The sequence below is a fragment of the Styela clava genome, chromosome 3 (assembly GCF_964204865.1).
Source record: "Styela clava chromosome 3, kaStyClav1.hap1.2, whole genome shotgun sequence".
NCBI lineage: Eukaryota > Metazoa > Chordata > Ascidiacea > Stolidobranchia > Styelidae > Styela > Styela clava.
In genome coordinates this window covers 7,632,184-7,759,665 of record NC_135252.1, presented here as the reverse complement: position 1 = coordinate 7,759,665, position 127,482 = coordinate 7,632,184, and the positions used below count along the sequence as shown (strand labels likewise).

At 35.4% G+C, this 127,482-nt stretch overlaps 8 protein-coding genes, 2 non-coding genes and 1 pseudogene across 10 annotated transcripts; 9 read left to right on the top strand and 2 right to left on the bottom strand.

Annotated features, from left to right (window-relative positions):
- Positions 1-7,835: 7,835 nt before the first annotated feature.
- LOC120342935 (uncharacterized) lies at positions 7,836-9,762 on the bottom strand. The gene is made up of 4 exons (XM_039411991.2): positions 9,165-9,762; positions 8,765-8,873; positions 8,316-8,433; positions 7,836-8,038 (listed from the first exon to the last, which is right to left on the bottom strand). Exons 1-4 carry the CDS (start codon positions 9,551-9,553, stop codon positions 7,944-7,946), a joined length of 711 nt encoding a protein of 236 aa, XP_039267925.2. The 5' UTR covers positions 9,554-9,762; the 3' UTR covers positions 7,836-7,943.
- Positions 9,763-39,549: 29,787 nt separating this feature from the next.
- On the top strand, positions 39,550-43,052 carry LOC120342455 (hydroxylysine kinase-like). Its single transcript, XM_039411284.2, has 5 exons — positions 39,550-40,331; positions 40,424-40,534; positions 40,840-40,979; positions 41,280-41,457; positions 41,650-43,052. Exons 1-5 carry the CDS (start codon positions 40,124-40,126, stop codon positions 42,105-42,107), a joined length of 1,095 nt encoding a protein of 364 aa, XP_039267218.2. The 5' UTR covers positions 39,550-40,123; the 3' UTR covers positions 42,108-43,052.
- An 8,425-nt stretch (positions 43,053-51,477) lies between these two features.
- Positions 51,478-57,288, top strand: LOC120342147 (ras-related protein M-Ras-like). Its single transcript, XM_039410846.2, has 6 exons — positions 51,478-51,833; positions 51,976-52,035; positions 52,236-52,329; positions 53,709-53,808; positions 53,959-54,038; positions 54,219-57,288. Exons 1-6 carry the CDS (start codon positions 51,641-51,643, stop codon positions 54,292-54,294), a joined length of 603 nt encoding a protein of 200 aa, XP_039266780.1. The 5' UTR covers positions 51,478-51,640; the 3' UTR covers positions 54,295-57,288.
- Positions 57,289-58,785: 1,497 nt separating this feature from the next.
- On the top strand, positions 58,786-71,024 carry LOC120342610 (myelin expression factor 2-like). Its single transcript, XM_078110504.1, has 13 exons — positions 58,786-59,316; positions 59,540-59,730; positions 60,543-60,601; positions 61,785-61,828; positions 62,872-62,965; positions 63,411-63,683; positions 64,227-64,380; positions 64,513-64,671; positions 65,332-65,412; positions 66,078-66,242; positions 67,262-67,388; positions 67,681-67,865; positions 70,555-71,024. Exons 1-13 carry the CDS (start codon positions 59,303-59,305, stop codon positions 70,731-70,733), a joined length of 1,725 nt encoding a protein of 574 aa, XP_077966630.1. The 5' UTR covers positions 58,786-59,302; the 3' UTR covers positions 70,734-71,024.
- Positions 64,753-64,850, top strand: LOC120343589 (small nucleolar RNA SNORD70). The gene has a single exon (XR_005569650.2). It is a non-coding gene; the product is annotated as a small nucleolar RNA SNORD70 (small nucleolar RNA).
- LOC120343588 (small nucleolar RNA SNORD70) lies at positions 67,457-67,546 on the top strand. The gene has a single exon (XR_005569649.2). It is a non-coding gene; the product is annotated as a small nucleolar RNA SNORD70 (small nucleolar RNA).
- Positions 71,025-79,162: 8,138 nt separating the features above from the next.
- Positions 79,163-82,533, top strand: LOC120342227 (acylamino-acid-releasing enzyme-like). Its single transcript, XM_039410973.2, has one exon. The coding sequence runs from the start codon at positions 79,207-79,209 to the stop codon at positions 81,334-81,336; it is 2,130 nt and encodes a 709-aa protein (XP_039266907.2). The 5' UTR covers positions 79,163-79,206; the 3' UTR covers positions 81,337-82,533.
- A 39-nt stretch (positions 82,534-82,572) lies between these two features.
- Positions 82,573-85,107, top strand: LOC120341819 (acylamino-acid-releasing enzyme pseudogene; annotated as a pseudogene).
- A 136-nt stretch (positions 85,108-85,243) lies between these two features.
- LOC120342226 (acylamino-acid-releasing enzyme-like) lies at positions 85,244-87,982 on the top strand. The gene has a single exon (XM_039410971.2). It carries the CDS (start codon positions 85,350-85,352, stop codon positions 87,510-87,512), a length of 2,163 nt encoding a protein of 720 aa, XP_039266905.2. The 5' UTR covers positions 85,244-85,349; the 3' UTR covers positions 87,513-87,982.
- Positions 87,983-88,025: 43 nt separating this feature from the next.
- On the top strand, positions 88,026-95,307 carry LOC120342229 (ribosome biogenesis protein NOP53-like). Its single transcript, XM_039410975.2, has 7 exons — positions 88,026-88,421; positions 88,842-88,994; positions 89,421-89,516; positions 91,001-91,303; positions 91,541-91,633; positions 91,957-92,090; positions 95,051-95,307. Exons 1-7 carry the CDS (start codon positions 88,026-88,028, stop codon positions 95,145-95,147), a joined length of 1,272 nt encoding a protein of 423 aa, XP_039266909.2. The 3' UTR covers positions 95,148-95,307.
- Positions 95,308-95,969: 662 nt separating this feature from the next.
- On the bottom strand, positions 95,970-108,500 carry LOC120342228 (uncharacterized). Its single transcript, XM_039410974.2, has 9 exons — positions 108,209-108,500; positions 106,986-107,090; positions 103,567-103,683; positions 102,753-102,824; positions 101,244-101,303; positions 99,927-99,970; positions 99,227-99,406; positions 98,563-98,730; positions 95,970-98,143 (listed from the first exon to the last, which is right to left on the bottom strand). The coding sequence occupies exons 1-9, from the start codon at positions 108,369-108,371 to the stop codon at positions 97,385-97,387; spliced, it is 1,668 nt and encodes a 555-aa protein (XP_039266908.2). The 5' UTR covers positions 108,372-108,500; the 3' UTR covers positions 95,970-97,384.
- Positions 108,501-127,482: the final 18,982 nt, after the last annotated feature.

Genomic DNA, 127,482 nt, shown 5'->3' with positions numbered 1-127,482 from the left:
AAAAATGGTTTTATTATAAGCCCTCCCCTAAAATAAGATCTAGTCGATAGTGCGAATTTTTTTTCAAATAAAAACGTGTTATTTATAAGTAAATGAATATCGGTTTTTATATTTTGTATATTTAAAAATCTCATAATTCTCTACTTTGTAATTTTGTTATTGCTAAATGTAAATAAAAGCCATTCCCCCAGAATAGGCCAGCCCTGATGTTATTTTTCGAAAGAAGAGTAAGAAAACTGAAATAAGACTTTCCTCTTATTCTCGGGGAAACAAGGTATGTGTATGATACTCAAATAATTAGCCTTTACACACATATTCATCCAATAACTGTGAATCCTATGAGTAACAATTAATTTGGTGACTTGGATGATCGTATTGGTCGTATCGCTCCCTCCAGTCTTTACCAAAAACAGCGTCTATTCATTTGTATGTATGCCTTCAAACATTTGCTTTGGTTGACGAATCAACAAATCATAAAGAATAAATCCATCTAATTTTGTGGCAATTTTTTCTAGTTCAAAATACTTAAGTTTTTATTTTTCAAAATTAATGGTATCAACGTGCATATAATATTGCTTTTAGATCCCGGAAAACCGAGATTTACGTCAGGCTACCTATTATCAAAATAAAAAATGTTTACATATGGCAATGGTATGTTATTGAAAAATAGAAAGTGTAAATATTTTAAACATGCAAGATCGATTGTTGCTTCAGTGGGCGAAAACATCAAGAAAATAAGATGGCAATAAATGTAAGGTGTCGACGCGAGGGTACGACTTTTCAGATATCTGAAATAGTCGTTAACACCGGAATATAAACAGTAACCTAGTATTGAGACGGATATGTGGTTCGGGACCATTAATGCAATTGCGAGCTCTGGCCACTGGTATCATTATAGATATAGTCGTAAGTTACGCTTAGTAAATAGAAAATGTAGTTATCCAAAAACAAATCCTTCAACTTTTTGTGAACCTCCAGAGCGTGATGACATGGGCTGTTATGAACTTTTCATTGAAATACCATACATGGATTCCCGTAAAACAAGATCATTAATAGTGCTACGACAAATTTTTTCACGATTTCATAAAAGAGTTTTAAAGGGAACTCCACTCTGAGTATTCAAATTTTTGATCGGCTTCCAACCGCATTTTAAAGTCACTACGATTTCTCTATTGTTATTTCAGATTTCTGTGGGCGTTAATTTCGGTCTATAAAATTTTGTTTCCCAAACCAGCAATATGCCAAGTCAGGACAAGAAGAATCATGAAACATAGCTCACTGGCCTGTTATACACAATCCAATAGTGGGTGAATCGGAGACCGGCTCACCGGATCATTTTAGTGTCAGATTATACCAGAAAACATGTATATAACAACATGTAAACACAATTTGACTTTCGCCATGAAATCTATTGGTCCAACGATTTGTTTGTCGCAATACTTGTACACATTCCTTATGCAATAAGTTTTACTTTTCGTTGTATGTATCAGATGGTATTACGCGATAAAAAGTACATATCCGACTTTTTTTCTTCCCGCAAGATGCGAGTAAAGCTGCGGACAAGCAACCAGCTAGTTATATCCAAGGAGCCACTATATTTTGAAATGCCTAATTCCTTGCGGCGTGTTTGGCGATGTTCACATAGAAAATTAGGTTTTATAATAATGTGTAGTGGAAATTTGATCACTACCCGTATGGTAACAATATCGCTTGTACAAATGCAGGCTATATATATATATACAATATATTCATTCATTTAAACATGAATTTATTTGATATGAATTGAAAATTGATGTCAAGCTGATATAAAATATCAATGTTCAAGAAAATGGCTGAAGTGCCAAGTGTCGACTGAAACGTAAAAAAAAATCAGCAAAAATATGAAGGATATTAGCGGCACCAAACAAAAGCATTTTTATTCTGCGCAAAATTGATAGAGGTGCGTATTCCCAAACTGCAATTGTATATAATTGAAAAAATATACTATTTTAAGTGTGGCACCACAAAGGTAACTAATAGTCGCACTGTCTGGTGGAGTAACCATACTTGAATCGGCGGAAGTAATCAGTATTTATTTTATCACCGTGAAAAAAATACACTCAATGCGAACAATAGAAAGAAAGTACAAGAATATGGCATTTCAGAGTGAAAGATGGCACGAGAAACCAAAACTGGTTAACCAGCAGCGACACCCATGATTAAATCTGAAATAGTTAAACATTACATCATGAAAAAAAGTTTACAGTAGAACAGTGAACATAACCGAATACTTACAAAAATATAAAAAAGGACTCCGAGCACCGTCTTTATAGAAACAAGAGAGCCATGCTCAAATATATGGACACGTCGAGTCACATAATTTTGATGACGTCATAGCGGAAAAAAAAGTAATAGCCTTCTGGAGAAAACTTTTATCTTTAACCACTGAAAATTTCAAAGCAATTGGTCCAGTATTCGAAGAGAAAAGCGACTTTTTAAAAACGTGTCAAAGAACAAGAACAACAACATAATATTGAAACGATCGTTATGTCCACTACGTGTCCAACAACATTCCAAAGCCACAGCGACACCCATTCCAGTACCGGTATTAGGCCGCGAGCCGAGGCCATTTATCTCTCAGTTTCGTAGCGCACATAAGGTAACTACCTGAAAATGATTTTAAAATGTTCCTTAGAAATTTAGTAACAAATATTGCCTTGTTCCCACTTCCAAAAGTTGCACGTTTTACAGAAAAGACGCTTTTACTACAATAAATATGTGTTACCATCTGTCCTATTTTCTCTGCTTTTCCGGTATCATGGGCCAATGAACGCAGACTTCTGCATGACGTAACAATCAAATTAGTCAGCTGTAGGTGGATCACCAGTGGTCGGATGAATATCAGATGTACTACTACTGCTCGCTTTTGGGTTGAGTAGCCTTTCCATAGTTTTTTTCAGTTATCATTAGTTCAGTTATTCTAAGGAGGTGTTGAAAAGTATAAGTAAGATATTAAACACTTGTATATCCTTACCATAAATAGCAATTTTAGTTGAGCACTAGCTCATAAGACGTTGTTAAATAGGTACGGAGCGGTAACTCCAAGGAAGGCTAGCCCTAGAATAATATGTCACAAACAACGATATTTTCTGGCTTGCATGAAATGTTTATGATTAATTTAATGACTCTTCTTGACTATTCAGCAGACTTATACTACTATATAGGCCACAGCATATTTTGAAATAGAAATTAATGGCTGTTTCTGTAATGCACGGTTGTGTGAAAGAGAAGAAAATAATCAATTTTACTAATGTCGGTTGGTCTAAATCTAAATTCATAGAGTCGATAAGAACCTGGGAAGCAATGATAAGTTATGCCGGAGTGGAAAGAAAGTAGCATTGGAAACGATTGAGAGGTGAGAAATCAAGTTGTAGACAGACAGTTGATGTTTTAAAATATAGTCTATAGTCCATAATCATACTGTCATAGGGCATTTCAGACTGTGATATATCAAAATTTAGTGTATATATAGTCTAGTAATGGTATGCAAACACTGCTGGACTGTAGTACATGCAATGAGCATATATACGCTCATTGAGTACATCAGATAAAATGCATTATGTATTCAAGTTATTAGTTAGTATTTAGTGGTATTTTTACACTCATCCTGTTCCAAATATGATTTTCTTTCTCATTTTAGATACTGTACTACAAAAGAAAACGGCAATGTTCCACCGATCTGACCTAACGCAGGCTCTAATCCCTGCTGCTATCAGTGCTATAAAATGGATTAAACAAGAAGTCTTGAAGCGTAAAGGTATATGGGAATCATAATAGTTGCAAACAGCTTAGATGGGCTATTCATATTGAAATACTTTAGCACTTTTCTGCAATGGGAACTGCCCATCAAACTCATGTTGGAGACTTCATTGAGGTTTTCAATTGAGTGAGTGAGTCCGATTTGAGTGAGTCCGATTTTGGTCAGGCAAAACATTACAGAAATACATTTGTGTTAGTGTGCTGTAGGGCTCTCGAATTGCATAGTTCTTATGTATGTGTTGTAAACTTATTGAATTTCCGGGAACCTCTTATATTCAATTTCGCATCAGGATTGTGGAACAAGCTGTAATGCGTTCAGTATGTTCATTTTCACACAAAACTGAAGAATTTATTCAGTTACCAGATGTGCGCTACGAAACTCATTTTCTGGGCGTTTCCAAGGCTTCGTCTCACGGCCCATATCCGTGGTAAGGATCTACAAGTGTTTAATAACTTACTTATATATTTTTCAACAACGTCTTAGCATAACTTAACTAATAATAACTAAACAGGGCTATGGAAAGGCTGCCCAACTCAACGCAAGATCGAGCAGTAATAACTAAGATTCATCCGCTCGCTAACAGCTGATTCGATTCAATTGTTATCTCATGCAGAAGTCATTGTTCATTGCCGGAAATGTAGAGAATATAGGACAGATCGTAGCACATATTTCTTGTAGTAAAAGCCTTTTTTTCCGTAAAACGTGCAACTTTTGGAAGTGGGAACAAGGCAATATTTGTTACTAAATTTTAAAGGAACATTTTAAAAATCATTTTCAGGTAGTTACCTGATGTGAGCTACGAATCTCATATTCTAGGCGTTTTTCAGGGCCTCGGCTCGCGGCCTATATCTGTGGCATTGTCTCGTTAGCTTTTATATAGCGAATAAATATAGTATATTGACGGGGTTTCTGGTACAGAAACGAGGATTTTTAGATATCTAGGATTCGTTTGAGAACACGCGCATAGTGCCTATCTAAGTTATCTTATACGCGTGAAGTGCCAGACAGACATTGTGACTAAACTAAGGGATTTTGGCACATATTTTGTTACATCACGAAGGAATAAAGTTTTGGAGCAATAAAGAAAAGCCTTCCGTCTGTTAGTACTGTTTATTTGTTATATTGTTTAAACTTTAAAGCACTGTGGAGATGATTAAGCAAAGAAAAATGCGGTATGGCTCGCACGGAAATGCAATTGAAAATATGTACCTTTTATGACTCTCTTGGCCAAAAAGGTTCCCGACCCCTGCGGTAGGTAGTGGGCTACGGTCTCAGGTACAAAACACTGTTCGCAATATCCGTCGGAACGACAACCAATTTTATGTAAATGTGCATTCAGGGCACAATGACCAGTTTGCAGTCGGAACGAAAGAACTTGATATTTGCTTGATAAAATTTTGTTTTTGAGTCGTGACATCGTGGTGGGATAAAATATTTCATAATGGCTCACTAATTCGCTATTAATATATTCCGTATTCCAATTTTCTCGAGATAATGTATTAAAATAGGATTTTGCTTCTGAGGCAAAAAGTGGAAGTATTGTATCAATGGAAAGTTTGTTGATTGCTCCTTTTGCCAGATTACCCACTATTTTGTTTCCGATAATCCTACGTGAGCTGGCGACCATAGGAATGTAATTTGTATTCCTTGTTTTGTTAACACCGAGTTTATAGTATTTTCGACTAAATATGTACTTAAATGCTGAATAGTTACGAAGCGATGAAAGGACATTGAGACGATCCGTTATTACGCGTTCCGGTCTTCTTGTTGCATTCTATCCGAGATAACTCAGTATTGCGTATAGCTCCGATGTATGTGAGGAGACGAAACGATGTAATTTCATTTTTTACCCTATTTCGCTTGAGGCACATAAAATGCAGCACCATCAGATGGATTTTACGAACGTCTGTGAATACTTGTACATAGTCTTGGTAGTTTTCGTGTACATGGTCAAGAAATGACGATTGAAGTATTGTTGGTGAACATGTTCAATCATAAATCGTTAAAGATGTATCAATTTGCCGTGGCTTCATTATCGAGGGAGGAGTCTCAAAATTGACATCTTTTGCAACAGAGAATTCGTCAAAAAAGCTGTTAGTTGTTTTCATATTAAACGTTGCAAAGAATAGTTTTTCGAGAACATAATCCTCCCTAAGATTGTTTGAATAATTTTGCTGTAATTTCGCTGTCATGACGAATCATTCTGCATTTGTAATGTAGGCATTTTTTATAATGTATATGTATAATAATTATGCAAAGGCATTTCGTTACACTTGGATTGTAGAGCTATAATTGGAGTACTTTTCAATGCATCCAAGCGAATGCGTAAACGTTGCTATTGGATTACCGCCCGTTGCCGCAATATAGAGGGAGATAAAATAAAATGCCTCCATGCCGTATTCAATAACTGGTTTTATTATCGCCCTATATACTGTAAGCAAGGTAATCTTATTCGCACGCCACTTCGTACCAGATAATGCACGTAACAAATTCATTCTTTTACCGCACTTTTCTATGCATTCAATATGTTTTATTTGTGTCAATCGAGAATCAAATATGACTATTTGCATTTATTCTCAATTGTAAAGAAAGATCCTTTTATTTTAAATATTGTTTGACAGTTTTCTTCGTCTTCTGAAAAGAATGGCTTTGGATTTTGTTTTCGTGAGGCGAAACCCCCAATCATTTCACCAGCAATTAGTATTATCTCGCTACCTTGAGGAATTCCGTTATCGATATTGAATATATCGGGCATTGTGTTGCCGATACGGACTTGAAAGGTACGAATGGACGAAGATCGACCACGTATCCCAATATTATACAGTTTGTATAAGAGGCCACAACGCCAGACCATGTCGTAAGCCTTTTCTATGTCTAGAAACATAGCTAGAACAGATCTTTCATTTGCCAAAGCTTTATAGATATCATGTATCCGAAGGATATCATCGGTTGTTGAGCGATGATTTCTAAATCCAGATTGTTTCGTCGTTATCAAACTAAACTTTTCAAAATATCATTTGAGGTGATTTGCAATTAGTAGTTCCATTACCTCACACAAGTCAGACGTCAACGAAATTGGTCTGAATGACGATATAAGATTCTTTGGTTTGTTAGATTTTAATATGGGAACTACGGTGGAGTGGCGCCAATAAGCAGGTAATTGTTCTTCTACCGAAATAAGATTAAAAAGTTGCAAGAGTATTATTTTGCATTTATGGGGCAGGTGTCTGAGTATATAGGATAACATATTTCATTCATCATATCCAGGAGATGCATTCTTTCTCGGTCGCAAAACGTTTTCAATTTCCCATTCCGATTCCGACAGATTAATAATTACCGTATTTCTCGGGTCGGGAAAGTCGCTTTTCTAGACCCAAATTTTCGGCCGGATTTTTTTTTTTTTTTGAAGCGGGGGTCGTCTTATTGGGCGACTTTAATAACTTTCATTTTATTGGTGTCGCCTTATTATGTATTAGGTAATGTTCTTTTATGGTGGACGCAATCGCGAGTTGAACACAATTAGATTAAAATTTCAAGACAGTTTGAATTCCCGTAGTTCTTATGGATCGAATATTACGCATATAAAAAAAACGTCATTATAGGCTATTTTAACCAATGCGCAAAAGGCATTGTCTGGTAATTTGAGATTCCGATGTTGATGCGATTTTACTACCCCGACTTATTGGCATTATAGTCAAAACCCCATTTTTTTCAGGCTTAAAAACGGGCCTCGTCTCATTTGACGGGTAGACTTATTCGCCGGGAAATACGGTAATTGATTTAATTACCACAAGATTTAATTTATAACGTAATCAAAATGCTTGGGAAGTTGCATTTAAATGTTATGTAATTTCATCACTCTTGTTGTGATGATATTGCGTTCTATGTCCAATTTAATGTGTATATGTAATCATGATTTCTGCTATGCTAATTATGCTTAATATAGCCTATGTTCCAAATAACAATTATATATTCAGTTCGTTTCCCGACATTGGATATGCCACTGCTTGCTAATAAATATAAGAATCAATTTTAATATGCTTCTGAATTTATTCAAGACTATAAAACATGGGGCGGAAAATCTTCATCAAAAACAGTGATTCTTTTGTTTCAATACTCGGTCACTTTGTTGATGCATGTGCTGTTAATTTTCGAAAAACATCTCAACGCTATTGTCGACGTCGTGTATTTCATCATTTTCCATTTGATCCAATTCGCTTGACAGATCAAGCAAGTCATCTAAAAGAAGATTATCAATTTTTAAGCAGTTTTGCATGGCAAAATTTTGAGCTGAGGAATGTCCTGCCGCTGCATCGAGATAGGTTTCTGTTCAACCAGTGGGCATAAAAAGCATAAAAAATCCATGCAAATATTATAAAAATACCTCTTATAAATAGCATATAACCTTTAAGAGACCGAAATGTATTTAATATAACGACAAAATGTAAACTGCCAGAGTACAGTTATGACACGCATTAGTTTGAATAATTAACTACATCTTTAAAATAAATCGTACCCATCTCTAGTTCCATGACTGTATCAAATCCATTCATCATTTCGTCGGCTTTCTCTCCATATTCTTCTTGAACGGAATTTTCGATTTCATTCATGATGTCATTGTATGCGTTGAGATCCTATTACAAAAAGATTTCAAGTTTACTTGTTCAAATTACTTGGGGTCAACTAAAAAACAAAAGTTATACGTGTGAATTATACATCAACCTTGTACAAACAAATATGTTGTTGCAGTTGGAGCGATTGTTGCCCCGAAATAGAAAATATTTGTTTTTTAGTTTTTTGTGAAAAAGCAATTTAAGATAAATTGATAATTTTTTAGCTATTGCCGTGGTTTTGTTATCATGTTTGTGTTTTGAAATCTTGAAAAAAATGGCAATTAACTACCAATAAGCAATATTGCCATATATATAATTCTGAAATGTAAAATTATTATCATCATATAGTCACCGTATCACGCAGAGTCTTTAACTGCTCTAGAGGGTTGTCTCCCAATACTGCAAATGTCGACAGCAATTTTTTTACAGTTTTGAAGCAGTCAATCAATTTTTTGATGTCACTGTAAAAATGTATATCAATAAACAGATAAAAAAGCACGCCTGTTTTTTCGTGTTTGAGCAGCAAATATTTTAATTAGAGACTGTTGAAGTAATTCAAAATTGAGAACATTTACATGCATTTATATATGGTTTCTTGTCTAAAAAAACGTTTTAGGCTGCCAATGTTCAAGGTATTTATTTAAATGTTTACTTAATTAAATCCATATGGTCATTTATATCAAAATTTTCACCTCTTAATTATTTTTAAAAATTATCAATCTGTTATACAAGTTTTTGTTATAGAGACAAACCTCCAGTTACTTATAACTTTCTGCCCAAACTTCCAGACTTTCTCTCCAACGACTTTTTTGACAGCTCCTACTGCCTTTTGACCGACTCTATATACGACTCTCTTCACCCTTGTTACCACTCTTCTAACCACACGACCGAAACGATGCCTTCTCCTTCGTCTCCGTCTCCGAGAATTACCCGAATCAATTGCAATGATTGCAATTAGAAGCAGAACAAAAACAAGCTTCATATTCATCGCGCTGTTTATGCAACTTATGTCTGATGCAACTTCGATAATTATTATTTTATTGTTGATGAGTATAATATTATTATGGTGGGGTGAAAAAATAATGTAAGATATGATAGAAATACACAATTTATGAAGGGCTTTGTCGTGTGGAAAGTACATATTTAATATTCAACCATTCAGTATGTACTAACCAATTCATCAGGAGCAGGTGATTGAATCGCAAGGCTGACCAAATATCTACACTCTCATAATACGACCACGCAAGCGCACTAATCAATCGATCAATTATATTGGCCCGACCGTAATAAATTTTTGAGAAAAATATTGTATGACAATGAATATCTGTCATATCAACTCAGGCGCATGATCAGTAGAAAAATGTATTTCGCTATTGTGTGAATCTTACCAAGATTGACAAAGTGTAACCACGGTGTGCATTTTATAGGCGCGCGTTTCCTATTTTGCCGTGACTCAGGATATGTGTCAAAATTCATACGGATATATAACACCTCCGCGACATTGTAAAGGAAATTTACCGAAGGAAACTGTTGCACTGAAAGATTAATTTCGATAGCAGATAATAAGAAGCTTTTCAAAAATATTATTTTTGTGCGCAATAAAATATTTTAAATTGGTCAACAGCAGCTAGAACTATAAGAATACACAAACTACACAACAATAGTGAATAAAACAACCTGTTTAAGTGGTTTAAGATTGTATTTTTCGCTAAAAAGCTATTACTTTTCTTTATTTCAAAAATTTATCTTGGCTCTATGGGATTAGTTTTTGGTGTACGATGACGCCATCAAAATTAAAAATTGGGGATCTAGTGGCGTTTCCGCGTTAGTGGTCGGGCGAAGTCGTGAATGCTGCGGTATTCGTAGTCAATCTACTGTGACAGATGCATAACCGTACTACTTCGTTTTGGCGTTTGTGTTCATATATTTGAGCATCGCTCTCTTGCTTGATCCATTCTCATTCCATATTGTGACCAAAGTTAGGTCTCCCGACATATCGGACGTTCAAGCCTAGCCTAGCATTCTTCAAATGCATATTTGATGTTGACCATGGGGGCAAACTTGATACCTAACTTCAATCGTTAGTAACAAGTAATACCGTGTTACCCCGTAAATAAGACCTAGCCTGAATTTTGAAAATGGTTTTAATATAAGCCCTTCCCTAAAATAAGACCTAGTCAAATAAAAGCGTGTTATTTATAAGTAAATGGATATATATCGGTTTTCATATTTTGTATACTTGAAAATCCTGTAATTCTCTACTTTGTTATTTTGTTCTTGATAAATGAAAATAAAAGACATCCCCCCAAAATAAGCCCTGGTGTTATTTTTCGAATAAAAATTGAATTCTTAGGAAAACACGATATGTGTATGATACTCAAGTAATTCTGTAACTATCTATCTTTGTGTCAATTATTTCTAGTTCGAAATACTTTCAAAATACTTACGTTTTTTAATTTTTTCAGAATTAATGGTATGAACGTTAATATAATATCGTTTTTTAGGTCCTGGAAACCAGAGATTTACCTCAGGCTACCTATTATCAAAATAAAAAAAATGTTTACATATGGCATTGGTATGTTATTTGAAAAATAGAAAGTGTAAATATTTTAAACCAGCAAGATCGATTGTTGCTTCTGTGGGCGAAAACATCAAGAAAATAAGATAAGAAGGCATTCTTATAAATAAGGTGTCGACGCGAGGGCACGACTTTTCAGATATCTGAAATAGTCGTTAACACCGGAATATAAACAGTAACCTGGTATAGAGACGGATATTTGGTTCGGGGTCATTACTGCAATTGAGAGCTCTGGCCACTTGCATTGATACGGATATTGTAGCATACGCTAAGTGGATAGAAAACGTAGTTGGCCAAATAAAATTCTTCAATTTTTTGTGAACCTCCAGAGCGCGATGAAATGGGCTGTTATTATATTCTCATTGAAATACCATACATTATCACAGGGATGGCAAAGATTACTTTATGAATGGGTCCTAATTATATTTTATTGTGGAAAATATATATTATTAAAAAATTTAATTTGCACCAATGAAAAAGTCGCTATTGCACCGCTTCTAGATTCCAATGCTCCTTGTTGGTATTGTGTAGTTTTGAGATTTACACATGCAGCACTGTATCAGGACGGTGGCTATGTTTAGTACCATATTTTATGTGAGTGTAAATTCTGACATAAATTGTGAGTGTTCGCACGTATATATATGAGTTTTAAAGGAAACTACACTTTGGGGTATTAGAATTTTCGATCGACTTTCAATCGCATTAAAGTCATTACAATTTCTCTATTGTTATTCCAGATTTCTGTGGTCGTTGATTTCGGTCTATAAAATTTTGTTTCCTAAATGTTTTCGGAAAAAGAAATACTGCAAAGTGGCATCTAGTTCTTGCCTGACCTGTATAGGCAAGTTAGGACAATAAAAATCATGAAACATAGTTCACGGGCCTGTTATTCACAATCCAAAATCGAGTGAACCAGAGGCCCTCTTGCCGCCTAAATCTGGTAAAAGCATACCGTCAGAATATACTGAAAATTCCAGAACAATTGGTCCAGTAATCGAAGAGAAAAGCAATTTTTTCACAACTATAGGAAGAAGATTAAAGAACAAAAACAACAGTAACATGATAACACAAAAGAGCTATGCTCAAATATATGGACACGTCACAAGGTGTCGCTATTTTTTATTCTGACACATAAAAAACCAATCTCCCGAAGTCCACAGAAATTTTTGAAATAAGTAAAAGTAATAGCCTTCTGGCGAAAAAATCAATCTTGAACCATTGAAAATTTCAAACAATTGGTCCAGTATTCGAAGAGAAAAGCAATTTTATCATGACGAAGGAGAAGAAAAACAATAACAACAACATAATATTGAAACGATTGTTATGTCCATTGACGTGTCCAAAACGATCTATATGCCCAGTCCGTGTTCAATATTGCACAAAAAACATAATTTGTGCAAATTTCTAAATCAATATGAGATTGTTTGTTACTCTTTGAGTTTAATACCTTTATTGAGTCTTTTTGAATACAACTGTCAGATCTTATTTTCTTGTAGTTCAAGAAAACTGTCAAATTTTCAACCAGCGAAAATTAAAATTAACTCAACGAATTTGATTTCATAGAACGGTATTTTATCTACTTGTCCTTGAGTAATCGCATGCTGTTGTCGCGGACCATAGCTTTTGCATTTATATTGTGTGTATATACAGTGGTGGGATTCAGCCGGATTGCACCGGTTCTATAGAACCGTTTCATGGAATTTTATGAGATCAGCGAACCGATTACTGTCAATTGATTTTTGCATCTTATCTGACACACCGATTTTTGAAATCAAGTAACTCATGTGTTTTTGCACGTAACAGTTATACATTGTGTTAATTTTCATAATTGTAGTAATTTTTCTTTTGTGCTAGTTTTGGATTTGATTTACCTACATTCTTCATTGACGGCAATTTCGAAGGTCAGAAAATGGAGCGAATCTCAGCATGGAGGAATTCTGTGCCGGAAACGTCAACTTCTGGAACGGTGGTTAAGCGGACCATGGCTTGTGTCTTCATCTGGAGGGGGTGATGAATGCACGGTATACAGGTATGGACCTTTCCCCGAGCATCGACTTCCTTAAATAGCGCATGATTGCCACCAGGTATATTCATGTCAAAGATAAATAAAGCACAACCGGTGTATAGCAAAACGATATAATTTGCCGACGTTTCGAATTTCCATTCAGAAAAGTGATGCCCTGATGAAGTTTTTCTGAATAGAAATTCGAAACGTCGGCAAATTATATTGTTTTGCTATACACCGGTTGTGCTTTATTTATCTTCGACATCGACTTCCTTGTTTACTTTGTGACATTGGCCAATCAGCAAGATGCAAAAAGTGACGAAACAATGTCCCCTTTTCGCATTCGCTCAGACACTTTTCCCACTCAGACAGATTTTCAAGCGTGGTTGTAAACATTACCTCCTTTTCGCGTTTTTGAACTCTATTCGTTAGTTTTCGGTTGTGTTTCGGGAACTTAAATATAAATCAGATAATTCAAAGATCACTCTGTCTTCCTAGGAGTTTTAATTAAATTGCAGTAATAAAAATTAGTTTAGAAATAGCTGTGATAGACTAGCCTGAAATTCTCTACCGGTACTTTTAAAAAACAAATTGTTGTATGCGATGAATCATAATGATGGTTTGAAACACATACGGTACTCCATTTTACAAGCGCCAACTCGCAAAAGCACTCTTAAAATAGCCCTGAAAATTTTGCAATGGGAAAGTACAGGAAGAATTTTTCAGGGATCAAAGGTCGGGGAAAGGTCCATATTTTCCGAAAATATCATTATATCGAACTGAAAGGTGTGGCAATAACCACTGTGAATCCAGCGGAATTTCAGCGGAAATATATTCTGCAGTTTTTAACCGGTTCCCATGCGGAAAATAATCTCTTATTAAAATTTTTATAAGGGATAAATGGATCCTATTTGAAATAATATGTTCCGAAGGGAACAACTCAGACTAAAATATAAGTTTAAGCACATTTAGCTGGTAGTGGTAATTACAACATACATAACTGTATATCACATAAAACAGAAAAACTAAAACGTATTAGAATATAATTGCAGAATGAAAAAAAACACAAAATAAAAATAGGCTACATTTCATGGGAACACAAAAATATCGGAAAAATTTTTTTTTCAATTTTACATGCAAACTCTAGGGTTCGAGACCAAATGCGAATATGATCCGCAAAGTTCCGACAATTTTTAACAGTAATTTTGAATAGTACCAATAGTGATAAGTATTATATATAAAAGTTGAAGGGAACAAAGCGGGACTTTATGATTATTGGGGCTTCAAATACAGGCCAAAAACAAGATTTTCTGAAATTTTATGCGTACTCGATATATCGAGGCCGAATTCGAATATGTTGCTTTATATGCCGACAACTTTTGACAACGATTTCGATCACATGTATAAGTCAAGTGTCTAACACCAAAGTATGATCAACAGCAGAACAAACTTAACAAAATATGGCCCTTCAAAAATTGACGAAAAACCAAATTTTGCTGTATTTCGTGCGAATTAAATGATTCGATGCCGAATTCGAATATGATCCGCAAAGTGCCGACAACTTTTAACAGTAATTTTGAATAGTACCAATAGTGAAAAGTATTATATATAAAAGTTGAAGGGAACAAAGCGGGACTTTATGATTTATGGGGCTCCAAATACAGGCCAAAAACGAGATTTTCCGAAATTTGATGCGTACTCGATATATCGAGGCCGAATTCGAATATGTTGCTCAATATGCCGACAACTTTTGACAACGATTTCGATCACATGTATAAGTCAAGTGTCTAACACCAAAGTATGATCAACAGCGGATCAAAACTTAACAAAATATGGCCTTTCAAAAATTAACAAAAAATCAGATTTTGCTGTATTTCGTGCGAACTCAATGATTCGATGCCGAATTCGAATATGATCCGCAAAGTGCCGACAACTTTTAAGAGTAATTTTGAATAGGACCAATAGTGAAAAGTATTATATATATAAGTTGAAGGGAACAAAGCGGGACTTTATGATTTATGGGGCTCCAAATACAGGCCAAAAATGAGATTTCCCGAAATTTTATGCGTACTCGATATATCGAGGCCGAATTCGAATATGTTGCTCAATATGCCGACAACTTTTGACAACGATTTCGATCACATGTATAAGTCAAGTGTCTAACACCAGAGTATGATCAACAGCGGAACAAAACTCAACAAAATATGGCCCTTCAAAAATTGACGAAACACCAAATTTTGCTGTATTTCGTGCGAACTCAATGATTCGATGCCGAATTCGAATATGATCCGCAAAGTGCCGACAACTTTTAACAGTAATTTTGAATAGTACCAATAGTGAAAAGTATTATATATAAAAGTTGAAGGGAACAAAGCGGGACTTTATGACTTATGGGGCTCCAAATACGGGCCAAAAACGAGATTTTCCGAAATTTAAGGCGTACTCGATATATCGAGGCCGAATTCGAATATGTTGCTTTATATGCCGACAATTTTTGACAACGATTTCGATCACATGTATAAGTCAAGTGTCTAACACCAAAGTATGATCAACAGCGGAACAAAACTTAACAAAATATGGCCCTTCAAAAATTGACGAAACACCAAATTTTGCTGTATTTCGTGCGAATTCAATGATTCGATGCCGAATTCGAATATGATCCGCAAAGTGCCGACAACTTTTAACAGTAATTTTGAATAGGACCAATAGTGAAAAGTATTATATATAAAAGTTGAAGGGAACAAAGCGGGACTTTATGATTTATGGGGCTCCAAATACAGGCCAAAAACGAGATTTTCCGAAATTTAAGGCGTACTCGATATATCGAGGCCGAATTCGAATATGTTGCTTAATATGCCGACAACTTTTGACAACGATTTCGATCACATGTATAAGTCAAGTGTCTAACACCAAATTATGATCAACAGCGGAACAAAACTTAACAAAATATGACCCTTCAAAAATTGACAAAAAATCAGATTTTGCTGTATTTCGTGCGAACTCAATGATTCGATGCCGAATTCGAAAATGATCCGCAAAGTTCCGACAACTTTTAACAGTAATTTTGAATAGTACCAATAGTGAAAAGTATTATATATAAAAGTTGAAGGGAACAAAGCGGGACTTTATGATTTATGGGGTTTTAAATACAGGCGAAAAACAAGATTTTCTAAAATTTGATGCGTACTCGGTATATCGAGGCCGAATTCGAATATGTTGCTTAATATGCCGACAACTTTTGACAACGATTTCGATCACATGTATAAGTCAAGTGTCTAACACCAAAGTATGATCAACAGCGGAACAAAACTTAACAAAATATGGCCCTTCAAAAATTAACAAAAAGTCAGATTTTGCTGTATTTCGTGCGAACTCAATGATTCGATGCCGAATTCGAATTTGATCCGCAAAGTGCCGACAACTTTTAAGAGTAATTTTGAATAGTACCAATAGTGAAAAGTATTATATATAAAAGTTGAAGGGAACAAAGCGGGACTTTATGATTTATGGGGCTCCAAATACAGGCCAAAAACGAGATTTTCCGAAATTTGAGGCGTACTCGATATATCGAGGCCGAATTCGAATATGTTGCTTTATATGCCGACAATTTTTGACAACGATTTCGATCACATGTATAAGTCAAGTGTCTAACACCAAAGTATGATCAACAGCGGAACAAAACTTAACAAAATATGGCCCTTCAAAAATTGACAAAAACCAAATTTTGCTGTATTTCGTGCGAACTCAATGATTCGATGCCGAATTCGAATTTGATCCGCAAAGTGCCGACAACTTTTAACAGTAATTTTGAATAGTACCAATAGTGAAAAGTATTATATATAAAAGTTGAAGGGAACAAAGCGGGACTTTATGATTTATGGGGCTCCAAATACAGGCCAAAAACGAGATTTTCCGAAATTTAGGGCGTACTCGATATATCGAGGCCGAATTCGAATATGTTGCTTTATATGCCGACAACTTTTGACAACGATTTCGATCACATGTATAAGTCAAGTGTCTAACACCAAAGTATGATCAACAGCGGAACAAAACTTAACAAAATATGGCCCTTCAAAAATTGACAAAAATCAGATTTTGCTGATTTTCGTGCGAACTCAATGATTCGATGCCGAATTCGAATATGATCCGCAAAGTGCCGACAACTTTTAAGAGTAATTTTGAATAGTACCAATAGTGAAAAGTATTATATATAAAAGTTGAAGGGAACAAAGCGGGACTTTATGATTTATGGGGTTTTAAATACAGGCCAAAAACGAGATTTTCCGAAATTTAAGGCGTACTCGATATATCGAGGCCGAATTCGAATATGTTGCTTTATATGCCGACAATTTTTGACAACGATTTCGATCACATGTATAAGTCAAGTGTCTAACACCAAAGTATGATCAACAGCGGAACAAAACTTAACAAAATATGGCCCTTCAAAAATTGACAAAAATCAGATTTTGCTGATTTTCGTGCGAACTCAATGATTCGATGCCGAATTCGAATATGATCCGCAAAGTGCCGACAACTTTTAAGAGTAATTTTGAATAGTACCAATAGTGAAAAGTATTATATATAAAAGTTGAAGGGAACAAAGCGGGACTTTATGATTTATGGGGCTCCAAATACAGGCCAAAAACGAGATTTTCCGAAATTTGAGGCGTACTCGATATATCGAGGCCGAATTCGAATATGTTGCTTTATATGCCGACAATTTTTGACAACGATTTCGATTACATGTATAAGTCAAGTGTCTAACACCAAAGTATGATCAACAGCGGAACAAAACTTAACAAAATATGGCCCTTCAAAAATTGACAAAAACCAAATTTTGCTGTATTTCGTGCGAACTCAATGATTCGATGCCGAATTCGAATTTGATCCGCAAAGTGCCGACAACTTTTAACAGTAATTTTGAATAGTACCAATAGTGAAAAGTATTATATATAAAATTGAAGGGAACAAAGCGGGACTTTATGATTTATGGGGCTCCAAATACAGGCCAAAAACGAGATTTTTCGAATTTTGAGGCGTACTCGATATATCGAGGCCGAATTCGAATATGTTGCTTTATATGCCGACAATTTTTGACAACGATTTCGATCACATGTATAAGTCAAGTGTCTAACACCAAAGTATGATCAACAGCGGAACAAAACTTAACAAAATATGGCCCTTCAAAAATTAACAAAAAGTCAGATTTTGCTGTATTTCGTGCGAACTCAATGATTCGATGCCGAATTCGAATATGATCCGCAAAGTGCCGACAACTTTTAAGAGTAATTTTGAATAGTACCAATAGTGAAAAGTATTATATATAAAAGTTGAAGGGAACAAAGCGGGACTTTATGATTTATGGGGCTCCAAATACAGGCCAAAAACGAGATTTTCCGAAATTTGAGGCGTACTCGATATATCGAGGCCGAATTCGAATATGTTGCTTTATATGCCGACAATTTTTGACAACGATTTCGATCACATGTATAAGTCAAGTGTCTAACACCAAAGTATGATCAACAGCGGTACAAAACTTAACAAAATATGGCCCTTCAAAAATTGACGAAACACCAAATTTTGCTGTATTTCGTGCGAATTCAATGATTCGATGCCGAATTCGAATATGATCCGCAAAGTGCCGACAACTTTTAACAGTAATTTTGAATAGGAACAATAGTGAAAAGTATTATATATAAAAGTTGAAGGGAACAAAGCGGGACTTTATGATTTATGGGGCTCCAAATACAGGCCAAAAACGAGATTTTCCGAAATTTAAGGCGTACTCGATATATCGAGGCCGAATTCGAATATGTTGCTTAATATGCCGACAACTTTTGACAACGATTTCGATCACATGTATAAGTCAAGTGTCTAACACCAAATTATGATCAACAGCGGAACAAAACTTAACAAAATATGACCCTTCAAAAATTGACAAAAAATCAGATTTTGCTGTATTTCGTGCGAACTCAATGATTCGATGCCGAATTCGAATATGATCCGCAAAGTGCCGACAACTTTTAACAGTAATTTTGAATAGTACCAATAGTGAAAAGTATTATATATAAAAGTTGAAGGGAACAAAGCGGGACTTTATGATTTATGGGGTTTTAAATACAGGCGAAAAACAAGATTTTCTAAAATTTGATGCGTACTCGGTATATCGAGGCCGAATTCGAATATGTTGCTTAATATGCCGACAACTTTTGACAACGATTTCGATTACATGTATAAGTCAAGTGTCTAACACCAAAGTATGATCAACAGCGGAACAAAACTTAACAAAATATGGCCCTTCAAAAATTGACGAAAAACCAAATTTTGCTGTATTTCGTGCGAACTCAATGATTCGATGCCGAATTCGAATTTGATCCGCAAAGTGCCGACAACTTTTAAGAGTAATTTTGAATAGTACCAATAGTGAAAAGTATTATATATAAAAGTTGAAGGGAACAAAGCGGGACTTTATGATTTATGGGGCTCCAAATACAGGCCAAAAACGAGATTTTCCGAAATTTGAGGCGTACTCGATATATCGAGGCCGAATTCGAATATGTTGCTTTATATGCCGACAATTTTTGACAACGATTTCGATTACATGTATAAGTCAAGTGTCTAACACCAAAGTATGATCAACAGCGGAACAAAACTTAACAAAATATGGCCCTTCAAAAATTGACGAAAAACCAAATTTTGCTGTATTTCGTGCGAACTCAATGATTCGATGCCGAATTCGAATTTGATCCGCAAAGTGCCGACAACTTTTAACAGTAATTTTGAATAGTACCAATAGTGAAAAGTATTATATATAAAAGTTGAAGGGAACAAAGCGGGACTTTATGATTTATGGGGCTCCAAATACAGGCCAAAAACGAGATTTTCCGAAATTTAGGGCGTACTCGATATATCGAGGCCGAATTCGAATATGTTGCTTTATATGCCGACAACTTTTGACAACGATTTCGATCACATGTATAAGTCAAGTGTCTAACACCAAAGTATGATCAACAGCGGAACAAAACTTAACAAAATATGGCCCTTCAAAAATTGACAAAAATCAGATTTTGCTGATTTTCGTGCGAACTCAATGATTCGATGCCGAATTCGAATATGATCCGCAAAGTGCCGACAACTTTTAAGAGTAATTTTGAATAGTACCAATAGTGAAAAGTAATATATATAAAAGTTGAAGGGAACAAAGCGGGACTTTATGATTTATGGGGTTTTAAATACAGGCCAAAAACGAGATTTTTCGAAATTTAAGGCGTACTCGATATATCGAGGCCGAATTCGAATATGATCCGCAAAGTGCCGACAATTTTTAACAGTAATTTTGAATAGCACCAATAGTGTCAAGTATTATAAATAAAAGTTGAAGGGAACAAAGCGGGACTTTATGATTATTGGGGCTTCAAATAAAGGCCAAAAAGAATATATATACTGTATATGGGTCGCGACCCAAAGCTGGGCTCAACAAATACCTAAAAGTTATTGATATTATTTCCTAGTAAATTTGGTGCTTGCGTAGTTTGTGCACCAAGATTGCGTACAACCTGAACATAGTATTGTAACCGGTTATGGTTCAGGATGTGCGTCATTATGATGCACATGTTTGACGAAAAACACTAATACAAATATCTCAATAAATACCTAAAAGTTATTGATTTTATTTCCTAGTAAATTTGGTGCTTGCGTAGTTTGTGCACCAAGATTGCGCACAACCTGAACATAGTATTGTAACAGGTTATGGTTCAGGTCGTGCGTCATTATGATGCACAGGTTTGACGAAAAACACTAATACAAATATCGAGCCGTAAAAAAATTGCTCAAGGCTGCAAACTCCACACCCATGTATAAATGATGGGCAATAACCCCAAGATGAATAACCACAAATAAAAAAAACTTTATGTCTGAAATCAAACTTGGGGCAAAAAGGTCCCCTTATCTGCCGGAATATAACGGATTCAGCCGTTATTTCAAAATATCAGTCAGCTGTGGGCTCGGTGATGTTCGCCTGGGATCGATTTATAATTGATAATTACACGGAAGCAGAATCTGAATTATTTAAATATGAATGAGTAACTTCTTAGTATATATTTTTTTATATTATATTACTATATTAGGTAGAAAGAAAGAACATTTGTCGTTTTCAAGCGGATTTTAAAAGCATACTATGTTGCTATTTGTTCTGCTAATTCTGTTCCGCATTTGTATTAGAAGGTTCATGACGAGTAAAACAACATAAAAATTCAAAGTCGCTGTATGAATCGAATCATTGAGTTCGCACGAAATACAGCAAAATCTGATTTTTCGTCAATTTTTGAAGGGCCAAATTTTGTTAAGTTATGTTCCGCTGTTGATCATACTTTGGTGTTAGACAATTGACTTGTACATGTGATCGAAATCGTTGTCAAAAGTTGTCGGCAAACAAAGCAACATGTTCGAATTCGGCCTCGATATATCGAGCACGCCTCAAATTTCAGAAAATCTTGTTTTTGGCCTGTATTTGAAGCCCCATAAATCATAAAGACCCGCTTTGTTCCTTTCAATTTTTATATATAATACTTATCACTATTGGTACTATTCAAAATTACTGTTAAAAATTGTCGGAACTTTGCGGATCATATTCGAATTCGGCATCGAATCATTGAGTTCGCACGAAATACAGCAAAATCTGATTTTTCGTCAATTTTTGAAGGGCCATATTTTGTTAATTTATGTTCCGCTGTTGATCATACTTTGGTGTTAGACACTTGACTTGTACATGTGATCGAAATCGTTGTCAAAAGTTGTCGGCATATAAAGCAACATATTCGAATTCGGCCTCGATATACGGAGTACGCATCAAATTTCAGAAAATCTTGTTTTTCGCCTGTATTTGAAACCCCATAAATCATAAAGTCCCGCTTTGTTCCCTTCAACTTTTATATATAGTACTTGTCACTATTGGTACTATTCAAAATTACTGTTAAAAGTTGTCGGCACTTTGCGGAACATATTCGAATTCGGCATCGAATTATTAAGTTCGCACGAAATACAGCAAATTCTGATTTTTTGTCAATTTTTGAAGGTATATATTTTTTTAAGTTTTGTTCCGCTGTTGATCATACTTTGGTGTTAGACACTTGACTTGTACATGTGATCGAAATCGTTGTCAAAAGTTGTCGGCATATAAGGCAACATATTCGAATTCAGCCTCGATATACCGAGTACGCATCAAATTTCAGAAAATCTTGTTTTTCGCCTGTATTTGAAACCCCATAAATCATAAAGTCCCGCTTTGTTCCCTTCAACTTTTATATATAATACTTTTAACTATTGATACTATCCAAAATTACTTTTAAAAGTTGTCGGCACTTTGCGGATCATATTCGAATTCAGCATCGAATTATTAAGTTCGCACGAAATACAGCAAATTCTGATTTTTTGTCAATTTTTGAAAGTATATATTTTTTTAAGTTTTGTTCCGCTGTTGATCATACTTTGGTGTTAGACACTTGACTTGTACATGTAATCGAAATCGTTGTCAAAGGTTGTCGGCATATAAAGCAACATATTCGAATTCAGCCTCGATATATCGAGTACGCATCAAATTTCAGAAAATCTTGTTTTTGGCCTGTATTTGAAGCCCCAATAATCATAAAGTCCCGCTTTGTTCTCTTCAATTTTATATATAATACTTATCACTATTGGTACTTTTTAAAATTACTGTTAAAATATGTCGACACTTTGCGGATCACATTCGAATTCGGCATCGAATCATTGAGTTCGCACGAAATACAGCAAAATCTGATTTTTCGTCAATTTTTGAAGGGCCATATTTTGTTAATTTATGTTCCGCTGTTGATCATACTTTGGTGTTAGACACTTGACTTGTACATGTGATCGGAATCGTTGTCAAAAGTTGTCGGCATATAAAGCAACATATTCGAATTCGGCCTCGATATACGGAGTACGCATCAAATTTCAGAAAATCTTGTTTTTCGCCTGTATTTGAAACCCCATAAATCATAAAGTCCCGCTTTGTTCCCTTCAACTTTTATATATAGTACTTGTCACTATTGGTACTATTCAAAATTACTGTTAAAAGTTGTCGGCACTTTGCGGAACATATTCGAATTCGGCATCGAATTATTAAGTTCGCACGAAATACAGCAAAATCTGATTTTTTGTCAATTTTTGAAGGTATATATTTTTTTAAGTTTTGTTCCGCTGTTGATCATACTTTGGTGTTAGACACTTGACTTGTACATGTGATCGAAATCGTTGTCAAAAGTTGTCGGCATATAAAGCAACATATTCGAATTCAGCCTCGATATACCGAGTACGCATCAAATTTCAGAAAATCTTGTTTTTCGCCTGTATTTGAAACCCCATAAATCATAAAGTCCCGCTTTGTTCCCTTCAACTTTTATATATAATACTTTTCACTATTGATACTATTCAAAATTACTGTTAAAAGTTGTCGGCACCTTGCGGATCATATTCGAATTCGGCATCGAATTATTAAGTTCGCACGAAATACAGCAAATACTGATTTTTTGTCAATTTTTGAAAGTATATATTTTTTTAAGTTTTGTTCCGCTGTTGATTATACTTTGGTGTTAGACACTTGACTTGTACATGTGATCGAAATCGTTGTCAAAAGTTGTCGGCATATAAAGCAACATATTCGAATTCAGCCTCGATATATCGAGTACGCATCAAATTTCAGAAAATCTTGTTTTTGGCCTGTATTTGAAGCCCCAATAATCATAAAGTCCCGCTTTGTTCTCTTCAATTTTATATATAATACTTATCACTATTGGTACTTTTTAAAATTACTGTTAAAATATGTCGGCACTTTGCGGATCATATTCGAATTCGGCATCGAATCATTGAGTTCGCACGAAATACAGCAAAATTTGATTTTTCGTCAATTTTTGAAGGGCCATATTTTGTAAAGTTTTGTTCCGCTGTTGATCATACTTTGGTGTTAGACACTTGACTTGTACACGTGATCGAAATCGTTGTCAAAAGTTGTCGGCATATAAAGCAACATATTCGAATTCGGCCTCGATATACGGAGTACGCATCAAATTTCAGAAAATCTTGTTTTTCGCCTGTATTTGAAACCCCATAAATCATAAAGTCCCGCTTTGTTCCCTTCAATTTTATATATAATACTTATCACTATTGGTACTTTTTAAAATTACTTTTAAAATATGTCGACACTTTGCGGATCATATTCGAATTCGGCATCGAATCATTGAGTTCGCACGAAATACAGCAAAATTTGATTTTTCGTCAATTTTTGAAGGGCCATATTTTGTTAAGTTTTGTTCCGCTGTTGATCATACTTTGGTGTTAGACACTTGACTTATACGTGTGATCGAAATCGTTGTCAAAAGTTGTCGGCATATAAAGCAACATATTCGAATTCGGCCTCGATATATCGAGTACGCATCAAATTTCGGAAAATCTTGTTTTTGGCCTGTATTTGAAACCCCATAAATCATAAAGTCCCGCTTTGTTCCCTTCAACTTTTATATATATTTCTTGTCACTATTGGTACTATTCATGATTACTGTTAAAAATTGTCGGCACTTTGCGGATCATATTCGAATTCGGCATCGAATCATTGAGTTCGCACGAAATACAGCAAAATTTGATTTTTCGTCAATTTTTGAAGGGCCATATTTTGTTAAGTTTTGTTCCGCTGTTGATCATACTTTGGTGTTAGACACTTGACTTATACGTGTGATCGAAATCGTTGTCAAAAGTTGTCGGCATATTAAGCAACATATTCGAATTCGGCCTCGATATACCGAGTACGCATCAAATTTCAGAAAATCTTGTTTTTCGCCTGTATTTGAAACCCCATAAATCATAAAGTCCCGCTTTGTTCCCTTCAACTTTTATATATAATACTTTTCACTATTGATACTATTCAAAATTACTGTTAAAAGTTGTCGGCACCTTGCGGATCATATTCGAATTCGGCATCGAATTATTAAGTTCGCACGAAATACAGCAAATACTGATTTTTTGTCAATTTTTGAAAGTATATATTTTTTTAAGTTTTGTTCCGCTGTTGATTATACTTTGGTGTTAGACACTTGACTTGTACATGTGATCGAAATCGTTGTCAAAAGTTGTCGGCATATAAAGCAACATATTCGAATTCAGCCTCGATATATCGAGTACGCATCAAATTTCAGAAAATCTTGTTTTTGGCCTGTATTTGAAGCCCCAATAATCATAAAGTCCCGCTTTGTTCTCTTCAATTTTATATATAATACTTATCACTATTGGTACTTTTTAAAATTACTGTTAAAATATGTCGGCACTTTGCGGATCATATTCGAATTCGGCATCGAATCATTGAGTTCGCACGAAATACAGCAAAATTTGATTTTTCGTCAATTTTTGAAGGGCCATATTTTGTAAAGTTTTGTTCCGCTGTTGATCATACTTTGGTGTTAGACACTTGACTTATACACGTGATCGAAATCGTTGTCAAAAGTTGTCGGCATATAAAGCAACATATTCGAATTCGGCCTCGATATACGGAGTACGCATCAAATTTCAGAAAATCTTGTTTTTCGCCTGTATTTGAAACCCCATAAATCATAAAGTCCCGCTTTGTTCCCTTCAATTTTATATATAATACTTATCACTATTGGTACTTTTTAAAATTACTTTTAAAATATGTCGACACTTTGCGGATCATATTCGAATTCGGCATCGAATCATTGAGTTCGCACGAAATACAGCAAAATTTGATTTTTCGTCAATTTTTGAAGGGCCATATTTTGTTAAGTTTTGTTCCGCTGTTGATCATACTTTGGTGTTAGACACTTGACTTATACGTGTGATCGAAATCGTTGTCAAAAGTTGTCGGCATATAAAGCAACATATTCGAATTCGGCCTCGATATATCGAGTACGCATCAAATTTCGGAAAATCTTGTTTTTGGCCTGTATTTGAAACCCCATAAATCATAAAGTCCCGCTTTGTTCCCTTCAACTTTTATATATATTTCTTGTCACTATTGGTACTATTCATGATTACTGTTAAAAATTGTCGGCACTTTGCGGATCATATTCGAATTCGGCATCGAATCATTGAGTTCGCACGAAATACAGCAAAATTTGATTTTTCGTCAATTTTTGAAGGGCCATATTTTGTTAAGTTTTGTTCCGCTGTTGATCATACTTTGGTGTTAGACACTTGACTTATACGTGTGATCGAAATCGTTGTCAAAAGTTGTCGGCATATAAAGCAACATATTCGAATTCGACCTCGATATATCGAGTACGCATAAAATTTCAGAAAATCTCGTTTTTGGCCTGTATTTGGAGCCCCATAAATCATAATGTCCCGCTTTGTTCCCTTCAACTTTTATATATAATACTTTTCACTATTGGTACTATTCAAAATTACTGTTAAAAATTGTCGGCACTTTGCGGATCATATTCGAATTCGGCATCGAATCATTGAGTTCGCACGAAATACAGCAAAATCTGATTTTTCGTCAATGTTTGAAGGGCCATATTTTGTTAAGTTTTGTTCCGCTGTTGATCATACTTTGGTGTTAGACACTTGACTTATACATGTGATTGAAATCGTTGTCAAAAGTTGTCGGCATATAAAGCAACATATTCGAATTCGGCCTCGATATATCGAGTACACCTCAAATTTCGGAAAATCTCGTTTTTGGCCTGTATTTGGAGCCCCATAAATCATAAAGTCCCGCTTTGTTCCCTTCAACTTTTATATATAATACTTTGCACTATTGGTACTATTCAAAATTACTGTTAAAAGTTGTCGGCACTTTGCGGATCATATTCGAATTCGGCATCGAATCATTGAGTTCGCACGAAATACAGCAAAATCTGATTTTTCGTCAATGTTTGAAGGGCCATATTTTGTTAAGTTTTGTTCCGCTGTTGATCATACTTTGGTGTTAGACACTTGACTTATACATGTGATTGAAATCGTTGTCAAAAGTTGTCGGCATATAAAGCAACATATTCGAATTCGGCCTCGATATATCGAGTACACCTCAAATTTCGGAAAATCTCGTTTTTGGCCTTTATTTGGAGCCCCATAAATCATAAAGTCCCGCTTTGTTCCCTTCAACTTTTATATATAATACTTTGCACTATTGGTACTATTCAAAATTACTGTTAAAAGTTGTCGGCACTTTGCGGATCATATTCGAATTCGGCATCGAATCATTGAATTCGCACGAAATACAGCAAAATCTGATTTTTGTCAATTTTTGAAGGGCCATATTTTGTTAAGTTTTGCTCCGCTGTTGATCATACTTTGGTGTTAGACACTTGACTTATACATGTGATCGAAATCGTTGTCAAAAGTTGTCGGCATATTAAGCAACATATTCGAATTCGGCCTCGATATATCGAGTACGCCTCAAATTTCGGAAAATCTTGTTTTTGGCCTTTATTTGAAGCCCCACTGATCATAAAGTCCCGCTTTGTTCCATTCAACTTTTATATATAATACTTATCACTATTGGTACTATTCAAAATTACTGTTAAAAATTGTCGGAACTTTGCGGATCATATTCGCATTTGGTCTCGAACCCTAGAGTTTGCATGTAAAATTGAAAAAAATATTTTCCGATATTTTTGTGTTCCCATTAAATGTAGCCTATTTTTATTTTGTATTTTTTTTCATTCTGCTATTATATTCTAATACGTTTTAGTTTTTCTGTTTTATGTGATATACAGTTATGTATGTTGTAGTTACCACTACCAGCTAAATGTGCTTAAACTTTTATTTTAGTCTGAGTTGTTCCCTTCGGAACATATTATTTCAAAGGGATCCATTTATCCCTTATAAAAATTGTAATAAGAGATTATTTTCCGCATGGGAACCGGTTAAAAACTGCAGAATATATTTCCGCTGAAATTCCGCTGGATTCACAGTGGTGTGGCAATACGGGTACGGTACGGTACCTACAGCCACAGGTATTCTACGCGTCAATGAAGTCCGTTCAAAGATGAGATGAAATCTTGTCTCAGCCAAAGTGACTATAGTGTTATAGTCACTGGGTCTCGTGTACTTTTTTACCTGAATAACTTCTAGTGGGCGTGGCGTGACAATTTTTGGATATATGATTCCTGACCCCCACCTGACTTCACAATAACGAAATACAGCTTGCCAAAGTATAGCGACGTTCACCGGTAATGGCGCCTACGAGAATGTCAACAAACTCAATACGTCACACTTTGGTCTCAGCCAGCTTACGATTTCTGGATTTAGTTACCGGGTAAGGTAAACGGTAACGTCAACGTTGTTTTGGGATCAGTAATTTGTTAATAGGATAGGATTTACATATTTATCCCGGGGGAGAGGAAAGCCGATAAGACGGCTTATCCATATGGCGAACCACGGTCTCTCGTCCGGTTACCATTCCAAGTCCAGAAGTCCGGTACCGGTACCGTATGTGATTAGTTACCGTATACGGTACGGTACCGGTATTGTCTGTTTTCGGAAGCATGGACTTGGTGGTGGAGGAAGCCGTTACCGACCAGCGGTTACGTGAACCACCCAACGACGGCGAGGAGTCCAGCAATCCTCTCGCACATAACCATCCTTGCATGGGATTCGAACCTGCGAACCCATGCAGAGTAATTAGAGGTGCGGGGGCGAGCGTATTCCTAACGCTTAGCCCGTTGAGCCACATCGCCGCGCCTTGCTGCATTGACCAATTGTTATTTCAGGTTCACGGGATTGGGTAGCCGCAATCGACCAGAGGGTAGGTATCGTATGCTCGGTGCTCGGAGGGGTCCCGGTACTGCGGTAGGTACTGGCAAAGTCGCAATTAATAATACCGGTAACGGATTATTCATGTTATGATTGTTCTTCTGTTTATATACCTACTTTTGGTTATATTTTAATATATTATCCCATTAGAAAAAAAATAATTCCGATTACAGTACTTGATCGATATGACTGTACTGCAGTACTGTACTGCTGTATGATGCTGTAAAAATATAATAGGATGTCGTATTGTTGTTTGATCAGGCTGCGACTGTCAGAGATTACAGGATTAGAATGCAATGTGCCTTTTTTGACCTAGATACATGAGATATGTTACTTTTCGTTGATAGCTGGATAGTTTCAAAAGTTTGTGCTTCGGCCAGCGTCGAGTACTAGATCGTGCATAATATGTTGGCATGCATATATGGTACGGTACGGCAACTTACATCTGTACATGGAATTTAATTGCATAACAATATCATTCATTTACTAATGAAGATCATTGATTTTTGTCCAGGGTTATATGATAGTTTATTTCACCCAGCAGTTTTCTGTAACATAATAAGCTCTAATGTTAAAAACTTTGTATAGTAATATCAATATCTCACCTGCACCATAAAGACTTCATCTGTTGGACATTAAATTGCATCATGTCAAACGTCGGTTTTGATGGTGGATTTCTGTTTTCGCGAGATGGAATGTTCAAGATATTGCAATTTATTTTATCTCTCCTGATTGTCATCATCGTGGCAGCGACGAATTATGCACAGTATATTAATTTACAAGAACTTCATTTTGTGGTGTCAACTACTGGAATTGCATTACTGTTCCTACTTGCCAGTCTCATCATCTACTTCTTCAAGCTCTACAGTGTTTCCCTTCTAAAGAAATTACCATGGAAGATGGTGGAGATAGTATTCAATATAACCCTTGCTGTTATCTTCTTTATTTCTATGGCAATATCTGCTTCTGCTGCATCTAAGACAGCTACCGCAGATCGAAATTTTCCGAACAGCTATATTGCCTCAGCTATATTATGCACTGTTGTGCTATTGGCATCTGCCATTTATACATTTCTGATAATTCGTAGTGGAGTTGTCAGAAGTCAGGGCACGTCTGCAAGTAGAGCTGCTACTGTTAACACTTGAATATAATATTGGAAAACATATTTTATAATGTTAATTAGTGTTGCTATTTTTCAACATTATCTATCTAGTCATATTTACATCAGGGCTGGGGAGCGGGAGTCAGAGCTTGAAGTCACAGAGCTGTGACATTTTGGTGAAGCTGAGCCAAGCTTACTATAACAGATGGAGTCAGAGCTGCTAGAAACTTTAGTGGCTCCAGCTTCTAACCATCTAATTATTTTTCCACATTTGTAATATGCTATATAAATCATAAAATCTATCATTTTCAGCTCATTAATTTAATTTATAATATTCATTTCAAGTTGGCTTTGTGTACCTGAAACTTTGAAGATAGATTTGACAATTGGGCTGATGTTTCATTGTGTAATACCAATAAACATTAAAGGTATGGACCTGAAATTGCAGCTGGAGCCACAGGTTAAATAAACTCTGGAGCCGGAGCCATTATTATTTCTAACCAGCTCCCCAGCCCTGCTTTACAGATTCAAACTTCTTTATCTATATTGCTAGTAATACTCAAGACTGAAAAAATCAGAATGATGTATAAAATTGAATTAGCCTCGAACCTTATTGGGTTAGGCCTGTATCATAATGCAAATGAAAATACTCTAATAATCATTGCACAATAAAAAATACATTCCACTTTCACCAACTTGAATCTTGTACTCAATAATTGTCTTTTAAAAATTTTAATTCTGCTTAGTTTCGTATCAATGACAGCTTGACAACGAATCTTTCACTAGCAAAACGCATGTGGACGATTGCATTGAATAATGCGACTCATCTGAATTCAAGTTTTCTACCATTTATATTATTTTTTAAAAAATGATACAAATTACATTTTAATAAATATATTGCTACTTGTACTAAATCTTGTTACTAATGTTTTTTCAACTTAATTGCACTCCCAAGTCCCAATATATATTACATATTCCTTTTAATACAAGTTGAAATGACAAACTTTCATATTTTTCCAACTTTTAGCCTAGGTTTCATATAATGGTGTTGAATCTGTATTATATAAGTAGATTTTTATGTTTATAATTGAAATCTGATATTTTTTCTATGTTCCCCCAATAATATTTCGTATATATGAACTAATTGAGGAAAATTTATTGAAGTATAGTTAAATATTAACGATACATAAAAGCTCCCAAAAATCTCCCATATTAAAACTTTTGCTGACTTAAATGTTTCAAAGTTTCATTTTTTTTCTTGCCATCACTCGATCAATATCTGCACATCTAAGTTACTTGACTAAGAACATTGTGTACAATAATCAGCAGGGTTTTTCAGCATAAAAGAGTTTTATGCTAAAGATTGTACTGGCTGTTGTGTTACTTAAACTGGTTTATTGAACATTATTTTAGGTGACTGGATGTGTCTTGCCAATATTCTTCAATTTTCATTATTATTCTAATACTTCTTTCAATCAACCAAAATATTGTTGGGACATATCTTCATGATATAAATTCAATTGATCGTGCCTATTTATATATACAATGTACCCTGCAAGCTAAAAATTTTGTTATATTCAATATGCACAACAGCACAAGCACTGATTTTTTATCACTCATCTTCAAACAGCTACTATAGCATAATAACCTTCCACTGAATATTGCCTATTTTCAATATTATATTGCATGAAACAGTACTTTGATATATGTAGTTACTGCTGTCTAATATTTTTTTTTTATGATACCGTAGCTTTTTGTCATTGATTATGCATGATTTGTAAAGCCTTATTTTTACACATACAAATATACTACGTTACCTTGAAAGATTTGCTAACCTTTTTTCTATAAAATATTATCTTATGAATCATATTTTTAATTGTTGTTCATCGGTATATGATTAATTCCAAGATTTGCAGCATTGTCAGTATAAGAACAGGACCAAAGATGATTGATGCAAAGAAGCTGATGAGTGGATAGGATTTACATATTTATTCCTATAGAGAGGAATGATGATAAGACTGCTAACCATATGGCGAACCACGGCCTCTCTTCCGGTTACCAGGTCGGGTACAGGATTAGTTATTTGTTTTCGGAAGCATGGATTCGATGGTGGGGGAAGCCGTAACCGACCAGCCGTTACGTGAACCACCCTACGGCGGCGAGGAAGGGCTTCGTTATTGTTAAAAACAAATTTATCCAATAGTTGTTACATTTAACTCGCGGGACCCCAATTTGGAGCATTCTTTGTTTTCTCCCAATAATCAATGGGAAACATATGGTATCATATTATTCCCGGACAATAAAGAAATTTGACGTCCATTTGTACATGTGAAACATGGATCCGAGCATAACGATAAAGGAACATGACTATCTTCGGTGCTCGTGCTTTTGTATTCCGGGAGTTTCAATCAGCATGTGTATTCTCCCCAGACGGTTCGCTGCGTCAGCGAACGGTACCGCCCAGGCAATTACCAGACCTTTGATTTAAGCCGGACTCCGACCACCCATTACACTTGCCAGAGAAAATATATCTCATTCCCCGGCCACTGGGCAGGAGATCGGCTGCGTTTTGTTGTGTCCTCTGTCTTTGCTGTGTCATGTGTTCAATTTGTGAAGTTGCCGCGCAATAAACAACCTATCCGGAATCCGTGAGTCTTCTGACTTGTTAATAATAAACACAGTAACAAAATCTTAAACTGTGACAATACTTGATAATGTTATTAATTACCTAACAAGTTGCAAAAATAGAAGTGGGTATTACCAACGACTAACATACACGTTGTCAGTAATAAAACCCAGATCCGGAAATTTACTCAAATATTTGTAAGTGTCATTGGCATTGAAAAGCTATTTCAAAGCCATATCCGCCGAAATAACGTTGAATGTTATTTCATTCACATCCTTGTGATACATTAACCACAAGTATTGAATACTAGGAAAGTTTATTTAGAAATCTCGAATACACTATTTAAATTAATTCTCGTACTTGGTGTTGTTCTCGGAGCTAGATGTCATAAAGAAGACATATATATTCGACAATTATCTAGGCCCACATTGGTAATTAGTTAGGCAATCACTGATGTTATTGATCACCTAACCCCCATGATGTGATAGCAGGGCCGGATTTGCCAATAGACAAGGTGAGTGGAGGCCTGGGGGTCTCCACACAGTGGCGTAACAACGCAATGTGGCGCACCTGGATCTTTGCCCAAATGCCGCCCCCTCAACACCGTCGTAAAAGCTGATTAAATTCCACACAACAGAAGAATTAAAGCAGTGAATAGTAAATTTTATCGAAAGTTCCAAATTCAATGTCTAGTTTTCGTTGAAGCAAATTCAGAAATTATATCGTCGACTAAATCACTTTCAATGGGCAGTATTGCTGGCACAGGCAGCCTGCTTTCTCCCATAGTCGATCTCAAGTAAAACTTTATCAACTTCGGTTTGGACTTCGTTATTCGCAGCTTGTGAAAGAAACAGCAACAGTGAGGTAAAGCTTGAGACTCATGAATAAATAAGGTGTTGATTCACATTAACGATGTTTGCAAACCACTGCATTACGTAGCTGTAGCGTCATTTTTAAATGTAAAATCACTTGATTGTACTAGTGCAGTGGTTCTCATCCGGTGGCTCCCTACAGCGGCCACGAAGCAGTTCGAGGGGAGGCCACGACACAAGACTAATAATTTATTATATAGCGACTTCGTTTGCATACTTTCCACGGCAGTTTTATTACCTGGATAGGATTATTTGCAATCACAGGGTCAGGGTGTATTCACTTTCTTGTGCGTGAATTGTTTGATCATAATGGAATTTGAAACTACCAATGAAAATAGTTCGCCGGTAGACCGTATGGTCTAAACCAGGGGTTCTCAAACTTTTGATGTTGCGGAGCCCTTGAAAAGGTTGACCATTATTCACGGAGCCCCAAAATAAATGTTAAAATTGTTACTTTCCAATTAATATTCCTGAGTAAGTTAAAAGTACTTTACTTAATTTGAATGCAACACCTTTTTAATAGGGTTAATACAAGTCATAAATGAATCTAAATTTCAAAGATAAATTATATATACTAAAGCTATAAATTTGACACTTGACAAACATATTAATAAATTAGGGGTCGAATCTTTCCCTTTCGACATTTTTGGAAGACTTAAAAGGCGCTAAAAACGCGCGCGATTGCATTTTGTTACAATCGCCGATTGTTTTCGTCAGTATGGCGTGTTTTAAACCTTAAACATCTTTACGCCGATGTTTATTCTTCCTAAATCAAAAATTTCCATTGACATATACGTGTATTGTTCCACAATGACAACGATAATTGCTTTTTTGTTCTCGTGGGGAATTATGAGTTCAATGTAAAAAAACATGTTATCATATTATAGTCATCGGCGACGAAATACTAAAAATAATAATTAATAAAGAGGTAAATCCGCAACTCGAATTTCTTGATTGGAAAGCGGCATTCTAAAATATTAAAACTGAAACTTAAATGGGAGATAACACTATAAGTGTTGTTTCAGCAGACTTTTATAGACATTGTGAATCACAAAATTTAGTTTTATGTTTACTTTGGTTATTCATCATAGTAACTGCGAAATCGAAACACAGTCAATTGTGCATGCGTTGTACCTTTTAGCCGCATGCAATAAAATAAATTACAATCGTTCATATTTTGCCCAGACCTTGGGTATTTTATGTTATTGGACACGTTTAGTGGCCATAACGATCGTTTCAATATTATGTTGTTGTTGTTCTTTGACACGTTTTTAAAAAATCGCTTTTCTCTTCGAATACTGGACCAATTGCTTTGAAATTTTCAGTGGTTAAAGATTAATTTCTTCGCTAGAAGGCTATTACTTTTATTTATTTCAAAACTTTGCGTGAATTCTATGAAATTTGATATTTCGTCTAAAATTTTGCTGTATTATTTTTTATCCATGGGAACACGGATTTTAGTCAGTGTCATGACTGGCTGTACGTTTTGATTCGGCAAAATTCTTGCTACTGGAAATTCAGAACTTTTTTGAGGGTACCGGTAGCGTCAAAGGTACCGGTAAAGACTGATTCGCTCTGGTCTAACGTGTCCATATATTTGTGCGTAGCTCTCTTGTTTTAGAATAGTATTCTTTCATTTTAGTAATCCTAATAGTAATCTCGAATCAAACGTGAGTGACGATGAGCACAATTAGAATTATTACGACAAGACACTTTAAATGCAATTTAAATGAAGACTGTTGCGTAGAAATTTCCAATTCCAATTTTGAACCCCTCCCTCTTAAGAATCCTGGCTGTGCTCCTACTTATAAATAATGTCATTTTTTAATTCCGCCTTTTTGCCATATTTCGAGGCTATATTGTTGTCCAATTTTATCAAAGCTGTTATTGCTTCTTTGAACAGTTACAAAATTAGCCAAGTCAGTATTTTGAAAAGTAACCGAATAGCTCGCGGAGCCCCTGGGTTTTTCTCGCGGAGCCCTGGGGCTCCGTACGGAGCACTTTGAGAACCTATGGTCTAACCTACAGAATGGCAGTTCCACTCGACTGCGAGATAGCCTTTGCTAGCGTATTATAGACGCAATTACGAAAATTGATCTATAGTACCGTTTTGGATGAACACATGAATAGCTGCGTTCCTGGGCCTTCAAGCACAGAAAGATGTACTAGCAACAACAACAACAGTTACGTTGACTTTACCAAAGTAAATTGAGATGTCAGAGAATTTGATTAATGCTGGCATTGCTCGTATGTAATGAGCAATAAATCATTACGTCCATCTGAACTCCAAAATACCGCGACAAAAATCACCCCCAGTGAAAGACGTTGGCATTGGTTTCTTTGCTGCCAAGCGAATTAGATTTGACAGAATCCTACATTGACTAAGTTCGGGTTTCTGTCAGAGCAAAAGCCAATTTTTCTTACCACAAAAACAAAATTTATAAACCGTCCTGATGTTGACTAGCTATGAAAAAGACTGCGCCTAATACGATAAACCTCGTCAGACAGTCCTAAGCGCAAGATTCCCTTTGATTGTATACTGGAGAGCGTTTACTTTCTTGTCTGTGGTTTGCTTTTGCATTCCATAATAGGTCGTAAACACATAATACAATCCAACACGTTTCGTTTTTTGGAATGGCGAACACGGAGACCGCGAGTGCAAATAGGCGCTGGAAGGGGCCACGAGCCATAAAACACCAGGTTCAGACGTATATCTTGTGTAATTTTTTGGATTCATTGGTAAATTAGGTCGTTCAATGTGACTGCCTTGGTTCATTTAAAACGGTTTTCCGCTCCGTTTAAAACGTTTTGTCACATTTTGCCGCCTTCCAGCAACGTGCCGCCCCTGTATTTATCCACAAGATCCAATGGGTAGTTACGTCACTGTGACTCCACATTCAATTTCAAACTATTACTCATTTATAAAAAAATTTATGTTTCTGTAAGTAATGATTCCTTTTCCAGTATTTACCGTTTAAAAGATTCAAAAAATGAATACGGTCGATTAAAATGAATATGCCTTAAAACAGAACCCATGGAACAGTTTTAAACTAATCATGCCGATATTTTATGAAAAAATAAAATAAAGATATGTCGCTGTACTACTTTAACTAAGCAATGCCGAATCTAAGAATCTTTACATTTTTGCTATTTCGAATGTTTTTACCGTGGGCCTCTTTTATTTCAAAAATGGAAAGATGATTTCATTTAACAATTTTTTTTTACAGTGTCAAAAAGCAAAAGTGGAAAACAATAAGCCTCGTGTCAAAATTGAATTTTACCGGAATCTCATCAAATTTCTTGAGCTATTTTTAACCAAAACATCAATTTTTAGTTCTAGTTCGGTTGTGGCAGCATCAGGCAGGCCAGATTGATTTACCCAACGGGCCGGATTTGACCCGCGGGCCCTAGTTTGCTCATGTCAGGTCTAGACTCTAGATTTAAAATAGTGTAGTTGAGTTGGCAGTTTTAAGGTATTTCTGTTTTTTTTTTCTTATCTACTAACAGGTACTACGGTACTAATGGCGAAAATTGAGTCATCCAGCCCAGATATACTTTTGCACGTTTTGATGCGTTTCTCGCGGGAATTCAAGCCTGTCACACTATACTAATCAGTAGAGTGATGGAGCATTGTGGATACGCGGTGAACTTTTATTCCGTCACGTTTGGTCGATGATTTATGATCCCTCACTGATACCGATGTCCATATACAGGGTCTCCCAAAATAAATGAAACCTACAAAATTGCTTATCGAATTAATGGGTTTCATTTATTTCGGGGCACCATTTGATAATTGCTCCCATGTTGTACTTATGATGATTCAATCAGGGCGAGTTAAAAAAAATAGAATATAAACGAATACCTCAAGTTCAGGGTTTCCCAAACTTTCTGTTCACATGTACATTTTGGACAATTTATAGATCGCTCTTGTACCACCAAAGTTTTCACCTATTTCTTGCTGCTAAGCTTGCTTTGATACACAACTTATTTTCCATAGGTTACTATGTTCTAGGTAACCCATGTTATTCCCTCCAAATTTACTAAAAACTATAAAATTGATTATTTAAGCACTAATGAAAACGTCGAGCTACACAACTATGTTGATGGAAACGACAACAATGCGTGAATAGCTGGTTCTGCAACCCTTCGGTATGACTTGCACATCGTAAATCAAAATCACTTAGATTTCTCTCAGTACACATCACATGTAAACCCACCTCAATCAGTTCTGTCTCAATCATCCTCAGAGTGTTCGCAGTGAAAGAATTACTAAGATATCCAACATCGACTTCAAAAATACTTTAAAAATAGCCGTCAATTTCCTTTTTTAACTTGACGAGATTTTCGGTGACCAATTCCACGAAAACCTTGCGGTCTTTAACTGAGAGTTTGACACAGAAAATCTCTTACATTACTGAACATGGAAATCGTGCCAGAGCAAATATTTCCCTTCCACATCTGAAGTTTTGTCAGAATTGATTCGACTTTAACTATGAACCCGCACGCTGTTAGATATTTAGCATAAAAAATCAACAATGTAGACAAAAAGACAAGAATCAAAAAATCATTCAAGAAAGTGACAGAATTTTTACATTTGTTAGAACAATCCCGATAATTCGCTACACAGCCTGTACGCTACACGTTTAGTAACATTTACTCTGAAAAGCCGTAATAGAATTACTCTTTATTTAATTGATTTTATTTTCAAAATGGCGAACAGGTGTGAATGTTGTTTGATATGCCAGGACGATTGCATTTGATTTATAACTCTTGTAACTGCGGTTCTCGTAGCATTCGATTGGGCAAAATAAGTTATCCTAACTGGTGACTACTGTCGCTTTGAAGCTTCTCCTGGTATGAAATTGTGACTTCCTACAGAATTCTTAAACTCAAGTCAAAATGTACCCCTGAGGGTACATGTACTCCAGTTTTGCAACTCCCCGCTTCCATCGAAAACAAAAAAGGAAGTTTGTTACTTTATGGACTGCGGAATGTAAAAAAAAAATCTAAGTTGTATAGTAGCCTCGCTAGACTGCGGTTTTGATACCTCGGGCGATTCAAACGTCCAATGTTATCGTTTCATCTAGCGGGATTCCTCGGGGCAATTGCGTGATTTGGTGGGTTTGAATGTCGAAAGAGAACTTGTCAAAATGGACACGCTTGTATAAAAATTGCGAATTACGGCAGCTTCTGCTTTAGAGACACTATTAAATTCATCTAGTATTATTAGCTGAATGGCGCATCATCATTAAAGGGTGCCGAATGTCTGTCTGATGCATTGCATTGTAGTTTTATTAATTTATTCTATTAGTGGGAATGAGAGTGACTGAAGATGGAGAATTTAGCCCTATTTATCACGGCAGATATAGAGTCGGAAAGCCTGAAATTCTGTGAACTGTTTCACATTGACTTTATAAACATATGTAATTACGTATAAACATATGTATAACTATCCTGTATACATTTTATGGAAGCTTAATTTTTTATTCAGCAGGAGAATGCTATATTTGAACTCGATAAAGAGAAATTATTTGAGCTTAGGCTTTGAAAAATGGCGATTCAATTTAACTTGATGTATAGCTAATAAGCAACAATCAGATGCTGAGAATTGCTGGAATTCTAACTCGTATTGCGCTCTCCTGTAACCGCGGTGAGCTGCGAAAGAGATAACTGCCTGGAAATTAAGCGTTATGTTTAAACAGATAGTGAACAAGTGAAGTTAAAAACTTCGGTAATTAGTTTCAATCAAACAGTCAATGTTTTATTTCGATGACAGAAATTTAATCTGTGACAACGCATCTACCTCCTGACCACGAAAAAGAATATTAGCAGCGGTTTTGTTTTACATTTTCCCATCCACCACAGTCCAGTCAGTCCCTTGGCGCAAAAATGTATGGCGACAATCTGGCAACAATTATTTTTTGAAAACTTCAAATGTTAGTACGCACTAGTATGCTCCTCAGCTTTTTTATGGGTATTTTCAAATTCAGGGCGTGGTAGAGATTTTGCTATCTCGATAAAACTATTTGTAGCTTATAAAGTTGTGTTATGTATTTGACCCATCATCTCAACTGGTATCTACACCACTTTCTTGATATTCGAATATTAGATTTAGAGAGGGTGTAGGTAAATCACCAGTACACACATACATAATTGTTCCAAAAAAAAGAATATTCCATAATTAGACAGCAAATAGAGACAGAGACTGCTGGGTTGAGTAAAAATACATATTGAAGAAAACGTTTTTTAACGATTTTTTGTTTGGTCACAAGAATCAATTTTGCATTGGGTGACTTCTTAAGAAATTTGAAAAAAACTCCTGGCATATATGGAAATGAGTATAAATAAATGAAGCAGCAGAGTTTTAATTTTTGTTGGTCAAATATTATCATTCTTAGTCCAGGTGTGCAGGATGAATAAGGTTGGTACGGAAGTCAATTGTACACTTGGCCGTTTTTAGCTGTTTCGGGCGTCCACCCTGTACCTATTTCAACCGTACTTTAGAAAATACATCCCAAATAGTAATATTTTGTTGAATTCATCGTTTATTATTATCTATTTATTAAAATAGATAATATATACAATAATTTAAAATACATTTTTCAACCCCTAAAAATTTCAGAGCAATTGTTTAAGTAATCAAAGAGAAACGTGATTTTCTCACAACGATAAGAAAAAAAATAACAACAAAAACATAATAACAAAACAATCCATAGGTAAACTTTGTATCCAACAATTAACAAAAGAAATGGCGCCAAATTATTCTTTTGTCGCGGAAAAGAGCGTGATAAGCATCCTCAGTTCGTTGTATGGATTAGAAGTGGAATCCATTTTAAATATAGGAAGCTATTTCAATGTAAATTATTTGGTAAAAACTCGTCTGTCACGTGAAATTCAACCAGATCAAATAAAGTATATTGTCAAGATCATTAATACCAACAGCGACAGTTTCTTTGGTGAGTACCAACAGCTAATTAAAGTAAATGCTTCATATATATTTAGATATATTTCGAAAAAAATAATAATTTTAAGATATTTATGTCTTTAGACAACATAGATCTTCAACAACATTTGATGGAGCATCTCAAAATGAATGATGTAGGATGCCCAGTTCCTTTGAAAACAATTAAAGGAAATGCTTTTGTCAAAGGGCACGGAGGTCGGATATGATTTAAAATTTATTCAGTGGATTTTGTTGTTATTTATAGTAACCGATGATATATATATATATATGTCAAATTAGCTTAGACGTCAAAGTTCAAATTGGCTTGAACAACGCCATAAGGTACGGCGCAATAAAAGTATTGTGTTCATGGATCGTTCGTTAAACTAACTGATTAGGTGAAAATCGTCGGATAAATGGCATGTTTGAAAAATTAGATACCGCTTCACTTGCCACGACAATAAATCATTTTGGAAAACAAGCAATGCGTGCCAAATTTTATTACTTCTATTAATTTTTAGAGGATAGTTGCTACCTGCTGCAACTCCTATCTTTTCTTCCTGGCCAATCAATCACATCAGTCAGTGCAAGTGTAGAAGATCTGAATGAAATATTTTACAATGTTGGGATACACATGGCAAGATTTCACCAAGCGAGCAAGGTGATGGTGACAAATTGACAAAGTTTTCTGATCGTATATACAACAGTTTCAGCCCCTGATACTGTACTATTGAAACAATATAATGTGATGGAAAACGGTGAATTATTATTTGTATACATGTCACAATGTAAATATATATACATATTATACTATGGTTATATAATATTCACAATTTGAATAGCAGTATAGAAGGATAGCATAGACATAGACGACCAAAGAACGTTTACGTATTACTGCACCGCCTATTGCCTAATTGGCTGAAAATCCATTTCAAACCAATAAATCTGATTGTTGTTTTAGACTTTGAAATTTGACTGTTCTTCGATGAGTTCCAATTTCCTCTTTCGACCAGAGAATGCTTTCCAAATTTGCGGCAAGATTGATTATGTTTTGGATAAAAGAGTAAAAAGGTCTATCGAAAAACACATGGAATCTTTTCGACGTAATTTTCTGCCTCGTGTCCATGAGTTAAGAAAAGGTAAAGCGCGTAGCATTTCAACTAACTTAGTTACATATAGATGACATAGGATGATAAATAAGTAAAAACTTATTACAAATTTGAATGGTTCTAACAGTTGGACTTATATTTATTCATCATTTCTTTGCTGTTTCGTCGAGAAACAGTATGTTGAACTACGCTTATTCAACTTTGATTAATCATTTATAATAGGTTTTATTCACGGAGACTTCAGTGAATCAAACGTCATTGTCAAAAAGCGAAATCCAGGTCCGAAATCTGCGCAGGAAAATTTGTGGCACGTCACTGGAATTATCGATTTTGAGCACTGTCACTATGGATATATAATAGGGGAATTAGGAATCAGCATTGCTTATCACATGACTAAGTCTGTTTCAACTCCAGCATCCGATATAATTACATCTACGAGGCATATTATTAATGGCTACCAGTCTATGAATCCTTTAACTTTCGTTGAAAAAGAGCTTTTATTTGACGCTGTCGTGAGTCGTCTTGGCGTATCCTACGTATCAGGTTGTTATAACTCATCCCTATATCCAGAGAAAAAAGATTTATTCATGATGCAGTCAAAACATATTCCGCAAATCCTAGATATTTTAGATAAAATGGAAAAAAAGAAAATCATATCAATGTGGTTTGAAAACGAGTGAATTAGAAGCCAGTGAATCAATACTAGACGGTACGCTGTGTACGTAATTCCTTCAGATGCCTCCTAACTCAATATGACAAATGTGGCAATTACTTTTTTTTTCAAATTGCTTCTAATCTTTGTGTTAGACTTTTTATTAGGATAAGATGCTAGAATTCAGCGGTTCTCAACCTTTTTCAGAGCCGCATCTTAAACTTTAAAGTTGTAAGGAGGCCCATAAAAACAACGCTAATTAAAATAGCAACAAAACAAAACTCAAGTATGTATTTTAAAATAACATAATCAACAAAAATCGGGCTAAAAACTGATTTAACGTAAACTTGACATTGGCTTTGATTCTGAAGTCTGAAAAAGCGAACCGCAATCATGATGGATGCAGCTACGCTGACATTAATTCAACCGATTAAACTACTAGAGTTTAGTATTTCAATTTTAGACAAGCCCTTGAGTATTCTTCATAAATTCTCTCTGCTAAATAGGCTTGTATATAAAATACTTATTGTTAATTGTTATTACTAATCACGATTTTAGATATTATTGAATATTTCTTTGTTTGCAATTTATTTCGCATTTCGCTACAATTACCTAAAGTTATTTCTTGTATATCATATTAATCCCCCCCCCCTATTGAATTACAATCATGATATCTGTTCTGTAAATTAATATCTATATTTTACACATATGTATATACACATGAAAACACTTTCGTTTTTTATATATTTTTGAGAAACACCATAACCCGGTCATATACAATATTGTGTACGGTTCATGGCATAGGCTACTATAATTTCATTTGTTGTGATAAATACATTTACTTCATACATGTTAATAATCCAATATATGAAATTAGATGGCTCTAATTGGTCTAAATCGAGGTTCACTCCTGGCGTTCAAAACTGTACTGCACAAACGACTGATAAATAATAAAAACATATATATATGGCAAATCATAGTATAATAAATGAATGAATCTTTATGCAGGTCTCCCCAATCGAAATCTAATTATTATATTTCGAAATTTGTTCCTCACAAGAACAATTACTAAACTAATTGGTAAAAATATGACCGATGCCTGTCCTTCGATTGAATTCTAATGCAGTATAGTATAAAAATTGCAAGTAAATATCATGTAAAACGAGTGCCGAGTGATACGAGGTTTGCTTGACATAAATATTTGTGTGTCATGAAGCACGGAGCACCTCGAGGATTCATACTTGGCCCATTATTTTAGGCATGTGGGTCTAGACCAGCGTTTCCCAACCTTTTTTGGTCGCGGACTATTTTCTCATCCGCGAAAACCTTTGCGGACTCAAAGTGCGTTTATTGCAACCGTACTCTATGCGATTAAGCAAGTAAATCAAATACAGCAGAATTGTAACGAATTTCAAAATCGGAAATTCGCCGCAATTACGTGTTCGTTAAAAAAAGCCGACGTTTTTAGTTTATAATCGGCTTTCCGTCGCACAATCTTCAATCCAATGTCTTTCTATATTAATTTAATTGTGTTCATGGTAACTCGCGGTTGCGTCGACTTACGACAAGGTGAAAGCATTTCTTCTTTAAAATGCCAATCGGCAATCTGTGAACATAATAATGTGAGACTATATTGCCCGATTATATTTAGTTTTGTTACATATTTTTGCGATCTTGCAAATTTGTTATCGTCGTTAGAAAAATCTCACTATCTGTTATAAATTTCCAGAAAGTACAACTTGATTCAGTACTTAATAAAAATATATTTAAAATATATTAGTAAATGAAAAATGAATATTCATCGCCTTGCTTTATTGTATTGTCGTTTTTCAATTTGGAAAATTCGGGTTGCCACCATCTATCGACGCGTGTGCCGACTTGTGTGTTTTCGTCGAAAATTCGTGAGTGAGTTGTGAAATCCAAACGTTTAATTAAGCGACGCGTACAAGTGACCGGTCGCGTCACCTATTACCAAATTTTAGAATATTAAATTGCTATTCTAATAGTTGAATATTCGAATATATGCCCAGCCCTACTCAGTAACCAGTAATTATTGACTCGATTAATGTTATGAGAATGAACTTGCTTTTTATGTTTTATGTAAATTGGCTGATAGTTAAGTTCCGCAAAATCGTTTGCGGCTTGCACGAATTTCTTGCTCGTTGCGGACTCATTCAAACGCTCCGCGGACTCATTTGAGACCGCGGACTCGGGTTGGGAAACACTGGTCTAGACTCTAGACCAGCGTTTCTCAAACTTTTTCGGCCACGGAACACTTAGACTTTTTATCTCGCCTCCCGGAACACCAAAAAATGGAAAGTTAAAATTGATAAAGAAAAACGGTGTAATGTAGCGGTTCCCAATGGGTTCGCCGTGACGAGTTGCCAAATGCGCCGCGAAAACTAACAGAATTGTGTTAAACCGTAAATGTATACTACTACGGTTAAACACACCTGAAATATGATTGAATATTTTACATATTGCATTTATTATAAATTTTCTATTGTTTTCTAATTTAAATGCTGTGTATATGAATCAATAAATTCACCAATTCACAATTTTTTACCTGTCTATGTCGTTTACTTTCCATCACGTAGTGTTTGCCTCCAATGTTACCTCTAATGCAGATAAAAGTACTTGCTGCAATTTCGCGAGCTGCAGTTTATTTATCTGCTGAATTGAATTTAGCGAACATGAGTAATTTTTCAGCATTTCATAGTAAAACCAGGCAGAGACGGAGGTAGAAGAGTTGACCTTTCGCCTTTATTCTTTAGACCTACTTGTTTGCTTATAACAAAACCAAAAGGATTGCTGTAAACTTGGGGTTACCATATTTTTGTGACCTCAAAGCGGGACGCCTCCAAAGGCCATAGCTGTGTTTTTTCAACTTCAAATTTACCGATTTTACATTAGGCACACATTTAAAACCATCCCGGCTGTCTTCATTGACTATATTGTCATCGAGAGTGCATGCGGTGTCTGTATAAAAATCGGTTTCGATTCAATAAATAGAAAGGACTTTACGTTAAGCGCCCTTTTGGCGTCTGGGGCTCACAAGTAACAAATTGTAGCAATTAACCGCTAATAATGTTAGCGAAAAACAACGAAACAAACAAAACCACGCATCCACCTTCATTAAGTAGGCTACCACCGGTACGCCACACAGCAACAACAGTATCGAGAACATGCTAATTGGTAATGTTCATGTATCATGCTGACTGGGTGAACGCCAAAGCGGGACTTTTGGCTGACCGGTCGGGACGCTGGGACAAAACGTTAAAAAGTGGGGCTGTCCCGCCTAAAACGGGACGTATGGTAAGTCTATGTAAACTTAACAGTCAAAAAGCTACACCGACGGTCACAAAAATGCCACTACTCTACCTCAGTTAGTCCGCTTTAGGCCGACGATAACGCGATATTGAACGGTCAGTTTGGCGACAACTTCACGATCCCTAGATCGCAATGGCGATATTTTTGATTCCTTCTCCACGGAACACTCGAAAGACGCTCGCGGAACACAGTTTGGGAAACGCTGCTCTAGAGTCTAGACTCTAGACGATACTGAATCGATTTCTTTGGGACAAACTTGGAGCAACTATTCACAGTTGCAAACTGGGAACTGGCCGACATTCATAGCTGGTTGTTGGTTAATAAATTATTTGTTAATGACAAGACCAATTTTGTATTATTCCATGCAGTAAAACATAAAAAAGGGGGTTGCTCAAAACCTTTACTGCCCAATGACAAAGAAATTGAAATGAAATTTTCAGGAGTTAAAATCTGTTTTGGAAATCACAATTTGCGCATGTCATTGGTAAAACTAACTTGGCAGTTGCCACTGTGTTATTCAGTCGGCTTTACCAGCAATGTTTCAATCATTATAACTCGACCACACCCTATACTGTTGCCCAATCTGTCTCAATGGAAACAGAAACACTCATATTGAAAGTTTAGAATAGTTCAATAGAAAATTCAAAGAATTGTTTTTAATAAAAAAAAGAGAGAACAGAACACGCGGGCCGCCTGCAAGGCAATTTTTTAGGCCCGCGACATGGTTGAGATTTTTCCACAAAAACTAAAATAGTACCATCATGTCAACTATGAGTAAGTTTTATCGTGTTATTTAACATCAAGATTCCAGTCCGACAAACTGTAGAAATGAAACAAAAATCTCCCCCTGTTATTCCACTTTACCACGTTCAAATATTATTCTATTGTTATAATTAACTTGTAAATTCAATGATCTCATTTCGTATATTTATTGTGACAAAATAAACGATCTCATTTCGTATTTTTATTATAACAAAATAAACGAGTTTTGGTCAGATCATTGTGTTCGAAAAGGGGTTTCGCAAAGTTAATCAAGGACATTCATAACCTTTGACCTGTTGCGACTTCCGCATTCGCCGATGCAAAAAGAGGTGACGCCTGCGATTTATTACTCTGAACGTTAACGCGTCCAGGCCTGACCTGCAATGTTTCTTGTGTATAAAACGCAATGTAGTGGTATTTCATTGTCGGATTCATAGAAAAACTGTTTTCAGATGCGTTCGGTGATTTAGTAAAAATAATGTGCACATGTACGATGTACCGTAGGCCTCCATCTGTGAATACCTGAACGGGATGCAACTTGAATAAAGTTGATACATGTAGCTCATAACAGCAATAAAGTGCAAATCAGTCCTCCGCACACGACTAACGGACGAGCATTTGCATACTATCTTAAGACTAGCAAACCGACGCACAGGGCTGCCATGTTTGTTTGAATAAAAACATACCGATTGACCTTGAAAAACATCTAAAAATATTTAGATTGAAAAACAAAAGATCCCAAAAATATATCTAAATATGAAGTTACTAAATTTAATACAAATAAACAAAACAAGAGAGTACAAATGGTTCATTATATTACATCATAGTAGATATCGAAGATCGTTTGAGGTTTTAATGTTGTTGCTACAGTTGCTTCAGATAGATCTTTTTATGTTTTTGTAGTACTGTCACGGACCAAGATGTTGCTACCGTGGTTGTAGAATGAATCAGAAGACTCAAAGGTTCCGGATTGGTTGTTTATTGTACGGCAAATACCAGCCAAACAGATTATATAACTCAAACAGATTAAACAAAACATCACTAGAAAACTGAAAACACATCCGACCGCCAACGCGGCAGCCGGAGAAAGAGAGACCGAAAGGCAGTTTTTGCCTCACATGCAGTCAGTGGTCGGAGTCCAAATCCGACAAAACAGCCGTAAATTGGGGTCAACATTACAGTCTATAAACGTAAGAATATATATACACACACAATATAAACGCGGACAGTATGGTCCGCGACAGTACATATTTTTTTTTGAAACCGAAACAGGTTTTTTATATGACTTGCAACACTGTTTATTTGGAATTGGGTTAATTAAATTTAATGATAACTAGTATTGTTGTAACTATAGTATTGTATCCCCAGCTCTAAGTAATTTCTTTAATTTATCATTTAGTTTAGGCATTTTCCCTTCCTCATTAAAGATAGCCAGAATAATTCCAATTTTTAAAAATAGCAATAAAAATAACCCGTCCAATATCTATCCTGTCCACCATTGGCATTGTTCTTGAAAAAATAATAAAAGAAAGAATGCTAAATCATTGCTCTAAATTTAATCGTATCAACAAATGTCAATTTGGATTTCCAACGAGTCATTCTACCAGCCATGCTATTGTGGACTTAATCTCGTATATTTATGACAAAATTGATAAAGGTGAGCTTGTCTGTTGTACCTTCTTAGATTTGAAGAAAGCGTTTGACACCGTTGACCACAACATTCTTATCCAAAATCTGGAGCATTACGGTTTTCAAGGTACTGCTGGTAACCTATTATGTGATTACCTGCTTGGTAGATATCAATTTGTGGAGGGGGACTCTCATAAGTCTCCAATGTTGCCCATTCACTGTGGAGTTGTTCAAGGTTCTGTGTTGGGTCCTCTTGAATTTTTATTATACATAAATGATTTATCGAACTCCTCAAATCTTCTAAGCAAATTGTTCGCTGACGATGCTTGCCCTCTCAATAGTGCGAAGAATTTGATCACTCTCCAAACCAACACAAACACTGAAATAAATAAAATACACAATTGGATGATATTGTGACGACCCTTATTGGACACGTTTAGTGGCCATAACGATCGTTTCAATATTATGTTGTTGTTGTTCTTGTTCTTTGACACGTTTTTAAAAAATCGCTTTTCTCTTCGAATACTGGACCAATTGCCTTGAAATTTTCAGTGGTTAAAGATTGATTTTTTTGCCAGAAGGCTATTAATTTTACTCATTTCAAAAATGTCTGTGGATTTCAAGAGATTCGTTTTTTATGTGTCATAATAAAAAAAAATAGCGACACCTTGTGACGGGTCCATATATTTGGGCACAGCTCTCTTGTTTAAACGACCCGAAATTTTTAAATGAAATTTTGCGATCCAGAAATATGCTCACATGCAAATCGGTACATATTACAATTAGAGCAACAAAGTTAAATTACGACTTAATACAATGATTTTTACATGGCATTGACTTCAGCATAAATTATCCCAAATGGGCTCTAATAACAAGGCTGCGCTTGTTTGCCATCGGTGAGATATTCAAATAATAACATGGCTTCATTTTAGCGGTGATACTTTCCCAACATACCATTATCATTCAACAATTCAGCTGTGTTCGTGTGAATATGTATGATTTAATTTAACTCTTTTAGGTGAGTGAACGCCAATGACTGTCATGTGAACACGTATCATTTATTTTTGGAAAAAGTATAAGTTTATTTCGACTCCATAATTAGCATAGCAGCTGATAAACAAAACAAGAGAACTACGCCCAAATATTTGGACACGTCTGTTCGCAGTACAATATGGTTTACCCAACGACTAACATATCGTACCGTCAAATCACAGTCTACAAATATATTCACACCAAGCGAAGCAGTACAGTAGGACACAAAATGGCGTCCGATGTTCTTAGAACGTTCGGTGACGTCATAGCAAACAAAAACAAATCTCACAGAGCTAACAGAAATATTTGAAATAAATAAAAGTAATAGCCTTCTGGAGAAAAATTTCATCTTTAACCACTAAAAATTTCAAAGCAATTGGTCCAGTGATCAAAGAGAAAAGCGGTTTTTTATTATTTCCACTAGGTGTCCAAAAAGTAGCAAAGAACAACACAAGAGAGCTACGCCCAAATATATGGACATGTCTGTTCGCAGTACAGTACGGTTTACCGTACCGTCAGATTACAGTCTACAAATATATTCACACCAAGCGAAGCAGTACAGTAGGACTTCCAACTTTCGCTAAGGCGGTACGGTAACGTCCCCGCAGAAAAGAAAACCAACATTATTGCAATACTGTACGGTACAATACCGGTACCGTAGTAAGACAGCGTAAGGAAAAAATCGTAGCAAAGTACCGTAAGGACTTCGTTACGAACCATCGACGTTCGATGGCACGTGATCAAAAAGAAGAGGAGTGTCGGCTATGCGTCCGCAGAACGTTTGGTGACGTCATAGCAAACAAAAACAAATCTCACAGAGCTAACAGAAATATTTGAAATAAATAAAAGTAATAGCCTTCTGAAGAAAAATTTCATCTCTAACCAGTAAAAATTTCGAAGCAATCGGTCCAGTAATGAAAGAGAAAAGCGGTTTTTTAGATTTTCCACTAGATGTCCAAAAAGTGTCAAAGAACAACAACAACAACAACAAGACCAAATAATATTGAAACGATCGTTATGTCCACTACGTGTCCAATAACAACAAAACGATCGTTATGTCCACTAAACGTGTCCAATAAATAAAACTGATTACAGAAAACTAAAACGTGCATATTTTGGTTTGGAAGGTGTTGTCAGAAAAAGTGGTAAGTGTTCACTCACTCAAAAGTATTGAATTACTTACCTAGTAACCTAGTAAACAAAAAAAACTATACAAACGAATTAAATAAAATAAAAATTTGCCGCACCATCTAACTCAAATTCCGTACGCTTTAAACCTTACTTTGAGGTTTGTTTTCTATCCTGATTCTATATTCAGTTCTTATGTATTTGATTTTTGTCAAATATTTCATCTTCTGTGGTGCTGATTGTGGAGTCGAAATAAACCAATATACTGATATGAATAAGTCGACTTGCTCTCTCCAATGACATGAAACATTGTTGCTCTCTCTGACGTAAAATATACAAAATCCTATTTTGGTTGCTCACGAGCGCCACCTGCGTACCAAGAGCGGGCGTTTTCCAACTTTTGTGGAATCGCTGTTCAGCTGGTATAATGAACAATGTCGCCGGCCAGCTTGGTTTGGGTCAGATTTATGATGGTCAGATTTATGATGGAATAAAACATATTTCTGGGGATGATATTTGTGTGTTATGTAAACAAGATTCTGAATTTGTGTCTCATTTGTTTTGGAATTGTGTTCTTACTCAGAATGTCTATGATTATATCTTTTCTGTGGCATTAAAAATGAGTAACTGTGTGATAAAAAATAATTATAAAACTTGCATTTTATTGGACTTAAATGACCACTGTTATACAAATTTATCCATTATACAACGTAATGCTATTATATTGTTATTTTGTACAGCAAGATATAAAATTTGGTTGGAGCGTAACGCTGTAATATTTCAAAATCATAACCCAAGCATAAATAATGTTATTATGAAAATTAGGAACTCACTTTTAATGAGAAGAAATATAGAAAAAGTGAGAAAGGAATTTTGTTATATAAAAGAACTTGCCATGATTTGTAATAACTTGTGAATAATTATAAAATTATGTTTTTTCATGCTAAATAAATAAAAATAAACTATGTAATTTGTATTACGAAATCAACAATGAATTATTGGAACTCCCTGGATTATATGGAATATTATATCTGATGGAATTATCTTGATATTACTGATATATATGTTTGTTCACTTGCGGTACACAATATATCTTTATTTATATTTAATTTATTTATTATTTACATATTGAATAATCCACATTGTGGATCCATTTAAAAAAAAAAAAAAAAAGATTTATGATGGTACAAATTTTACGGTACTTGACTTTAATTATTGAGAGAAGGTTATATGAGAGTTATTGCCGATTACTCGTGCAATCCAGATATTACGTGAGGGTTCAGATCAGAAATTGACTTTGACTGTTTGACAGACTGTGCCTAGACAACAAATGTTTACTGACTATTAATCAAACCGAGAGATGTTTTTAATGCCGTTGATTTGATAAGATTTCATAATCATGAAGTTTTACATCACTGCATTAAGAACTTTATAGAACTGTTGGTTTAGCTTCGTAGTTACCGGAAGATGATCGATATTTTATATTACAGTATTCCAAACGGTCAATGAATCTCCATCATATTGTTACTTTCAGAATATAAGCTATTGTTTACTAAATCAACATGACAACTTAAATTGAACCAGCTGAGTACCGTACCTGTCGACCCAGCTTGCAGAATACCTACAAAGATTTGCAAATAGTGGACATTTTATAAAGATATTCAACTGAAACAAATCAAAATGGCAACCATTCCCAATCACAATGAAAATTTAACAACATATAAACTTGTTGTTGTTGGAGATGGTGGTGTAGGGAAAAGCGCATTGACAATTCAATTTTTTCAAAAAATGTTTGTGGAAGATTATGATCCTACAATTGAAGATTCCTATATTCAACATACAGACATCGATGGACAATGGTGTATACTGGATGGTAAGCAGTTTTTGTTCTCAGTTTTTTAATAAAGTTAATTTATGTGGTCTTCACTGCATTGAAGTGTTTTTAGGCATTTTCTTATTCCTATTAATTGGAAATCTGCTGTTAATGTCCTGTAATATAACTTACTTTCAAACAGTGTTAGATACAGCTGGTCAAGAAGAATTCAGCGCGATGCGAGAACAATATATGAGAACGGGTATGTTATTTCATCTTTCATGTCCAATGGTTCAGAAAAGCACTATATGGCACCTACTTGGATTTTCACGACAAAAAGGCATTCAAATATGGCAAAATTACATTCAATATTCTTTATCTAGATTTAAATGTCGAATACTAAAATGTGAATATAATAGGAATCTAGACAAATTTAGCACATAACATTTTTATATTTTTCAGGTGATGGATTTCTCATCGTATACAGTGTAACAGATAAATCAAGTTATGAGAATGTTCCTCAGTTTCATGAATTGATATTGCGTGTTAAAGATAAGTATGTAAAAAAGAGCTTGTAAAAAAATTCCATTCATACACATAACTTTTCTTTATTCATATTTGAAAAAATATATTGTTTTTATTTTAAATATTTTGTTTTCTATCATATTTTTTTTATCTTCATTACCCATTTAATCGTGCATACTTTTATTTCAAGAGGAGTCATTGTAACTAGGGCTGTCCAAAATCGAATATTTTTTTGATTCGAATCGAACATTTTTGTCGAATCGAACAGAATAATCGAATATTATTGCGCAATCCTAAATTTGTCACTAATGTACAATAAAAACTTCCTCTTCAATATTGTGATAACGTATGTGCAGCTATATCTAAATTATTGCAAATATTTTGCATACCTATGTTTCCAGTGTTTATAAAAGGAGATTACAAGCCTCCTTGAACTGGTCAAAAAATTAGGGTTTCGAAAACTAACAAGTTTTAAGAGTTGGAAATTGCACAGATTCTTTTAATGCCCATAGTTGCTATTTTAATCCTATTATCATTAGTATTATTAACCCGATATTCTTTGTGTTATTTTTCAGTAAAATGATAAACAACTATTAATATAGATATAACTGTTGCCTATAAAATTCAAAATTGCATTTCGGGAACTCAAAAATTCAGAGCTAGTTTGATGACATTATAATTTGATGACCATATTGTTGCTGTACAACAGCCATCAACTCACAAGAGTGCAATTATTTGTCATAGCAATAAATGGATGAAACAAAGTATTGCCATTAGAGGAAATTACAAATTCTATTGAAAAAAGGTATTGGACCTCCAAAACGTGTTTCAGTCCAGTACCATATTCCTATGATTACTGACTCAACAGCTACAAATTGATTCTATTTATAGAACTGGCGTTTTTGCTGACACAAAATTTGCTCTTTTCTTCTTGTGTTCTCTCAAAAACCTCATCTTTAAATCATTGTTACCGATAACTTTTCATTTAAAACCATGCATGAAATGGATAATTACATGTCACCGGGCAATATGAGAGAGAGACCTTTTTACAGCAAAGAAAGCGATTGGAACATGTTTTTGCTTGCCCGGTGAAAAACGTGTTGCAAAGGTGGTTGTGAGGCTCATTTTGTACCAAATTTTAGGGATTCGTTAATTGGCCGAAAAGCACTTCGAATAATTTGCGATTCGATTTCGAATATTCGATTCGCTTGGACAGCCCTAATTGTAACCTGCAAGATTTGTGATGAATGGAAAATTCTATAAAGCACTTCGTTGTATCTTGGATGCTCCCATATTAAAACACCATTCATTTTCTTATTGAAGGAAAGTATTATTTTGAAACTCAAGAGAGTTAAGTAACTCAATTTTTTAACTGATACCATCACCTTGAAAAATGGTCATATATTTTAGGACAACCTTTCCCATGCTTCTGGTTGCGAATAAAGTTGATCTAATTCACCAAAGGAGCATAACTGAAGAACAAGGAAGAGATATGGCCGATAGATTTAAAGTTTGTATACCTCATCATTTTATTCTCTATTCACATAAACAAAACAACTGTCCGCTTCTACTAGAAATTTTTTAACCCTGCTTTCAATTAAATCCTGCCAATTATATTCCATGAATCAACCACTGTTTGCAGCTTGCTTGCTACTTTTAGATACCTTATATCGAAACGAGTGCCAAGGATCCGCCGCAAAATGTAGATAAAGGATTTCAAGACGTTGTTCGATTAATAAGGTGGGTGAAGTTTATTTATATTCTATTCGGACTTTTTTTTAGGCTTTTCTTACAGTAGACATTAAGAAATGTTGAAGCAATCCAATATCACCGTTTTTTATCATTTTCATACATCACACTGTGAGATTTCAAAGCATTGTTTCCTGAAGTATAATAAGTTTTGGGAACCTTATTTTACAGACGGCAGTGTGCACCTACAAAAAAACCTGGCAAGCCCAGTGGTGGTAACAGAGGATCATGTTGTGTACTTGTTTAATATAAACTCTACCATGGCGAGTATTTTTTTGGATTTCTACAAGTAATTATTAGCTGTGTGACGTCCTCTCCCGTCAATACATTGACTTAACATATCGCCGCAGAATGATTTTTGATTGGTACCAGACCAGGTATTGTGTTACCTTGTGCTTGCTCCAGATGACTAATCGATGGTGGCAAAAATATAATATGCCATTCTCCAAGTGTTTTCTAGATGTTTAGTAATGTGAATTTGTCAAAATTTTTCTAATGGAAATATATAGCATGGATGATATAGGAATTCGATTTTTTGGTTAACTGGAAAAATAATCCTGAATAATGTGTTAAAAAGTAAGTCAAAATGCAATTTTTCTCAAATGCATATTTTGTGTTCAAGTATTGTCATGTCGTTAAAGGCCTTGAAAATATTTTTATTTTGATATCTGCCTCGATTTTGGTTTATCTTCCTTCCCGATGTGGCTTGCATAATTGAAAGGATTTTCGCAGTTAGGATTTATCAACATAGTATGATGGTTGGTGCCATATTTCTGCAAATACGAATATATATGGAGATTAAAATTGACTTCTGTCTAGAAAGAAATAATGAAATTGGTAATAAATAATCGTTTATCATTGTCTTTTGTCCTGAATGGTGCATCAAAAATTCCACTATTCCACTCATGAAACAGTAAAACTGTTGATTCAAATATTTTGTTATATAATTTTTTGTCTTCGACTTTACCTTGCGATTAATATGTCATTGGGTAATTGTGCCATGCTTTCATTCTTTTTTACCAAAGTATATTTTAAATTAAACATGATCTGATTATGATTGCTTTAGTTTCAATAATATCACTCAAAATTTGAATTGAGTGAATGACAGCTTTTCGTTGTATTGTATTCTCGTGATCTGCTAAAAGGTAATTTAAGGCCACATTTATTTGAGCTGCCCAAATGATTTATTTGGATATGTTCGATTTTTTTTCTTCTGTAATCATGTAAATCAAGATGAAATATAAAGTCATTTCTTTTTTCAAATGTAATCATTTTGTAACACAAACTAAACCTTCAACCTCTCCATATCTTAACAAAGGCCTGGTTAAACCATTTTTTTGAGATTGTGAAGCATTGCTTTGTTCTTTGTGTCAATTATCACCAACGTCTTTATTAACCTTCTGATTTCAATTAATTTTTTTATGTACGAATGCCATACAATGTTATTTATGCTATTTAATTATTGTATGCTTGGTGAATAGGACTTTGCTGTGTGTCCGATATATTAAAATAAATTTAACATACATAGAATAGTAATCATATAGAATGAGTATTTTTAAACAATAAAAGGTGGTTCTTTATGTATACATATTGAATTTTCATGATTGTCAATCATGAAATTGAGACAACAGTCTCTTTCCCACTTGAAGCTAGCTGATCGACTTTTGAAAATTAAATTAAACTTACTTCGATAGTTTCTTGTTTGACTTGGCTCGAATCTCCACAAGCATTAAAATATGTCAACTAACGCCTTTCTACTTGCGATGTTCATAATCAAAATTTACTCCAGAAGCTTCAGTCCAAATGAATAAGAATTAATCTATAATGCAGATAAATAGTAATCTATACCAGATTTTATTCAAATTTTGATCCAATAAAACTGACCAATTTCATTGGTAGAAATTCGAAAAATAAATCATTCTATGTATTATTAACAAAGTTCATTGTCATGTCTGTTTCAACACTGTTCAAGATAATCTTTAATAATACGCATTAACCATGAAAAAAATAAGTTAAACGTGCTTCATATTTAATCATTCGGAATTATGACATGATTGTTTGTTAATTCTGATGCAAACTGTCCTCTCTAAAACTTGTATTCAGTAAAGCTAAAACCTATTCATTCACATTGGAATTACCTAATTTGAACCCTGTGCAGGATATCTTTCATGTGGCACAGACTTTTGTTTTACCATAATTCTACAAATGATTGAGGTTACTGCTAAATTTATGTTCAGACTTGTTTTGATTTTTGTTGGACTACCGATAATTAAAAAGGTTGGAAGTGATATGATATAACCTGTTTTTTATCAATGAAATGTAAAATATGTGTTAGATTTGAGTAATTTCCCAAGCATGCAATGTGGTTATCAACTTTGTAATATTATATCTAAGTGAATATACAAATACGAAGTGCTTTCTAACAGTGTGACAGACAGTTCGTTTTATGACACTAATCAGTCAGAATTTCTGAATCATACCTGTGTTAATTTTGCTTTTTCTACTCCCAGTTTAGTCACTAGATTGCACCGTGTCAAATGTTCTGTGAGAGATATTTTTGAATTGCATATGTATTCCTTGGAATTATATTACAATTACATCAGCTGTGTTGACTGGATTTCTAATCATGCACAACATAAATCTTATTCTGGCCATGCAGAGATTTTTAAGTTTGTTTTGTGTGCTTGATGGCTATGATTACTTTTGGAGGAGCTTAATAATTCATTGCTTATTTTCTAATAATTTTCAAGTAGTAAGATTGAGTCCAACTTGGGAACAGAATTGCCTGATGTGGTATGTCTGTTGCTTATGCCATTGTTGAAAATTTCCCATTGATTTAACAGTGTTCCGTATGTTGTGTTGATGTTAGAGATATATGAATAGTATCTGACATACATATCGGTTTCTAGTATTAAATTTTTCAGTAGTGAGTTCTAAGCATAGATACAAAAGTTTATATAGGTCATTGTTCAGTCAACTCTGTTTGATCAAACAATAATTGAATTTCCTAAACACTGATTTTAGTTTCTGAAAATCTAATTTTTGGACATAGTACTAACAGTTTGTGTTAAAGTTTAACAGTGACTGTTTTTTTTGACACCGGTTCCTAGCACATAGCTGTGCCATTTGTCTCAATTATTGTATTAGTATTTTTTACCTTGTTCAAACATCTTTACAGGAAAATAACATCATACTTTTATTGTATACAAAGTAGCTATGAAATAAAATGTTCAGCGTTTAATATTTTCTGCTGTTTTCTGCATTGGGGACTTATGTATGTCTTTCAGGAGTTTTGTCACCATAGGAATGATCCCTTTTAAAGCAGAAAGAAACAAATTTTTCACAAGGCAAAATTATTGGCTAACTTGAATGCTAAGTCAATAATGAGTGACTTTTCGAATGTTTACATTTACACTTCTGCTAGAAACTGTGCAACATTGAAGAAGCAAATCTCTACCATTTACAGTACCGTATATCAAAATTCTGTTTTTCATGACTTTCAGGCCGTTAGGTAATGGCTGCGACGTTACAATGCTAGGAATGACAACAAAATTGAGGACTTTGGTGGTAGACAGGGAAGATATCTCGACCTGCCCCAACATTTTGCGTTCCCATTATGACGTCACGGACTCGAGTCCTGGATCGCAGGCAACGACTAACATACCGATCGCAGGGTACCAAAAGCAAAGTGCAAGTCGCGCGTATTCCTGGCTAATACCGTAGGCGTAGTCCATTACAGGATGACCAACTAGCAGAGTTTTTATGCATAATGTGAGAGGAATGAAGAGTTGCGAAATATTCAAAAGGAGGAATGTACCGGTACCGGTGCGAAAAAATCAACTGGCCCAGCATGTTGTTGATTTTTCTGAACTATTTTTTGATTGCTGCAACTAAACTGGCGTTCCCGGAAGACAAAATGACTGCCGGTATCGCGTTATTCGTTTTGTACCAAAATTCTGTAAAGACAACGAATAGCGGACCACCACGGAAACGAGTCAATGTTTGCGACCGTGCCTGAAAATCCAAGAACTAGCCTACCGTCTTACCCTAAATATATGTCCTACTCTACTCTTCAGTGAAAAGTACTTGAGCGACTGCTAAAATTTCAATTGTTGTGCACATTTTACATACTGCACTCCAGCATGCATTTGTTATAAACAAAATGTTTGAATGTGACGTAAAATTCACGATTTTGAACGCGCTCATCCACTTTTCACCCACAAAGATTTCAGGCGTAGGACATAAATACGGTGATTTTGCTAGGCGTTTTTCCAAAATTTAATTACAAATCACATAACTCTATGGTCACGTTATTTTAGTCGTTGATGGTGACTGTGTCTCCGGAGGAGATTTGGTTTGACTGGGAAAAATCAGCCAGTGGCGCAGCTAGAGGGGGGGGGGGGGTGTTAGGGGTCGGGTAGTTTACCACACATTTTTATATTTAACAAGTGGCGTAATCGCGACAATTGTTGCGTGTGTATTTCGAAGCGATGAATATGTATTTTTGATTTACTACTGAACTTTCAGGTATTTTCATTGTATAGGAGTAATATTTTTATTTTGACGTAAGAAGACGAAACCGCGAGTTATGTTGGGCACAATTAAATTAATATAGAAGGACATTTTGAATTCTCGTAGTTGTCATTGATTGGATATTTAAATCATTATAACGCTGAAAACTCGGCTTTTTTTCAACGAGCCCGTTATCGCGGCGACTGTTTCATACGGGAATGGGAATTTTTTATTTTGACACCACGTTTTGAAAATCCTGTCTGCGCGCCTGAAATCAACCATCAGTACTTTTTAAACATCAGATTATTTCGAATCAACATGTAGAACAGTTTGTAAGTGCCAATTGGCAAAATAAAATTTTAAAGCATCAAAAAAGATATTTTTCGTGAATATCTTGCCCTATTTCAGCGCTCAAGTGTTTGTGAGAAGTCAGGGTTCGCGCGGGTTGGGGATCTAAGTGGTTTACCGTACAGACTTGATTTTATCCACGTACATCGTAGTTTTCCGCGAATTTGACTAGTTTGTTTGCCTTCTTTTTAAATTTAATAGGTACGGTACATAAGTTACCAGTATCGGTAGTCCAAAAAGGTTCTCTCTCCCTATCAATAAGACTTTGTAATCTATCCCAGTGCCTTTTTACTACCAGTAGTTGCTGGTGGGTGCTAGTACCGTAATTATCCGAAAAGGGCAAATTAAAATAGTCTAGTATCTGCTGCATTCTGCAAAACTACGAATACAAGGATATGGATGGCAGAAAGTGAGTGTTTGATCCATTCCACTTCAGTACCGGTATGTAACCTAATCTAACGATTTGATCTTCAAATTTAATGGTTTTCAGTTTTGTATTTTGGTAATTTCGTATGTTATTTTTTACGGAATGGGAAAAAATAAACTTAATTATGACTATGGTACCATAACTTTCAAAATATTGAAACTCAATTTTTTTTTCAACTATTATGCAACCATGTTTTTTATTGTAGCGACGGAAGTCCAAGACATGCAGAACGACGTCGCGAAAGAGAGAGATCTCGACCAACACCATATTCAAGAGAAGATATTATTGGAAGCAGACCTGGAGGAAACAAAAATCCTCCATATAATCGAATATTTGTGAGCAATATTCCATATGATCAAAAATGGCAGATTCTCAAGGATCTTTTTCGAGAGCAAAGTAATTAATCTTTATTTTTTTAGTCTGATTACAGTTGCCATTTAGTCGTTCTGTCATCTAATTTCCCTGGTGATGTTTTATAAAATTCACCCCATAATGTTCCATGGTCGGACTCACACAGTCTTAGTTCTAAGGTGCTTGGTTTGGTTGAATAAATTACAAACTTTGTTCATGGCATCGATTTGGAACATGACATTGCAATACATAGGGTGTTTGTAAATTGTTTCGCACATTACTATATTCCAGTGTACTCATATTCTTTATATACTTCTCACTTTTTAGGGAGAGTGTGTTCAAATTGCCCTCATGAAAATCTGAAAATGAATGCTCTTTTGTACAAAGAAAATTCTAAAAATATGCATTTTTTCTACATTGTTTCAGCTCTACAATGTTCTAGAAATATACCATACTTAAAACTTACCAACTTTCAAACTTTAAAAAATTCCTACTTACCAACTGTCATCTTCGATTCTTTGCAAACACTAATCTAAAAAGTCGCTGCACATTACTGCAGCTATTGACGAACTTTAGAATAGGTATCAGCAATGTAACACAAAAGTATATGTATTGAGTAGCATATGCGTTGAGAAATAGATCAGTGTATCATACGGCTGCACATCCCCCAACTCCATGAGCAAAGCACGATGCTAATTGGAAAAAGAATGCTGAAAGCAGTGAAAACACACCGACATTGGTGAATCTAAATTCCCCTTCCGAGTTTCAAAAGTTGATCCCACTCCCCCAATTAAATAACGCTGTTATTTACCCTCGTATATCGCCCTTCAATCGTTTTTTGTTTCTACTGTCTGCAGTTGGTACAGATTCTGTAACTTATGTCGAACTGATGAATGATGAAGCTGGTAATTCGAAGGTCAGTAAATTTCTTACTGTTGAATAAAGGTAGCAGAGTGCTGACTTTACAAGCAGACACATGTTAGAGGCGTTACAGGCCAATGTCTCAATATTGCTTTTTGGCTTGTTATCAGATTTTGTTATTAAGACCTCCAAAATAGTCACAGCGATTATTTCAACTTGTAGAGAAAACTGGTGTTGAAGGATTGGTAATCTTCATAATTCGTTTTACTGAAAGTGCTGGTCATATTGCACGACATTTGAATTGGTCTCTAACGATTATTGATATTTTAATTTGCTCTCTTGGAACAGCAAGGCTTATTGGAAGGTTTTTGCTTCTCGCAATTTGATTTGTTGGTGTTTCTCTTAAATGTGAAAGACACTAGGTACAACTTGTTTCACTTTGTTAGTCTCATAATCACCTGTAAATTGAAATTACTTTCGTTATAATGCAATGAAATTGTTTTCTCATTTTTTCATATAATTTTGGCTTGGAAATTTATTAATCGATTTATATTTCCACTCAGAAACTTTTGACTTTGAAGAATATTTTACAAGTTTGCTTGCCAAATTCGTGTTTGCTTAGGTCGAATAATTGTGACAATGAGATTGTGTACAAGATATCTTTAATGGGTGTTTCTTAATTAACCATCCCCTTCCCCACGGATTAACGGATTGCCATTAGATATGCATTGGTTTCAATATTGTCCCTGACTATACTTTTATCATATTACCAAAGGTGTCCACTTTTGTTGTGTTCCAAATTTGAAAATATCGAAAGGATATGGAAATATTATCATTTACTGCTGAATCGATGCTCAAGAAACAGTTTTGTTTTTCTGATTGTTCGGCTATGTTATCTTGACCTCCCATATGGTATATCTCGGATACCGTTTCTGTAGTCAGAATACTACATTTATATCTTCCTTGATAATGTCAAAAGAAGCTAGATTATGAAATTACCTTTGTGTTTGTATGTTGTTTATTTCATTGAAGTAATTTATTTACGAAGTAAAGATATTATTGAAGCATACTCAAGTATTCGATTTACTCCTTGTTTGAGTTGATCTCACCAAATATCAAGCGCTATGTCATGCGTAATAATTCAGAAATTCACTGAATTCCTTATTTAACTTTGTGGTATTTTTGTTTTCTCGAATTGTTTCACATTGTTTGGATTCAACTTGTATTGCTGATGAACTTACAAATTCATTCTTCAAATTCATTCATTTCTTCAGGGATATGGGTAAGTTACATTGATATGTTATGATAAAAATTTGCTTTCGAGTTTCAATGAGAAGTAATGGATGGAGAGTAAGTCCATATTTGAGACATTGTGCGATGTTTCTGTTGCTTTTATTCCACTGCTGACTGCTATACTGATTGTAAACTTTGCTCTGATGGTCAGTAACTTTGTCAGAGATAATTTTTTCGTAATATTTTCATCCTGGAGTATATCCTGTCTGGGTTGTTTAAGTGAAGTAATTCACTGAATATCAAATTAGAGCACATGCACAGAAATTCAATGTGAATTAGCAACTGCATTGTTGACAGAAAATAAGTTTAGTTGATTTGATATTGTCAAGGTGAAATGAATCATGGAAGACTCAGACTACACAGTGTCAAGTTTAGAACACGTCTTTATTGTGGGCTATTCAGATTTTGCTGCTGCTACAAAGTTGATATTTAGCAAGATTTTTCATGCCTTGGAAACTATTGTTTGACCTTATCTGACCTGGTCGGGTATTTTTTCCATCAGTATTTCCCAACCTCTACTTTGACGTTGATTGGTTTATCTACCGTAATAAATATCTTGTTCTGTTTTGCTTTTTGGTGATTCCAAAGTTAATTTTGATTTTGGGTTATTCTTGTGTGGAGCTAGATAAATACAAACTTCAACTTGCACTGCCTTCTTATAGCATTGATTGTCGTTGAAGGCCAGATTTTCCCTCTGCTACTGTAGTCAAAGTACGGGAGCCAAATTACCGTCATCAGTTTTTATCATATAGCTTTATCAATTTGCTCGAATTTCTTACTGACCCATTGATTGACCATTTCGACTTCTGATTTTTAAGGCTTGAAATTGTAGCGCTTCAGGTCCCTAATGAACTTTGTGCTGTTCTTGTTTTTCATACCGATCATTTTTTTAATGGGTATACTTTAGCCGTTGATTCAATTGCTTCCTTGATCACATCAAAATCCGTTAACTCAATGATTACAAGGGAAGTGGTACCTGACTTGAATAAATAATTGAATAGGAATAAAAATCTTGTACTCGTATTCATGCAGGATTGTCGAATTTAAAACAAAGGAATTGATGAGAGATGCCGTTGACAAAATGAATGGATACATGTTAAACGATAGAAAATTAGTCGTGAAAGAGGTATATCATATTTAGTATTTACGTTAATCATTATCTAACCTATCCGATCCCTTTTAATACTGGATTGATGAGAATGGATAAGGAAGGAATGCTTTAGTCTTTACTGCTCAGTTGCATCATTTATATATTGAGCCTTCAACATTAGTAGAAAGCCTATGTTGGATTAGATTCTCAATGAAAAGTTTGCTGGTTGTCGATGATGTATTACATGATATTGCAGAAGGGTTAAGAAACTCTACAATGGTGTAATTATATGTTTCGTCACTACCACTGAGACAACCTCATTTGACTTCTACACTAACCATATACCGTAGCTACAATCAAAGATTAGGTAGTTTATAAATAATAGAAATGTTAGTTCTATAGCCTAGTCTCCTAAACAAAATTAACTACCTCTAGCATTTTTAGGAATCATCTCTAAATGTTTGTTTTTTTGTTATCTTAGGATCCTTTTGGTGACCTTGTGAAAAGATCTATGCGGCGTGATGCAAATAAAAATCAAATGGGCAGAGGTCCACATGACAGACCAGGCCACATACAGTCTTTGATGTCATTACCTCCACCCATGCCTGGACATGGCCCACAACCACAGTCTCATTTTAACCAGGATGATAGACAGCAATCCATGGGTTCTTTTAGTTCTGGAAGAAATATTAATCAGACGATATTAGAACTTACTCATGGAAATCAGCCCACAGATACTATTTTTGTTGCCAATGTAAGTTGTACGTCGACATCAATACTTATTATTATATGCTAACTAGAAAGTAATAACGAGTCTTCGCCGTGAGGTGTTCATCACCGCCTACTTATTCTGAATATGCGGGGTGAGATTACCGTGTTTGATGTCTGCCGCCTTTACGGAAATGCGAATATAATCGAACAAAGAGATTTTGATGCGAAAGAAAACACTCGTCTTTGATTAATAAATTAGAAGCAGGAAATATAAAAATTCATGAGTCCGTCTGGATTTGAATTTGAATACTTTGAGATTCAGATCCTTCTGGATTTATTATTCTAAATTGCCCATCTCTATATATATCTATATAAACTGTAGTACCGTATTTCATAAATATATACCACTACCAGTAATATTAAAGTGACCTTTTGGAGGTAAGGTACCTTAATTACAGATTATCAACATACTGATTCTGCAAGATGCAGAGAACACCTTTGTCGAAATTTTTATGGGTGATTGCTGAATTTATAATTCCACAGTTTAGGCACAATTACATGAAATAACTGAAAAAAATTCTTTCAGCTCGATTATAGCGTATCGTACTCGAAACTGAAAGAAGTTTTCAAACTTGCTGGAACTATTGTGAAAATTGATATGCAGCTGAACCATGATAACACAAGTCGAGGAATGGCAACAATTACTTATGAAACTCCACTTGAAGCACTACAAGCAATCTGTATCCTTTCCGTACATTTATTCCAACATTTTTATTTTCAACAGCAAATTGGTAGCATTTTTATATTTTTGATGCTGTATTTTTTTTGTACTCTCTACTTTTGTATTTTCTTTAATAACAAACCTAATTCAGCCTTATTCAATGATCAAAAGTTGTATGACAGGCCAATGGTGGTTAGATTGGATAGAGAAAGTGTTGGATCATCCAAGAAGGAGCTGCCCAGTGGTTTACAAGGCCTTGGTCCAGCCCTCAACTTAAATGCTTTAGCGTCTGGAGATAACCCTTTGAGAGGTTTGAAAATTTTATTTGTAACACCGGCACAGTCACTCGGTCTCAATGGTTGGTGTTTTTAACCATTGCGTATCATTAAAAATATATGTTGTCAATGATGCATTCCTATGTAGTATGACAAAAGAATATCTTTTGTAACATGATATTATCTTCGTCACTACCACTGAGACAACAAATTTTAATTTGCTTCACTGAATTTCCCCAACTGGAATCCCTCACTGGTAGTTATTTTTTTTTCTTTTTACTTCTGAAGGTCTACAAATTTTCCAACTCATTCCCATCTAACTATATATATCATGTGTAATAAATGCATTGACATATTAAATCCCACAATCATTAAACTAATGTATTTCCTTAGAATAATAATTAATCAATAGCTATTGCTACAGATTCACATATGGTAAATCTTGATGAAATCATTAGTAATTCTTCATAAATCTTGAAAAATTCCAACAGAAACCCATCTATCAAGTTGCTTTTAGACTGAGACTATCTCAAAATTACGGTAATTTTCACAACTGCCATAGGAAAAGTGATAACTATTGCAGTAGGCTTTTGCTTATTGCAATTATAGTTTCCTACAGTTAAAATATACCTGCCGTAGTTAAAAAATGCAAAATTCATTTTGATGTCGTAATCTATATTGATATTGTTTAACAGCACCTTCTCAAAGCAACTTGGATATTGTGGAACTAGAAATGTTGGCAGCTAAGAAAAAACTCCTTGAAAGTGGTTTGAATTGTATGTATTTTTTTTAAATATATTGTCTGTATGGCCATCAAGTTGTCGTTTTATGATTTTGACGCGTAATTTCTAAAAGGCCAGTGAATTTCGACAATTGACATTGTGTATTCTTAAAGAAGAGACACAAGCATTATGAGAGGATGGATCAAAGAAACTAATAACTTAAAATATATGTTTAAAAATCAGTTGAATCTACTATTATTGAAATTTCTACTAAATTGACTACTTTTCAAATTCTTATTTTAACGTTTTTAATCCCAATTGTCATTGATTATTTTGACATGAACCCTTCAATATTGTTATGGGATTCATGATGAAAAGCAGAAATGTGCAACCCAATGGTGTGCGGCCCGCAAAATGAGGTTTTAATCTAGTATGTGCGAGTAATTCCAATCACTTGTGCAAAGCATATATACCTGAGCCGAAGCGAACAACGCATGTCATAAGATTGTGTCCACAAGTATTAGAAAGCCTATGTTAAGTAAAGATGCGGCCTGCAGTTTCAGCTAGTTATTTGTATCTGGCCCTCCTTTATTGAAGGTTGCACACCCCTGATGTGAAGCATAGACTCTAAATGTTATAACAATAATATCAAATTACCTGTACTATACATAGTTTCAATACTGAAAGTGAACACTGTTTATGATTTCCAATCTTTTTAGCTGGAAGAAACTTGTCTGGAATACCAGGTCTTCTTAAGCCGATGAATCAACCGCCTGTTCAGGACTCTCTCGGTTTTAAACTTTCTTCTTTGAACTCTAAACAGTCACCATTGGCTGCAAGCTTGACAAGTCTTATGAGTTCTGGCTTACTACCACAGCATTCACGTAAGTTTCTTGGAATCATAGACAATAGCTGAATATTCCAGATTTTTTTATAAAATAAATAATTGATTAGTACGATATACAGGGAGTCCTCGACTTACGACGTTGTTCCGTTCTTGAGAAGCGGTGTAACCCGAATTTTAGTGCAAGTCGGAACATTATACTGTACAATACATAAATTACTCTATACATATCGTACTGTATCAGAAACATCTGTTTTACGCTTTGAGTCCATAACAAAGGGCAAAAAGTTAAAAAAAAAACGATCAAAGAAGTTACGAAAACCCGGCTTAAACAACCAAAATGGCGTACGCCGTACAGTATCACTGAAACTGTATACCATGTGACTGAAGCTTAGTGATTAGTCGTTCATAATCGTAATATGTCGCAATTGTCTACTACGTCATTCACGATGTAAATGACGAAAACCAATGAGCCCAAAGCACAGATTTTCTTGATCACAATGATCCAGTTTAAGGGCTTAGATATTACAGTACAGTGTTATCTTTTATATTTTTATACATTCGTTACCTCGAAACATCGTTATGGAGTGCGCGTTCGTAGCCTCGAAACAGCGTAAGTCGCGACCGTCGTAACCCGAGGACTCCCTGTACTAATATTTGCTGTGAAAATGGACTTTTTCGATTGCGCTTGTTATGAAGTTGAGTGCTGCATCTTCTTACCTGGAATGTTCATATTTAGGTGTACAAATATCACCTTTTTCATCATACATTTCCATCTATAATGCTTAATCAGATTCTTATGGATTACCTGTCTATTAGGCAACCTTAGGAATAATTAGACAGTGCTATCATACAGAGTGACCCGAAACGATAGATGATAAATTCTTCAATTACTAATACACGAAAATAAAAAAGTGTATTTAGAGTATGATTGTCTTGTACGCAAAAGTTTAGTAATTTTGGATGCTTTACACAAAAGTTTTGTACTTTCTTAATATGTTCCAATTGACTGAGGTATTGACCATGTACATCATGTACTTAATGTATATTTATAAATAGGTACCAATGTCTATGATTCCATGAGAGGAAATTCTTCAAGCAGCAGTAATAGACTGGGAAATCAACAATACAGTAATGGTAGCCGATCGACAGGATTACAAATGACAGATAGAGATCGAATAGAAATGTAAGAAATGGCATTTTTCATATACTTCTCCAAACATTAGTGAATATCCTTTCATTTGCTTTATCTCATATCCTGTTGTCTATGATGCATTTCTTAGTCTGAAAATTTTCATTTCATGATGATAAATTTTTCGTCACTACCACTGAGACAACAGGTATTTTTTGGTGATTACTCTAGCAGTCTAGCTCAATGATACCCTACTCTTATCGCCATCCTTATTTTGATAAAATAAAGGATGGACTGGCAGCATGTTCACCCGTATCTATTTTTGTAACTTAACGTAAATGTTCAGGGACATAGCACGTGTTGACAGCAGAATACGGGATCTGGATCGAAGTTTGAGCTCAGCTAATGAACTGAAAAGGAGTAGCAATCATGGAAGAGGTGGTGATAGGGATCCAAAAACCTCACTTTTCATCAGAAATCTTCCATTCAGTTTGCAATGGCAAAGGCTGAAAGAAATATTTTCTAGAGTTGGTATGTTTCAGACCTAATTCTTAGCTTATCTGAGGTTGAAATTTGGGCACTATTGATTTTCCTAAAACTAATTTTATACCTTTCATACGGTAACACATAAAAATGTTAAGCACATGAGGCAACGCATGAAAATGTTAAACACTAGCACAGGGGACCCCAAATTGGGTCGGAGTTATAGGTAGGGTAGGTAAGGTCGCAAACAGGTCATGGGGTCGCTGAGGTATGGTAGAGGATGGATGTACAAATCATCTTAAGATTTGACAACTATTTAAATTTAGCAGTTTGCACCATGACTTACTGTAAAACAGGCCCATCAGCATTGCTCTATGCTCATGCTATAGAAAATGTACGTGCTTATTGTGAAATCACTGTTTGGTTTTAGCTTATTTCACTTAATACCACCACATGACTAAACTCAAAAGTCCAGTGAAAGAAGCTCTTAAAGTTTCATGAAAAATATATATATTGACCTGGGGTCACACTGGACACTTGAAAGTTGTGCTTGGGGTCGTCCTGAAAAAAACTTGAGCACTAGCATATCTACAAAGACATGAGCCTAAACATCAAAACTTTAATTGGTTTTGTACAATAACAGTATTCATGAATATTCAACTGCTAGATCAGGAGTGCCCAAACCGCGAGCCTTAACGATTTGAAATGGCCCGCCAAATTTAACTAAATAAATACTAATATGTTTAATACATTATGAGTTTACCTTTTTGCTTTTTAGATACCGCCAATTGTTACATCATTATCACAATTTAAGCTTGTGTATATTCGTAACAATTCAATTATACCGGTATCTCAATTATAAGTACCGGTATTAGGATTACATATGGCACTATTTTAGGTATCAGCCCTACATTAGGAAAGCTTAAAGATGTAAAAAAACGAAAACTAGACACAGGAAACAGACATGGCAGCCTTCTCATTTCTTTATTGAAAAGAATCAGACGATTTGTCATCCTTGCCAACAAAATATTCCAGTTGTAAAGGAATTCAATATTAAGTGCCATTATGAGACTAAGCATTCTTCAAATTATGGTCAGTTACGCACGTATTTCAAAATTTAATTCATTGCTAAATTTATACAAAAGTCATGTTCAAAAAAATGTCGAATGAAATTGGATCCACGTTATTGGCCAGTTATATTGTAGCCCACAACATCACTAAAAAGAATTGTCGTTTGCTGAAAGGAATTTTTCCTCAAGTGTATGCTGCACGTTTTAGAAGTCATTTCTCCTGATATAAAAATTAAATTTTCCAGCATCAGTCTTTCTAACAACACAACTATGAGCCTTAACAAATCAAAACTTATGTTCAGACTGACAGATAATCACTTGAATGTGTTATTGCGAATACAATGTAATAAATTGGAGCCACGTTTGAGCATCTGATTTCGAGCCAACCCTAATAACATGTATATACAAAAATACACAACTAAATTATGTTGGCATTTCGTTTTTTTTATGTATACATTGGGATTTTTTTTGTGTAACAAAACAAGCCATAAGTAGCCAATTTTCTCAGGCGCTTTAGTGCGCCCGAAACACCTGCCGTGCTGTCACGCCTTTTCTGGCCCGCGAATATCCTTCAGCTTCGAAATTTGGCCCGCGGTCCATCAACTTTGGGAACCCTTGTTTTAGATCAGAGGTTCCCAAAGTTGATTGACCGCGGGCCAAATTTCGAAGCTAAAGGATATTCGCGGGCCAGAAAAGGTGAGCGACAAAAAGAGCTCGACGCCACGGCTGAGAAAATTTTAAAAATTAGGCACTAAAATAGACTGCAAGCTTGATATTATTACACCTAGCATCGCAGTTTGTTATGATAACTGATTGAAGTTACTTGCTCATCTGAAATATACGGCTTCGTATAAATGAGGCTACTTATGGCTTGTTTTGTTGCACAAAAAACATCCCAATGTAAATAAGTATAAAAAAACGAAATGCCAACATGATTTGGTTGTTTATTTTTGTATATACCAATTATATATTTTTGTAGGTGTAATTAGGGCAGATGTTCTTTACGTGGCTCCAATTCAGTACATTATATTCGCAACAACGCATTCAAGTGATTATCTGTCAAGCAGTCCGGACCGAAGTTTTGTTTTGTTAAGGTTCATAATTGTGTTGTTAGAAAGACTGATGCTGAAAAATTAACTTCTTAAATCGGGAGAAATGACTTCCAAAACTTGCAGCATACATTCGCGGAAAAATTCCACTTCAACAAACGAGCGATTCTTTTTAGTGATTTTGTGGGCTACAATATAACTGGATAACACCGTGGATTCACTTTCATTAGATTCATTTTTTTAAACATGTTTATTTGACTTTTGTATGAATTTAGCATTGAATTTTTAAATACGCGCATCAGCTGATCATAATTATTGATTCAATAACTGATCATTGGCGGTATCTAAATACATGAAGCGTTAAACGTATTAGCATTTATTCACGGTTAAAGTTTAACCGTTAAATTTTTTCACTTAACTCCGGCGGGCCATTTTAAATCGATACACGGGCCGTAATCGACCCGCGGGCCGCGGTTTAGGAACCCCTGTTTTAGATCAACTAACTCTACAACTTGAGAGTGTTCTGTATTTCGAAAATGTTTTCCGATATTTCATTCGCCAAACATGCTGGGCAGGATGCAATGTAACCCCGCCTTCATAATCCTCTATTTCTGACAGGAAACGTAACATTTGCTGACATTAAAACCGATAATGGCCGTTCTAAAGGATATGGATTTGTTCATTATGAAACACCAGAAGAAGCAATTCTGGCTGTAGGACATTTTAATGGTGCAGAAGTTGATGGTCGAAGAATTGAAGTTCAATTAACTGATGACAAATATGGACGAGGGCGATAAAGCTGAAAGATGCATATTTTTCGACAGTTGAAAACTATGTTTGGATTGTCAAACAACTAATAGACACTCTACTCTTGAGGACAATATTTAGAGGAATTTGTTGGTGAATGATTCACTTTAAAATATCCAATGCCAGATAAGGTGTTTAATTGTTTTAGGTATTGTGCTTCGGGAAAGAAGTTGCAATGAACAAGTTGGAAGGAATGTATCATCTCGATGCTTTGCATATATAACCTGTAAGAAATTTAAAATAAAAGATTCGTTTTTTTATTAAAAAATGTCTAGAATATGCATGCACTGTGAAACGATCTCGTAAAGCTTCCTTTCTCTAGTAGCAAGTGCCACGACTGGGGTCTTCAAGTTAGGTGGGGTACTTTTAGGGGTTTAATTTTTAAACAAGGCACAGTGTTTTTGTGGTGAAAATCTCTATATTAGAGTTGGTTCTTGAGATCAAGTCCTAATTTTTTTGACTGGAAGCCAAAGTTACGATTCTTGATATCAACTAGAATAGAAAGTAATATACGATATTGTATAAACACTTGGATGCAAGGTTCCCTCTAAGCTGCGCAATTGCACAGTACCACCAGAACATTTGCGCAGTAAAATCTCATTCTCGCGCAGTTGCTGCAACATTTCGTTTTTAAATCGTGGCTCATATGTCATTTATATTAACGCTCAACTAGAATGCTCGTTTTATGTTTCACGCGTACAGTATTCTGGTTAACACTAGGCATTGTGATGTCACACACGTGTCTGTCACGTATACCTTGATTTCTGTATGCCAGCGTGGGTCGGTTTTCAAAATTTTCATCGCGCGCTCTGAACTTCGTGTTGTCGACCCGGCAAAATCTTGTTATTGTCCGTAGTGTAATCAAACAGATGAAGATATGGGATGGTTCAGAATTTGAATAGATATCAAATGTTGCAAAGCTAGTGCCCATTGTTTGTTACAGGATATTTGTTGGTTGCTCGTAGCCGTATGGTCAGGCTAAACTAGTTGGAATTTGAAGAAGGGCCGAGTTTAAGCGAGTGCTAGCACTGTCGGCTCTCAAATCTCTAGATTGGTACACACGTGGCCATGAGCTTATACTGAATGATACCCATGTTATATAGCAATGTTGTAAGTATGTTTCACCAGAAATTACTAAAAAAAAGTTTTAAGCGTTTACATATTCAGCATATTAACCAAAACCAATAATATACTAGTTTTCTTTTTCTGACGTGTGAGTGAAATGTTTATTCAAGGAAGTAAAGCTAAAAATAAGGGAATTAATTTTAAAGTGGAATGGCTAAATACAACAGTGAGGTGTTCGACACTAATTTGCAATCTTGATACCGGTATGCATAAGCTAAAACAACTGCTAAACGTTGCGAAATTTATTGCTATTCCACGTCAAGGAATGTGATAATCCACAAAGTTTGTCGGGAAGTGGCACCTGATAGTGATTTGGAAAAGGAAAATCATGGGAGGGAATAAGAAGTTGACTATTAAAAACGCCATTTAAATTAGAAAAAGCACATTGACGCACTAGATGTATTAACTCAAAAGCGAAACGTGGAAGCAAGAGGAGGTTGTTCGAACTTTTTCACCGCAATACCGACCGCTGAAGAAAGTGAAGTTTTGAAAGCCCCGTCAAGTGAAATGAAGCCTCACATAGATAGTGTTCCACCACGTGCCAAGCTGTTGTCCCGCAAATTAATAAATTAGACTTCGTCGCCAGGGAGGAAATCATGCGGAGCATAAGACAAGCAAAATTTCATACTCTGATTTTGATGAAAGCAATGATATTTCAACAACAAAAATGTCGAGATTGTACATCAAGTATTGTAGTCTGGATGATTGTCGCTTGATTCAGCAATAAACACAACAAACATGGTCAAAATGTATAAACCTTGGAAAGGCACGAAAACAAAGAGAAGCTATTTTTGTTAAACTTGTGCTTTGTTCGCATTCCGACAATACATAATAAGCTACTATTACTACATTTCACAAAAGTTGCAAATAATTTAGGATTCTGCTCAGCCTTAAAACAGTCTTGCTCAGTAAAAACAATATTTGCGCAGTGTAAAATTTTCTTAGAGGGAACACTGCTTGAATGCATGGTCAAAAAGGTATTATAGCAAAAATTCAAAGTGTAATCAGTTCTTTAGTATCATGTCTTTTGATAGGGGTCGGAGAGATAGTGTTGCGGATTTGTTCAAAAGTGAAAAACTACTACGTGTTAAAGATTTACTCATACTTGAGATTAGCACATTGATGTTTTTATCATCTACTGGTCCACTCCCTAGTTGCTTTGATCGCGTATTCGCGAATAATAATAGCTGAAGTCACGACAGTTTTTTTGTTCGAATGTTAGAACATCAGTAGCACAAGAATCGATCAAACTTTTTGGGCCCAAAGAAGAGATGGCGAACCACTGACCCGCGGGTAACAAAGTGATCTACCGCGTTTTATTCGTGACCCGCCAAGGCACGAATGAAATAAAAAAAACTGCTAACATATCAGTGATAAAAAATGTGATGTGATCAGTGATAAATTACTCAATATAAATCCGCTGGATACTTTTCAATCAGCTTTATCATCCAAGTTCCCCACTGTTAATGATGCATTCAAAAGTTTCATTGATTCTTCAACATACCAGGCGCGATTCTCACTGTGTATGTTTACTTGCGGTTGCTTTTTTATCATAAGTATGTTTGTTCAAAGAATTCTTGCTATGCTCCTACGAAACGTTAGAAAAACACATCTGACTTAAATTTGCCCCATGATTCCGAATCACATATAATTCAGTTCAGAATAATCATTGAAGATATAGATTGAGTTCAAAATTAATTTAAATCGTGGAAACAACATTAAAATAGAGAAATATAAAAGCGATAATGCGTTACAAGATTCAACATATTTGTGAACTTCAGAGTATATTTTCAGAAGTGAGGCAGTATTTATTAGATTTTGATTATTCAATGTAAATTATTAAGGAAACGTAACTGTTAAACTGTTTATGGAAGTACCAGTTTATGTCTGAATACTTTTTCAAACTGAATAGGTCAAGCGCAAATCTTATAGAAAATTAAAAACAAACCATTTTCTGATTGCGGCAATGTTTATTTTAAAATCAAATCATTTTATATGTTGTTTTTGTGATTTTCCTGTATTTATCATAATGATATTTATCATCATATTGACGGTATGTAGCATTAAATGCATATTCATGTGTGGGTGATGTACACCGATAAAATATAGCTAGAAACACAAAACATGTGGCTTAAATTGTTCGAGTTGTTTCAATGGGGTAAAAGGCAATCTATGGAACTTTCATTAAACAAAGCCTTGACGACCTGAAGTATGCGCACCAAGATGGCGCACAACCTGAACTCAGGTTGTGCACAAGGTTAGGGTTCAGGTTGTGCGACATCTTGGTGCACACACTTCACGAGTACCCAAAGCCTTATACAATTTTGATTGTTTATGGCTATGAGTAACTATAAAACTTTTTCCAAAATTGCTCTTTTCCAGTTTCCATTTATCAATAAACATTTCCAATCGTTTTTTTTAAATATCGTCACGCTAATAACCGAATTGCGTAACTCATATTTAGCAGTTTTGAGAAAAACATAAAAAACTTCCTAATGATATTGTTATGCCATTGAGAGTCAATAATTTGTCATGGTTCAATTTTTTGATTGTTGCCGGATTTGAGTTAATTTGTATGAAGCAGTTAATTAACGCACTGTGACTTAGTCAGAAATGTGTCAATGACTTGGGGACATACGCAATTTTGCAACTTTACTATATGCACCAGTCCTGGAAACTAAACATTCCAAAAACGAATGTAATTCTCAGTATCTACAATGTCTAATCCCCAAAATAGCTAATCAGTTTCAATTACATTATTTTTTATGTTTAAAAATATATATTTCATCAATATAACACGCTCTGCACACCCACCGAAATAAGACTAAGATTAAATATAAAGAATAAAACAGCAATGCACCCAATATAAAAGCCAACCAAGGTGAATTGGACTCGGACAGTGAATATCACAAGTGCACGTCTTCCTATACTGTAGTTTAAATTCAAATTAATACGCGCTAAGCTAGAATCCGAGATACAAAAACTCGAAAATACTTCGCCGAGGTTATTTTGCCTTTGTGACGTCACAATAGTCCTGCGGTAACAATGATAATTCATTATGACGAAACAATTGCACAAATGTACATGTCATACTAATTCTCCATTTTTTCAGGTTTCGGAATTCTTACAATAAAATCTGAGTTAACAGACAGGTGCGCAGCATAACATAAATACCTATTTTACAAAAAAAAAACTCAAAATCGCCAAAAATGACTTACGCAAATTTGGTTATTAGCGTGACGATATGATATTTTTTCGGAAAAATTATTAAATTTCTGTTTCGAATTTTTTAATATATTGAAAGTAGGGTATGATTGTCTGGGTATATTATTGTGACGGTAAACCCGATAATGAAGCTTAACTAATGCTCATTAGTAATTTTGCTATTTTTTTTTTCGTTAAGTGGCGTCCATGTTAGTCGTTGGTGCCGTCTAATATATTCCAGAGCGCACAATAACAACTTTTATTTACACTTAATTACCTACCTATGTAATAGCCATTGGTAAAATGATAAAACTTCATGGACACCCTATATTTCAGGTTGGATTGTCGGCAAGGTATCTCAGATATAATCACTTTCACTTGTTATGTATTCTCAGTTTTATTGTATAAATTCATTGTCCGTAATTTTGAGTCACGAAGTAGACCCCGCTGGAAGGCAGATCAATCAACAAAACATACACCATGTTCCACTCAATTGCTTCAAGAATCATTAGATGGAGGCTTTATTTCAACATTGCTGTGAATCGAGAATTGGATTTGAAAACCCAACATTTACATGGTTTTGTGACATGTTTTGCGGTTGCCGTATGCCTGACGACGGTGAAAAATGCATAAATGCCTGGCATGCGGAACTTAGTTTCACAGAAAATGTCTAAGAGAACCTCCTGAAATAAACCCCGAAGAAGATTCGAAATGGACTTGCGACGACTGCGAATCCACAGGGATACATTTCGAAGCTTTACGAAACATTTTCATGAAGTCGTCAAAAAATGAGCCAGAGGAAACGGATAAATAAGTTTCGATATATAAAGACTTCTCAATCGTTTTTATCAAATCTAGGGAGAAAAGGTTGGGAATAATAATACACGAAATGGTTCACGCAGCTGGGGTTTTGGTGCATGAAGGTGGAAGTGAACATGGACCTAAATTTCAAAAAAGAACCCGCCGTATGGTCAAACAATTAAAATATCATCAGAAGAAACTCCTTCCAGAGCTGAGACATCTGAGCATAAACTTCAAAGCTATAAGCAAATAATTAAAATATGTTATGACTATAAGTGATTAGAAAAAAATATTAATAAATGACAGTTCAAATCTCTTTCCTTTGTGTTATGTGTGTGGTATAATTAAACATAATATCATTTTCCACTGCTGTTGTTTTTATTTCGCATAAACATCGAGGTTAAGAACGATATAATTGCATTCAATTCAGGATGAAGGAAAGTTGATATCATCATGTGAATTAATCGCACATATTTATGGGAACACTCATAACTTTTTTTCTGAAATGCATAGCAGATGTATTAGTAACTTCTTATTCAAAGCCTTGATGAATGGGATGTATGGAATACCCCATAAAATTGGGGCTACATATCACCGGTCCGAGTCCCAGCAAATTCGATTGCCAAGTCAAGTCGAATTCTATTTAAAAGTCGAGTTTGACTTTATAGATTTCATAAATAATGCTAAATCCTGACTGTGCGTAATGCGCTGCTGCTAATACGGCCTCACTGTGCCTAATGCGCTGCTCTTAATGCGACCGCATATTGTGTCCAATGCGCTGCTCCTAATACGTCTTCACTGTGCTCAATGCGCTGCTCTTAATGCGGCATCACTGTGCGCAATGCGCTGCTCCTAATGCCACCACGCATTGTGCCCAATGCGCTGCTCCTAATGCGATCTCGCATTGTACCCAATGCGCTGCGCCTAATGCGGCTTCATTGTGCCCAATGCGCTGCTCCTAATACGATCTCGCATTGTGCCCAATGCGCTGCGCCTAATGCGGCTTCACTGTGCCCAATGCGCTGCTCCTAATGCGATGTTCGCAACGAGCAAATTACAGTAACGTATCATCAGCCGAGTTCCAGCAAATTCGAGTACCAATTCAAGTCGAATTACTGTTGCTACTTTTTAAAAGTCGTGTCTAGCTTGTCATTATAGATTCCATAAACAATGATAAAATGGATGGATGAATTGTCAATCCTGACTGTGCGCAATGCGCTGCTCCTAATGCGATATCGCATTGTGCCCAATGCGCTGCGCCTAATGCGGCCTCACTGTGCGTAATGCGCTGCTCCTAATGCGCTGCGCGCAATGAGACTTTTAGGCTACCACCACTAATGAAAACTATACCAACACCAACAGAAGATTTGTGTAAGAAGTTTCTTATATAGATACTAACGTTGATTAAATATCTGTGACCCACTCTCTTCTGTTTAGGGTTGGGATTTCGGGACCAGTTTTCGAAATTCGGTTATGGGGATATCCCGGGATTGAGCCGTATGATCCCGGGATAAGATAAAAGATTGGAATAACTTGCTTGACAATAAAATCACGTATTTATTTCATGTAATATCGGACGCACAAATATTAGAGCATCTAGGGTAGGCTTGCACGTAATTTACGGATTTACGGAATTACGGAATTATTTCGAGTTACGGAAGGGAAGTTACGAATTACGTAAAGTCGTAATTGTTGGTCGAGCGCTTTCGCGATTGAAACGAGCTCTCTTCAGAGCAGTCAATTCCGTCGATTGTAAAAAATTAAAGTATAAGTAAAAGAAGTTAAGTTCCGGTATTCGCAGCCGTTTCTCTCTCTCTTGTTAGGCAGATGGGGAAGGCATAACGCGTCATTTACTAACCTATTACCAACTTATCTAGGATGGCCAATGTACATATTAACCGTAGATAAAGAATAGAATTGTGTTGAGACCGATGGACGTCAACACACCTGGTTTCAACTTCTTCGGGTGAAATGACTAAAGAATGTAAGAGATCAACTTATAAAATCAAAGCTAATACAAAAGATAAAAATCAGAATAAAATTATTTTGAATTCACTTCTTGATATTTGTCTTTAACATCTGTAGCCGGCGTGTAGTACTGCCGGGAATATGAAAACCAAACTCCGATGTCCCATTCGGAATAGAAGTGGATTAAATTGGTTGTTATGATAGGTTTAAATGTGTGAAAAAAATATCGCAATTACGGGGTCATTACGTAATCGATTTGGCCGTAATTACGGAATTGATTTTTGTCAATTACGTCACTTACGTGCAAGCCTAATCTAGGGCAGTGGTTCTCAACCTTTATTTTATATCACGGCACAGGCTTGGGAGAATGTTTACTTCGCAAGGAATCGTATCTGGAACATGACGTCATCACAGTAAGGCAACACATGCTTCCATTCGTGGGTGGACTTTTTTATAGTAGGTACCTGCTGATCTGCCTTTATGTATTTATTTTGGCTCCATAGTCAGCATAAAATCCGATAAAACAAAATTGTTGAAATAAAACTGATTACAAAATCAGGAAAGCGAGCAAAACCACGAGTAAGGTTCAGACTGACAGATGTTAGATTTAAAGGTGTTGTCAAAGGATGTAGTCAGGTTTGTAGGTACCGGTACCGTAGGGGTTAATGAGGTCATACTGACATATGCGAAAATTGTTACCGGTACCTATGCCATGCCAACTAGTAGTACTTGACGGTGTTTAGTGAACTAGCCCCCAAAAACTGACAAATGTTTATACAGTTATAGATTTAGTTACCATATTTATTCACTACAAATCCGCATGTATTTCAGTATTCAGATTAGAAGTGAAATTGGGTCCAAAAATTCCAGCTCGACCCAGGCCCGTGGGTACCTTAAACCTGACCCGAGCCCGACTAATTACTGAATTAACTGGATTTGCAAGCCTGAGCCCGAAGCAAACCCAAAATTTCATATTTTATTTAGGAGTTCTTTGAATTGTCATTGCAAATGTGTCATGTTGATGAGGCAACTTTCGTTTTTTTGCATACCATGGTCTCTCGTGGCCAAAACGCCTCGTTTGAAAAAAAAGTCAAAGATAGAGAAGCCCGACCCGAACATAATGATTGACGTTTCAGGCCCAGCCCGAATTTCAGGTTGGGCTTCAGATCTTAGCTCTAATTCGGTTATTAATAAATATTATTTTTAAGCAACTCCCAAGGTGGATGTGAAGTTAAATCTTGCAATAAACCCTTGGCAATAATATTTATTATCTGTATTAATTTCACTATCAGAGAACTCGATGTGATATTTCTTTTTTAATAGTTCATAATATTTTTAAAATACTGATACGAATACAGAAAAAAGATGGATATAAAAATGGAAAAAGTTGTGGATGTTTACAGAGAAATTGCTGCAATACCAACCATTTTGAGTTGCAATATATGGAAAGATGAGGATTCGCAGTATGGCCTTGAGAGTGTCTGGCAGCAACGTGATCTTGAAAGAGAAGAAAACATAAAATATGTTAAGTCTTGTTGCTTCAAAATTGACGGTGATATTATCAAAGATGTCACTCAATTTCCTCCAAAGGAGTTGACCAAAGAGCTTCTTGTAAAATATTCTTCTTGTGGAAATATGAAAGCCATAGTTAGAGAAGTATTGGACAAGAACAATAAGAAGGTTCAATACATAGAGGTATGGGACAAATTCAAAAAAATTTTGAATATTAATTTAAAGGATATTGATAAGCATGGTGACGTGATCAGTAATGATCAATTTGGTTCACTAGAATGGTCAAAAAATGGAAAGAAGATTTTATACATTGCTGAAACTAAGAAACCTAAGACAAAGTCTTTTTTCAAATCAACTAGCAGGAAAGAGGATGACTGTGAGCCTGGAAATGAGCATGTCATGTACGATTCATGGGGCGAACAGATGGATGGTGCTCACAGACCTACTGTATGTATACTTAATCTGTCAAATAAAGAAATCACAGTTTTTTCCGAAGTTATCCCTCCGGATGTCTCAGCTGGCCAGGCTTTTTGGCATCATGATTGTGAATCTGTTGTATTTATTGGATGGATGCAAAAACCATACAGACTTGGTCTTCGTTATTGCCCTATTCGTCAATGTGCCCTGTATTTTTTACATACAGATAAAAAGAATTGCAAGATATTGTCTGACGATAACCAATCTGTTCGATCCCCACGTTTGCATCCAAACGACAATACAATTGTGTTTGTGGAAAATCGTGTAGGAGGGCCACACATGCAATGTTCTAGACTTATGTCTCTAAGTTTGCCATCATGGGATGACAACTCTCAAGTACTTCCGCAGCAAAAGGTCATCATCGATCTTGTAAAGTCTTCTAAGTCTGAGAATGATTTTCCTGGTCTTTACTTTATGAATTTACCAAGCAATTGTTGGAGTATTGATTGCAATTATATTTTCTTAGCAAGTATCTGGAGATCTCACACTGTTGCTTTGGTTGTAGATCTTAAGAGCAGTCAAGTGAAGCGACTGACTTCTACAGGTAATACATCTGTCTTAGATGTAAAGAATGATGTCATTGTTGTAAGTCATTCTACCCCAACCATTCCTCCAGAACTAAGAATTGCAAAATTTGAAAAAGATAAAGATATGAATTGGACAACTGTCATACAACCTTGTAAACCGATTGATGACATGAAATGGTCTGTTCATTCATTCAAGCCGGAATTAGAGAATTCACAATATCCTGATGTTGATATTGAATATATTTTATACCAGCCAATGACACCGAAGGCAAATAACAGAGCATTGGTGGTATTTCCACATGGTGGTCCGCATTCTAACAATTCTGCTGGTTTTCTGAACAGTTTTGTTGGCATGTGCAAACTTGGCTTTACTGTTGTTAACATAAATTATAGAGGCTCTCTTGGTTTCGGCAATGATGGTGTCTACTCTCTTCCAGGTAGAATCGGGAAACAAGATGTCAGCGATGTTCATCAAGTGTCGAAAAAACTGAAAGAAGAATTGGGCTCTACTAGAGTTTTTGTAACGGGTGGATCACATGGGGGATTCCTATCATTGCATTTAATTTCGCAATTTCCAGATTTTTATTCTGCTACAGTAGTCAGAAATCCTGTGGTAAACCTTGCTCTCATGTCTGATTCAACTGATATACCAGATTGGTGTTATTGTGAATGTGGAACAGAGTTTCATTTCAAGACATTGCCAAGTACAGATTCATACTCCGCTATGCTGGGTATGTCTCCCATTTTCCACATTGAAAAAGCAAAAGCACCTGTATTACTTATGCTTGGAGATTGTGATCTGAGAGTCCCACCTTCACAAGGTAAAGGATGGGCACAAAAATACAGAGCTCTCGGTAAGGAATGTAAAGTGTTGTTATACAAAGACAACAATCATCCTTTGAGCAAAGTGGATGCTGAAGCAGATGGATTTGTGAATACAATATTGTGGTTCCAAAAATATCAGAACACTTTAAACTAAATCACTTCAATAGAATTACTATTTTTATTGTGTATTATACAATGTACTGTAATTGAATTTTGTGATTATGGTCACGCAGACTTCGTTCTTCGCCAAATTATAATTTTGTTCTTTGTTGCAATTTTTTCATTCATCAGGTTATGTTCTAATTTATAAATTTCTTTTATAAAATGCTGATTTAGATTGTGGTAAAATTTCAGTTTAAATAGCCAGTCCAATTTCGATATGGTACATAAATTTGTAAAGTAAGTATTGTTTTGATCAAAGATGTCCATTTTTCATATTAACCAGCATTTGTTTATTTTGAATATTGAATTCATTTTTTTTTTTTCTGATAGAAATACAAAATGTTTTTGTAAAAAGTTTCAATTCAATCATTTTCATAATTATGTACTCCAGAGTGTGATTGTTAATCATAATTATGTTACTTCAGTGAATAGGTACGGTAGTTTTTTTTTCATAATGGTATTGGTATCTATTTGATTTCTGTTGTAAATTGAAATCATGGACAAAAGTTGCTCTGGCTTGGCACACCTCATTAAATTTTGATTTTTTTGATTACATAGGCTATGTGTGATTCCTAGTAGTATACCGTATTTATGTTACAAATACATACCGGTACTGTTAGATAGATTTTATTTTTGATTGTTACCGTATGTCAGTATGTAACTGATTCTGTGCAGGAGCAAGTTTGCTTATTTGGATACGTTACCATTACACAAAAATACAATTTGAACAACGTTACTTGTACGAGTGTATTTGCCTATACAAATATGACCTCTCTGACAGGATTACAGACTTTCGCCCCAGACTTGACCTGCTGTCTTTTACGACTGCAATATGGTTTGAGTTACTTTTTTTTTTTGTTTATCTTCCCTTCGGAGTTGTTTAAAAATAACAAAATCTAAATACACAAATGTTTATAAATTTAGTTACCATTTTTCTTCACTACAGTAGCAACATACACCTTTAACACCAACATAGTACACCTTGTACTATGCCCAAATGTCCAACAAATACGCATGTATTTATACATTCAGATATTAATTAATAATTATTATTTTTAAACAACTCCGAAGGTGGATGTAAAATAAAATCTTGCGAACACTCTTGGCAATAATATTCATTATCTGCATTAATTTCACTATCAAACCTGCATACTGTCATAGCATTTGATGTGATATTTCGCTTCTAAGAGTGCAGACTACTTTTTAAAATACTTGAATACAGAAAAAAGATGGATATAAAAATCGACAAAGTTGTGGATGTTTACAGAGAAATTGCTGCAATACCAACAATTTTGGGTTGCAATATATGGCAAGATGGAGATTCTCAGTATGGTCTTGAGAGTGTCTGGCAGCAACGTGATCTTGAAAGAGAAGAAAACATAAAATATGTGAAGTCTTGTTGCTTCAAAATTGACGGTGATGTTATCAAAGATGTAACTCAATTTCCTCCAAATGAGTTGACCAAAGAGCTCCTGGTAAAATATTCTTCTTGCGGAAACATGAAGGCCATAGTTAGAGAAGTATTGGACAAGAACAATAAGAAGGTTCAATACATAGAGGTGTGGGACAAGTTCAAGAAAATTTTGAATATCAATTTAAAGGATATTGATAAGCATGGTGACGTGATCAGTAATGATCAATTTGGTTCACTAGAATGGTCAAAAAATGGAAAGAAGATTTTATACATTGCTGAAACTAAGAAACCCAAGACAAAGTCTTTTTTCAAGTCAACTAGCAAGAAAGAGGACGACTGTGAGTCTGGAAATGAGCATGTCATGTACGATTCATGGGGTGAACAGATGGATGGTGCTCACAGACCTACTGTATGTATACTTGATCTGTCAAATAAAGAAATCACAGTTTTTTCTGATGTTATTCCTTCGGATGTCTCAGCGGGCCAGGCTTTTTGGCATCATGATTGTGAATCTGTTGTATTTATTGGATGGATGCAACAACCATACAGACTTGGTCTTCGTTATTGCCCTATTCGTCAATGTGCCTTGTATTTCTTACATACAAATAAAAAGATTTGCAAGACATTGTCTGACGATAATCAATCTGTTCGATCCCCACGTTTGCATCCTAAGGACAATACAATTGTGTTTGTGGAAAATCGTGTAGGAGGGCCACACATGCAATGTTCTAGACTTATGTCTCTAAGTTTGCCATCATGGGAAGACGACTCTCAAGAACTTGCACAGCAGGATGTCATCATCGATCTTGTGAAGTCTTCCAATTCTGAAAATGATTTTCCTGGTCTTTACTTTATGAATTTACCAAGTAATTGTTGGAGTATTGATTGCAGTTACATTTTCTTAGCAAGTATCTGGAGATCTCACACTGTTGCTTTGGTTGTAGATCTTAAGAGCAGTCAAGTGAAGCGACTGACTTATACAGGTAATACATCTGTCTTAGATGTAAAGAATGATGTCATTGTTGTAAGTCATTCTACCCCAACCATTCCTCCAGAACTAAGAATTGCAAAATTTGAAAAAGATAAAGATATGAATTGGACAACTGTCATGCAACCTTGTAAACCAATTGATGACATGAAATGGTCTGTTCATTCATTCAAGCCAGAATTGGAGAATTCACAATATCCTGATGTTGATACTGAATATATTTTATACCAGCCAATGACACCGAAGGCAAATAACAGAGCATTGGTGGTATTTCCACATGGTGGTCCACATTCTAACAGTTCTGCTGGTTTTATGAACAGCATTGTTGGCATGTGCAAACTTGGATTCACTGTTGTTAACATAAATTATAGAGGTTCTGTTGGTTTTGGTAATGATGGTGTGTACTCGCTCCCAGGTAGAATTGGGAAACAAGATGTCAGCGATGTTCATCAAGTGTCGAAAAAACTGAAAAATGAATTGGGCCCTACTAGAGTTTTCGTGACAGGTGGATCACACGGGGGATTCCTATCATTGCATTTAATTTCACAATTTCCAGATTTTTATTCTGCTACGGTAGTCCGAAACCCTGCTGTAAACCTTGCTCCCAAGTCTGATTTATCTGATATACCAGATTGGTGTTATTGTGAACGTGGGAAGGAGTTTGATTTTAAGACATTACCAAGTTCTGATTCATACTCGGCTCTGCTGGGAATGTCTCCCATTTTCCACATAGAAAAAGCAAAAGCACCTGTATTACTTATGCTTGGAGATTGTGATCTGAGAGTCCCACCTTCACAAGGTAAAGGATGGGCGCAAAAATACAGAGCTCTCGGTAAGGAATGTAAAGTGTTGTTATACAAAGACAATAATCATCCTTTGAGCAAAGTGGATGCTGAAGCAGATGGATTTGTGAATACAATATTGTGGTTTCAAAAATATCAAAATACTTTAAACTAAATAAGTTATTTTTTATTTGTGTTATTATTATTCAGAGTTAGTGAATTTTGCAATTATGGTCATGCAGAATTCGTTCTTCGCCAAATTATAAATTTGTTCTTTGCTCCAAGTTATTCATTTATCAGATTATGATTCAATTCATAATATTTTTTTTATAAAATTTACATTGTGATTATATTTCAGTTCAAATATCCTGTCCCACTTCAACATGGTAGATGGTACGTTTGTAAAGTTGGTATTGTTTTGATCAGAGATATTCATTTTTGATATTAATTTTGAATATTGAATTCATTTGCATTCTGATAGAAACACAATTTTTTTTGCAAAAAGCTTCAATTCAATCATTTTTATGTCTTTGTACCGTCTCCAGAGTGTAATTGTTAATCAGAATTATGTTATTTCAGTGAATAGATAGTTTTTTTTATAATGGTATTACTTAGTATATATTTGATTTCTGTTCGTACAAAGGCAATTCACTATGAAATAAGTGTAAATTGAAATCACGGACGAAAGATGCTCTGGCCTGGCACATCTCGTTAAACTTTTGATTTTTCTACTTGGATCAATTCAGCTGGAATGCTCCAATTTCAGCCTTTATCTTATACCGTAAGTCTTTTATCTATAGGTCTATTTAAAGCATAATATCATGGCAAATATGGCAATTGAAGAAGTGGTCGATAGTTATCGGGAGATTGCTTCCATCCCAAATGTCATCAGTGGAACCCTATTGCCCACTGACAATTCTAATCGATACATACTTGAAAGTATTTGGCAACAGAAAGATCTTGAAAGAACTGAAAATATTATATTTCGAAAGTCGTCTCGAGTGGATGTCAAGGGTTTAGAAGTAAAGGTTCATGGAAAATCTTCCACTTTCACTACACATGTTACCAGCAAAGAAGTTCTTGTAAAGTATACATCTTGTGGAAAAATGAAGGCCATTATTCGAGAGTTTACAGATGACGATAAAAATAAAGTGCACATTATTGAAATATGGGACAGCTTTAAAAAAATTGTGAACGTTAATTTGAATGAAGCTGAAAAACATGGTCCTGTCCATTGCGATGAACAATTTGGAAGTTTAGATTGGTCGAGTGACAATAAAAAAATTCTATACATTGCAGAAACTAAAAGACCAAAATCTGAATCATATTTTAAATCCAGTAAGTATAACCAATTTGATCATGGAAATAAACATGTTTGGGAGGAATGCTGGAGGGAGCAATTAACTGAAGCCATCCGACCAACTATATGTGTGTTTGATGTTTCAACAAAGGAGATTGTTGTTTGCTCCGATAATATACCTCAAGATATTTCAGCTGGACAAGCTATCTGGCATCATGATTGCGAATCAATTATTTTTGTTGGTTGGTTACATGGTCCATACAAGCTTGGTCTTCTGTGGACCACGACTCGTGAGAATCACATTTTTCTTTTGAATACAAAACAGCAGGTTTGCATCAAATTAACTCCGAATGATATTTCTGTTCGAAGTCCTCGTTTGCACCCCACAGATAATCTCATCGTATTTTTGAAAAATCCAGTAGGAGGCCCGCACTTTCACTGCACTGAACTTGCTTCACTTTGTTTACCAAAGATAGATGATGAATTATCTGTTATTAAAGTACCTAGCCATCAAGTCATTGTTGGTACTGTATTTATTCCAAATTCTGAAGATGATTTTCCTGGTTTATATCTCCTTAATTTACTCAGTAATTGCTGGAGTATTGATGGACATCATTTGTTTCTTTCCAGCTTTTGGAGATCTCACTATTGCATTTTGGACGTTAATATTGTTAGTGGATCTGTTATGAGATTGACAAAAATTGGTTTTTCTACCATACTGGATGTGAGAGATGACTTTATTCTGATTGGCTACTCAACGCCATCAAATCCTCCAGAGATAAAAATTGCTAAGTTTATATCTGGTGCGGAAATGAATTGGACTACAGTAGACCAGCCATCTAAGGGAATTGAAAGTCTTACATGGTCTGTACACTCATTTAAACCAGAACTAGAAAATTCAAAATTTCCAAATGTTCCGTGTGAGTATATTCTCTATGAACCTGTTTATGGGATTTCTATTCCCAAGCCCAAAATAAAGTCATTGATAGTGAATCCCCATGGAGGACCTCACACTCTAGATGTAGCTGCTTTTGTGCATGATATTGCTGTATTGTGTAAGCTTGGATACACAGTAGTGCAAGTAAACTATAGGGGATCTATTGGTTATGGACAATCGTCAATTGATTCATTGCCAGGAAACATTGGTATGCAAGATGTAAGCGACGTCCATCAGGTTGCAAAAATGTTGAAAAATGATCTTAATATTGACAGAGTGTTTATTGAGGGATTGTCTCATGGAGGATTCTTGACTCTACAACTCATCAGTCAATATCCTGATTTTTATTTTGCAGCGTGTGTAAAAAATCCAGTTACCAATCTGGCTTCTATGAGTGAATTAACAGATTTACCTGACTGGGTGCCATGGGAAGTGGATTCGAAGCAGTTTGAATTTACTTCTCTTCCATGCAAAGAATCCTATGCGGCTATGCTGAGCAAGTCACCAATATCTCACATCATGAATGCTAAAGCTCCTTGTTTAGTTATGCTGGGAAAATCTGATTTGAGAGTTCCACCTTCACAAGGAAAGCAGTGGGCAAAGAAATATAGGGCTCTTGGTGGAACATGTAAAGTCCTTGAATATGAAAACAACCATCATATTTTAAATGGAGTAGAAGCAGAAAGTGATGGGTTTGTTAATATGGTCCTATGGTTTGTGAAATATCAAAATTCTCTTCAAAAGTGAATTCATGGTAATCTGTGTCATTGAGATTTCTTCCAGTAGTCGAACGGTGATATTATTTTAATTTATTTGCTGTATTTTGTGCAAATTGTAAAAACTATGTGCCTATATTTCTCTTTTTTTGGATTTTCGTGTCAGAAACAGCAGTGTTTTTATTTGAAAGTCTTTGTATACTTTGGTACCATACGCTTTTTGCTGCCTGTAATCAGTGAATTCTAAAGGGGAATTATCGATATCGCTATTCTACACATTTTCTAATCTAATTCTAACAATTTACGCGGATTGAAAATAATGTGAATGTAAGCAAGGGGCAATGTAGAGTGGCCCTAAACCCAAACATTTTTTTATCAACAGAGACATCTTTATATTTTTCAAATGAAATTCATTTGGGTGACAAGACTACTGGTTTATAAAATGTGTTCAGTTTTGTTGGGAACTATAAGTGCAAGCCATGTTTATTATTGTATTCTGCAGTCTAATTATATATTATAAAGATAAAATTAGAAATTCAAAAGCATGATAAATTTTGAAAAGAATATGAGCCAGAAGGCTAAAAAACGGAGACTAAACAAAAATAAGAAGAAAACATGGAGAAAAAATATTGATATCTCTGATGTTGAAAAAGCTCTTGACATTGAGAGATTGGAATTGAGAACTGGAGGACTAGTCAGCGAAAAAGCTGATGACGAATTATTTTTCGTTGATAAATCTGCTAAAACAGAGAATAAATCAAAACGTTCTCTGAAACGAGATAAAAGACTGCACGTTGATGAGACATTAGTACCGGATCCTAATGCTATTAAACCTCCAAGTACAACAAGTAATAGATCAAAAAGAAGAGCAGTAAAAAGACTGGATAAAAAATTAGAGAGAAGAAACAAAATTCCTAAAACTGGTGTTCCACTCTCCGAGGTAAGTAACATATATACTTTAACTATAAAAGTAATGTATGCATGTGGTTTTTTTTCTTTCCTAGAAAGGTAAGAGAATCTGCATTAGCAGCTTGTGGCCTATTATACAGTTCACAAGTATATTGGCAATTTGGGGTGACTTCAGATTCATAGGACTTTACATTCATTAATGAGTTTATAGAACTATAAATTGAGTGGTTTTGTCCCGTGCTCTGTTCAAAGGCATGGAAATTGGATATGTTATTGAGATTGCCAATCTATATGTTTCCACAAATAACCTTAAGTAACAAAGGTATGCCTAGGATACAAAACAGCAAGCTGATTTAAATTAGTGATATTATGAAACAGTGTTCAACTGTTTTGCATTTCAGAAGAATTTAATTACTTTATTCAGATGTGTACGATAACTCATGTTTTTCAGGATGCTCCGTTCGACTTATGGGCTAACCAAAGCTTGGATTTGTATGACATAGCAAACAAAAAAACAGAAATTGCAAAATACACAGATATCATAATTGGAGAAAGACAAGTAAAGCGACCAAAACATTTGGAAAACAAACCTAATGATGTTGAGGTATACTATTAGGCTCAAAACAGCTTACGTGATTAGGCCATCAACCAAACTAAATTTCCTAATGTGCCTTTTACTTTTGGCACATCAAGTGCGACTATTAATTTATTGTGTAAAATGTTTTAAAATATGACCAAGTTTCTTTCATAAACTAATGGTTCATATATAAAAATGTATATATTATAATGATGTATATATGTTCTTGGTAGATTGTGTTCAAAGTGCTATTAACTTGTGGTTGGCATTGTTCCAGCTACATTTTGATTTCTTCATCAATTCATAGACAGTTTTATAATTGGAATAATGACATTTAAATTTGTTAAAATCTCCAATGCCTCACTGAATAGAAATCCACATTCTTGTTAAAACAGCAATTGTTAATTGATTGCTCGATCGAAAAAATTAATACGGTACTTTTATTTTTTTCAGCGTTATAAATACAGAACTGTACCAGCTGTAGAAATTGCTCATCCTGGAGCTTCCTATAATCCAACATATACTGATCATCAAAGTTTGTTATCACAGGTAAGTTTTTATGTTTTTTCACGCTTCTACTATATATATAGAGTGATACCTCGGTAGTCGAACATAACTCGTTCAGGATTGGTGTTCAAGTACCGAAACTTTTTTGCCACAAGAAAAACAATGGTAATTATTCTAATTGGGCTTACGCATTCCAAAATACCCTAAATCAGCAATTCCCAACCTTTTTTGTTCGCGGACTATTTTCTCACTAGCGTAAATCTTTGCGGACTCAAGGTAGGTTAATTAAATCCGAACTCTGTGTGAAAAGTAATAAAACCAAACACAGCAGATTTTTAACGAAGTCAGTTAATCCTCGACGTGTCCCATGAATATGAGCTACTATTGACATCTCCCAGAACAAATACTGTAGCCTATATTCCTTGTCGCTCAAAAACGCGAGAAAAGGTTTTATATTCTATTTGCGAGATACAGATATATGGATTCCATTTTATCGTAGTCAGTCTTGAAATGAAAATTTCCGCCGCTAAAGTATGTTTCGTGATTGTTCGTTCGAATGGCTCGTTCTGACGAACTCAAAAAATATTATGCGATCACTGGCGACGAATTTACAGCCCAAATTAATTTCATTTTGACTAATATCGGTATATATCGTGTTGGCTTTGATTCACCTTATCGCCATTGTAAAATTGTAAAATGAACAATATTTTTTATGACTGGCTCCGGAGTTCGCTGGCTTTTTTCTGTTTGTATTTTTCTATCGTGTCTATGTTATTTTTCATTCAAAATAAAACTTCTGAAATGTTGTTACTGCGTATCCGTTGAAATAAATCGTTACTGCGTATCCGTTGAAATAAATATGATAGAATTTACTTATTTCAATCAATATATACATTGAGCCACGGAAACAAATAAATAAAAAACAACGCAAATATAACACACATTTTTAACGTGTTTGCTTGTGAGAGAAAGGTGCATGTAGACTCTTGATTTTGTCAGAAATCCACAAGTGCGTTGTGCAATCTAACAGTTTGATTTAGCGAGGCGCAAGTGATGTGCCGTGTTCAAGTCACATGTCACCTGGTATTCTAATAGTTCAATGTTCGAATACTTTGCCGTGCAATCGATTTCATCAAATTTGAACTTAACTGATGCTGATGTTCGGTAAAAACGTTTGTGCCAACAATGAATTTCTAAATCTGAAGGTGGCCCGCGTCACTAAAAGATTTAGTTACCTACATGATCTATTTACTATACCACTGCATAACGTTGCTAAACGGTATTGCTCGTTGAGGACTCATTCAAATGCTCAGGTTGGGAACAATGCCCTAAATACTAAGTACTAAGCATATAAATTATATCACTGACCAATTGATTATTCAAGCTCATTTAGAACTGAGCATCTAGTATTCACCTATGTTAGTGTGAGAATAGTTGAGAGTAACAAACTGTTGCTTTATTCCACTGTGTTATACTATATAAATAACCAAATAAACTCTGATCAATGAAATTACATATTTCATCAGGCATATCAAGTTGAGCTGAACAAATTGAAAGTTGCTGAAAAGGTTCAAAGATCACTCCATGTTCCATATGAACAACTTCCTGATCTTGATACATATCAGAAAGAGATGCAAGAAGGTTTATTTGGTTCAAATGATGACCATGAGGATTTTGTTGATGGTTCCACTGCTGAAGGTATTATGGCGAACGCTCCAGTTCGAGCTAACGATCGAAAAACAAGAAGAAAAAGAAAAATGGAGGAGAAAGAAAAAATGGAAAAAAGACAAAAAGAAAAAGTTTGGGGGGCAAAACTGAGAGAAAATGAGGTTTGTCTTCTATATTTATTTGATGAAAATATAAAAACGATTGGAAATATAGTTGAAGAGAAAAGCACATGTTCACCTCGACTAAAATCATATACAAAAACAACCTATGGGTCTTCGTGTCCAAAATGTTTGATGTATTATGGTTTAGTGGATAATATTTCATCGATATAATTTACCAGTTGTTTTTTAATTATGAATAAAATTTTCATTGAATTGTAAAATTATTCTTTGTTTTAGGTTTTTCGAACGAAAACTTTCCTCGCCGAAATAAGAGCTAAGGAAAGAAAACTTGCAACTCGGAGGGAGTTGCGTAAAAAGAAACTTCGACTGGTGGGTGAAGAATGTTCAGAATTGTATATTTTACTATAATGCTCCATGCACTACTTCAGCAGTGCCCAATAATTTTGAGGTTGACGGGTTTTCATTCTCCTAGCTTCAGGGGCCACGTTATGTTTGGACTGTTGACATGGCTACCTCAAACTAACTGTAATGAATTGGAGCGCTTCGGTAAATTTAGCTGAAAATAGATTTAGACTAATTTTTTCTGAAATAAGTAAATATTAATATCTGGAAAAAAAAACTCAATGGCAAGCACAGCATTGTGATAAAGACTGATTTTATCTGAATAAAACATAATGCTTCTTTGTTTTAAGCTGACATTGTCCAATGTGAAATTTACTGAACAAGATATTGAGTTGAAATTGAGCGATGAAATAAAAGGTTCATTACGGGAATTGAAACCAGAATCTGGAGTTCTGACTGATCGTTATAAAAGTTTTCAGAAGAGGTAATTTTAATACAAGTTGATAGTTTTACTTTCATAATTGTCATCATTGCCACTAATTAAAAATGCAACCAATCGATTTCTTGCTGCTATAGTAACAGTATGACTCTAAATCAACATTCACATCTCAATGAATAGATTATACAGTTACACCCAGGGGCGCAGCCAGGATTTTTTCAAGGGGGGGGTTACGGTGAAATAAAAACGCGTTTATAGGTCTTTAAAAAGATGTTCCGATGATGGCAAAACAACATGTGCGGCGCTGTGTCTCATTAGCCTTTCTTTGCATGTCCTACTTTCAGCAATCGCCGACCATTCTCTTTGGTCAAAAAAAATCAATCAACTTTTCATTTCAATGCGCCGTTAACTATATTACTGAAAGTGAATTCGTCGCAAATTCAAATTCCTGTGATATTTGCACATAACGCTTCTCTACTTTTAGCGGCGATTTATCAACATATTATTACCAGTTTGTTAATAATGCATGCTTGTACTTTTGGCATCGGGTTAAATTGGTTTATCGTTGTTTCAAGCAAGAAAATAAGCATTTGTTTTTTTCGCTTATTCAGCAATCGTAATTCAAATATTTCCCTATGCGAAAGAAAGTCTTCACTCCGCGGGGTGTTCTTGCGTTTTAGAGTTTCAAAGTGATGCCGAAAATGCCGATGATAGAGAAACACCGACACATGTGGCTATTTGTCGCCAGACCCTGCCCCCTTTGACAGGCGTCAATTCGTTTATTTTGTTTTGGCATGTCCCATTTCAACCTTTTAGTAATCGCCGATTAAAACCCCATTGTCAACAGTTAAATAAAATGCCATCGTCATGATTTTAATTGAAATATCGCAAAAAATGTAAAATAAGAATAGAATGAAATATTAGCAATCATGAAACATTAAGAAATAGCATAAATTAATGATATTTGCCAAATGCCAATGGTTCATAAACTATTTTTGAGTGCGTCACGAAATATCAATCCATTTCCAAAATAAATATATTTGATGTTCCCGTATTTATAACTTCATAAAACGATTAAAATCATTTAAAAACAAGCTCATGTATCCTACTGATTGGGAACGTCTTTCAATGTAAAACTCTTGCTTGTTGCAATTAACTGTTAATAAATTCTAATTTTTATTGCAATGCATCGAGACCTATATTACTGAAAGTGAAATCGTCGCGAATTTGAAATCCCGCGCCCGTGATAGCTGCATTCTGCGCATAGCCCTTCTTCACTTTCAGCGATAATTTAACTATAATAATTTAATTATAATTTAATAACATATTGTTACCAGTTTATTGAAAAGATCTGGAAGACAACGCATGTAACTGCTTTTCGCAGACAGACGATTCCAAACGAGTCTTGGACGAGTTTGCTACCCAAAAATCTCGAAGATTGAACATTATTCTTTAAAAAAAAATTTCCCGAAGATTGAACATTATATTACGATACTTTTTACTCGAAGATTGAACATTATTTTGCAATGCTTTGTTTTCGAAGATTGAATATTATTTATGACACCTTTTTCCGATGCTGCCACATTTGGCAATCCTTTGTTAATGAACCATACATTTCCAATAATTCATTTTGTCTGTTATTTGCTTATGATCCTGGTGCCATCGCTTGTTAAAGATGCACTACATAACTAAAATTCGTAATTAGCGATAAGCCGATAACCAACGATAACGTATGTGATTAAAAGTATGGATGCGTTGAATGTGGCGAGGCGAGAGCGCGCTTGTGGAATAGTTTTGACGGCAATAGTGTGATACGTCCGTTGCTATTTGTGTCAAGTGAAAGGTAGTACAATTGTATTTGAAAATGTTTAGTGTAGATTGTCACTTCCGTGAGCCCCCCGCTGGCAGCTAGATCCACTGCCGCGTAACAGCGATAACGAATCGTAAACATAAATAATAAATTAGGACGCTGGGCGAAAGTGATAACGCAAAGAATAAAATTATTGCAAGTAAACGTAACACTATTGAAAAAAAAAAAAAATTCCAAAGGGGGGGGTTACGACCCATGTAACCTCCCCCCTGGCTGCGCCCCTGGTTACACCACACTTCATGTTTTAGACTAGTTAATGCAATTCATGTCCATGTCAGTAAATGTTTATTTTTGCTATTCTGGGTCAAAGACTTCTGAATGCGCTGAAACGATCAATACCTATGTATGCATTAGTCGTGCTGCCAATGCACTTCTGCCAAATCCTTCTTATGTAAACACACTGATCAATTCATATTAAATGACTAAATTCCGGTTTTACATCATCTGGGTTAGATTCACTGGTATTATACTATACTTCTTTTTTAACTAATATGAAAAATTATATAATTCCTTTTTACCTTTTTATTTATGAATCCTATGAGATACAGGATGAGACAAAAATAGACAAGAATATCCTTCGTTATATTTTTATTACATACTTAACAAGGCATTTGAATGCCATTTTGTGGAAACTACTTTCGAAAACAACGTCTTCAACATGGCCCGTCCCCACTTCCTGTGGAATTGGAATCTTTGTTTTGTAAATAGCATCTTTCAGTCCATCAATGGTTGTTGGTCTTGGTCGGTGCTTATACACCTTACCCCTGAGATAGCCCTACAGACAATGTAGGCGAATGTACAGATCCCCCATATCACCATGCAAAGAAATCAAATGTGTTACCTGTCCAAGCCAAATTTATACATTAATGATTTTCATTGAAGTTGTAATAAATAACTTGTTTTTAAAAATCTATAAATAGCTAAATATAAAACGGCAGTTAATTAACAACTTAAAATTGCTTAATCAGGTGAATAACTGTAACAGCATTGCCCTAGTAGGAACTCAAAATGTGGGAGGTTATTTGCCTTACCCAGTATTAACACTTTCACGAATGGTCTTGTTAAGAACTGGAAAAAGTTTATCACTATCATTTATGGGATTACATTTGAAATGAACCTGTTGTATTTTGTTCAGGGGAATCGTTGAACCTCGTTGTAAAAGAAACATTCCTAAACGAAAGTACAAGATCAGGTATCAAGAGAAGAGACAATGGAGAGAGATTGAAGCCTGAATCCAAGGGATTATGTTTAAAATATTCTGCCAGAATAATGAGACTCGTCTCACTGTCAATCGGAAGTATGATTCATAGGGTCACTACTGTTCCCTGTCATTTTCTTGATTTGATAGTCTGTGATATTGCTCAAGTTGAATAAACAATATATTGAATGGAATTGTTAAATCTTAGTTAGTGGTTAAGTTATTCCACCTCTGGTTGCTTCATACTGTTGGAAGATAGAGAACATTAGAATAAATGAAGAGTTTAGTTTTACTTTAGTTACTAACTTGTCTGAAATATAAAAGTTTCTCACGCATTGTCCGCTTTTGTGAAGCTACTGCTCGGTAGCGTCAAACCAAGGGCCAAAATTTTTGTTACCGGGTTCAAGTCTGCTTTCTGCCTATCAGGGCAAATTTTGTCAACCTCCCCCTTCTTCTGCAGTGGAAGTGAATATTTGAAAGTTATTTATATGAGCACCGGAACCTTATCGTAGAGCTCATAGAACGTTGTTTGGAGATACAGTTTTTTTTTGTAAGTTTAAACCAAAAGATCAGGAATTTAACGTTGATAATAATAACCACAGGGTCTGCCTATATTCTGTGTTGCCGGACTCCCTTGCAGTGGCTGGAGATACAAGTCTTTTTCCGTAAGTTTTAAATGAAATGATCAGTGAAATAACAGAAATTCAATGTTTGGAATGACCAACCAATCATAATCACGGGGGCAAGATACAATAAGATAGCTTGAACCCCAGAACGCGATTCAAAAATACTGCGGTATGCTTAGGACTCCTCTGAATAAAGTTGCACCAAGCACAACATTGTCACCTCAACGACCTCATATTCATGCAGATATATTTGATCATTAGATGGATGCATCAAACATTACCATATTGCAAATTTTGGCAAATTTTATTGTGGATGCAAACTTCCATCACAGTAACCATAACATGCGTTTGCTTGAAATAATAAGATCATACATAATTGTAGCAGTGACTGCATGGTGTAAATTCCAAAATTAAAACAATACATACAAGAGAGAAATAATTAGCCAGAAAAAGAGTTGTGGAGTCTAATAATAAGAAGTCTTAAAGAGTGCATGGAATTCCCCCATCCTTTTTGTAACACTATAAAGTATCAGTAATCAAAATCTAAATCAAGAGTCAAACATTTTCGTCAGAGCCTTTTTTTTTTGCACCACAGCTCATTGCAAGGTACTCTCGTACTGCAGTATCATCAAGACAATGAATGCAATTGCAAATGTTTCACACCATTTCTGAAACAGCATTTACTTAACATTTCTCAAAAATAACTTTGGCAAATTATATTTAGATTTGAATTATCGGTATTTGATTTTGTCCATATTCATTAAAAAAGCATTTCCAAATTCTAACAAAAACATACATTATGTTTATACTTGAACTCTCAATAGCTTATTCAGCTCATTCTTTTTTTGGTATATTGTGGATTCCTCTTATATACTGCAAAGTCGAATTTTTTTTTAAATAATCAGAATGCAACATGCACCAACAGACTATAATAATAACCAGTACTATACAAATATTTGACAAGAGACAATCTGGGCAAAAAACGCCATCTTTTCCAGTACAAAATGCCTCAAATCAAAATGAAGGCACTGTAAGCAGCTCAGCATGCAGTCTTGATACAAATAAGTCACATATCACATGAAAACAAATATAACACTAATAAAGGCACAATTGTCAAAACAATCAAAAGTACTCAAAAAGTAGCATGTTATCCAGTCAGCCTCATGCTAGACTGTATAAACTTTCTTAAAACGCACTATTATTTTTAAATAAATTCAGACATATATATGTTTCTAGAGGTAGAAATTTGGCAGTCCTGGAGCTTCATTAGATACTTATACACAGCATAGGTATCCCACAGTAATACAATATACCACTTTCCAGACAAGCATACAATGCCATCAGTTAGAATTCAATCTGCAGCAAAACTTTTGCAAATGAAAAAGTTCAATTTTTATACTGTTGGAGCTCTGACCAGTGGTGGGATTTGTACGGTCCCATTCTTGTTTTAGACTTTAGATGACCACAAAAAAGAACCTTTTTTCAATCCCATCACTAGCTCTTGAATTCACATGGATCAGACAGATTTGAGAAGCAATTTAAAAAAATATGATCAACGTTTGACGCCTAATAGTGACATTTTCGTCATCCTCCTTTGCACACAGTTGAAAGACCAGAGATGAAATTCCAAGACAAAATAGTATAGTTAGATACACTGGTGAGCTGAATATTCATTTAGTTTATTAAACCATGCACTACATTTAGTGCACCTAAAATTTCCCATGGCAGTAAGATCGCTCTGCATTGAAACAGTTTGTTTTTGCAAAGGAACATAGTGAGGCACTGTATCTTCAAGCGGACTAGTACCAACAACCGTTATTTTGGTTTCTGATGAAATGCTTTGAGTAGGCATGTCCAGTTTTTCACGATTAGGGACTTGAACATCAAATATTAAAGTTTTTTCATCTTGCTTTTCAGATTTGCATTTTGATAAATCCATTGGCTCGGTCATATCAGCAGTATTATCCTCAGTTTCATTAACCGCATATTCAATTTGATTTTGATCTGAAAAAGTGCCGTTTAATACACACAAATCTAGCTCTGCTTCTGTTTCAGAGAATTCATTTTTGGTTACAACAAACTGCGGGGTATCAGGATGTTCTTGAGCAGTGTGTAACAACATAGCTTCATGATTTATGAAGATTTGTTTACATTGAGCACAACGACGCTGTGGTTTGCATCTGTGTCTATGAAGATACGATGTTGTTTTAAAAGACTTATTGCACTTTGCACATGATGTGAATGTATTTTTTGTGTGGCCGAGTTGATGACGAGTAAAATGGCTTTTTTTGTTTGTTGTATATTCACACTTCGAGCATTCAAACCTTTTACTATCAGATGACAGTTCGTCTCCCCCATCAAGTATCGTATTCGGAGGGGTTGCCCCCGGATCAAGAAATGTCACCTGAAAATCAAATAAGGATGATGAAGAGTTTGAATGAAATTTTGGATTTGAATTCTAACATGATACATGTTATAAATATCTGTTACGACACTAAGTAAACTTAACATGACACACTTTACATAAATCCGATATAAAAATCAAAAACATCAACAGTTTCATTGATTATCATGACTTTACAAGAACATTCCCCTGAATCCTACCACTAGTTATAAGATAGAACCACTCCAATGCCACAGCTTTGCAGCAACTTAAACTACAATGCTTATGTGGTTTAAAAATTGTATAATAAATTCAAAACAGCTACAACTAGAATATGATAGTCATTGTTACATGCAATTGAGTGACAAACTGATTTATGAAGTATAGAAAAATGAAGATCCCAAAAGAGATAAAATTTCACAGAACAAAACAATAAAAACCTTTTCTGGAATATATTTGATCTCCGGTACAGGTTCCTTTTTGACCACCAATGCAGGCGGCTTGGTATTATTATCCTGTGTCGTTTTATTTGCACTTTTAACGTTTGTATTATTCGATGGTATATTTTTCAACTTTAGTCCATTACGTGCACAACAGTCAATTATATCCTTTAAACAAATTAAATTCATCCGATGTTTAAATCAAAGGATTAACACGTTGATGATGGTTAGAAGGTCAAAGATTTTAGATTCAATCCAAACCCCACAAATATCACATTACATGAAATAAAAAATGAGTAAGTTATGAAGAAACAGGAAACAGAATTTTTATCAGTCACTGCTTACTCAGAGCAATGGTGCAAATGCAAATGCAAGATTAACCTGAATATAAAAACAAATAGTTTGGGACACCCCAAAACCGAATGGCTGAGATTCATGTGAAAATTGAAGAGTGAAATACAAAGACATCCAAAACAAATGCTATCTTAATTTTTGAAAGTCCTTGAGTGTACATTTTAGAAAATAACATTTGATTATGATGCATATTTTCATAAGTATTCTACTACATAAGTTTCTATTCAGAATATGAAAGTTGTGAAGCCATTTAACTTATCACCTAAATGCAGCAACATTTTGGTAAATGTTAAGAATGTAAAATCTGTACCTTTTCGCTCATCCCGTGTCGTTGTAAATGTCTCTTGTAATGATCTGATCGTCCAGTACCATAACTACATTTGTGGCATTTCAATGGTTTATCAGCTGAATGTGTCATCTGATGTCGTTTAAAATGATCGCTACGATTCGTAACATATTTGCAAGTTTCACATGTGTATCTTGGACAGTCCTGAAGAGAATATACTCGATACATTCAAGTTCTCACCAATAAAACTAAAATGCATTCAAATTTAAAGCATATACTGTATTGGATGCTGACAATCCTTCTCGAAATATCAAAAAATCCTAAACTTTTAGAACAGTTTTTGAGGAATATAGGCTACTGGTTTGAATTGTTGCCAAACGATTTAATAATGGAATTCCAGTGTGAATTGGGACAAAATCTGTATTTCCCTTGTTTTTGTAATTTGTTATTCACAAATTGTGACAAATATTTGTGCCAAATTGAAGCAGAAAATACTATATATTTGCAAGTTGTGAAATTGAATGAAAAAGCTGGAATATTCTTCAAGTCAAGTCTCGCACCCCACTTCAAAAATAAATACCTACACTGTACATAATAAAGAAATGTACATATCCGAAACAAGGCAGGCAAAATCAAATCTAACAAATATTTTTATTTTTAATTATATTCACGCCCCCTAAAAAAATTTGTCCAAAAAAAAAATTTATCAAAATAGTAAGATTACCTCATCTCTCACTCTACTACGTTTTGCAGGTCCTCTTTTCACTCCTTAAAATATCACATAGTAATGATTAGATCAAAAGTCGAGAGATATGCTAGCCAAAATATTATCTACAGTTATTTGCATGCCACACTATTGTCAACTTTTTTATTACAGATACTATTGAACAATTATTTACAAAGCTTGTCAAATTATTACAGCATTATTCGGACCACATACACACAGTTGCAAGAAATACAAACAATTCCACATTGTGCCCCACTAAGTATCCAAGTACACATAAAAATTCTACTGACGTACAAGCTAAAATCAGAGGAAATCAGCATATACATACAAGTCTTACAGGGTGACTCAAAAAACAGACGCAAGGTCATTCGAAAAATATTATGGAGAGTACGTAATTTTTGTGCAAATCGTCTTAGATTACTTTCGGTAACAATCACACACAAACAGTAGATAAATTGTTATTAAATAAAGACATAAGAAATTTATATGGTCTATTTTTGGGGGGATCACCCAGAAAGACATAAAAAATTCATGGGGTCTATTTTAGGGAGAATCACCCTGTATTGACAATAAGCGGTATGAAGTGCAGTGCCAGCTGTACATAAATCCTAATTACATTCGAAAAAGCAGTTGATTTCGCTTAACTAATTTCGACTGATATTGAACTTGCTGGTATTTAAATAGGTCCCATTTACAGTATATATAAAAAGCCAACAATTAGAATCAAATCAATACTTGGATAATTTAGGTGAGTACAGTTCTCTACAACAAAACCCGAAATAGCAATTCTATACCGAACACACAATATAGACTAAACATGATTAAAATTTGCATACTCCCACCTGTGGTGAAAAGAATATAAAAAATCGTTATGGCCCGGGTAAAATTATGGTTGTCGGAAAACTTGGTCAATGTATTTGATCAATATTCAAAAATTGATTTTTTCACTCAGCTTCAATTTGATAAATATAGTGGCGTGAAGACAAACAGAAAAAGATGCAGTAGAAGTACTTCACAAATCAAGGGCTTAAACGCAGGAGGGCGATATAGAAAAAGCTGATTTCAGAAAATGATAATTTTTTTTATATTTTTGATCTCCTTTATCAACTTTGAATTTCTTTGGTGAATAGTGCTTGAAACTATGATTAGATTATCAACCTGAAACAGGCTGTGAAAGTACCTATTTTTTGTATTATTTTTGAATAAACATTTTTTGTAATCTCAACATTTACTCTTTTGCTATGAAATCCGTGAAATATGAGTAAGTCAAACTAACAAGTTTTTTGGACTTGTAAAAATAATAAAGCTACTGACCTGGCATAGATAAAGCCAACAAGTACTTGTAATGAGTTGAATGTTTCTGCATTGATTCACCTGGAACGAAGTAGGAGATGAATGAATATTAGAGTATTACAATACAAGGGAGCAATGGCTCAAACTTATATGGACATAAAGGTCAAAGTGCAAATATGGACACTGCAATGTCAGGAAATTCCGGCCAAATGCTTAAAGAATTGTATAAATGACATGAGGGTGTAGGTTCACTTCGTATTCAAAAAGTAGGACAAGATATAAAATTGTTGGTATTGTAATTCGTTTGTGCTGGTACTTTCTGCTGTTTATATAACATTTCTTTGTAATGAAATTGATAAAAATAGGAAGCAAAATATAGAAATTCAATATTTCCGTATTTTCTGCACTCGGGCTCATGTAACAGCTGGTAAATAAATCATTTACATTTTGAATAGAGATGGAATCTCATATTGTGTGAAAGTTACGATTCTTTGGTTATATTTCATAATTTATAACCTGACGAGATCTATCAGCAGTCAAACGCATAATTACAATTTTGGAAACGAATTATTCTAAATTCTTCCCAAAGTCTCTTACATCCAAATTTTAATGCTTTTTGTCAATATAATTCAATCAACAGTACTTGTAGTATACAGCGAGAATACACATAAAGTGTATTACATGGGCAATCCAGCAGGCATCAAATGAAAATGGTGGTTCATATAATCCATTTGAGAAGCCTTATTTTAATTCTCATATAATTTTTATCTGTAAATATTCAAGAGGGCAAGACACATTCAAAATAGTCAACACAAACATGCCCACAAGCATTATTAAAAAAAGAACCATTGAAAACGTGATGGTTTTACAATAGGGGGTTCCGCAATATAAGGTTTCGGGGAATTCCATATGTATTTTAGACATAAATGTAAAATGCACAAACAAGAATATAAACCTAAGTAAACCAGATGACTTATAAAATAATATATATCATGATAATTATATTCCACATCTCTTTAGATAAACTAATATACTGTAGTAATTTCAAAACATAATTTGAAATTACTATGATTGGAAATCAGTTTGTTGAGAAATATAAATCCAGAAAATGCTAATTAAAAGTTACAGCGATATTATGATTTCAAATTTGACATAGAAAATTTTGATATGTATATTAATATTTTACTGTAGAAGATATGTATTAATTAGATTATTGGCAATCAGAGTCCTATATAAAAATTAAAAAGCGAAAAGTATGTAATTAATCACAGAAACAGACCATCATCTATGTCATTACTGCACTGATATAACCACGTTCCGGGGCCAAAGAATCAAATACAACTTCGCTAACAAAATTTTTATATGTGGAAGATATGTATTAATAGGATTATTGGCAATCAAAGTCATATATAAAAACTGAAAAGTATGTCATTGATCATAAAATTAAACTCTAAAATTTGTTATCACTGCACTTATATTACCACTTTCCGAGGCAAGGTATTAAAAAAATAATAATCTTCTTCTGCTGACCTGTTTTCTTCATTCCTAAACCTTTTAAAGGTTGCCTTAAGGCAGTTCCATTTGTCATCCCATGTGATTGAGCTGTTAAAATTAAAATTGGTTTTGTTTGAGCCAATAAGTATGGTATTACCGACTAATCAATAGAAAATACAGGTAATATAGTTTTCTGAGAAAGATCTTGGAACCAAGTCACGATGAAGCAATATCTCATTAGTTCATAGATTTCAAGAACATATTTCACACACAAAAAAATTTTCTACAATTTTATTCTAAGCTAACAAGTGCAAAATTTTTAATTCACTATTTAATTTCATTAAGTACCTCACCTCTATGACATATGAAAATCACAAGGAATATCCTACACTAAAAGTAGATGAATAAGCGTTTTCACACTTTTCAGTGTACAATTCACTGAATTTCAAGAAAACAGAGCATGACTTTTTTGTTCCCTGCTGCAATTTCATTTGTTGCAGGGATAATGATTTGCATATTGAGTCTTTATCAAAAATAGTTGGATATTTTCTATGGCATTAACCGTATGGTAGTTCTTACGTTTTCTAAACATACAATCGAACATAAATCAATCTATAGAAGGTATTATGGTTTATTTTGAAATGCATATTTCCTATTAAGTCTTCTATTTATCAAATACAAGCATGTTGTGTCTTTGACACTAAACAGGCAAGTCGATTCAAATTTAAAGCCAAAGATTTAGCTTTTCTAATGAAACTATTACAGATATGGGTTAGTTGAAGGATGTTATTATTCATACTTTAATTAAATTTAATATAAAGCCATGAAATTTTATAGTAAATCCCAATACCTTGTATGGTATAGTCTATTGTGTCATCATCTGATGTGAGCTGATGGAATCGTAAATTGGCAGGAATTGTTCCATTTGGATATGAATTTGTGAAATGTTTTGTTACAGCTTCAACCGCTAAAAATAAAAAACAAAACTTAAAATCATCCCTACAAAATATTGATCAATAGACAGAAACACTAGAAACACTTTAATATCCTGTTGGTAACAATCATGTTGTATCAGTTACAAGTAATGTCAAGTAAGGTCGAACTTGCTACTAGCACTACTAAATACTACTCAGCAAAAAAGGTGCACAATACTGCATAACAAAGTTTATCTTGAATAGGGTTGATGTATTTGGAATCACAAACTAATTTTGCCTATCTTTGTATTATATTTATTAAAGTCATATGTATATAATTACATTATAAACCATTTTCTCAGAAAAAATGAATGATTTTGAATTTCTGAATGATCTGGACTGTCCAAAGGCACTGTCACATCAACAATTCATAATAATAATAATATTAATTCACGATATGATTCCCCATTCATGGATTTCCAAATGCCTGGATTTGTTTGCAATAGCTAAAAACTTGAGAAAGCTAGTCATAAACAGTATGGAAACATGGAGAACGCAATTTGACAGCAAACGGAAAACATTACGGAGAAATTCAAATTAAAAGGGGAATATTTCAGGGCGATACTCTTTCTCCACTTCTTTTTGTTCTGTGTATGATTCCACTGACGATGGTTTTGAGAAAAACAATACAATCATACTGCATAGAAAAAGGAAAGAAGCGGCTGAACCATCTCTTGTACATGGACGATTTGAAACTATTTGAAAAAAACGACAAAGAAATAGACTCTTTAGTGAAAACTGTACACATTTTCAGTCGAGATATTGGAATGGATTTTGGAATAGATAAATGCGCAGTATTAAGTATGAAAAGGGAAAAATTATTGACAGTGTGGGAATTTGTTTATCAGATGGGAATAGCATGAGCCAGCTCGAGGAAAGCAATGGATACAAATACCTTGGAATATTGGAATCAAATTCGATAAACGAAAATCAAATGAAGAAACTGATCATTAATGAATGTACAAAACGATTAAAACAAATTCTAAAATTGAAATTAAATGGCGGTAACATTATCAAAGCTATTAACATACGTGCAGTTTCGGTAATTAGATACAGCGCTGTTTTTATTGGTTGGTCAAAAAACGATCTTGAAAAACTCGATCGTAAGTCAAGAAAACTTTTAACAATGTACAGAATGCTTCATCCCAGAGGTGATGTTGACAGATTGTATTTGCCAAGGCAAATGGGGGGCCGTGGATTAATGAGTGTTGAAGACTGTGTTCAATCAGAGAAGAAAAGTATGACAGAGTATGCAAAAAATAGTGGAGATATTTTGACGAAAGCCGTATATCGTGAGGGTATTTTGCGTGGCGACGAAGACTCAAACGTATTTAAAGAAAGGAAAATAAATAAAAGAATGGAAAGATGGAAAGAAAAACCGTTACATGGGAAATACCTTCGTGAAACTGAAAATATAATGGTTGAGGACTCATGGAATTGGCTAAAGAAAGGATACACAAAGAAGGAAACGGAAGGTTTGATAACAGCTGCTCAAGAACAGGCTCTGAGAACGAATGTTATTTAAGCAAAAATTGAAAAGCGGGGAGTTTCTGCAAAATGTAGAATGTGTGATGCAAGAGATGAGACAGTTTTTCATATATTGTATGAATGCTCAAAATTGGCGCAAAGTGAATACAAAAATCGACATGATAATCTAGCAAGAATTGTTCATTGGGAACTCTGCAAACTATACGGCCTTGACAAAGAGTATAATTGGTACGACCACACTCCAGAAAAATCACAGAACAATGATACGTTAAGATTCTTTGGGATTTTAACATACAAACAGACCACATCATTACCCACAGAAGGCCTGATATTGTAGTAATAAATTCATCTGAAAACACATGCTTGATAATCGATATAGCAGTTCCGGCCGATCATCGTATTTTATTAAAGGAAAAAGAAAAATTAGAAAAATATCAAGATTTAAGGAGAGAAATTGGAAAAATATGGAATGTAAAGACGAGAATTATACCCGTTGTTGTTGGAGCATTGGGTGCAATATCAAACAAGCTAGAAGGGTATTTAGAAGATATGAACTTGCCTAATAGATTGGAATCTTTGCAAAAGGCGGCTCTTTTGGCAAGTGCAAGAATACTGAGAACGAGAAGGGTTCTTGAAATCTAAGGACGCGGGACGTGTCTCGATTTCAAGAAAATAGACACCAGCCAAAGAACTGTGAATAGATTTAATAATAATTCACAAATTTACGTCACTGCCTATTGCATTTGCAATTTTCATTTTATTTCACCATAAAAAATTGGTTTAAACCGGTGCACAAATATTAAAAGCCTGGAACATTGTATCAAAGAATGGATTCTAAGCGATTGTTGGGAGTGACGTGCAGAGCCCTTCACTTGGTACCATTCCGCGACAAATACACAAATTTAAAAAACTGTATATCCTTGTGTATAAGCTGAGTTTAAAACTTAAAACAAAAGTTGGCAAACTAAAGGGTCAGCATATATACATACATAAATTTGATCGCAATAAAAAATTCGGTACTCCCCAAGTAAGTGAACCAAGATGGCAGACCAGGTTAGGGTTAGGCCATAATTTCAGGTACAAATACTTCGTGAGTCACTTGGCTAGTCCCCGAACTCGTAATAGAACTAAAATAAAGAAAATTGGATTCAAATTATGGCCTCACCCTAACCTGGTACACATATTATGTTCAGGTGTCCGCCATCTTGGTTTACATACTACGGCAGTGCCAAAAATTCGGGGTATACGCGCAATATAATCGTACTTAAATGAAATGACATTATGCCAACTTAATAATTTCAACAGCTAAATCTCGAACCATACTAAGTTCTCACAGTGATATACAATTTGCAGGGTCGGCTTATATGCAAATTTTTTATAAATTCACTGTTTTATGGCCGTTTTTAGGGGGTCGGCTTATATGTGAGGACATGCGGTAATTGACTGTGATTTTGGTATTTATTAATACATTTATTTCGCTTTCGTTTGTTAGTTTTTGTTATTAAACATCCCGCATAAAATATTACCGTAAGTGTAAACAGGTTGAAACAAAAAAAGGTATTTATATAGAAGAGCATGAGGCCACAAGTGTTGAGAACCATTGGAAAGGGTCAAAAATGAAAGTTTGAGAACCAAGACATTGTTAAACTGGTGGTAAAATGTCTTAAAGTCATCAAAGATATTTGAATAAAATGGAAGTTTAAATAAATTCATATTAATCTAATTAGGCATGCTTTGTATTACAATTGTTGAATAAACATATCTTCATACTTCAAGTACAAGGGTTAATGATTAGAATGAATGGTACCTTCAACAATATCCAACGTAGAGGACACTGTTGATTTATCAGGATTCCCAAGAATTTTCTTCACAGGTGATTGCTTAATTTGTTCGAAACTATTTTCAGGTGTATCTGAAAATGAAAAAATTTGTTTTAAATTTTAATATTCACTCCAATGTCAATATTTGAATTAACGACAATAATGAGCGATGACATAAAAATAAAGACCTCACAATGTAAAAAAAGGTTTTACCAAAATTATAATTAAGAAATGCTATTCAATAAGAAATATTTTCGAGGATAAAATATTTTGCAGTATTCGAATGATGATCTCTTTTGCAAATAAATAACTGCCTAATCGCAATTTGAAAATCCAACACATACATGAAGAAATTTTGGTTTCTCATCCGTTACCAATATTAGCAGAAATTGAACTGTGCATCTCAAACAGGATTGATTGTGACTTGTTTACCAAAGCAAAGAGATTTGAAAATTAGGTCAATTTTATATTGACTTAGTTTAATTTGAAAATAATCCTATTGTTTGTAATCGGAAGGCTATATCGAGGTTCTTCACTATTTTTCGATTCACATGCCAAGTACAAATAGGTAGAATGTTATGTTAACTGAGCATTTTCAACAGAAAATTGATGAAAGCGCGCACATGCCAAAATTATTGTGGTCAAAATTTGGTTTAATTAAGTGGAGAACTGAACAAAAAAGTTTAAACAACCAGGAGCCTGAAGAATGAATCAATTTTTGAATAACTTGGGGTTTAATAGTTTAAATTTTACGCAACTACATATCTCTGCTCATACAATAGGACACAGTTCTCTAATTTCAAGATGTCACAATATTTAGACCTAAAATGACATCAGAAACGCACCATCGTGGTTGCGATGATAATATAAATTAAACGGGATGAGCCTCGACTGTCATTTGGCGATTATTTATTCCCGTTGATTCTTTTTTGTTAAAAACTCCCGAATGCTATAGTAAAATCTTCGATGAATCTGATTATTTTTTTCCAAGAAATCCAAGTTTAGTTTAGTTCCTTAGGCAGTACTGGTTTGTGATTTTCCGGGAATAGGTACACGCTAGAGTGGCTTGTAAAGGAGGGGTTTGTATTCATCATTATTGTTGATGTTTTTGAATATGGATGTTATGCTTGGAATTGGGAACTGTGTCGCACTGTCATATGTAATGAAATAAGACCAATTAGATTATAAACTCCAATCCTGTGCCTCGTACCTTCAGATTCCTCTTCAAGAAACCTTTTAATTCTAGCAGCTTGATCATCTTCTATAGCTTCTTGGTCAAAAAAAGCTTGATCAACACTGTTTTGTTCAATATCAATCAATGGCTCAAATTCAGCTATTTTTGTCGGCCGAGATTTTTTTCGCCTGGATGCCATTATAAAGCATTCAAAGAAGATATACAAGTAAAAATCTGAAGATACCAAAACACTTCTGGTGATTTCTATATAGGCCTACCCGAATAACACAATGGAAAAACCGAATAACACAATGGAAAATCTAATAAGCTATAAAATAATACAGACAAAGCGAATTTATTTTCATCTATTGTCCAAAGTCGAAGCATAATCAATTTTTAAAAAGATTATCAATCGCAATTCATATTGAGATAATAATTACTGCCAAGTGCATATGTACTGATATATAATTAAAGCACACATTGTGTTGAAGCTTCGCATAATTGCAAGAAATACCAAGATGAGGGTTTCAACACAAAAATCAATCATCGCTTGAAATAGGTAACTGTTTTGAGAAAGTGAGGAAAACATAAATTTTGTATTTTTAAACTCTTCTAACATTTTATTGAATTACTTTTGTGGATATTGGTTCAATGTTTAGTTAGAAAACTAGCTCGAAAAGCCAGAAAGTACATATTCCTTAACAATTTTTTTAAATAAATTTTTTTCGAAATTCCAACATAGGACAGGATTTACATTCAATCTTCAGGTCTGGTGTCACATGTCATTTCTAACCTTCACCTGACTACGTCATCTAAAAATTATGTCACAGTGACGTAATAAAAACCGCTAAAATATACAGATAGTCGTCCAAAACACGCAAACTATTAAACGAAGTCGAGCAAGCTATTTCTTTCGTTTTCTCATCATAACGATCCCGATATGAGAGAGCAGTGGCGCAGCCAGGGGGGGGGGTGTTCAGGGTCGAAACCCTTTTGAATTTTTTGAAAAGTGAAAAAGTTGCCGATAACATGTGCAATTGCCTCCTGCTAAAATCAACGTTCGTTTTCATCAACGCGATGTCTTATTTATGCCGTGAACGCCCTTCACATTGGTGTTTATTTTTTTTAAATCTCAAATTTGTGCCGCGGGAACAATGATAATTATTTTATTTTTGTACTCGCACGGAAATGTGAAAACTGAAAAAGCGTGCAATTGCCTTCTGCTAAAATCGCCCATGTTTTCATCAGCGTGTTATTTAGGCCGTAAACGCCCTTACGTCGGTTTTTATTCTTTCTAAAGCATAAATTGGTGCCACAATAAACATTTCATTTATTTAATTTTTTCTCGAGCATCGACATCGCAGAGCGATTGCTCGACTGGTGAGTTGTCTGCCTCTTGTTGCCGTAGGCGTGTTAGACTACTAAGCTCACATTCATGAATATACGGTATAAGTGTTACTGTGATGTATGAAGGTTTTAATATATTTAAAGGTGCTCATTCAAAACATTTAATACCAATAAAGTTCAAAAATTCAAACGCACACAGCCGCATAAGTCAACAGTCTAACTTCGCTAACGTTACTCCAATTTCGTCTGTAGACTGTACTTGTATTCACACAACATGAGCAAAATAAGCCACTTACACAAATAAAAATGCTTTCTAGAGAATATTTATGTATTTTTCCCAACATTTGAGCACTAAAAATATCAAAAACGCACGATGCGCCACACCGGCGAGTCCAACTGCTACTGTACTAACAGTACAGTTTACCTACAGTCTGTACAGTACTAGCATTTGACACACATTCTACAGTTTACCTACAGTACTAGCATTTGACCACATTCCACAATTGATACGGTACCGTACTATAATACTGTAATACGAGCTTTGCCACACTCAACCCACAGCCCGCCACAGGCGTACTATAATACGAGCTTTGCCACACTTTGACCACTTCACACCTCTGTGAAGCTAGCAGCAAAACACGAAATTGTGACTGACAGAATCGCAGAAAATACCCACGCGTAAAATGAAATGTTCCCAATGATTTTTATAAGAAAGTGTATATTTTGATTAGTTTCACAATAGCAATTAAAGCAAAACAATCATTAACTACACTCCTCGTATTGTTAATATATAGTAAACAAGCTAAAGCGACTGTTACAGTGCACAAATTTTTTTTATAATTCTTTGAGAGATGTTTAGAAAATGACTGAATTTTCGTCGTGTAACATGGTCGTTTCATGAAAACCTCCAATAAAGGCAGCATTGCAACACCATTGGTGAAAAGTAGAAACCTCAAAGATTCGATTTCAATATGTCAGAACAGTCTCAGCACGTTTTGACTTGACCATATATAATACTAAAAATAGCGTATATTCTTCAATTTTTAAAACAATGTTTATACAACAAATTTGAAACTGATTTTGTATTTCAACTAAATTTACTGGATAGTTCATCAAAGAAGATATTTTTCTCTTTGTCACACAACAATAATGCACTTCATTAAACTTAGAATAAGTTGAGTAAAGTCTGAAATACTGAAAAAAAATTTACGCCCTCTTGTGGATTCTTTGATAAATTTCACAAAATTATCGTTTTCGAAAGGGCGATTTCTCAAAAACCGCCAATAAATGCAGCACTACGACACATTCGAAGAAAAAGCAGATACCCTATAGATTCGATTTTAATATGTCAGAACAGTAGCAGCACGTTTTAACTTGGCAATACATGATATACATGATATGATACAAACATAGCATATAATTTTCAATTTTATTAACTATGTAGATGTAACATATTTAAAAACGGTTTGGTATTTCAACCAAATTTACTGGATAATTCATCAAATACTTTTCTCTCTTGGCCATATATCACAACTGTGCGTTCATTAAACTTGGAATAAGTGGCAAATCTTAAAATGCCAAAAAATGATTTGACGCCCTCTTGTGGATCTTTTTCGGAATTTCGAAAAATTATCGTTTTTGAAAGGGCGATTTCTCAAAAACCGCCAATAAAGGCATCACTACGACACATTCGGAGTAAAGCAGATACCTTATAGATTTGATTTCATTATGTCAGAACAGTAGCAGCACGTTTTGACTTGGCCATATATAATACCAAACATAGCGTGTATTCAAACTTTTATAAACAATGCAGACGTAACATATTTAAAAACGGTTTGGTATTTCAAATAAATTTCCTAGATAATTTATCAAACTTCTTTTTCTTTTGGACATACATATATACTATACGTTCATTAAACTTGGAATAAGTTGCGGAAAGTATAAAATACCAAAGAGCATTTTACGTCCTCTCGTGGATTATTTTCAAAATTTCAAAAAATTATCGTTATTGAAATAGCGATTTCTCGAAAACCGCCAATAAAGGCAGCATTACGACACATTTGGAGAGAAGCAGATACCTTATAGATTCGATTTTAATGAGTCAGAACAGTAGCAGCACGTTTTGACTTGGCCATATATAATTCCAAACATAGCGTATATTTTCAATTTTATTAGAAATATTTTAAAAAATCTCTCCAAATGTGTCGTAATGCTGCCTTTATTGGCGGTTTTCGAGAAATCGCTATTTCAATAACGATAATTTTTTGAAATTTTGAAAATAATCCACAAAAGGACGTAAAATGCTTTTTGGTATTTTATACTTTCCGCAACTTATTCCAAGTTTAATGAACGAATAGTATATATGTATGTCCAAGAGAAAAAGAAGTTTGATAAATTATCTGGAAAATTTAGTTAAAATACCAAACCGTTTTTAAATATCTTACGTCTGCATTGTTTATAAAAGTTTAAATACACGCTATGTTTGGTATTATATATGACCAAGTCACAACGTGCTGCTACTGTTCTGACATAATGAAATCATATCTATAAGGTATCTGCTTTACTCCGAATGTGTCGTAGTGATGCCTTTATTGGCGGTTTTTGAGAAATCACCCTTTCAAAAACGATAATTTTTCGAAATTCCGAAAATAATCCACAAGAGGGCGTCAAATCATTTTTTGGCATTTTAGGATTTGCAAAATAATTCCAAGTTTAATGAACATACAGTTTTGATGTATGACCAAGAGAGAAAAGTGTTTGATGAATTATCCAGTAAATTAAGTTGAAATACCTAACCGTTTTTAAATATGTTACGTCTGCATTGTTTATAAAAGTTTGAATACACGCTATGTTTGGTATTATATATGGTCAAGTCAAAACGTGCTGATACAGTTCTGACATAATGAAATCAAATTTATAAGGTATCTGCTTTACTCCGAATGTGTCGTAGTGCTGCCTTTATTGGCGGTTTTCGAGAAATCGCCCTTTCAAAAACGATATTTTTTTAAAAACTTCGAAAAAAATCCACGAGAGGGCGTCAAATCATTTTTTGTTATTTTAGGATTCGCCGTCTTATTCCAAGTTTAATGAACATACAGGTTTGATGTATGACCAAGAGAGAAAAGTGTTTGATGAATTATCCAGTAAATTAAGTTGAAATACCTAACCGTTTTTAAATATGTTACATCTACATAGTTGATAAAATTGAAAATTATACGCTATGTTTGGTATTATATATGGCCAAGTCAAAACGTGCTGCTACTGTTCTGACATAATAAAATCGAATCTATAAGGTATCTGCTTCATTCCAAATGTGTCGTAGTGCTGCCTTTATTGGTGGTTTTCGAGAAATCGCTATTTCAAAAACGATAATTTTTTGAAAATTTAAAAATAATCAACAAGAAGGCGAAACATGATTTTCCGTTATTTCATACTTTCCGCAACTCATTCCAAGTTCAATGGACGTACAGTATATATGTATGTCCAAGAGAAAAAGATGTTTGATAATTTATCTAGTAAATTTAGTTGAAATACCAAACGTTTTTTGAATATGTTACGTCTGCATTGTTTATAACTTTTTGAATACACACTATGTTTGGTATTATATATGGCCAAGTCAAAACATGCTGCTACTGTTCTGACATAATGAAATCATATCTATAAGGTATCTGCTTTACTCCGAATGTGTCGTAGTGATGCCTTTATTGGCGGTTTTTGAGATATCACCCTTTCAAAAACGATAATTTTTCGAAATTCCGAAAATAATCCACAAGAGGGCGTCAAATCATTTTTTGGCATTTTAGGATTTGCACAATAATTCCAAGTTCAATGAACATACAGTTTTGATGTATGACCAAGAGAGAAAAGTGTTTGATGAAATTTAGTTGAAATACTTAACCGTTTTTAAATATGTTACATATACAGAGTTGATAAAATTGAAAATGATATGCTATGTTTAGTATTAAATATGGCCAGATCAAAACGTGCTGCTACTGTTCTGGTTTGGTGAAATCGAATCTTTAACGTATCTGCTATTCTCCAAAAGTGTCGTATTGCTGCCTTTATTGGCCATTGTCCGAGAAATCGTCACTCCAAAAACGGCATGCTTGGGAAATTGAAAAAATTATATATATAGGTTGTAAGACATTTTTCAGTTTTTCATACAATTTGCATCTTATTCCAAGTTTAATTAACACACAGTATCGGTGTTTGAAAAAGTAAGAAAACGGAATATTACGATATTAGGTGAGTTTATTTGAAATACCAAACCTTTTTAAAATATGTGAACATCTACGCTATTCAAATAATTGAGATATACGCTATGTTTGGTATTATAAATGGCCAAGTCAAAACGTGCTGCTACTGTTATGTTATAGTGAAGTCGAATCTAAAAGGTATTTGCTTTTTTCCGAATGTGTCGTAGTGCTGCCTTTATTGGCGGTTTTCGAGAAATCGCCCTTTCAAAAACGATTATTTTTCGGAATTCAGAAAAGAACTCATTATAGAGAGCGTAAAATGTTTTTTTTTTATATTTTAAACTTTCCCAATTAATTCTTAGTTTAATAAACGTACAGTATTCATTTGTGACAAAGAGAAAAATATATTTGATCAATTTTCCAGCAGCTTCAGTTGAAATACAAATCCATCTTAAATTTGTTACGTCGACAATGTTTATAAAACTGAGAATACACGCTATTTTGGTATTATATATAGCCAAGTCAAAACATGCTGCCACTGTTTTGTTATAGTGAAATCAAATCTATAGGGTATATACTTTTTTCCGAATGTGTCGTAGTGCTGCCTTTATTGGCGGTTTTCGAGAAATTCCCCTTCCAAAATCGATAATTTTTCGAAATTTTGAAAGAAGCCACGAGAGGGCGTAAAATGTTTTTTTGGTATTTTATACTTTTCTTCTGCAACTCATTCTAAGTTTAATAGACGTACAGTATTAATGTGTGACAAAGAAAAAAATATATATTTTATCAACTGTTCAGCAAATTTAGTTGACATACAATTCCTTTTTAAATTTGTTTCGTCCACATTGTTAATAAAATTGAAGAGTATACGCTATGTTTGGTATTATATATGGCAAAGTCAAAACGTTCTGCTACCGTTCTGACATAATAAAATTGAATCTATAAGGTATGTGCTTTTCTCTGAATGTGTCGTGATGCTGCCTTTATTGGCGGTTTTTGAGAAATCACCAATCCAAAAACGATAATTTTTGAAATTCTCAAACTAATGCGCAAAATTTTTTTTATTATTATTTTATACTTTCTGAAACTTATTCTAACTTTAATAATGTACAGTATTGATGTGCGACAAAGAGAAAAAGATATTTGATCAATTATCCTGCAACTTTAGTTGAAATACAAACCCTTTTTTAATATGTTACGTACCTTTGTTTTAAAAATCGAGGAATATACGCTATGTTTGGTATTATATATGGCCAAGTCAAAACGTGCTGCTACTGTTCTGGCATAATGAAATCGAATCTATAATGTATGTGCTTTTATCCGAATATGTCGTAGTGCTGCCTTTATTGGCGGTTTTCGAAAAATCGCCATTTTAAAAACGATAATTTTTTGTAATCCAGGACAGAATTCACTAGGAATCGCAAATGATTTTTTGCTGTTTTATACTTCCCGCAACGTATTCCAAGTTTAAAAGATGTACAGTATTAATGTGTGACAAAAAGAAAATGATATTTTATCCATTATCTAGCAAATTTATTTGAAATACAAAATCAATTTGAATTTGTTACGTCCATGCCGTTATTAAAATTTAGATTACACGATATGTTTGGTAATATATATGGTCAAGCCAAAACGTACTGCTACTGTTCTGTTATAGAAAAATCGAATTTATAGGGTATCTGCTTTTTTCCAAATGTGTCGTGGTGCTGCCTTTATTGGCGGTTTTCGAGGAATCGAGGTTCCGAAAAGGATAATTTTCCGAAAATTCGTATTTGCGGAATACCTGAAAATTCATTTTTCGCTTAGTTAGTCTTTTTTTAAACACTAATTTCTTGTTAAATTTAATGTATTCATTCAGTTTAAGAATTTTTCATCTATTTTCGTGCCAATATTATATTTTGATCAGCATTTTCAATTTTCATATTTACCTTATAAGTGAACACTATATGCGCGTGGAACCTATATTCAATGTATAAAAATATTCTGGCTGAAAGTGCTGCTAGCTTCACAGTGGTCCTACGGTGCTATACTATTCGGTACCTGAACTAACGGCGCTTTATTTTTTTTTATTTTTTGTTTTATTTTTTTTTCTTTTCTAACTTTGCGGATCAGAAATTTTTTCAAACTCGGATCAGTGTCTTAGAGACACGTCATATCCGAGCCATAAAGGTATATCGCCTCGTAAGCATATTACTGCTCAGTGGCGATAATGAATACCCTCCATCACTGCATGCAGTAATCATCTACTTCTGGAGGCTTCGGTATGTGCCATGCACCAAAAGAGCACAGACTTTCGCCCCGGGGTTTTTGTATATGCTATGTGTAGCACAGCATAACTTTCACCCAAGGATTCCGCCTATGCCATACGGGGCACAGCACAACTTCCGCCACCCGGCTTCCGTACATACCGCGTACAGGACGCAGCATGACTTCCACCGCGAGGCTCCCGATTCTTTTTTTTTTTTTTTTTTTTTTTTTTTTTTTTTTTTTTTTTTTTTTTTAATTTCTTTGCGGATCAGAAATTTTTTCCAAACTCGGATCAGTGTCTTAGAGACACGTCATATCCGAGCCATAAAGGTATATCGCCTCGTAAGCATATTACTGCATGCAGTAATCATCTACTTCTGGAGGCTTCGGTATGTGCCAAGCACCAAAAGAGCACAGACTTTCGCCCCGGGGTTTTTGTATATGCTATGTGTAGCATAGCATAACTTTCACCCAAGGCTTCCGCCTATGCCATATGGGGCACAGCACAACTTCCGCCACCCGGCTTCCGTACATACCGCGTACAGGACGCAGCGTGACTTCCACCGCGAGGCTCCCGATTCATCACATCCGCTTATATTGGATGGTATTAACAAGGCTAAAAAATAGGCATTTTTGACATTGTGTTCGGTCTAACATTTGTGGTGGCTGGAGAAGCTCCATCATTCTTTTTAAAATGTTACGTCGAGGAATACCCGTTTAGTATTTCTTTCCAATTTGTCCTGAGTCCGAGAAATTGTATATCTTGGAATTTGTATTCCATTATAAAAAGGAATTCTGCAATTTTTAGTGTTATCGCTGTTACTATATTTTTATCAGTGGGGGCCAAATACCTGTTTCCTATGTCTAGCTGGACCTTCAGTTTCATTACAATGTTTTTTAGGATGACGAAACATTTTGTAACCAGTATTCTGTGCAAACCATTGTAGCTGTTATAGTATATGTGCTCCTTTGACACCGTGATGGGATTGCTAAGAAGGCTGTTTAGGATCTCGGTAATTTCTGCAATATATGCCGTTATTATACTACATTGGAAAAATAGGTGGTTGGTGCTATCAGACGCAATTTTACAGAACTTGCAGTTCATAATTTTTAAGATTCCAGTTGGTCCAAATCTAAGAGTTGTTCCTTTTAATCTATCCCCAAAAAAATAGCCTTCCCGTGCAATTCGATAGGAGCAGACTCGTTCCGCGTTTGTATAATAGGAACGATCATCTCTTTGTAAAAGATGAATCTCCTCCCAATTGATGGTATCTTGTCGCTGGTCTAAACAGTTTTCTTTAAGTTTTAGATAAATGTCTCTGTGTTTGACTATTTCCCATTCATCGTGCGAAAAGTTCACCGATCGAAAAATTTCTAGTATGTATGTCCAATATGCAGGTACTGAGATATCGTGAGGCATCGAATTACTGTACAACTCCTTATTTACGATCTTTATTTTTGAGCCCAAAGAATACAGGGCTTCGAAATGCCAAAATTGGTCAAGATTACTACTGCTCACGAGTGTCTTCATTTTTTCTACAAGACAGGCTTCTACTTTTGCTTTCATGTTAGTCATGTTAATTCCACCCTGATTCCAAGGTAATTGCATCTTCTTCCTATTGATTGATTCTATTTTTTCCGGGAACCACAAAAATTTGAAAATTAATTTTTGAAATGTTTTTATATTTCCCATTGGCATTGTTTTCACCTTCGCGTGGAATAGTATTACAGACATGATTAACGAGTTGATAACCACCGATTTTCCATACCACGTCATCCGCCGAGATTTTATATAGTTTAGTGTCCGAGATAATTTACGTTCGAGTTCGTCCCACATTTTGGCCGGTCGCTTTTGTCCAAAGTTTACCCCCAATATTTTGACGTCATCTTTAATATATTGTCCATATGGAGAGTTGCACATTAAAATTTGAGAAGGTTTCGTAATACATAGGAACTCGGTTTTCTGTTTGTTAATTTTTTGACCGGATGCGAGCTGAAAATTGCGTAGTTCCTGGAAAATTTCATTTATTGATATATGGTTTGCTATTGTAAAAGTTGAATCGTCAGCGTATTGGTCTAATTTGAGTTCGTACTTACCCAGTTTGATACCGTGGATGTTTGTATTCATCTGCACAGATCTTGCCAGGGGCTCGACGCTTATTGCATAGAGCAACAGACTCAGGGGACATCCCTGTCTTATGCCCCGCTTTATGGTGATTGCATTTGTCATCTTGCCGTTTAGATCGATACAGGATTTATTATCAAGATACCCTAACGGCGCTTTATTCACGACCCGATCGTCACACTGAACTTTACTATCTTGCGACCAACTTCCATGGGTTATACTAGTCGTGTATGCCAATGAGATGATTCAATCGTACGTCGACAAAACATGATTGACAGCATTCGTATATGTAGGCTGGAATCTCAATGTTAAACTACATTTACGAATGCCGTCAATCATGTTTTGTCGACGTACGTTTGAATCATCTCATTGGCATACTCGACCAGTATAACACATGGAAGTTGGTTGCAAGATGGTGGAGTTCTTTTTGACGATCTAGTCGTGATTGTAGCGCTGTTAGGTTAAGGGCCGAGTGGTATAGCGTCGTAGGTCGAAGATAAGTAACTTGATGGAGATAGGAAAGTGGGTCGAGGGTGGGAAATTTGAGGTAGATAGTGTAGTGGATAGAGGAAAGAAAAGTTGAGGGAGATATGGCAATGAGTCGAGGATAAAGAGGTTGAAGGGGATAGGAAGTTTGGGGGAAATAGGACAGTGGATCGAGGATAGGACGGTTGAGGGAGATAGGGCGGTGGGTCGAGGATAGGAAGGTTGAGGGAGAAAGGGCAGTAACTTCACTGGCTCTGAAGTCTAAACCCGAGGTCGGCAAACTTTTTTCGTTTGCGTGCCAAAAGTACTCCGTTAAACACTTAAAACTGTCCTCGAACCACTACCCTATCTCCATGACACACACTGCCCGACCTCCCTCAACTTTCCTATCCTCGACCCTTTGCTCTTTCTCCCCAACTTTCACATTCTCGAACCACCGCTTCATCTCCCTCAACCTCTCTCCTTCCGACTTACTGTCCTATCTCCCTCAACCTAGCTATCCTCGGACCCACTTCCCTATCTGCAACAACTTACCTATCTTTGACCAACGGTGCTATACTATTCGGTACCTGACCTAACGGCGCTTTATTCACGACCCGATCGCCGCACTGAACTTCACTATTTTAACAGGCCGTTTTATGCCCTTAATAATTGGCCATGTCGTGAGTCTTGTGTCGGATGTGATGCTGATCCAAAATAAGCAATAGTGCTCTGGTCGGTATAAAGTATTTTTTTTCAACATTTTATAGTAAAAGCGATGCCAAAGATAACGTACTAACTGCGTCCTTTGCAACTTCATTAAGTTGCAGATAAGATAAGCTCAATTTTGGGACTATACGCTGAATAAAAGGGCAGTTGGTAACGCTAGCTACGACAAAACATTTCATGGCTCTAAAATAGTTTGGAAGGGATTACACTCACTGAGCGACTCATATTTTTGACTGTTTTTGACTTTTTAGCCTTCTCAGTCACGTAAAAGAAATTTGTATATACAACAGAATATGGAAGAACATTCGTTGAAAATGACTAATCGTGCAAATATTTTATTATTTCCTATTATGGTTATTGATTACCAATTGAGATTCCAGCCTATATTTACGAATGCCGTCAATCATGTTTTGTCGACGTACGTTTGAATCATCTCATTGGCATACTCGACCAGTATAACACATGGAAGTTGGTTGCAAGATGGTGGAGTTCTTTTTGACGATCTAGTCGTGATTGTAGCGCCGTTAGGTTAAGGGCTGAGTGGTATAGCGTCGTAGATCGAAGATAAGTAACTTGATGGAGATCAGAAAGTGGGTCGAGGGTGGGAAATTTGAGGCAGATAGTGCAGTGGATAGAGGGAAAAAAAGTCGAGGAAGATATGGCAATGAGTCGAGGATAAAGAGGTTGAAGGGGATAGGAAGTTTGGGGGAAATAGGACAGTGGATAGAGGATAGGACGGTTGAGGGAGAAATGGCAGTAACTTCACTGGCTCTGAAGTCTAAACCCGAGGTCGGCAAACTTTTGTCGTTTGCGTGCCAAAAGTAATCCGTTAAACACTTAGAACTTTCTATCTCCATGACACACTGCCCGACCTCCCCCAACTTTCCTATCCTCGACCCTCTGCTCTTTCTCCCCAACTTTCACATTCTCGAACCACCGCTTTATCTCCCTCAACCTCTCTCCTTTCGACTTACTGTCCTATCTCCCTCAACCTAGCTATCCTCAGACCCACTCCCCTGTCTGCCACAACTTATCTATCTTTGACCTACGGTGCTATACTAATCGGTATCTCACCTAACGGCGCTTTATTCACGATCCGATCGCCACACTGAACTTTACTATCTTGTGACCAACTTCCATGGGTTATACTGGTCGTGTATGTCAATGAGATGATTCAATCTTACTTCGACAAAACATGATTGACAGCATTCGTATATGTAGGCTGGAATCTCAAATATTAAACAATAACCTTAATTGGCAGTTTAAAAATGTTTTACTAATTGGGTTACTGATGTTTTTTTGTTGGGAATGACAGTTTTCTAAATTTTAACAGGCCGTTTTATGCCCTTAATAATTGGCCATGTCGTGAGTCTTGTGACAGATATGATGCTGATCCGAAATAAGCAATAGTGCTCGGGTCGGTATAAAGTATTTTTTTTTAACATTTTATAGTAAAAGCGATGCCAAAGATAACGACGTACTAACTGCGTCCTTTGCAACTTCATTAAGTTGCAGATAAGATAACCCAATTTTGGGACTATACGCTGAATTAAAGGGCAGTTGGTAACGCTAATAACGACAAAACATTTCATGGCTCTAAAATAGTTTGGAAGGGATTACACTCACTGAGCGACTCATATTTTTGACTGTTTTTGACTTTTCAGCCTTCTCAGTCACGTAAAAGAAATTTGTATATACAACAAAATATGGCAGAACATTCGTTAAAAATGGCTAAGCGTGCAAATATTTTATTATTTCCTCATCGTTTTGTCTTGAACGGAAATACAAGCGACATTGAATGAGTTTCTGAAAATGAACTCAGGCATGTCAATATCGAATGACCTTTCGAAATTTTAAAAACAGTCACCTCAAACCCGAGGCCACCAGTAGCTAAATTAGTAGCACATTTTTAAGCCACTCATTATGGTTATTGATTACCAATTGAGATTCCAGCCTACATTTACGAATGCCGTCAATCATGTTTTGTCGACGTACGATTGAATCATCTCATTGACATACTCGACCAGTATAACACATATAGGTTGGTCGCAAGATAGTAGAGTTCTTTTTGACGATCTAGTCGTGATTGTAGCGCCGTTAGGTTAGGGGCTGAGTGGTGTAGCGTCGTGGGTCGAAGATAAGTAAGTTGATGGAGGTCCGACAGTGGGTCGAGGATGGGAAGTTTGAGGCAGATAGTGCAGTGGATGAAGGAAAGAAAAGTTGAAGGAGATATGGCAATGAGTCGAGGATAAAGAGGTTGAAGGGGATGGGAAATAGGACAGTCTGTCGAGGATAGGACGGTTGAGGGAGATAGGGCGGTGGGTCGAGAATAGGAAAGGGCAGTGTGGGTGGCGGATTTGTGATGGGATGACTGTTTAACTTCACTGGCTCTGACGTCTAAACCAGAGGTCGGCAAATTTTTGTCGTTTGCGGGCCAAAATGACTCCGTTGAAGACACTTAAAACCGTCCTCGACCCACTGCCCTACCTCCATCTACTTACTTACCTATCTATACTCGACCTACTGCCCGACCTCCTTCAACTTTCCTATCCTCGACCCACTGCCCTAGCTCCCTCAAACATCCTATCCTCGGCCCACTACGCCACCTACCTATCCTCGACCCACTGCTCTATCTCCCCAACTTTCACATCCTCGAACCACCGCTTTATCTCCCCCAACCTCTCTCTTCTCAACCTACCAATCCTCGGACCCACTGCCTTATCTGCCACAACTTACCTATCTTTAACCTACGGTGCCATACTATTCGATACCTGACCTAACGGTGCTTTATTCACGACCCGATCGCCACACTGAACTTTACTATCTTGCGACCAACTTCCATGGGTTATATTGATCGTGTATGCCAATGAGATGATTCAATCGTACGTCGACAAAACATGATTGACAGCATTCGTATATGTAGGCTGGAATCTCAAATATTAAACAATAACCTTAATTGGCAGTTTAAAAATGTTTTACTTATTGGGCTACTGATGGTTTTTTGTTGGGAATAACAGATTTCTAAATTTTAACAGGATGTTTTATGCCCTTAATAATTGGCCATGTCGTCAGTCTCGTGACAAATGTGATGCTGATCCGAAATAAGCAATAGTGTTCTGGTCCGTATAAAGTATTTTTCTCCAACATTTTATAGTAAAAGCGATGCCAAAGATTACGTACTAACTGCGTCCTTTGCAACTTCATTAAGTTGCAGATAAGATAAGCTCAATTTTGGGACTATGCGCTGAATTAAAGGGAAGTTGGCAACGCTAGCTACGACAAAACATTTCATGGCTCTAAAATAGTTTGGAAGGGATTACACTCACTGAGCGACTTATATTTTGACTGTTTTTGACTTTTCAGTCTCCTCAGTCACGTAAAAGAAATTTGTATATACAACAGAATATGGCAGAACATTCGTCGAAAATGAGTACGCGTGCAAATATTTTATTATTTCCTCATCGTTTTGCCTTGAACGGAAATAAAAGCGACATTGAATGGGTTTCGGAAAATGAACTCAGGTATGTCGATATCGAATGGCATTTCAAAATTTTAAAAACAATCACCTCAAACCCGACGCCATCAGTAGCTTATGTAGTAGCACATTTTTAAGCCACTCATTATGGTTATTGATTACCAATTGAGATTCCAGCCTACATTTACGAATGCCGTCAATCATGTTTTGTTGACGTACGTTTGAATCATCTCATTGGCATACTCGACCAGTATAACACATAGAAGTTGGTTGCTAGATGGTGGAGTTCTTTTTGACGATCTAGTCGTGATTGTAGCGCCGTTAGGTTAGGGGCTGAGTGGGATAGCGTCGTAGGTCGAAGGTAAGTAACTTGATGGAGATCAGAAAGTGGGTCGAGGGTGGGAAATTTGAGGCAGATAGTGCAGTGGATAGAGGAAAGAAAAGTTGAGGGAGATATGGCAGTGAGCCGAGGAAACAGGTTGAAAGGGTTAGGAAGTTTGGGGGAAATAGGACAGTGGATCGAGGATAGACGGTTGAGGGAGATAGGGCGGTGGGTCGAGGATAGGAAGGTTGAGGGAGAAAGGGCAGCACCTCACTGGCTCTGAAGTCTAAACCCGAGGTCGGCAAACTTTTGTCGTTTGCGTGCCAAAAGTGCTCCGTTAAACACTTAAAACTGTCCTCGACCCACTGCCCTATCTCCATGACACACTGCCCGACCTCCCTCAACTTTCCTATTCTCGACCTTCTGCTCTTTCTCCCCAACTTTCACATTCTCGAACCACCGCTTTATCTCTCTCAACCTCTTTTCTTTCGACTTACTGTCCTATCTCCCTCAACCTAGCTATCCTCAGACCCACTCCCCTATCTGCCACAACTTACTTTGACCTACGGTGCTATACTATTCGGCACCTGACCTAACGGCGCTTTATTCACGACCCGATGGCCACACTGAACTTTACTATCTTGTGACCAACTTCCATGGGTTATACTGGTCGTGTATGCCAATGAGATGATTCAATCGTACTTCGACAAAACATGATTGACAGCATTCGTATATGTAGGCTGGAATCTCAAATATTAAACAATAACCTTAATTGGCAGTTTAAAAATGTTTTACTAATTGGGCTACTGATGGTTTTTTGTTGGGAATAACGGTTTTCTAAATTTTAACAGGCCGTTTTATGCCCTTAATAATTGGCCATGTCGTCAGTCTCGTGACAAATATGATGCTGATCCGGAATAAGCAATAGTGCTCTGGTAGTATTTTTCTTCAACATTTTATAGTAAAAGCGATGCCAAAGATAACGTACTAACTGCGTCCTTTGCAACTTCATTAAGTTGCAGATAAGCTCAATTTTGGGACTATACGCTGAATTAAAGGGCAGTTGGTAACGCTAGCTACGACAAAACATTTCATGGCTCTAAAATAGTTTGGAAGGGATTACACTCACTGAGCGACTCATATTTTTGACTGTTTTTGACTTTTCAGCCTTCTCAGTCAGGTAAAAGAAATTTGTATATACAACAGAATATGGCAGAACATTCGTTGAAAATGACTAAGCGTGCAAATATTTTATTATTTCCTCATCGTTTTGTCTTGAACGGAAATACAAGCGACATTGAATGAGTTTCTGAAAATGAACTCAGGCATGTCGATATCGAATGACCTTTCGAAATTTTAAAAACAGTCACCTCAAACCCGAGGCCACCAGTAGCTTAATTAGTAGCACATTTTTAAGCCACTCATTATGGTTATTGATTACCAATTGAGATTCCAGCCTACATTTACGAATGCCGTCAATCATGTTTTGTCGACGTACGATTGAATCATCTCATTGGCATACTCGACCAGTATAACACATAGATGTTGGTCGCAAGATAGTAGAGTTCTTTTTGACGATCTAGTCGTGATTGTAGCGCCGTTAGGTTAGGGGCTGAGTGGTGTAGCGTCGTGGGTCAAAGGTAAGTAAGTTGATGGAGGTCCGACAGTGGGTCGAGGGTGGGAAGTTTGAGGCAGATAGTGCAGTGAATGAAGGAAGAAAAGATGAAGGAGATATGGCAATGAGTCGAGGATAAAGAGGTTGAAGGGGATGGGAAATAGGACAGTCTGTCGAGGATAGGGCGGTGGGTCGAGGGTAGGAAGGTTGAGGGAGGTGGAGCAGTTGGGCGAGGGAGACAGGGCAGAGGATCGAGAATAGGAAAGGGCAGTGGGTGGCGGATTTGTGATGGGATGACTGTTTAACATCACTGGCTCTGACGTCTAAACCAGAGGTCGGCAAACTTTTGTCGTTTGCGGGCCAAAATTACTCCGTTAAAGAAAGAACACTTAAAATCGTCCTCGACCCACTGCCCTACCTCCATCTACTTACTTACCTATCTATACTCGACCTACTGCCCGACCTCCTTCAACTTTCCTATCCTCAACCCACTGCCCTAGCTCCCTCAAACATCCTATCCTCGGCCCACTACGCCACCTACCTATGCTCGACCCACTGCTCTATCTCCCCAACTTTCACATCCTCGAACCACCGCTTTATCTCCCTCAACCTCTCTCTTTTCGACTTACTGTCATATCTCCCTCAACCTACCTATCCTCGGACCCACTGCCTTATCTGCCACAACTTACCTATCTTTGACCTACGGTGCCATACTATTCGATACCTGACCTAACGGCGCTTTATTCACGACCCGATCGCCACACTGAACTTTACTATCTTGCGACCAACTTCCATGGGTTATACTGATCGTGTATGCCAATGAGATGATTCAATCGTACGTCGACAAAACATGATTGACAGCATTCGTATATGTAGGCTGGAATCTCAAATATTAAACAATAAACTTAATTGGCAGTTTAAAAATGTTTTACTAATTAGGCTACTGATGGTTTTTTGTTGGGAATAACAGATTTCTAAATTTTAACAGGACGTTTTATGCCCTTAATAATTGGCCATGTCGTCAGTCTGGTGACAAATATGATGCTGATCCGAAATAAGCAATAGTGTTCTGGTCCGTATAAAGTATTTTTCTTCAACATTTTATAGTAAAAGCGATGCCAAAGATTACGTACTAACTGCGTCCTTTGCAACTTCATTAAGTTGCAGATAAGATAAGCTCAATTTTGGGACTATGCGCTGAATTAAAGGGAAGTTGGCAACGCTAGCTACGACAAAACATTTCATGGCTCTAAAATAGTTTGGAAGGGATTACACTCACTGAGCGACTTATATTTTGACTGTTTTTGACTTTTCAGTCTCCTCAGTCACGTAAAAGTATTTGTATATTCAACAGAATATGGCAGAACATTCATTGAAAATGAGTACGCGTCCAAATATTTTATTATTTCCTCATCGTTTTGCCTTGAACGGAAATAAAAGCGACATTGAATGAGTTTCGGAAAATGAACTCAGGTATGTCGATATCGAATGGCATTTCAAAATTTTAAAAACAATCACCTCAAACCCGACGCCATCAGTAGCTTATGTAGTAGCACATTTTTAAGCCACTCATTATGGTTATTGATTACCAATTGAGATTCCAGCCTACATTTACGAATGCCGTCAATCATGTTTTGTCGACGTACGTTTGAATCATCTCATTGACATACTCGACCAGTATAACACATGGAAGTTGGTTGCAAGATGGTGGAGTTCTTTTTGACGATCTAGTCGTGATTGTAGCTGAGTGGTATAGCGTCGTAGGTCGAAGATAACTAACTTGATGGAGATCAGAAAGTGGGTCGAGGGTGGGAAATTTGAGGCAGATAGTGCAGTGGATAGAGGAAAGAAAAGTTGAGGGAGATATGGCAATGAGTCGAGGATAAAGAGGTTGAAGGGGATGGGAAATAGGACAGTCTGTCGAGGATAGGACGGTTGAGGGAGATAGGGCGGTGGGTCGAGGATAGGAAGGTTGAGGGAGGTGGAGCAGTTGGGCGAGGGAGACAGGGCAGAGGATCGAGAATAGGAAAGGGCAGTGGGTGGCGGATTTGTGATGGGATGACTGTTTAACATCACTGGCTCTGACGTCTAAACCAGAGGTCGGCAAACTTTTGTCGTTTGCGGGCCAAAATTACTCCGTTAAAAAAAGAACACTTAAAACCGTCCTCGACCCACTGCCCTACCTCCATCTACTTACTTACCTATCTATACTCGAACTACTGCCCGACCTCCTTCAACTTTCCTATCCTCAACCCACTGCCCTAGCTCCCTCAAACATCCTATCCTCGGCCCACTACGCCACCTACCTATCCTCGACCCACTGCTCTATCTCCCCAACTTTCACATCCTCGAACCACCGCTTTATCTCCCTCAACCTCTCTCTTCTCAACCTACCAATCCTCGGACCCACTGCCTTATCTGCCACAACTTACCTATCTTTAACCTACGGTGCCATACTATTCGATACCTGACCTAACGGTGCTTTATTCACGACCCGATCGCCACACTGAACTTTACTATCTTGCGACCAACTTCCATGGGTTATACTGATCGTGTATGCCAATGAGATGATTCAATCGTACGTCGACAAAACATGATTGACAGCATTCGTATATGTAGGCTGGAATCTCAAATATTAAACAATAACCTTAATTGGCAGTTTAAAAATGTTTTACTTATTGGGCTACTGATGGTTTTTTGTTGGGAATAACAGATTTCTAAATTTTAACAGGATGTTTTATGCCCTTAATAATTGGCCATGTCGTCAGTCTCGTGACAAATGTGATGCT

What these genes read in the sequence shown, in the direction of transcription:
- LOC120342935 (XM_039411991.2), bottom strand. Translation starts at nt 9,553, where the DNA reads ATGTACTTTCCACACGACAAAGCCCTTCATAAATTGTGTATTTCTATC. An exon ending in AAAGTTATAAGTAACTGGAG is followed by an intron (nt 8,874 to 9,164) that starts GTTTGTCTCTAT and finishes ACATTTTTACAG; the next exon opens with TGACATCAAAAAATTGATTG. An exon ending in TAAAGACTCTGCGTGATACG is followed by an intron (nt 8,434 to 8,764) that starts GTGACTATATGA and finishes TTTTTGTAATAG; the next exon opens with GATCTCAACGCATACAATGA.
- LOC120342455 (XM_039411284.2), top strand. Translation starts at nt 40,124, where the DNA reads ATGGCGCCAAATTATTCTTTTGTCGCGGAAAAGAGCGTGATAAGCATC. An exon ending in GATTTCACCAAGCGAGCAAG is followed by an intron (nt 40,980 to 41,279) that starts GTGATGGTGACA and finishes TTGTTGTTTTAG; the next exon opens with ACTTTGAAATTTGACTGTTC. An exon ending in TGTCCATGAGTTAAGAAAAG is followed by an intron (nt 41,458 to 41,649) that starts GTAAAGCGCGTA and finishes CATTTATAATAG; the next exon opens with GTTTTATTCACGGAGACTTC.
- LOC120342147 (XM_039410846.2), top strand. Translation starts at nt 51,641, where the DNA reads ATGGCAACCATTCCCAATCACAATGAAAATTTAACAACATATAAACTT. An exon ending in ACAATGGTGTATACTGGATG is followed by an intron (nt 51,834 to 51,975) that starts GTAAGCAGTTTT and finishes ACTTTCAAACAG; the next exon opens with TGTTAGATACAGCTGGTCAA. An exon ending in AGAACAATATATGAGAACGG is followed by an intron (nt 52,036 to 52,235) that starts GTATGTTATTTC and finishes TATATTTTTCAG; the next exon opens with GTGATGGATTTCTCATCGTA.
- LOC120342610 (XM_078110504.1), top strand. An exon ending in TCATTTCTTCAGGGATATGG is followed by an intron (nt 61,829 to 62,871) that starts GTAAGTTACATT and finishes GTATTCATGCAG; the next exon opens with GATTGTCGAATTTAAAACAA. An exon ending in ATACTATTTTTGTTGCCAAT is followed by an intron (nt 63,684 to 64,226) that starts GTAAGTTGTACG and finishes AAATTCTTTCAG; the next exon opens with CTCGATTATAGCGTATCGTA.
- LOC120342227 (XM_039410973.2), top strand. Translation starts at nt 79,207, where the DNA reads ATGGATATAAAAATGGAAAAAGTTGTGGATGTTTACAGAGAAATTGCT.
- LOC120342226 (XM_039410971.2), top strand. Translation starts at nt 85,350, where the DNA reads ATGGCAAATATGGCAATTGAAGAAGTGGTCGATAGTTATCGGGAGATT.
- LOC120342229 (XM_039410975.2), top strand. Translation starts at nt 88,026, where the DNA reads ATGATAAATTTTGAAAAGAATATGAGCCAGAAGGCTAAAAAACGGAGA. An exon ending in CTGGTGTTCCACTCTCCGAG is followed by an intron (nt 88,422 to 88,841) that starts GTAAGTAACATA and finishes CATGTTTTTCAG; the next exon opens with GATGCTCCGTTCGACTTATG. An exon ending in ACAAACCTAATGATGTTGAG is followed by an intron (nt 88,995 to 89,420) that starts GTATACTATTAG and finishes TATTTTTTTCAG; the next exon opens with CGTTATAAATACAGAACTGT.
- LOC120342228 (XM_039410974.2), bottom strand. Translation starts at nt 108,371, where the DNA reads ATGGCATCCAGGCGAAAAAAATCTCGGCCGACAAAAATAGCTGAATTT. An exon ending in TACGTTGGATATTGTTGAAG is followed by an intron (nt 103,684 to 106,985) that starts GTACCATTCATT and finishes TTTTATTTTTAG; the next exon opens with CGGTTGAAGCTGTAACAAAA. An exon ending in TCAAATATATTCCAGAAAAG is followed by an intron (nt 98,144 to 98,562) that starts GTTTTTATTGTT and finishes TTTGATTTTCAG; the next exon opens with GTGACATTTCTTGATCCGGG.